Genomic DNA, 104210 nt, shown 5'->3' with positions numbered 1-104210 from the left:
ATGATGATGTGTCAAAGACGGTTGGAGCCTTTGTGTCGTCTCCGTTTATCAAGAAATAATATTTTATAGTGGTTATTCCATCGATTGGGAGGGTTAATGAAGTTTTAAAATAATTTGATAAACAATTGAACGATGCGCCTTTTTCCATGAAAAAACGTTTAGCATACTTAATACAAATGTAGAATATGTAGAAATGTTAAAAAACATCACTAAAGACTATGGGCTCAGTATATAAAATTTACCAAAAACTCAATATTTTGTAGGGGTTAGCCCATAGATTTTGAGAAAATTTCAAAAAATATGACAATATTGTTGTTAATGCCTAGGTGCATCTTCACTACAGAATGATGATGTTCAAAGAGGTTTGGAGTCTTTATCGTCTCCGTTTATCAAGAAAAAATATTTTTATAGTGTTATTCCATCGATTTAGGGAGTATTATGAAGTTTTTACTAAATTAATTGATAAAACAAAAGAACGATGCTCATTTACCATTAAAAAGAGTTTAGCATACATTAATACAAATGTAGAATATGGTAGAAATTTTAAACATCATTAAAGATTATGGGCCTTCAGTATATAAAAGTTTACCAAAACTCAATATTTTTGTAAGGTAGCCCATAGATTTTGAGAAAATTTCAAAAAATATGACAATATTTTTTAAATGCGTAGTTGCAATCCTTCACTAACATATGATGAATGTTCAAAGAAGGTTGGAGCCTTTGTCGTCTCCCCGTTTATCAAGAAAATAATAATTTTTATGTGGTTATTCCCATCGATTTAGGGAGTATTGAAGTGTTTACTAAATTATTGATAAAAACAATTAAACGATGCTCATTACCATGAAAAAGAGTTTATCATACAGTAATACAAATGTAGAATATGGTAGAAATTTTAAAACACACTAAAGATTATGGGCTTCAGTAAATAAGTATTTACCAAAACTCATATTTTTTGTAGGGGTTAACCATAGATTTTGAAAAATTTCAAAAAATATGATAATATTTTTTAATGCCTAGTTGCAATCCTGCACTAAACTATGATGATGTTCAAAGACGTTTGGAGAGCCTTTGTCGTCTCCGTTTATCAAGAAAATAATAATTTTATAGTGGTTATTCCATCGATTTAGGGAGTATTATGAAGTTTTACTAAATTAATTGATAAAAACAATTTAACGATGCTCATTTACCATGAAAAAAGTTTAGCATACATTAATACAAATGTAGAATATGGTGGAATTTTAAAACATCCACTAAAGATTAGGGCTTCAGTATATAAGAATTTACCAAAACTCATATTTTTGTAAGGGTTAGCCCATAGATTTTTGAGAAAATTTCAAAAAATAGGACAATATTGTTTTAAAATACCTAGTTGCATCCTTCACTAACATATATGATGTATCAACAAAGACGTTTGGAGCCTTTGTCGTCTCCGTTTTATCAAGAAACTAATAATTTTATAGTGTTATTCCATCGATTTAGGGAGTATAATGAGTTTTACTAATTAATTGATAAAAACAATTGAACGATGCTCATTTACCATTAAAAAGAGTTTAGCATACATTAATACAAATGTAGAATATGGTAGAAATTTTAAACATCATTAAAGATTATGGGCTTCAGTATATAAAGAATTTACCAAAAACTCAATATTTTGTAAGGTAGCCCTAGATTTGGAGAAAATTTCAAAAAATCTGAATATTGTTTTAATGCGTAGTTGCATCCTTCACTAACATATGATGATGTTCCAAGACGTTTGGAGCCTTTGTCGTCTCCGTTATCAAGAAAATAATAATTTTATAGTGGTTTTCCATCGATTTAGGGAGTATTATGAAGTTTTACTAAATTAATTGATAAAAACAATTGAACGATGCTCATTTACCATTAAAAAGAGTTTAACATACATTAATACAAATGTAGAATATGGTATAAATTTTAAAACATCACTAAAGATTATAGGCTTCAGTATATAAAGAATTTACCAAAAACTCAATATTTTTGTAGGGGTTAGTTAGCCATGATTTTTGAGAAATTTCAAAAAAAATGAACAATATTGTTTTAATGCCTATGTTGCATCCTTCACAACCATATGATGTTTCAAAGAGGTTTGGAGCCTTTGTCGTCTCCGTTTATCAAGAAAATAATTATTTTATAGTGGTTATGTCCATCGATTTAGGGAGTATTATGAGTTTTACTAATTAATTGATAAAAACAATTCAACGATGCTCATTTACAATGAAAAGAGTTTTGCGCACATTAATACAAATGTAGAATATGGGAGAAAATTTAAACATCACTAAAGATTATGGGCCTCAGTATATAAAGTATTTACCAAAAACTCAAATTTTTTTGTAGGTTAACCCATAGATTTTGAAAAATTTTCAAAAAAATATGATAATATTTTTTTAATGCCTAGTTGCAATCCTCACTAACATATGATGATGTTCAAAGACGTTTGGAAGCCTTTGTCGTCTCCGTTTATCAAGAAATAAATAATTTTATAGTGGTTATTCCATCGATTTAGGGAGTTTATGAAGTTTTACTAAATTAATTGATAAAAACAATTGAACGATGCTCATTTACCATGAAAAAGTTTAGCTACATTATACAAATGTAGAATATGGTGGAAATTTTAAAACATCACTAAAGATTATGGGATTCAGTATATAAGTATTTACCAAAAACTCAATATTTTTGTAGGTTAGCCCATATAATGTTGAGAAAATTTCAAAAATATGATAATATTTTTTTTAATGCCTAGTTTGCAATCCTGCACTAAACATATGATGATGTTCAAAGACGTTTGGAGCCTTTTCGTCTCCGTTTATCAAGAAATAATAATTTTATAGTGGTTATTCCATCGATTCATTAGGGAGTATTATGAAGTTTTACTAAATTAATTGATAAAAACAATTGAACGATGCTCAGTTTCCATGAAAAAAGTTTAGCATACATTAATACAAAATGTAGAATATGGTAGAATTTTAAACATCACTAAAGACTATGGGCTCGTAGATAAAGAATTTACCAAAACTCAATATTTTTGTAGGGGTTAGCCCATAGATTTTTGAGAAATTTCAAAAAATATGCATTTGTTTTAATGCCTAGTTGCATCTTCACTAACATATGATGATGTTCAAAGAGGTTTGGAGTCTTTAACGTCTCCGTTTATCAAGAAAATATATTTTATAGTGGTTATATTCCATCGATGTAGGGAGTATTATGAGTTTTACTAATTTAATATGATAAAAACAATTGAACAATGCTCATTTACCATGAAAATGAATTTAGTATACATTAATAAAAATTTGAATATGGTTAGAATTTTTTAAACAACATTAAAAATTATAGGCTTCTGATATATAAGTATTTACCAAAACCTAAATATTTTTGTAGGGGTTAGCCCATAGATTTTGAGAAAATTTAAAAATATGATAATATTTTTTTACTTGCCTAGTTTCATCCTGCACTAACATATGATGATGTTTCAAAGACGTTTGGAGCCTTTGTCGTCTCCGTTTATCAAGAAAATAATAATTTTATTGTGGTTATTCCATCGATTTAGGGAGTATTATGAAGTTTTACTAAGTAATTGATAAAACAATTGAACGATGCTCCTTTTCCATGAAAAAAGTTTCGCATACTTAATACAAATAGAGAATATGGTAGAAATTTTAAAACATCACTAAAGACTATGGGCTTCAGTATATAAAGAATTTACCAAAAATTCAATTTTGTTTTGTAGGGGTTAGCCCATAGATTTTGAGAAAATTTCAAAAAATATGACATATATTGTTTAATGCCTAGTTGCATCCTGCACTAACATATGATGATGTTCAAAGACGTTTGGAGCCCTTTGTCGTGTCCGTTTATCAAGAAAATAATAAATTTTATAGTGTTTATTCCATCGATTTAGGGAGTATTATGAAGTTTTACTAAATTAATTTGATAAAAACAATTGAACGATGCTCATTTACCCTTAAAAGAGTTTAACATACATTAATGCAAATGTAGAATATGGTATAAATTTTAAAACATCACTAAAGATTATAGGCTTCAGTATATAAAGAATTTACCAAAACTCAATATTTTTGTAGGGGTTAGCCCATAGATTTTGAGAAATTTTCAAAAATATGACCTATTTTTTTACTGCCTAGTTTGCAATCCTGCACTAACATATGATGATGTTTCAAAGACGTTTGGAGCCTTTGTCGTCTCTCGGTTTATCAAGAAATAATAATTTCGTGGTTATTCCATCGATTAGGGAGTATTATGAAGTTTTACACAATTAATTAATAAAAAAAAATGAACGATACTCATTTACATTAAAAAGAGTTTAGCATACATTAATACAAATGTAGAATTGGTAAAAATTTTAAACCAACACTAAAGATTTATAGGCTTCAGTATATAAGTATTTACCAAAAACTCAATATTTTTGTAGGGGTTAGCCCATAGATTTTGAGAAAATTTCAAAAAATATGACAATATTGTTTTTAATCCTAGTTGCATCCTCCACAACATATGATGATGTTCAAAGAGGTTGGGAGCCTTTGTCGGTCTCCGTTTATCAAGAAATAATTATTTTATTGTGGTTATTCCCATCGATTTGGGAGTATTATGAAGTTTTACTAAATTAATTGATAAAAACAATTAAACGATGCTCATTTTACCATGAAAAGAGTTTATCATACATTAATACAAATGTAGAATATGGTAGAAATTTTAAAACTCACTAAAGATTATGGGCAGCATTATATAAAGTAGTTACCCAAAACCAATATTTTTGTAGGGGGTTAACCCATAGATTTTAAAAAATTTCAAAAAATATGATAAGATTTTTTTTAATGCCTAGTTGCATCCTGCACTAACATAGGATGATGTTCAAAGACGTTTGGAGCCTTTGTCGTCTCCGTTTATCAAGAAAATAATAATTTTATAGTGGTTATTCCATCGATTTAGGGAGTATTAGAGTGTTTACTAAATTAATTGATAAAAACAATTGAACGATGCTCATTTACCATGAAAAAAGTTTAGCATACATTAATACAAATGTAGAATATGGTAGAAATTTTTAAAACATCACTAAAGATTATGGGCTTCAGATATAAAGAATTTACCAAAAACTCAATATTTTTGTACGGTTTAGCCCATAGATTTTGAGAAAATTTCAAAAATATGACAATATTGTTTTAATGCCTAGTGTGCATCCTTCACTAACATATATGAGGTTCAAAGACGTTTGGAGCCTTTGTGTCGTCTCCGTTTATCAAGAAAATAATAATTTTATAGTGGTTATTCCATCGATTTAGGGAGTATTTGAAGTTTTACTAAATTAATTGATAAAAACAATTGAACGATGCTCATTTACCATGAAAAAAGTTTAGCATACATTAATACAAATGTAGAATATGGTGGAAATTTTAAAACATCACTAAAGATTATGGGCTTCAGTATATAAAGAATTTACCAAAAACTCAATATTTTTGTAAGGGTTAGCCCATAGATTTTGAGAAATTTCAAAAATATGACAATATTGTTTTAATGCCTAGTTGCATCCTTCACTAACATATGATGATGTTCAAAGACGTTTGGAGCCTTTGTCGTCTCCGTTTATCAAGAAAATAATAATTTTATAGTGGTTATTCCATCGATTTAGGGAGTATTATGAAGTTTTACTAAATTAATTGATAAAAACAATTCAACGATGCTCATTTACCATGTAAAAGAGTTTAGCATACATTAATACAAATGTAGAATATGGTAGAAATTTAAACATCACTAAAGATTATGGGCTTCAGTATATAAAGAATTTACCAAAAACTCAATATTTTTGTAGGGGTTAGTTAGCCCATAGATTTTGAGAAAATTTCAAAAAATATGATAATATTTTTTTAATGCCTAGTTTGCATCATGCACTAACATATGATGATGTTCAAAGACGTTGGGAGCCTTTGTCGTCTCCGTTTATCAAGAAAATAAATATTTTATAGTGGTTATTCCATCGATTTAGGGAGTAATTATGAAGTTTTACTAAATTAATTGATAAAAACAATGAAAGAATGCTCCTTTTCCATGAAAAAGTTTAGCATACATTAATACAAATGTAGAATATGGTAGTTAAAACATCACTAAAGACTATGGGCTTCAGTATATAAAGAATTTACCAAAAACTCAATATTTTTGTAGGGGTTAGCCCATAGATTTTGAGAAAATTTCAAAAAATGACAATATTGTTTTTTAATGCCTAGTTGCATCCTTCACTAACATATGATGATGTTCAAAGAGGTTTGGAGTCTTTATCGTCTCCGTTTTCAAGAAATAATAATTTTATATGGTTATTCCATCGATTTATGGGTATTATGAAGTTTTACTAATTTAATTGATAAAACAATTGAACATGCTCATTTACCATGAAAATGAATTTAGTATACATTAATAAAAATTTAGAATATGTTAGAAATTTTAAACAACATTAAAATTATAGGCTTCTGTATATAAAGTATTTACCAAAAACTAAATATTTTTTTGTAGGTTTAGCCCATAGATTTTTGAGAAAATTTCAAAAATATGATAATATGTTTTTACTGCCTAGTTTCATCCGCCTGCACTAACATATGATGATGTTCAAAGACGTTTGGAGCCTTTGTCGTCTCCGTTTATCAAGAAAATAATAATTTTATTGTGGTTATTCCTCGATTTAGGGAGTATTATGAAGTTTTACTAAGTTAATTGATAAAAACAATTGACCGATGCTCCTTTTCCATGAAAAAGTTTCGCATACATTAATACATATGTAGAATATGGTAGAAATTTTAAAACATCACTAAAGACTATGGCTTCAGTATATAAAGAATTTACCAAAAATTCAATATTTTTGTATGGGTTAGCCCATAGATTTTGAGAAAACTTCAAAAAATATGACAATATTGTTTTAATGCCTAGTTGCATCCTGCACTAACATATGATGATGTTCAAAGACGTTGGAGCCTTTGTCGTCTCCGTTTATCAAGAAAATAATTTTTTTATAGTGGTTATTCCATCGATTTAGGGAGTATTATGAAGTTTTTAAATTAATTGATAAAAACATTGAACGATGCTCATTTACCATGAAAAAAGTTTAGCATACATTAATACAATGTAGAATATGGTAGAAATTTTAAAACATCATTAAAGATTATGGGCTTCAGTATATAAAGAATTTACCAAAAACTCAATATTTTTGTAAGGTAGCCCATAGATTTTGAGAAAATTTCAAAAAATATGACAATATTGTTTTAATGCCTATTTGCATCCTTCACTAACATATGATGATGTTCAAAGACGTTTGGAGCCTTTGTCGTCTCCGTTTATCAAGAAAATAATAATTTTATAGTGGTTATTCCATCGATTTAGGGAGTATTATGAAGTTTTACTAAATTAATTGATAAAAACAATTGAATGATGCTCATTTACCATTAAAAAGAGTTTAACATACATTAATACAAATGTAGAATATGGTATAAATTTTAAAACATCACTAAAGATTATAGGCTTCAGTATATAAAGAATTTACCAAAAACTCAATATTTTTGTAGGGGTTAGCCCATAGATTTTGAGAAAATTTCAAAAAATATGATAATATTTTTTTACTGCCTAGTTGCATCCTGCACTAACATATGATAATGTTCAAAGACGTTTGGAGCCTTTGTCGTCTCCGTTTATCAAGAAAATAATTATTTTATAGTGGTTATTCCATCGATTTAGGGAGTATTATGAAGTTTTACTAAATTAATTGATAAAAACAATTGAACGATGCTCATTTACCATTAAAAAGAGTTTAGCATACATTAATACAAATGTAGAATATGGTAGAATTTTAAAACATCACTAAAGATTATGGGCATCAGTATATAAAGAATTTACCAAAAACTCAATATTTTTGTAGGGGTTAGCCCATAGATTTTGAGAAAATTTCAAAAAATATGATAATATTTTTTAATGCCTATTTGCATCCTGCACTAACATATGATGATGTTCAAAGACGTTTGGAGCCTTTGTCGTCTCCGTTTATCAAGAAAATAATAATTTTATAGTGGTTATTCCATCGATTTAGGGAGTATTATGAAGTTTTACTAAATTAATTGATAAAAACAATTGAACGATGCTCCTTTTCCATGAAAAAAGTTTAGAATACATTAATACAAATGTAGAATATGGTAGAAATTTTAAAACATCACTAAAGACTATGGGCTTCAGTATATAAAAAATTTACCAAAAACTCAATATTTTTGTAGGGGTTAGCCCATAGATTTTGAGAAAATTTCAAAAAATATGACAATATTGTTTTAATGCCTAGTTGCATCCTTCACTAACATATGATGATGTTCAAAGAGGTTTGGAGTCTTTATCGTCTCCGTTTATCAAGAAAATAATAATTTTATAGTGGTTATTCCATCGATTTAGGGAGTATTATGAAGTTTTACTAATTTAATTGATAAAAACAATTGAACAATGCTCATTTACCATGAAAATGAATTTAGTATACATTAATAAAAATTTAGAATATGGTTAGAAATTTTTAAACAACATTAAAGATTATAGGCTTCTGTATATAAAATATTTACCAAAAACTAAATATTTTTGTAGGGGTTAGCCCATAGATTTTGAAAAAATTTCAAAAAATATGATAATATTTTTTTAATGCCTAGTTGCATCCTGCACTAACATATGATGATGTTCAAAGACGTTTGGATCCTTTGTCGTCTCCGTTTATCAAGAAAATTATAATTTTATAGTGGTTATTCCATCGATTTAGGGAGTATTATGAAGTTTTACTAAATTAATTGATAAAAACAATTGAACGATGCTCATTTACCATGAAAAAAGTTTAGCATACATTAATACAAATGTATAATATGGTAGAAATTTTAAAACATCACTAAAGATTATGGGCTTCAGTATATACAGAATTTACCAAAAACTCAATATTTTTGTAAGGTAGCCCATAGATTTTGAGAAAATTTCAAAAAATATGACAATATTGTTACAATGCCTAGTTGCATCCTTCACTAACATATGATGATGTTCAAAGACGTTTGGAGCCTTTGTCGTCTCCGTTTATCAAGAAAATAATAATTTTATAGTGGTTATTCCATCGATTTAGGGAGTATGATGAAGTTTTACTAAATTAATTGATAAAAACAATTGAACGATGCTCATTTACCATTAAAAAGAGTTTAACATACATTAATACAAATGTAGAATATGGTAGAAATTTTAAAACATCACTAAAGATTATAGGCTTCAGTATATAAAGAATTTACCAAAAACTCAATATTTTTGTAGGGGTTAGCCCATAGATTTTGAGAAAATTTCAAAAAATTTGATAATATTTTTTTACTGCCTAGTTGCATCCTGCACTAACATATGATGATGTTCAAAGACGTTTGGAGCCTTTGTCGTCTCCGTTTATCAAGAAAATATTAATTTTATTGTGGTTATTCCATCGATTTAGGGAGTATTATGAAGTTTTACTAATTTAATTGATAAAAACAATTGAACAATGCTCATTTACCATGAAAATGAATTTAGTATACATTAATAAAATTTAGAATATGGTTAGAAATTTTAAACAACATTAAAATTATAGGCTTCTGTATATAAAGTATTTACCAAAAACTAAATATTTTTGTAGGGGTTAGCCCATAGATTTTGAGAAAATTTCAAAAAATACCATAATATTTTTTTACTGCCTAGTTGCATCCTGCACTAATATATGATGATGTTCAAAGACGTTTGGAGCCTTTGTCGTCTCCGTTTATCAAGAAAATAATTATTTTATTGTGGTTATTCCATCGATTTAGGGAGTATTATGAAGTTTTACTAAGTTAATTGATAAAAACAATTGAACGATGCTCCTTTTCCATGAAAAAAGTTTAGCATACATTAATACAAATTTAGAATATGGTAGAAATTTTAAAACATCACTAAAGACTATGGGCTTCAGTATATAAAGAATTTACCAAAAATTCAATATTTTTGTAGGGGTTAGCCCATAGATTTTGAGAAAATTTCAAAAAATATGACAATATTGTTTTAATGCCTAGTTGCATCCTTCACTAACATATGATGATGTTCAAAGAGGTTTGGAGTCTTTATCGTCTCCGTTTATCAAGAAAATAATAATTTTATAGTGGTTATTCCATCGATTTAGGGAGTATTATGAAGTTTTACTAATTTAATTGATAAAAACAATTGAACAATGCTCATTTACCATGAAAATGAATTTAGTATACATTAATAAAAATTTAGAATATGGTTAGAAATTTTTAAACAACATTAAAAATTATAGGCTTCTGTATATAAAGTATTTACCAAAAACTAAATATTTTTGTAGGGGTTAGCCCATAGATTTTGAGAAAATTTCAAAAAATATGATAATAGTTTTTTACTGCCTAGTTGCATCCTGCACTAACATATGATGATGTTCAAAGACGTTTGGAGCCTTTGTCGTCTCCGTTTATCAAGAAAATAATAATTTTATTGTGGTTATTCCATTGATTTAGGGAGTATTATGAAGTTTTACTAAGTTAATTGATAAAAACAATTGAACGATGCTCCTTTTCCATGAAAAAAGTTTAGCATACATTAATACAAATGTAGAATATGGTAGAAATTTTAAAACATCACTAAAGACTATGGGCTTCAGTATATAAAGAATTTACCAAAAATTCAATATTTTGTAGGGGTTAGCCCATAGATTTTGAGAAAATTTTAAAAATATGACAATATTGTTTTAATGCCTAGTTGCATCCTTCACTAACATATGATGATGTTCAAAGAGGTTTGGAGTCTTTATCGTCTCCGTTTATCAAGAAATAATAATTTTATAGTGGTTATTCCATCGATTTAGGGAGTATTATGAAGTTTTACTAATTTAATTGATAAAAACAATTGAACAATGCTCATTTACCATGAAAATGAATTTAGTATACATTAATAAAAATTTAGAATATGGTTAGAAATTTTTAAACAACATTAAAATTATAGGCTTCTGTATATAAAGTATTTACCAAAAACTAAATATTTTTGTAGGGGTTAGCCCATAGATTTTGAGAAAATTTCAAAAAATGATAATAATTTTTTACTGCCTAGTTGCATCCTGCACTAACATATGATGATGTTCAAAGACGTTTGGAGCCTTTGTCGTCTCCGTTTATCAAGAAAATAATAATTTTATTGTGGTTATTCCATCGATTTAGGGAGTATTATGAAGTTTTACTAAGTTAATTGATAAAACAATTGAACGATGCTCCTTTTCCATGAAAAAAGTTTAGCATACATTAATACAAATGTAGAATATGGTAGAAATTTTAAAACATCACTAAAGACTATGGGCTTCAGTAATAAAGAATTTACCAAAAATTCAATATTTTTGTAGGGGTTAGCCCATAGATTTTGAGAAAATTTCAAAAATATGACAATATTTTTTAATGCCTAGTTGCATCCTGCACTAACATATGATGATGTTCAAAGACGTTTGGAGCCTTTGTCGTCTCCGTTTATCAAGAAAATAATAATTTTATAGTGGTTATTCCATCGATTTAGGGAGTATTATGAAGTTTTACTAAATTAATTGATAAAAACAATTGAACGATGCTCATTTACCATGAAAAAAGTTTAGCATACATTAATACAAATGTAGAATATGGTAGAAATTTTAAAACATCACTAAAGATTATGGGCTTCAGTATATAAAGAATTTACCAAAAACTCAATATTTTTGTAAGGTAGCCCATAGATTTTGAGAAAATTTCAAAAAATATGACAATATTGTTTTAATGCCTAGTTGCATCCTTCACTAACATATGATGATGTTCAAAGACGTTTGGAGCCTTTGTCGTCTCCGTTTATCAAGAAAATAATAATTTTATAGTGGTTATTCCATCGATTTATGGAGTATTATGAAGTTTTACTAAATTAATTGATAAAAACAATTGAACGATGCTCAGTTACCATTAAAAAGAGTTTAACATACATTAATACAAATGTAGAATATGGTATAAATTTTAAAACATCACTAAAGATTATAGGCTTCAGTATATAAAGAATTTACCAAAAACTCAATATTTTTGTAGGGGGCCCATAGATTTTTAGAAAATTTCAAAAAATATGATAATATTTTTTTACTGCCTAGTTGCATCCTGCACTAACATATGATGATTTTCAAAGACGTTTGGAGCCTTTGTCGTCTCCGTTTATCAAGAAAATAATAATTTTATAGTGGTTATTCCATCGATTTAGGGAGTATTATGAAGTTTTACAAATTAATTAATAAAAAATAAATGAACGATACTCATTTACCATGAAAAACAAATGTAGAATATGGTAAAAATTTTAAAACAACACTAAAGATTATAGGCTTCAGTATATAAAGTATTTACCAAAAACTCAATATTTTTGTAGGGGTTAGCCCATAGATTTTGAGAAAATTTCAAAAAATATGACAATATTGTTTTAATGCCTAGTTGCATCATTCACAAACATATGATGATGTTCAAAGAGGTTTGGAGCCTTTGTCGTCTCCGTTTATCAAGAAAATAATTATTTTATAGTGGTTATTCCATCGATTTAGGGAGTATTATGAAGTTTTACTAAATTAATTGATAAAAACAATTAAACGATGCTCATTTACCATGAAAAAGAGTTTGTCATACATTAATACAAGAAATTTTAAAACATCACTAAAGACTATTGGCTTCAGTATATAAAGAATTTACCAAAAATTCAATATTTTTGTAGGGGTAGCCCATAGATTTTGAGAAAATTTCAAAAAATATGACAATATTGTTTTAATGCCTAGTTGCATCCTTCACTAACATATGATGATGTTCAAAGAGGTTTGGAGTCTTTATCGTCTCCGTTTATCAAGAAAATAATAATTTTATAGTGGTTATTCCATCGATTTAGGGAGTATTATGAAGTTTTACTAATTTAATTGATAAAAACAATTGAACAATGCTCATTTACCATGAAAATGAATTTAGTATACATTAATAAAAATTTAGAATATGGTTAGAAATTTTTAAACAACATTAAAAATTATAGGCTTCTGTATATAAGTATTTACCAAAAACTAAATATTTTTGTAGGGGTTAGCCCATAGATTTTGAGAAAATTTCAAAAAATATGATAATATTTTTTTACTGCCTAGTTGCATCCTGCACTAACATATGATGATGTTCAAAGACGTTTGGAGCCTTTGTCGTCTCCGTTTATCAAGAAAATAATAATTTTATTGTGGTTATTCCATCGATTTAGGGAGTATTATGAAGTTTTACTAAGTTAATTGATAAAAACAATTGAACGATGCTCCTTTTCGGTATGTCTATATTTACAATTAAATAATATACAGAGTATATCTGTATAACAAGACTCGCGGAAAAGCTATGCAAGAATTTCGAGAAAGAATCCAACCGACAATGGCGGGACCCACATGGGACCCACACGAAGACTTCTGCACAAAACAACAACAGTTTTTGACAGCAATTGTCGGCACCACTCAAGACTCAACACGTATTAAATCAAGTGTCGGCACCACTAGAAGACGACACGTTGCAAGACTTTATTCAAGCACTCTTTGCCTATAAATACTTAATTATGTTCAAGGAAGAGGGCACGAGCAAATTTCACTCTCGAAAAAACCTTCACTCTCTAAAAGCTCTCCCTTCTCTCTAAAATTTCCTGTGTTTTCTAAGTTTTAAGTTTGTAATTTTGTATCAAAGATTGTATCACAACTCAAGATAAATAAAAGTAAGTTTTAATCATATTCTGTGTACAACGCTCAAATTCTTATAAATATCAAATTCCAAAATTTTGCATATCAAAACAAATTATTAAGGAATCGTTATATTAAAATGGTATCAGAGCCTAACGATTATTCAAACGATGCAATTTGTTTAAAGGGTTTTAGAAACAAGATTTCTGTGTATGAATCTAATTTAAACTTGTCAAGATAAGATCCTCACCATCTAAAGAAACACTGTTACTGTAGGTGTTCCAGGCAGCAAGTCCAGAGAAGGCAGTAAGACCGTTGGTAAACCTCAGTTGTGTCCAATTAGAATCGGTTAGTATCTCTTCTGTAATGAGTTTAAATATAGATTAAATCATGGCGTCTTCGTTTAGAAAACTTTTTAAATCAAAAAATGCATCAACCTCTTCAAATTCAACAATTAACTCAAGAGAAATTATGTCAAAAATAACAACGTTTAATCAAGAAATATCAAGAGATCATTTACCGCATATTAATCCAGAACATATATATCAAATAGGAACTTTTGATTTTAAAACAGCTTATTCAATTAAAGAACATGAGCAAACTTTGTCTCTACAAAATGAATTTGAAGAAATTAAGTTATTATCTTCTCTAGCTTTGGAAAAATATAAGCAAAAAGGATTTAATTACATTCATTTTGGTCTAATCCAAATTGCTATAAAACCCTTATCAAGAACAGGTATAGACTCGCCAATATTAATGTTATTAAGAGATAAAACTCTCTTAAAATTTGAAGACTCTCTTTTAGGAGCAGTACAATCAAATTTATGCAATGGTGCTGTATATTTTAATTGTGCCCCTAACTTTCAAGTAAGCTTGCATGACCCAACCATACTCAATACTTTAACTTTAAATGTACATTTACCTGAAATAAAATTTCAAAATGAAAGACATGGATATCTTCTACTTTATCGAGTTTATTTTAAGCAATCAACTTCTGAGTTTAACCCAAGATGTCTATTACAAGATGATAAAGGAGAAACAACAATTCTAGCAGTCCATAGTAAAGATACACCAACAACGACATACACACCAAAGCAATTAAAATGGGATGAAATAACTATTCCAGATCAATGGAAAATTGAAATTACTCAACCGCCTAGAAATTTTGAGCAAAAGAATATATCCAAAATAATTGAGCAGAAAGACGGAAAAATATTATTAAGGTTTGGATCTTATAGGGATCCACTTCCACCTAGAATAAGTTCGTATCATTCAAGAGCCTCTTTTTCTGAATATCGTACGGGTCAATCCAGTACAAATTCAGAAACGGAAAGTGTAAATCAAAATACTAAACAAGATGAACCGATAAGATTTAAAGCACCAATAGCAGAACCAGATCAAGATGCATATCCAACATCACCAACTCCATCAGATTTTAGATCAATAAATGTTATAACTAAAAAATACGAAATTGATAAACAATATATAAGAGAAGACTTTTATCAAAAGAAAATGAAGAAAAACGAAGTTGGTATTTTAAACTTTCTCTAAAAACAACAAACCAATGAGTACAGAGAAAAATGGTATGATTGTATGATACTAAAAGAAATGAATATTCCATTTTTCGTATGGTTTGAAATTTATTCAATAGCTCATAATATCAATTATCCATTCAAGACGATTAATGCGAGTGTATCATTAAGCCAAGTATGGGAACAAGTGGATGGAAATAAAATTAAAGCAATTCATCCACCTTTAAATGATTTAAAGATAAATATTTTAAACCGACAAATTTTAGCTACACCCTTTAAAACTGGAGCTAACAAAGATGATAAAGAACCAGTGTTAATGCAAGATATTAAATCTATATATCAACAGAACAATTATCAAAGTCAAATACTACATACAATTTCTAAACAGATAGATAGCATTGATAATAAAATAAATATTAATGAAAAAGGAAAAGTGGACCAAAACACTCAACACCCTTTCTCATCAACGACCTACCCAATCTTTAAACCAACAACAAGACAAATCAAATTTCCTGAAAATGAAATTTTAAAATCAATTTCGACCAGATTAGACAGGTTAGATAAAGGAAAAGGAATAAACACTATAGATGAAGATGACAATGAATCTATCCAAACCTCCTCACAATCAGAAAACGATATACAAGAAATAAATCGAATAAAAAATAAATCAAGAAAACCATATTATCCTAGGCATACTCCACCTGATTTATTATTTGAAGAACATCACAAATATACTAGTAAAGAATACTCTGGAGAAAGTATATACGAATGGAATATAGATGGACGATCAGAATATGAAATGCTAAATTTATTTCAAGAAATGGTAATGGCTACAATGGCTTACAAAGGTAGAGGAAATAATGATCAACAATCATGCATTTTGTTAGTATCTGGATTTACTGGAGCATTAAGATATTGGTGGGATAACTCATTAGACGCAATTACACAAGAATCTATAATTAATCATGTTGAAATAAAACAACAAGAAGATGAAGAGGGATTTATGAATGATATAGAGGTACAAAACGCAGTAGAAGTATTAATACATACTTTAACAATGCATTTTATTGGAAATCCTAAAGAAGAATTAGAAAGTAAAAAAATTATATTAACAAATTTAAGATGTCCAACATTAGGAGATTTTAAATGGTACAAGGATGTTTTTATAACAAACATATTCCAAAGAAACGATTGTAATCAAGCATTTTGGAAAGAACGGTTTATCTCAGGATTACCATCTTTCTTTGCAGAAAGAGTAATTGGTAAATTAAAAGAGTATTCAGGAGGACAACCAAGAACTTGGTTTTATACATCATCATACAACAAAACCTTTTTCTACCCCAGGCTATCATATCGACGGCTACACCTATACTGATTACAAAAATGCCTTTTTCCGAGCCTTTTTACTCAGACCCTATGACCACTCTTGGTTCTTCAGTTTTGATCAAAACTGCACAAAGACGATACCGGGATGGTTCAACGAATGGTGGTATTGGTACGGACCAGCAGATCCGATCTACCCCGACCAAGTACTCAAGACCTCCTACCCATTCTACAAGAAACACGTATTTGATCAACCAGTTGGGCCTCTAAACAAAATTTGGTTTCATATTGACATGGGCATCCCATGGATATGTTCATGGCATTTTACCCTTGCTATCGCTCTCCAAGACATGCCTTATTCTCTCCTCCGGGAATTCAGAGTCAAATGGTGGGAAAAATATAACCTTGACAGATGTTCCCTTGCAGGTATCCAAAAATATTTCCAAATTACAAATCAAGCCAAAACAGCAATCCAAACTATATCCAAATCTATACCTCTTCTCAACCCAACCCAAATATCCCAAACAAATCCAAGTCCACAAAAAAGACCAACATCAAGTCCAACAAGTTCAACAACCTCTTCCTCTTCCCAGAAATCATCAAGAAAGGAAAAATGAAGAAACTTATCGCCGAAATGCTGACGCAATTTGAGGCGGAACATGATGATACAGACGATGACAACCAACAAGTTGACATTATGCAACCTGAAGATCCTTACGGCGGCCCGTTAGGCCAAGAACCGTATGATATATAAAAAAAAAAAAAAAAAAAAAAAATAATAATAAGAATAATAATAAATAAATAAAATAATATATTTTCGATTAATATAAAAAAAAAAAAAAAAAAAAAAAAAAAACCTAAAAGTATGTCTATATTTACAATTAAATAATATACAGAGTATATCTGTATAACAAGACTCGCGGAAAAGCTATGCAAGAATTTCGAGAAAGAATCCAACCGACAATGGCGGGACCCACATGGGACCCACACGAAGACTTCTGCACAAAACAACAACAGTTTTTGACAGCAATTGTCGGCACCACTCAAGACTCAACACGTATTAAATCAAGTGTCGGCACCACTAGAAGACGACACGTTGCAAGACTTTATTCAAGCACTCTTTGCCTATAAATACTTAATTATGTTCAAGGAAGAGGGCACGAGCAAATTTCACTCTCGAAAAAACCTTCACTCTCTAAAAGCTCTCCCTTCTCTCTAAAATTTCCTGTGTTTTCTAAGTTTTAAGTTTGTAATTTTGTATCAAAGATTGTATCACAACTCAAGATAAATAAAAGTAAGTTTTAATCATATTCTGTGTACAACGCTCAAATTCTTATAAATATCAAATTCCAAAATTTTGCATATCAAAACAAATTATTAAGGAATCGTTATATTGTAAATATAGACATACTTTTAGGTTTTTTTTTTTTTTTTTTTTTTTTTTTTTTTTTTAATATACAGAGTATATCTGTATAACAAGACTCGCGGAAAAGCTATGCAAGAATTTCGAGAAAGAATCCAACCGACAATGGCGGGACCCACATGGGACCCACACGAAGACTTCTGCACAAAACAACAACAGTTTTTGACAGCAATTGTCGGCACCACTCAAGACTCAACACGTATTAAATCAAGTGTCGGCACCACTAGAAGACGACACGTTGCAAGACTTTATTCAAGCACTCTTTGCCTATAAATACTTAATTATGTTCAAGGAAGAGGGCACGAGCAAATTTCACTCTCGAAAAAACCTTCACTCTCTAAAAGCTCTCCCTTCTCTCTAAAATTTCCTGTGTTTTCTAAGTTTTAAGTTTGTAATTTTGTATCAAAGATTGTATCACAACTCAAGATAAATAAAAGTAAGTTTTAATCATATTCTGTGTACAACGCTCAAATTCTTATAAATATCAAATTCCAAAATTTTGCATATCAAAACAAATTATTAAGGAATCGTTATATTATGAAGTTTTACTAATTTAATTGATAAAAACAATTGAACAATGCTCATTTACCATGAAAATGAATTTAGTATACATTAATAAAAATTTAGAATATGGTTAGAAATTTTTAAACAACATTAAAAATTATAGGCTTCTGTATATAAAGTATTTACCAAAAACTAAATATTTTTGTAGGGGTTAGCCCATAGATTTTGAGAAAATTTCAAAAAATATGATAATAATTTTTTACTGCCTAGTTGCATCCTGCACTAACATATGATGATGTTCAAAGACGTTTGGAGCCTTTGTCGTCTCCGTTTATCAAGAAAATAATAATTTTATTGTGGTTATTCCATCGATTTAGGGAGTATTATGAAGTTTTACTAAGTTAATTGATAAAAACAATTGAACGATGCTCCTTTTCCATGAAAAAAGTTTAGCATACATTAATACAAATGTAGAATATGGTAGAAATTTTAAAACATCACTAAAGACTATGGGCTTCAGTATATAAAGAATTTACCAAAAATTCAATATTTTTGTAGGGGTTAGCCCATAGATTTTGAGAAAATTTCAAAAAATATGACAATATTGTTTTAATGCCTAGTTGCATCCTGCACTAACATATGATGATGTTCAAAGACATTTGGAGCCTTTGTCGTCTCCGTTTATCAAGAAAATAATAATTTTATAGTGGTTATTCCATCGATTTAGGGAGTATTATGAAGTTTTACTAAATTAATTGATAAAAACAATTGAACGATGCTCATTTACCATGAAAAATGTTTAGCATACATTAATACAAATGTAGAATATGGTAGAAATTTTAAAACATCACTAAAGACTATGGGCTTCAGTATATAAAGAATTTACCAAAAACTCAATATTTTTGTAGGGGGTTAACCCATAGATTTTGAGAAAATTTCAAAAAATATGACAATATTGTTTTAATGCCTAGTTGCATCCTGCACTAACATATGATGATGTTCAAAGACGTTTGGAGCCTTTGTCGTCTCCGTTTATCAAGAAAATAATAATTTTATAGTGGTTATTCCATCGATTTAGGGAGTATTATGAAGTTTTACTAAATTAATTGATAAAAACAATTGAACGATGCTCATTTACTATGAAAAATGTTTAGCATACATTAATACAAATGTAGAATATGGTAGAAATTTTAAAACATCACTAAAGACTATGGGCTTCAGTATATAAAGAATTTACCAAAAACTCAATATTTTTGTAGGGGGTTAAGCCCATAGATTTTGAGAAAATTTCACAAAATATGATAATATTGTTTTAATGCCTAGTTGCATCCTTCACTAACATATGATGATGTTCAAAGAGGTTTGGAGTCTTTATCGTCTCCGTTTATCAAGAAAATAATAATTTTATAGTGGTTATTCCATCGATTTAGGGAGTATTATGAAGTTTTACTAATTTAATTGATAAAAACAATTAAACAATGCTCATTTACCATGAAAATGAATTTAGTATACATTAATAAAAATTTAGAATATGGTTAGAAAATTTTAAACAACATTAAAGATTATAGGCTTCTGTATATAAAGTATTTACCAAAAACTCAATATTTTTGTCGGGGTTAGCCCATAGATTTTGAAAAAATTTCAAAAAATATGATAATATTTTTTTAATGCCTAGTTGCATCCTGCACTAACATATGATGATGTTCAAAGACGTTTGGAACCTTTTTCATTTACGTTTATCAAGAAAATAATAAATTTATTGTGGTGATTCCATCGATTTAGGGAGTGTTATAAAATTTTACTAAATTAATTGATAAAAACAATTGAACGATGCTCATTTACCATGAAAAAGAGTTTATCATACATTAATACAAATGTAGAATATGGTAGAAATTTTAAAACAACACTAAAGATTATGGCTTCATTATATAACGAATTTATCAAAAACTCAATATTTTTGTACGGGTTAGCCCATAGATTTTGAGAAAATTTTAAAAAAATGACAATATTGTTTTAATGCCTAGTTGCATCCTTCACTAACATATGATGATGTTCAAAGAGGTTTGGAGTCTTTGTCGTCTCTGTTTATCAAGAAAATAATAATTTTATAGTGGTTATTCCATCGATTTAGGGAGTGTTATGAAGTTTTACTAAATTAATTGATAAAAACAATTGAACGATGCTCATTTACCATGAAAAAAGTTTAGCATACATTAATACAAATGCAGAATATGGTAGAAATTTTAAAACATCACTAAAGGCTATGGGCTTCAGTATATAAAGAATTTACCAAAAACTCAATATTTTTGTATGGGTTAGCCCATAGATTTTGAGAAAATTTCAAAAAATATGACGATATTGTTTTAATGCCTAGTTGCATCCTTCACTAACATATGATGATGTTCAAAGAGGTTTGGAGTCTTTACCGTCTCCGTTTATCAAGAAAATAATAATTTTATAGTGGTTATTCCATCGATTTAGGGAGTGTTATAAAGTTTTACTAAATTAATTGATAAAAACAATTGAACGATGCTCATTTACCATGAAAAAATTTTAGCATACATTAATACAAATGTAGAATATGGTAGAAATTTTAAAACATCACTAAAGACTATGGGCTTCAGTATATAAAGAATTTTCCAAAAACTCAATATTTTTGTACGGGTTAGCCCATAGATTTTGAGAAAATTTCAAAAAATATGACAATATTGTTTTAATGCCTAGTTGCATCTTTCACTAACATATGATGATGTTCAAAGAGGTTTGGAGTCTTTATCGTCTCCGTTTATCAAGAAAATAATAATTTTATAGTGGTTATTCCATCGATTTAGGGAGTGTTATGAAGTTTTACTAAATTAATTGATAAAATCAATTGAACGATGCTCATTTACCATGAAAAAAGTTTAGCATACATTAATACAAATGTAGAATATGGTAGAAATTTTAAAACATCACTAAAGACTATGGGCTTAAGTATATAAAGAATTTACCAAAAACTCAATATTTTTGTACGGGTTAGCCCATAGATTTTGAGAAAATTTCAAAAAATATGACAATATTGTTTTAATGCCTAGTTGCATCTTTCACTAACATATGATGATGTTCAAAGAGGTTTGGAGTCTTTGTCGTCTCCGTTTATCAAGAAAATAATAATTTTATAGTGGTTATTCCATCGATTTAGGGAGTATTATGAAGTTTTACTAAATTAATTGATAAAAACAATTGAACAATGCTCATTTACCATGAAAATGAATTTAGTATACATTAATACAAATTTAGAATATGGTTAGAAATTTTAAAACAACATTAAAGATTATAGGCTTCTGTATATAAAGTATTTACCAAAAACTCAATATTTTTGTAGGGGTTAGCCCATAGATTTTGAGCAAATTTCAAAAAATATGATAATATTTTTTTAATGCTTAGTTGCATCCTGCACTAACATATGATGATGTTCAAAGAGGTTTGGAGCCTTTGTCGTCTCCGTTTATCAAGAAAATAATAATTTTATAGCGGTTATTCCATCGATTTAGGGAGTGTTATGAAGTTTTACTAAATTAATTGATAAAAACAATTGAACGATGCTCATGTACCATGAAAAAGAGTTTAGCATACATTAATACAAATGTAGAATATGATAGAAATTTTAAAACATCACTAAAGATTATGGGCTTCAGTATATAAAAAATTTACCAAAAACTCAATATTTTTGTACGGGTTAGCCCATAGATTTTGAGAAAATTTCAAAAAATATGACAATATTGTTTTAATGCTTGGTTGCATCCTTCACTAACATATGATGATGTTCAAAGAGGTTTGGAGCCTTTGTCGTCTCTGTTTATCAAGAAAATAATAATTTTATAGTGGTTATTCCATCGATTTAGGGAGTGTTATGAAGTTTTACTAAATTAATTGATAAAAACAATTGAACGATGCTCATTTACCATGAAAATAGTTTAGCATACATTAATACAAATGTAGAATATGGTAGAAATTTTAAAACATCACTAAAGACTATGGGCTTCAGTATATAAAGAATTTACCAAAAACTCAATATTTTTGTACGGGTTAGCCCATAGATTTTGAGAAAATTTCAAAAAATATGACAATATTGTTTTAATGCCTAGTTGCATCCTTCACTAACATATGATGATGTTCAAAGAGGTTTGGAGTCTTTATCGTCTCCGTTTATCAAGAAAATAATAATTTTATAGTGGTTATTCCATCGATTTAGAGAGTATTATGAAGTTTTACTAAATTAATTGATAAAAACAATTGAACAGTGTTCATTTACCATGAAAATGAATTTACTATACATTAATACAAATTTAGAATATGGTTAGAAATTTTTAAACAACATTAAAGATTATAGGCTTCTGTATATAAAGTATTTACCAAAAACTCAATATTTTTGTAGGGGTTAGCCCATAGATTTTGAGCAAATTTCAAAAAATATGATAATATTGTTTTAATGCCTAGTTGCATCCTGCACTAACATATGATGATGTTCAAAGAGGTTTGGAGCCTTTGTCGTCTCCGTTTATCAAGAAAATAATAATTTTATAGTGGTTATTCCATCGATTTAGGGAGTATTATGAAGTTTTACTAAATTAATTGATAAAAACAATTGAACGATGCTCATTTACCATGAAAAAGAGTTTAGCATACATTAATACAAATGTAGAATATGGTAGAAATTTTAAAACATCACTAAAGACTATGGGCTTCAGTATATAAAGAATTTACCAAAAACTCAATATTTTTGTAGGGGTTAGCCCATAGATTTTGAGAAAATTTCAAAAAATATGACAATATTGTTTTAATGCCTAGTTGCATCCTGCACTAACATATGATGATGTTCAAAGAGGTTTGGAGCCTTTGTCGTCTCCGTTTATCAAGAAAATAATAATTTTATAGTGGTTATTCCATCGATTTAGGGAGTATTATGAAGTTTTACTAAATTAATTGATAAAAACAATTGAACGATGCTCATTTACCATGAAAAATGTTTAGCATACATTAATACAAATGTAGAATATGGTAGAAATTTTAAAACATCACTAAAGACTATGGGCTTCAGTATATAAAGAATTTACCAAAAACTCAATATTTTTGTAGGGGTTAGCCCATAGATTTTGAGAAAATTTCACAAAATATGATAATATTGTTTTAATGCCTAGTTGCATCCTTCACTAACATATGATGATGTTCAAAGAGGTTTGGAGTCTTTATCGTCTCCGTTTATCAAGAAAATAATAATTTTATAGTGGTTATTCCATCGATTTAGGGAGTATTATGAAGTTTTACTAAATTAATTGATAAAAACAATTGAACAATGCTCATTTACCATGAAAATGAATTTAGTATGCATTAATACAAATTTAGAATATGGTTAGAAATTTTAAAACAACATTAAAGATTATAGGCTTCAGTATATAAAGTATTTACCAAAAACTCGATATTTTTGTAGGGGTTAACCCATAGATTTTGAAAAATTTCAAAAAATATGATAATATTTTTTTAATGCCTAGTTGCATCCTGCACTAACATATGATGATGTTCAAAGACGTTTGGAGCCTTTTCGTCTCCGTTTATCAAGAAAATAATAATTTATTGTGGTGATTCCATCGATTTAGGGAGTGTTATAAAGTTTTACTAAATTAATTGATAAAAACAATTGAACGATGCTCATTTACCATGAAAAAGAGTTTAGCATACATTAATACAAATGTAGAATATGGTAGAAATTTTAAAACAACACTAAAGATTATGGCTTCATTATATAACGAATTTATCAAAAACTCAATATTTTTGTACGGGTTAGCCCATAGATTTTGAGAAAATTTAAAAAAAATGACAATATTGTTTTAATGCCTAGTTGCATCCTTCACTAACATATGATGATGTTCAAAGAGGTTTGGAGTCTTTGTCGTCTCTGTTTATCAAGAAAATAATAATTTTATAGTGGTTATTCCATCGATTTAAGGAGTGTTATGAAGTTTTACTAAATTAATTGATAAAAACAATTGAACGATGCTCATTTACCATGAAAAAAGTTTAGCATACATTAATACAAATGTAGAATATGGTAGAAATTTTAAAACATCACTAAAGATTATGGGCTTCAGTATATAAAGAATTTACCAAAAACTCAATATTTTTGTATGGGTTAGCCCATAGATTTTGAGAAAATTTCAAAAAATATGACAATATTGTTTTAATGCCTAGTTGCATCCTTCACTAACATATGATGATGTTCAAAGAGGTTTGGAGTCTTTGTCGTCTCCGTTTATCAAGAAAATAATAATTTTATAGTGGTTATTCCATCGATTTAGGGAGTGTTATAAAGTTTTACTAAATTAATTGATAAAAACAATTGAACGATGCTCATTTACCATGAAAAAATTTACATACATTAATACAAATGTAGAATATGGTAGAAATTTTAAAACATCACTAAAGATATGGGCTTCAGTATATAAAGAATTTTCCAAAAACTCAATATTTTTGTAGGGGTTAGCCCATAGATTTTGAGAAAATTTCAAAAAATATGACAATATTGTTTTAATGCCTAGTTGCATCTTTCACTAACATATGATGATGTTCAAAGAGGTTTGGAGTCTTTATCGTCTCCGTTTATCAAGAAAATAATAATTTTATAGTGGTTATTCCATCGATTTAGGGAGTGTTATGAAGTTTTACTAAATTAATTGATAAAATCAATTGAACGATGCTCATTTACCATGAAAAAAGTTTAGCATACATTAATACAAATGTAGAATATGGTAGAAATTTTAAAACATCACTAAAGACTATGGGCTTCAGTATATAAAGAATTTACCAAAAACTCAATATTTTTGTAGGGGTTAGCCCATAGATTTTGAGAAAATTTCAAAAAATATGACAATATTGTTTTAATGCCTAGTTGCATCCTGCACTAACATATGATGATGTTCAAAGACGTTTGGAGCCTTTGTCGTCTCCGTTTATCAAGAAAATAATAATTTTATAGTGGTTATTCCATCGATTTAGGGAGTATTATGAAGTTTTACTAAATTAATTGATAAAAACAATTGAACGATGCTCATTTACCATGAAAAATGTTTAGCATACATTAATACAAATGTAGAATATGGTAGAAATTTTAAAACATCACTAAAGACTATGGGCTTCAGTATATAAAGAATTTTCCAAAAACTCAATATTTTTGTAGGGGTTAGCCCATAGATTTTGAGAAAATTTCAAAAAATATGATAATATTGTTTTAATGCCTAGTTGCATCCTTCACTAACATATGATGATGTTCAAAGAGGTTTGGAGTCTTTGTCGTCTCCGTTTATCAAGAAAATAATAATTTTATAGTGGTTATTCCATCGATTTAGGGAGTATTATGAAGTTTTACTAATTTAATTGATAAAAACAATTAAACGATGCTCATTTACCATGAAAATGAGTTTAGTATACATTAATAAAATTTAGAATATGGTTAGAAATTTTAAAACAACATAAAGATTATAGGCTTCTGTATATAAAGTATTTACCAAAAACTCAATATTTTTGTAGGGGTTATAGCCCATAGATTTTGAGAAAAAATTTCAAAAAATATGATAATATTTTTTTAATGCCTAGTTGCATCCTGCACTAACATATGATGATGTTCAAAGAGGTTTGGAACCTTTTTCGTCTCCGTTTATCAAGAAAATAATAAATTTATAGTGGTTATTCCATCGATTTAGGGAGTGTTATAAAATTTTACTAAATTAATTGATAAAAACAATTGAACGATGCTCATTTACCATGAAAAAGAGTTTAGCATACATTAATACAAATGTAGAATATGGTAGAAATTTTAAAACAACACTAAAGATTATGGCTTCATTATATAAAGAATTTACCAAAAACTCAATATTTTTGTACGGGTTAGCCCATAGATTTTGAGAAAATTTCAAAAAAATGACAATATTGTTTTAATGCCTAGTTGCATCCTTCACTAACATATGATGATGTTCAAAGAGGTTTGGAGTCTTTGTCGTCTCCGTTTATCAAGAAAATAATAATTTTATAGTGGTTATTCCATCGATTTAGGGAGTGTTATGAAGTTTTACTAAATTAATTGATAAAAACAATTGAACGATGCTCATTTACCATGAAAAAAGTTTAGCATACATTAATACAAATGCATAATATGGTAGAAATTTTAAAACATCACTAAAGATTATGGGCTTCAGTATATAAAGAATTTACCAAAAACTCAATATTTTTGTATGGGTTAGCCCATAGATTTTGAGAAAATTTCAAAAAATATGACAATATTGTTTTAATGCCTAGTTGCATCCTTCACTAACATATGATGATGTTCAAAGAGGTTTGGAGTCTTTGTCGTCTCCGTTTATCAAGAAAATAATAATTTTATAGTGGTTATTCCATCGATTTAGGGAGTGTTATAAAGTTTTACTAAATTAATTGATAAAAACAATTGAACGATGCTCATTTACCATGAAAAAATTTTAGCATACATTAATACAAATGTAGAATATGGTAGAAATTTTAAAACATCACTAAAGATTATGGGCTTCAGTATATAAAGAATTTACCAAAAACTCAATATTTTTGTAGGGGTTAGCCCATAGATTTTGAGAAAATTTCAAAAAATATGACAATATTGTTTTAATGCCTAGTTGCATCCTTCACTAACATATGATGATGTTCAAAGAGGTTTGGAGTCTTTGTCGTCTCCGTTTATCAAGAAAATAATAATTTTATAGTGGTTATTCCATCGATTTAGGGAGTGTTATGAAGTTTTACTAAATTAATTGATAAAAACAATTGAACGATGCTCATTTACCATGAAAAAAGTTTAGCATACATTAATACAAATGTAGAATATGGTAGAAATTTTAAAACATCACTAAAGATTATGGGCTTCAGTATATAAAGAATTTACCAAAAACTCAATATTTTTGTACGGGTTAGCCCATAGATTTTGAGAAAATTTCAAAAAATATGACAATATTGTTTTAATGCCTAGTTGCATCCTTCACTAACATATGATGATGTTCAAAGAGGTTTGGAGTCTTTGTCGTCTCCGTTTATCAAGAAAATAATAATTTTATAGTGGTTATTCCATCGATTTAGGGAGTATTATGAAGTTTTACTAAATTAATTGATAAAAACAATTGAACAATGCTCATTTACCATGAAAATGAATTTAGTATACATTAATACAAATTTAGAATATGGTTAGAAATTTTTAAACAACACTAAAGATTATAGGCTTCTGTATATAAAGTATTTACCAAAAACTCAATATTTTTGTAGGGGTTAGCCCATAGATTTTGAGCAAATTTCAAAAAATATGATAATATTTTTTTAATGCTTAGTTGCATCCTGCACTAACATATGATGATGTTCAAAGAGGTTTGGAGCCTTTGTCGTCTCCGTTTATCAAGAAAATAATAATTTTATAGTGGTTATTCCATCGATTTAGGGAGTGTTATGAAGTTTTACTAAATTAATTGATAAAAACAATTGAACGATGCTCATTTACCATGAAAAAGAGTTTAGCATACATTAATACAAATGTAGAATATGGTAGAAATTTTAAAACATCACTAAAGATTATGGGCTTCAGTATATAAAAAATGTACCAAAAACTCAATATTTTTGTAGGGGTTAGCCCATAGATTTTGAGAAAATTTCAAAAAATATGACAATATTGTTTTAATGCTTGGTTGCATCCTTCACTAACATATGATGATGTTCAAAGAGGTTTGGAGCCTTTGTCGTCTCCGTTTATCAAGAAAATAATAATTTTATAGTGGTTATTCCATCGATTTAGGGAGTGTTATGAAGTTTTACTAAATTAATTGATAAAAACAATTGAACGATGCTCATTTACCATGAAAATAGTTTAGCATACATTAATACAAATGTAGAATATGGTAGAAATTTTAAAACATCACTAAAGATTATGGGCTTCAGTATATAAAGAATTTACCAAAAACTCAATATTTTTGTACGGGTTAACCCATAGATTTTGAGAAAATTTCAAAAAATATGACAATATTGTTTTAATGCCTAGTTGCATCCTTCACTAACATATGATGATGTTCAAAGAGGTTTGGAGTCTTTGTCGTCTCCGTTTATCAAGAAAATAATAATTTTATAGTGGTTATTCCATCGATTTAGGGAGTATTATGAAGTTTTACTAAATTAATTGATAAAAACAATTGAACAATGCTCATTTACCATGAAAATGAATTTACTATACATTAATACAAATTTAGAATATGGTTAGAAATTTTTAAACAACATTAAAGATTATAGGCTTCTGTATATAAAGTATTTACCAAAAACTCAATATTTTTGTAGGGGTTAGCCCATAGATTTTGAGAAAATTTCAAAAAATATGATAATATTTTTTTAATGCCTAGTTGCATCCTGCACTAACATATGATGATGTTCAAAGAGGTTTGGAGCCTTTGTCGTCTCCGTTTATCAAGAAAATAATAATTTTATAGTGGTTATTCCATCGATTTAGGGAGTGTTATGAAGTTTTCCTAAATTAATTGATAAAAACAATTGAACGATGCTCATTTACCATGAAAAAGAGTTTAGCATACATTAATACAAATGTAGAATATGGTAGAAATTTTAAAACATCACTAAAGATTATGGGCTTCAGTATATAAAAAATTTACCAAAAACTCAATATTTTTGTAGGGGTTAGCCCATAGATTTTGAGAAAATTTCAAAAAATATGACAATATTGTTTTAATGCTTGGTTGCATCCTTCACTAACATATGATGATGTTCAAAGAGGTTTGGAGCCTTTGTCGTCTCCGTTTATCAAGAAAATAATAATTTTATAGTGGTTATTCCATCGATTTAGGGAGTGTTATGAAGTTTTACTAAATTAATTGATAAAAACAATTGAACGATGCTCATTTACCATGAAAAAAGTTTAGCATACATTAATACAAATGTAGAATATGGTAGAAATTTTAAAACATCACTAAAGATTATGGGCTTCAGTATATAAAGAATTTTCCAAAAACTCAATATTTTTGTACGGGTTAGCCCATAGATTTTGAGAAAAATTTCAAAAAATATGACAATATTGTTTTAATGCCTAGTTGCATCCTTCACTAACATATGATGATGTTCAAAGAGGTTTGGAGCCTTTGTCGTCTCCGTTTATCAAGAAAATAATAATTTTATAGTGGTTATTCCATCGATTTAGGGAGTATTATGAAGTTTTACTAAATTAATTGATAAAAACAATTGAACGATGCTCATTTACCATGAAAAAGAGTTTAGCATACAATAATACAAATTTAGAATATGGATAGAAATTTTAAAACAACACTAAAGATTATAGGCTTTAGTATATAACGAATTTACCAAAAACTCAATATTTTTTTAGGGGTTAGCCCATAGATTTTGAGCAAATTTAAAAAAATATGATAATATTTTTTTAATGCTTAGTTGCATCCTGCACTAACATATGATGATGTTCAAAGAGGTTTGGAGCCTTTGTCGTCTCCGTTTATCAAGAAAATAATAATTTTATAGTGGTTATTCCATCGATTTAGGGAGTCTTATGAAGTTTTACTAAATTAATTGATAAAAACAATTGAACGATGCTCATGTACCATGAAAAGGAGTTTAGCATACATTAATACAAATGTAGAATATGATAGAAATTTTAAAACATCACTAAAGATTATGGGCTTCAGTATATAAAAAATTCCCAAAAACTCAATATTTTTGTAGGGGTTAGCCCATAGATTTTGAGAAAATTTCAAAAAATATGACAATATTGTTTTAATGCCTAGTTGCATCCTGCACTAACATATGATGATGTTCAAAGAGGTTTGGAGTCTTTGTCGTCTCCGTTTATCAAGAAAATAATAATTTTATAGTGGTTATTCCATCGATTTAGGGAGTGTTATGAAGTTTTACTAAATTAATTGATAAAAATAATTGAACGATGCTCATTTACCATGAAAAAGAGTTTAGCATACATTAATACAAATTTAGAATATGGTAGAAATTTTAAAACATCACTAAAGATTATGGGCTTCAGTATATAAAGAATTTACCAAAAATTCAATATTTTTGTAAAGGTTAGCCCATAGATTATAAGAAAATTTCAAAAAATATGACAATATTTTTTTAATGCTTGGTTGCATCCTTCACTAACATATGATGATGTTCAAAGAGCTTTGGAGTTTTTGTCGTCTCCGTTTATCAAGAAAATAATAATTTTATAGTGGTTATTCCATCGATTTAGGGAGTGTTATGAAGTTATACTAAATTAATTGATAAAAACAATTGAACGATGCTCATTTACCATGAAAAAGAGTTTCGCATACATTAATACGAATGTAGAATATAGTAGAAATTTTAAAACAACACTAAAGATTATGGCTTCATTATATAACGAATTTACCAAAAACTCGATATTTTTGTAGGGGTTAGCCCATAGATTTTGAGAAAATTTCAAAAAATATGACAATATTGTTTTAATGCTTGGTTGCATCCTTCACTAACATATGATGATGTTCAAAAAGGTTTGGAGCCTTTGTCGTCTCCGTTTATCAAGAAAATAATAATTTTATAGTGGTTATTCCATCAATTTAGGGAGTGTTATGAAGTTTTACTAAACTAATTGATAAAAACAATTGAACGATGCTCATTTACAATGAAAAAGAGTTTAGCATACATTAATAGAAATTTAGAATATGGTACAAATTTTAAAACATCATTAAAGATTATGGGCTTCAGTATATAAAGAATTTACCAAAAACTCAATACTTTTTTAGGGGTTAGCCCATAGATTTTGAGAAAATTTCCAAAAATATGACAATATTGTTTTAATGCTTAGTTGCATCCTGCACTAACATATGATGATGTTCAAAGAGGTTTGGAGCCTTTGTCGTCTCCGTTTATCAAGAAAATAATAATTTTATAGTGGTTATTCCATCGATTTAGGGAGTATTATGACGTTTTACAAAATTAATTGATAAAAACAATTGAACGATGCTCATCTACCATGAAAATGAGTTTAGTATACATTAAGACAAATTTAGAATATGGTTAGAAATTTTAAAACAACACTAAAGATTATAGGCTTTAGTATATAAAGTATTTACCAAAAACTCAATATTTTTGAAGGGGTTATCCCATAGATTTTGAGAAAATTTCAAAAAATATGATAATATTTTTTTAATGCCTAGTTGCATCCTGCACTAACATATGATGATGTTCAAAGAGGTTTGGAGCCTTTTTTGTCTCCGTTTATCAAGAAAATAATAATTTTATAGTGGTTATTCCATCGATTTAGGGAGTGTTATAAAATTTTACTAAATTAATTGATAAAAACAATTGAACGATGCTCATTTACCATGAAAAAAGTTTAGCATACATTAATACAAATGTAGAATATGGTAGAAATTTTAAAACATCAATAAAGATTATGAGCTTCAGTATATAAAGAATTTACCAAAAACTCAATATTTTTGTAGGGGTTAGCCCATAGATTTTGAGAAAATTTCAAAAAATATGAAAATATTGTTTTAATACCTAGTTGAATCCTTCACTAACATATGATGATGTTCAAAGAGGTTTGGAGTCTTTGTCGTCTCCGTTTATCAAGAAAATAATAATTTTATAGTGGTTATTCCATCGATTTAGGGAGTATTATGAAGTTTTACTAAATTAATTGATAAAAACAATTGAACGATGCTCATTTACCATTAAAAAGATTTTAGAATACATTAATACAAATATAGAATATGGTAGAAATTATAAAACAGCACTAAAGATTATGGGCTTCATTATATAACGAATTTACCAAAACATCAATATTTTTGTAGGGGGTTTAGCCCATAGATTTTGAGAAAATTTCAAAAAATATGACAATATTGTTTTAATGTTTGGTTGCATCCTTCACTAACATATGATGATGTTCAAAGAGGTTTGGAGTCTTTGTCGTCTCCGTTTATCAAGAAAATAATAATTTTATAGTGGTTATTCCATCGATTTAGGGAGTGTTATGAAGTTATACTAAATTAATTGATAAAAACAATTGAACGATGCTCATTTACCATGAAAAAGAGTTTAGCATACATTAATACGAATCTAGAATATAGTAGAAATTTTAAAACAACACTAAAGATTATGGCTTCATTATATAACGAATTTACCAAAAACTCGATATTTTTGTAGGGGGTTGCCCATAGATTTTGAGAAAATTTCAAAAAATATGACAATATTGTTTTAATGCTTGGTTGCATCCTTCACTAACATATGATGATTTTCAAAAAGGTTTGGAGCCTTTGTCGTCTCCGTTTATCAAGAAAATAATAATTTTATAGTGGTTATTCCATCGATTTAGGGAGTGTTATGAAGTTTTATTAAATTAATTGATAAAAACAATTGAACGATGCTCATTTACCATGAAAAAAGTTTAGCATACATTAATACAATTGTAGAATATGTGAGAAATTTTAAAACATCACTAAAGATTATGAGCTTCATTATATAAAGAATTTACCAAAAACTCAATATTTTTGTAGGGGTTAGCCCATAGATTTTGAGAAAAATTTCAAAAGATATGACAATATTTTTTTAATGCCTAGTTGCATCAGGCACTAACACATGATGATGTTCAAAGAGGTTTGGAGCCTTTGTCGTCTCCGTTTATCAAGAAAATAATAATTTTATAGTGGTTATTCCATCGATTTAGAGAGTATTATGATGTTTTAGTAAATTAATTGATAAAAAAGTTATTGATTCCCATATGCCATGAAAAAGAACTTAAAATACATTAATACAAATGTAGAATGTGGTTAGAAATTTTAAAGCAACACTAAAGATTAGAGGCTTCAATATATAAACTACTTACCAAAAACTCAATATTTTCGTAGGGGTTCACATAGATTTTAAAAAATTTCAAAAAATACGACAATATTGTTTTAATGCATAATTGGATCCTGCACTAACATATGATGATGTTCAAAGAGGTTTGGAGCCTTTCTCGTCTCCGCTTTTCTAGAAAATAATGATTTTATAGTGGTTATTCCATCGATTTAGGGAGTATTATGAAGTTCTAAAAAGTTAATTGATAAAAAAGTTATAACGATTCCCATTTACCATGAAAAAAATCTTAAAATACATTAATGCAAATGTAGAATGTGGTTAGAAATTTTAAAACAACACTAAGATTATAGGCTTCGGTATATAAGTCATTTACCAAAAACTCAATATTTTCGTAGGGGTTGCACAAGGATTTTGAGTAAATTTCAAAAAATATGACAATATTGTTTTAGTGCATAGTTGCACTCTGCATTAACATATGATGATGTTCAAAGAGGTATAGAGCCTTTGTTGTCTCTATTTTTCAAGAGAATAGCGATTTTATAATGGTTAGTCCACTAATTTTTGGGAGTATATGATGTTTTATTAAATTAATTTATAAAAACAATTTAACGATCCTCATTTACCATGAAAAAAAGTTTAGCATACATTAATACAAATGTAGAATATGGTAGAAATTTTAAAACAACACTAAAGATTATAGGCTTCAGTATATAAAGTATTTACCAAAAACTCAATATTTTCGTAGGGGTTGTTAACACATAAATTTTGAGTAAATTTAAAAAAATACGAAAATATTGTTTTAATGCGTAGTTGCATCCTACTAACATACGATGATGTTCAAAGAGGTTTGAATCCTTAGTTGTCTCCGTTTTTCAAGAAAATAGTGATTTTATAGTGGTTATTCCATCGATTTAGGAAGTATTATGAAGTTTTACTAAATTAATTAATAAAAACAATTGAAGGATGCTCATTTACCATGAAAAAGAGTTTAACATACATTAATACAAATGTAGAATATGGTTAAAAATTTTAAAACAACACTAAAGATTATAGGCTTCAGTATATATAAAGTATTTACCAAAAACTCAATATTTTCGTAGAGAACACCTAAATTTTGAGAAAATTTCAAAAAATACTACAATATTGTTTTAATTACTAGTTGCATCTTGCACGAACATATGATGATTTTCAAAGAGGTTTGGAGCCTTTGGTTGTCTCCGTTTTTCAAGAAAATAGTGATTTTATAGGGGTTATTCCATCGATTTATGGAATATTATGAAGTTTTTCTAAATTAATTGATAAAAACAATTGAAAGATGCTCATTTACCATAAAAAAAGTTTATCATACATTAATACAAATGTAGAATATGGTTAGAAGTTTTAAAACAACACTAAAAGTTTGGAGCCTTTGTTGTATTCGTTTTTCAAGAAAATAGTGATTTTCATGACTTCACATTGTTAGTATTATGTTATTCTGTTCCTTCACGTTATTTTATATTCCATCTGTTTCATTTTAAGTGTCACTTTGGATTTGTGCACACAGATTAAGGAAACAATTAATTTTGTATATTTCCTATATAAAAACACAATTATATATACACCTAACCATATTTCAACCAATGGAATAATAAATTGTTAAATAAGATTAATAAATTTTGCATTGAAAATTGAAAACGACACTTATTTTATAACGAAAAAATTCCCTACAACGACACTTAATATGAAACGGAGGGAGTAATAATTTATATCACCAATTATGAAACTAATTAATGCAGTATTTTATTAAAATTTGTGAATTTTTAGTTAGATTTTTTCTCAATAGATTTTGTTATGACTAAAACTATAATTTAATTTTATTGTTAGATTATTATTAATATTCTTGTGAATTATTAAGATTTTTTTAAAAATATTATAGATTTATATGATTAATATAAATAACCATATAAACCATATGGATTAACTAATGAAATGGTCTTACTAAGACAAGGTAGATAAAAATAATGACTATATTATAATATAATAGATAATTAAATTTGTTATTATTTTCTAAATGCATAAATAGTTTTCATAATAGATATTTTATTAACTTATTTTCATCAAAAAAAAATTACTGTTGACATTATTTTTAACAAATTTAAATCAAGTATCTTCACCTTTCTAGAATGACATTTTATTTTTTTTTAATTTAAGAATTAATACACTGGCACCTTCAATAAATTTAATTTATCAAAACTATTATAAATTTAAAATTTATACAAAAGTTAATTACCGCAAGACATATGAAATAATGTTTTAAAAATTATAAAAACTATTATTACATAACATGTAATGAATAAATCTACTTTTCAAATGATAGTATCCTGCAATATTGCTGGAAATTATCTGGTTACATAAACATCAGAAGCAGCAGAAACGAGAATTAAAACCTTTCCAAATTTATTAAATAACTCAAAGAGAGGATTATAATAGAAAGTCAAAATGAAAGTTGTTCAGGTGTTCTTGTTCAGGCCAGTTTTGTCCTTGACCACATCTGCAGCTCCTTGTGCCTTCTGCTTCATCTGTTGTCCAGCCTACAATTCACGTTTACGGTTAAAAGACCGTATAAGTTTTTTTCTGTAATGTACGTGTGTTTTTGGTCTAATTTCAATATGGTTTTCTTATAAAATACACGAGAGACTGAGAAAACTAACATGTTGCATGGAGTCTTGAGCTGAAGCAGCAGCATCTTTGGCCTTATCCATCAAACCACTTGCCTTCTCCTGCGTTGACACATTTGAACATGTTCATAAGATACATTTTGCCAAATCTAAAATAAATTTAACAACCCCGTTTAGTGAAAAGAAAACAATGGATTTACATATATATATAGAAGTCTCTCATAGGTATGTATATCAACATGTATAACAAACAATCAATGACTTTTGACTGCAAGAGTTAACCTTAGTCTGGCCAGTGGCTTGGCCGGCTTGGTAGCTTAGGTTTTGCTTGTCTGACATTTTCTTTCTTGCTTAGAACTTAATCTGATGCTTTAATTGATTGCTTTGTGTCTGATGATGTAAAAATGTTGGGAGTGTTTGGTTGCTATTTATAACCCAAAGGGACGTGATTGGGTGTGTCTCCACGTGTTGAGGACACGACGATTGGTCCGAGAATGTTGCGTCCGTCGGTACGTGGCGCATTTAACCGTTTGACCAGGACATAAAAGGCTCGTTACGTACTTGTGTTTGTCGATCCCAGATCCGGAAAACTAGCCAAGTGATTATTCTTTCTAGGAAAATCACACATCCGGTACAACACCATCTCTCTCTCATCTCAACCAGCTTCTCATAGAGCAGTATGGCCGCCTTGTTGGAGTTCCTCTCTTGTATCAAATGCTCGTAAAGGTTTCTTAAGCGTAAGGATCCAAATAATGCCTATTGAGAGGGAAAACAAGTGTCTAAGGCCGGAGAGCTTAAAGCATGTTTGTTGGAGATACACGGAGTGGAACAAAACTTGTTAGTGGTTGTATTTGTATGTGCAAGTGCAACCTGTTATGTTCTAAACTTAGAGATCAATATCTTACAGTGCGCACGATAACAGAGAGAGAGAGAGAGATAGTATAAAAACCCATAGATCATAATAGCAAATATAATTGTCTTACATATACTAAAACCAGAATTCATATAAAGTAAAAAAGACACAACAACACAAGTGCTTAAGAAGAAGAGTAACTCAACTTCACAAGTCAATTATTCATTATTAATATTAAAAAAAAAAAAGCAAAAATAGTTCTGCTAGATTCCCTCGTCCTTCTCGTCCTCGCTGCTGCAGCTATTGTTGCTGCTCCACTCACACTTCAATGTAGATCTAGGCGACCCACAGTACTTGCCTAGCTTCTCAAACGTCTGATACATCACCGTTCCGCTCTCTTCTCCCAGAGACTCGAATGTCCTCTCTCTGCACCCGTAATCTTCCAAGTCTACACTTATCTCTGGCTTGTATGCGTTCACTCCAACGCTCGAGTGCACAGCCACAGAGAATTGTTTGGGCTCAAAGCAAGAGAGAACCCTTGTCACCAGCTGACTCAGGTCGAGAGTGTTGAAGTCATAACCCACAGCTTCGAAGCTAGCGTAGCTAAACCCATCCTCAGGGGTCACATGGATAGTGGAGATAGCATCTCCTTCAATGGAGTTCATAGAGTAGCCGCAGGGCTCGAACTCAAAGTCGCAGATCTGGGACTGAGGAAGGATCTTTCTGATTCCGGAGTTGTCGGTCATTGAACCAGTCTCGCCATTCTTGTAGAAGACAGAGGCTTTCTCCCTGTCTAGACCAGTCATGCACATCTCAAGCGTGTAGACATTGTTGCTGCTGGAGGACTGGCCAGAGGAGGCAGCATAGACATGCCATTTCTTTGTCTCGTCATCATTACCCATCAAGTAGGCAACGCTGTTCAAGCCCAGCTTAGTAAAGTGACCATCAAGAACAGAGACTTCCTCAGAGAAGCTCCGGTGAGGAAAAGGCTGGCCGCCAGGGCAGAGAAAGGAGCCCCGAGTGTACTTGACGGACTCGACACTCAGAGAGAGCTCACCGGCCAGCTTAAGAAGAGGCGGGATGGAGAGGAGGAGCTTGGTGGTGCCACAAGTCTTGATGATGACTTTGTAAGGGTAGACAAAGAAGCTGGACTCAGAGAGGACGTAAGAGTCCAAGTGATCGTTGGAGAGAGAGGAAACGATCTCGCAGGCAGCGGGAGTGAGTATTTCGTCAAGCTGGGACCTGGTCAGAGCACGGAGACCCAGGCCCTTGGAGTCTTGGAAGATGCTTGGCTCGAAGAAAGAGACCTCGAGCCTCTTCTCGTAGCCTTCGAAACCGATTGCAGACAAAGCCATGTCGCCTTGTAGTAAGAGGAGAGAACGATTGGATTGGGGAACCAAGCAGAAACGGAGCTTTGAAGAGAGTAAATTATAAACTGGAAACTAAAGAAAACTATAACTATAGTTGGAGACTCGGTGCACGCTACAACTCAGGATGGCCTCTTAGCGCACTGCAAAGAAAGTAAAACAATAACATTGTTAAGAAACTTGATACTGTCATGATTGAAGAGGATAATAAAATGATGGGGAAGAAGCATACGTTGGAGTAGACAGAAGATTTGAATTTCTTGATTCCACCGTTGGGTCGAACGTCTTCAATGCTGTAACCGAGGGGAGCTTCGTAAAACAAGGAACTACTACTACTGCTAGACTTCTTTTTACCACCTTTAGATTCCATCATAAGCTCATTCACGCGTTCTGTAATCAAAAAACCATATGGTTAGGTAAAGGTGAACAGATACTCATCAATGTTCAAAGTTTCAAAATTTCAATAACATATCTAAAAAAACGTTCAATACTCATTCTTAGATGAGACATATGATCAAATTGTTGCAGCAGATCTACAACTATGGTGAGCCTAAGATTACAGTTAACCCTTAAAAACAGTTATGTATTTAATCAAAATATAAGTATTTCAATTCAGATATAAAATCAATCTGTTATACAAAAACCAATAGCATATGCGTTAGATCAATCGACAACGTTTACTACTCATCCTAGCATAAAGGTTTACCAAACGAGACATGATTAAATTGTTTCATTATACCAATACAACAATATGAACCTAAGATTACGGCTAATCAATCCTTAAAACGTAACGATTTGTTATCTAACAATGAATATATCAACATAGCTCAGAATGATCAATCTCTTATACATAAACCAATACTATATGCGAAGATCAATCGAAAACTTACATATTTTATGAATTTTAGATCAAGAACACGAATTATGAATCCCTTCTTTCAACAGATACCAAACCTGAAAAATCGAGAATTCTTCATTAAGAAAACAATTTCGTGATAAAAACAATAATCAGATAGATCTGTAACGCAAAGAAAAAAAAAAACAAAAAGCTAACCAGATCCAGATGATTGGGGAGAAAGAGCGAGACTTTTGATCAATTGAAAACTCAGAAAGAAAACCCTAATTTGAAAGAAGGTTGAAGAAGATGATGATTTGGTAATGATGAGGGGGCGTTCGTGAAGAGAAAGCCAACGTTGAAACACTTTCTTTTATAAGCCCTAATTGCGCCACGGTTATTTACTTCTTTACCCTTTAACCTTAAACAGGCGAAAGCTCAGGACTCTCCTCAGCCGTTCATTTTCTTGTTCTATTTTTCAACGATAGGTTGCGTGATTCCTGACCACAGCTTAAAATAAAAGCAACAAATCTTATAATTAATACATTTTATTTTATTTATTTTATTTGTTTGTTTTCGTAGCCACTAGGAAACTTATTGTTTTGAACAAATATTTTGACATTATCTTTCCGCCTAGTATAACAAGCAACAACATTACTAGATAACTATCAACTAATTAAATAATGACACGTATATCATTCGGGCGAGTAGCTCGAGGTGGGCTGTCACGTAGCGCGGCCCAAAGAATCGAATTTTATTTTCTATTCGCCAAGGCTCTCCATTACCCTCTCGTGACTCATTCATGATTCCATTAGTCAACAAAGCTACAAACATAAAGATTATACAATTTTGTAATAATCAACACTGGACTTTTGATATGAAAAGTACGTAATTATTCTAGTCTAAAGGTGGAATTGTCTTTTGAAAAAGTATCTAGATTTTGTACAGACATACACACTTTCTATAGTTTATTTACCCACAGCCAAACAAAATAATTTATCTTTCACATTTGTAATAGTGAGATTTTCATACAAAACAGAACCATATACCTTCTTCTTTTACCTAGAAGTTGCTAGGATGATTCAGAGGGGGTTTCTGATAAGATATTCCCACCCAACTTGTCAAATATGATGACAGAAGAATATATTCCAACAAGATAGATAAAATGATATGTGTACAAGAATTCGAATCCCAAATCACATGGTATATGTTACAAGATTAAACCGTTTCTTTTTCTTACGGTTTGGTAATAGTCTTCTCAATTCTCATAAATCCAGTTTCAGTTCTTCAAAACGCTTTGATACCTGATGATGAATACAAACTAAGGATTAATGCCACAATTGTTTGTTAACTCAAAGAAAGCTCAGAGATTTACCAATCATAATCATCAACATCAATTGTTCACTAGAAGTGAGATAACATCGATCATCCATCATCAAGTTAAATCATGTCATGTCTTATTCATTCACTATCTGTTAACAAGTTCCCAAGAAGAGTTATTAAAACCAGAAAGTAAAAGACAAACCTTAATAATGGAGTAAGCCAATGGAAGCAAGGTATCTTGGATTCATTGCATCTTCAGGGAAAATTTTCAGAGCATGTATGAGTTTTATAAACGGTATTTTACCTCCAGTGTTATGATTTGGATACATTTAAGAAAGAAAAAGCTATGTCAACTTACAGGTCGTAAGCAAAACTTCACTCACCACTCATCTTGGCAAATACTTCAACAATGCTAAGCCCACTTCGAACACGCTTTTTTTTTTTTTTTTTTAACGATTGAACACGCTTTTTTTTGTCTGAAATATTTATATATACAAATTCATCTTTCAGATAAACGAATGCATCAAGTGAACAAAGGCTTAGAACCTTGTCTAAGAAACTCAAACAGAACAAGGGCTTTGCCATGTGGAGACTACTCAACATTGTTCTAGCTAGAACCGCTTTAGCTAATGTTTGCCTGCCTCCTCCAAATTTTCGATTCGTAGGAGCTGATCTGGCCATAACATTGTTAATGAAGCTATATTGCTCGCTGCTCGTAGAGGTCGGTCTTTAAATGGCCTTTTTGTTTCATCAAATCTTGTTGATTCCCGGGGTTTAAAAAGAGCTGATTGTTTTTCAGGTGGGGAAGTGGTGTCACGGGAAGATATAATGGAAGCTATAGAGAGGGCGAAGTATGGGATCAATGACAAGGAAGTGAGGCCAGAGACTTTAGGAAATGAGCTTAGCAAGCTGTTTCCATGCATGGATATGCCATCTTTGGCTGGGAGGAAGAGAACCGGTCCAGATCAAGATGGTTCACAAGGACCGTTTGGTTATCAAACTCTAAGCTAAACCAAACCGGTTTGAGAGCAAATCCACTGATTCCGAGTCTCTTTGCATCTGAAAATTTTGAAAAATGTAGCTTTTTGTTAGTTAACATACATTATATATACATAGCCTATAAAACTGCATCAAACATATAATGTAGAACACTGATTATGGTTGTTTTATTTTAGTAAATAACCTATTAGCTAACCTTGTTTCATGCTAATCCAGAGTCTTCGGCATCTCTCATATCCCTGAAACTAAAATAGATAATTCATTCCTAATCACTTTTTATTATTCTCTTTCTTAAAATGGTTTAGCTTTTGGCAATAACGAGATGGAACTTCCTGTAACAAAACTACGCATAGGACTAGTGATCTTCCCTCTTATACTACTTACAATAGCTCCAATCCTTTATCTTCTTTTTGGTTATCCTCTCTATTATTCATCACCATCATCAATATACAAGCGTTTAACAACATCATCATTGGAGAAACCTTTGCCATCGCTTTCTTCTACGTATAACCATTCATCCAGTCCATCACCGCTAATAGCGTCATCATCATCGGATCATGATGAGACATTATCTTCACAACCTTTGTTGGATGATAACGATTATGACGATACATATCATGGTCTCAAGCCACCATCATCTTTGCGTAACAACATTTCCATATCATCGTCAAATGTTGAGCATCAAGAAAAGGAGCATCGCCGGAAAAGGAGAAAAGCGAATGGATGTGATCTATTCTCCGGTGAGTGGGTTCCAAACCCTGAAGCTCCCTACTACACAAACACGACATGCTGGGCGATACACGAACACCAAAACTGCATGAAATATGGAAGACCTGATTTAGGTTTCTTGAAATGGAGATGGAAACCGAAAGAGTGTGATCTCCCTTTGTTTGATCCTTACGAGTTTCTTGAGATCGTTAGAGGAAAAAACATGGCGTTTGTTGGTGACTCCGTTAACAGAAACCACGTGCAGTCTTTGATCTGCCTACTCTCGAGGGTACCCATATTCTTATGCTTATTATATCCAATATATTTATTAATCAATTGCTTTGTTGTAGTATTATTTTATAAACAAAAATAAAAATGAAGTTCATCACATGTTCAAGTTTCCTAGTTACGTGGAGGATGCATGCAAGCATAAATTATTGATTCGATCTCACCATTTAGGTAATTGATGACAAGGCAAACATTAACCTTAACATTTCAGGTGGAAGAACCCGAGGATGACTCACGACAACAAGACTTCGACTTTAACTTCCAAAGATGGAAATACAAAACGTACAACTTCACAATCGCCACCTTTTGGACAACACATTTGGTTCGGTCCGAGGAAAACGGTCCAGCTGGTCCTAACTCATTCTACAACCTCTACCTCGATGAACCGGACCCTTCTTGGGCTTCCCAAGTCGCCGAGTTCGATTACATCATCATCTCCTCCGGGCAATGGTTTTTTCGACCACTCTTCCTTTATGACAAACAAAAAATGATTGGATGTTTGTATTGTTATATTCCCGGGGTCAGAAATGTCGGTGCACATTTTGCATATAGAAGAGCATTAAGAACAACGTTTAAAACAATCATAGGATTAGCGAATTTTAAAGGAGAGGTGTTTCTAAGAACATTTGCACCTTCACACTTTGAGAAAGGTGAATGGGATAAAGGTGGTAATTGCCTGAGAACTCGACCTTTTAGGTATGGTTTAACCGCCGTTAATCACTTTCATATTTTGTTTTGATATGAATGTTCTCTTCATGACATGAGCTATTTGGGTTTCTTAATTAGGAGCAATGAGACAGAGTTGGAAGGCATGAATCTGGAGACACACACCATTCAGCTCGATGAATTTCGCATTGCGAAAAGAGACAAAAACAAAAGTAATGGATTAAGTTTGAGATTACTAGATGTAACACAAATGATGTTGTTAAGACCAGATGGACATCCAAGCAGATTTGGACATAAACCTGAGGATAAAGTTATATTATACAATGATTGTGTACATTGGTGTTTACCAGGTCCTATTGATTCATGGAACGATTTTTTACTCGAGATGTTGAAAATAGAGATTTAGTATTTTTTTTTAGATCCATTCAAAAGTGAAATTAAGGTAATAGAATCTGCAGTTATTCGTATATGTAGTTATAGTACTGTTTCTTCTTACAGTGTGTTATATATTTTGAGATATGTGAGAAACAAAATTTCAACAAATTCAGATCTTAGCGAATGAAGGCCTAATCATTTTGTTGTGCATAAAATAATAAAAGACCATGATATAAATAACAATCTAACTACAAACTTTTGATAATCTTATATACTCAAAAGAGTAAAGTCAACGATATAGAAGTAACATGCAAAACGTACTTGCATTCCCGTGTTTCTGATCAAATATTTAAGTATAGTGTATTAAATACATTTTAAATATAATAAAAATACTTGATTATATGACGTAGCTGACATACTTATAATATATAACTTCCAAAATTTATAAGATATTAGATATATGACCCGCTTGCTTTATATAATTGTTCAACAGCTAGATGAAACAAACAAAGAATAACGTATGAATACAAATTTACAAACATTCAACAAATTAAACAAATAAAGAAAGTCCACCCACCAAGAAAATGCTACCGGCCTTTATGTGTTTAAAACGTTATAATGTTTACCTGCGATCACCATTCCCGGTAACAAGATACCCAATTCCGAGACGTCTTGTCGGAAACACCGTAAACAATAAGCTACATATAACCCCAATCCCCACCGGAACAATGTCCAAAACATGTTTAGTCTCTTCCTCAGGCGACGGATAAAAGCAATCCGTTACATACTTATCTCTCAGCGCAACCGCTCCAAACACCAAAACCGACAACGTAGCATGGATCCAATCAACAAACCGCATCCGGTATTTGGACAAATCGGGTAAACCCAACCCGGACGGGTCAGCATAATCAACGACCCACATACCATTGAACGTGACAAAACCGTAGTAGACTGTTCCGTTGTCGGTTTTAACGCTATCGGTGAAGGAGCTGATGAAGCAAGATGCGGCTAAGAGGAAGAGGAGACCAGCGGTAAGAAAACGCGTTGCATGGTCGCAAACGCCGTTTGAAGTAAAAACGGGAGTTAGGAGTTGAAACGCGAGGAGTGTTCCCGTTGGGAGGAGGTTTGAGAGATTTGCTGCTGATGTCAGCGTGTTTGACATGGCTCGTTGAGACACTGACCTCTGTCTTTTGAGTACCAGGGGTTGTCTGTCCGACGACAGCTGCTTGGAAAGGTCATCGATCTCCGGTGCCGAAAAGTTCGCGTTTCTTAGCTTAAGGGCAGACATTTTTATAAAATTGAATTCTTTCTTGTTTTGGGGTTTCGTTGGCTTGAGTATGGATGATGGGAATGATGATGATGTTTTATAGATGTTACAATACGTAGAACAGCTAATTATAACTAAAGTTTACGCATATGATATATAATATTGGATTAGCTTGCATGAATTAAAAAAGACCACACGTAAATGAAATTTCATTTCTTTAAGTCAACACATATAATAACCGGCTATTCCTAGGTCGTGGGAATAGTATGCGTTCATTGGGGTTTAAATTGCACCAAAGGTTCAGATTGGTAGCGTAGGATCCATGTAGTGATACTAGATGATACTAATCTCTTTGTTGTAAGTGTGGTTGAAACACTAATGTAGTGTAAAATCATGTATACCTTTATTTAGTTAATGAAAAATTGAAGTTCGCAGATCCTCTAGACGTAGAGCAGCCAGGGCTTTGACCCTAAATACATTACCCACAATCGAAGTAAACGAGTTTAAAAAAAAAAGTCAACACATACAAAACGCAGCGCGCTTAAGATTTTTTGGATAAGCGACACCGTTTTCCTTTTTGAGCAACACAACATCGTTTCATATTTTAGGGATATTTCCTTTTATTGGAAAAAAAAGTAAACAGATCCGTTAGAAATCAATGAAGCTTAATCAATGTATCCTTCCATGGTTGTGTTCAAAAAATAAAAAGTATACTTCCATGGTTATTAATCAATGAAGCTTTTAGCATTAAAAAAAAATATCCGTTAGAAATCAAAATCTCCCTCTAGAATTATATCCTTTGCAAACAATCATAATAACCAAGCAGCACAGCAGCAACTTCAGGGTCACTTAAGAATTCAAGTAATTTTTTCCTAACAGTGTAATGATATATTGTGTTGTTCTGTTTTTGTTTCTGTATTAGATGGCTTGGTTGTTTCTTAAGTGTTGTTGTTTCTGTATTAAATGGTTTGGTTGTTTCTTTAAGTGTTGTTCTGTTTTTGTTTCTGTATTAAATGGCTTGGTTGTTTCTTAAGTGTTGTTCTGTTTTTGTTTCTGTATTAAGGCTTGGTTGTTTCTTAAGTGTTGTTCTGTTTTTGTTTCTGTATTGCTATAAAAAAATGTTATTCTCGGTTTCTATATCAGTATATCACATTGCATTCTTGTTTCTGTATTGCTATGACAAATTACATTATTGTTGATAACACACTGCTCTTCTTTGTTGTTATATATCGCTTACACTTGTTTTGTTTTTCATAACATGATCATGAATTCATGAGTCATGCTTGTTTGATGAATGATTTTGAATAAGGAGAGGAGATACTGACATTATTCCCTTCTGCCTTCCGCTTGCTTCAGGACTTGAGGTTAGACTTTGTTCCAACGTTTAATAGGTAGTTTTGTGGTTTGAATTTGTTTGTCGTCGTCGTATGTATTTGAAATTTTAATTATAATAGAATAGATAATTAAATTACTTAAGTAGTAGACTTTAAAAGAATATAGCAATAATGATTTGAAATTAAACGAGCCAAAATGTTTCTTTACTGCAATCTACTTAGTACTTATGATAAAGAGTTAAATATTATTGAAAGAGTAGCAGACTAGCAGTGGTCAAAAATCAAAATTATCAACGTGTCTTGATGCTTGCTTGTTTTTTTGCAGATAATTGAAGTAGCTTGTTGCAATCACTTTATAAGCTCAAAAGTATTGGATCATGTCCTGAACCATCACTACCGAAGTAAGCTCACCAGAAAGCGTGATCCCCTCATCACCCTAGGTGCGTGTTTGCTTGCTTTCTTGTCAAAAGCATTAAACTGATCCATATCCCCCGTTTTGAAACTGTAACTTTTGGTTGATTTGTGAATATAATTCAGGTGCTTTATAAAAGATAAAGCCCCAGCAGAAGATTAATTAGATCAACCAGGGAGCTTAAACGCGGGTCTGTTGAGTCCAAACTGCCAAAAGACAAGGCGTTTTTTTGTTGTTGTTGAAGGGGGGTCAAGATGAAGCGCAATAGGAAGCACGAGAGATGCGGAGATATCGCAATCCTCCGAGATCATCATCCTCCTCCGTATATCGAAATGGTAACCAACACAAACTAAATATTATTTTTAACTGAATTATGTTAGTGTCATTTTCTTATTGATGCAAGATTTTCTTCTTTTATTTAAATGATGTTAAATTCATATCATTTTTCTAAGTAATACTAACACAAATTAGTATATGTATCATTTTTATCATTTCTTTTAAGAATGTATCATTTTTAACTGAATTTTGTGTACGGAAATTAATTACGCATAGTAGATTGATCGTTAGGTTAACTTTGGTTTTGGGATTCAATCAAAATTTATCACAACTTTACTTTCCCAAAGTGCATGCATGGAACGATAGAACAATGAGAGACTTTTGTGTCTTTGTGTTTTTTAAGTTGAAGGTCGGTTGAGAGCTTTTATATATGAGAGATCATCATTGATGTTTACTCTTTGTCGCTACTAAAATATTTTCTTGCGAAAAAGGATAAAAAAGTGAGTACATAATGTTTTTATTCTTAAACTACATTTTCTTACAAATCCGAGTTTTGAAATATTTTTAAATTTTTTTATTTGATTTATTGTTTAGATTTTGCATAAGGAAATTTTGATTTTCTTTTGAGAAAATGATAAGGAAGTTTTGGTTTTCTTTTGAATGTCGGATTTGTTTAAAACATATGTGATAAATATTTAATTGTGATCATATTTGATTTTAGTTACCAGCAGATAATCAAAAGATTTTTGGAGAATTGCTAATTTGCTACAAACGGACGCTGCACTTGAATGTCATATTTGTTTAAACATATGTGATAAATATTTACTTGTGATCCTATTTGATTTTAGTTACAAACAGATAATCAAAAGATTTTTTGGAGAATTGCTACAAAGGACGTTGCACTTGTAGAAGAAGCTAAATTATATGCCAAGATGTAATTAAATATAAGTATATAGATCAATCTATTGGATAATTAATCAGTTAAAAATTATTGAGTTCAATTATTTTTTGATATATTACTTAAATACATGTTCCTGACGAATCGATAAGTGTAGACTGCACATTGGCAAACTATCAATAGATATATAGATCAATCTATATACACTGGAGAGTTTGTCGGTGTCAGTATACACTGATCAACTCAATAGGACCTTGTATCTAAATAATATAAAAAAATAACTAAACTCAGTAATTTTTAATTGATTAATTAGCCAATAGATTGATCTATATACTTATATTTGATTACCAGCTTGGCATATAATTTAGTCTCCGCTACAAGTGCAGCGTCCATTTGTAGCAATTCTCCAAAAATCTTTTGATTCTCCGCTTGAAACTAAAATCAAATAGGATCACAAGTAAATATTTATCACATATATTTAAACAAATCCGAATTTCGAAAGAAAACCAAAACTTCATTATCCCTTTTTCAAAAGAAAATCAAATTTTTTTAAGCAAAATCTAAACAATAAATCAAATAAAAAAAGTCTAAGAATATTTTCAAACTTGAATTTGTAAGAAAATGTAGTTTAAGAATAAAAAAACATTATGTACTCACATTTTTATTCATTTTCACAAGAAACGATTTTAGTAGCGACAAAGAGTAAACATCAATGATGATCTCTCATATATAAAGGCTCTCAACCGACCTTCAACTTCAAAAACACAAAGACACAAAAGTCTTCAATTGTTCTATCATTCCATGCATCATGCACTTTGGGAAAGTAAAATTGTGATACACAAAGACACAAAAGACATACTTGGTAATCTATATCTTCCAAACATTTATAACATATATGAGCCCCCTTACTTATATAATTGTTCAACAGCTAATAAAGAATAACGCTACTGTTCTCTTTACGTTTCCAAAACGAAAAAACCGCTAAAATATTTACCGGCGATCAACATTTCCGGTAATAAGATCCAATTCCGTGACATCTCGCAGGGAAAACCGTAAACAATAAGCTACATATAACTCCAATCCCCACCGGAACAATGTCCAGAACATGTTTGGTACTCTCTTTCTTTGGGGACGGATAAAAGCAATCCGTTACATACTTATCTCTCAACGCAACCGCTCCAAACACCAAACCGACAACGTAGCATGGATCCAATCAACGAACCGCATCCGGTATTTGGATAAATCGGGTAGACCCAACCCGGACGGGTCAGGGTAATCAACAACCCACATACCTTTGTGCGTGACAAAACCGTAGTAGATTGTTCCGTCTTCAGCTTTAACGCTATCGGTGAATGAGCTCACGAAGCAAGACGTGGCCAAGAGGCAGTGCCGGTCTAACATAATATAATGCCCTAAGCCAATTCAAAAAAATTATGCATTTATATCTCTATAATATTATTTGAGAAGTCAGTTTCTTACGTGTAGTTCTCATGTTAATTTTAAAGTAGTTAATTACAAAAGTATTCTTAATGAATTGAAAATATTATGCATAATGCCATTATTATAAATTTTTATTTTATTTTCCTTTTTGTTTCATAATTTTTTGCTTTTAATTTGCTTTTTTTTTATCCTAATGTTTTCTTAAACTACTAAAATATGGAATATATATATATATATATATATAATTTTGATATTTTATTTAATAAATAATAATAATTACATTTTTTAAAGAAGATAATTTTTAAAATATTTTACAAAAAAATATAATAGAAAATACTTATTAACGAAATATCGATCTTTTTGCATCTTTTCATTCATATCACTACGTAAACTTATGTAGTTAAGTTTTTCGAAAATAACAGTTTCAACTGACTATCACTAAGATTGGTGAACACAAAAGAAGGGTAAACTCGTAACGATTCCTAATAATGTCAATACGTGATACTGCTCTCATCACAATTTTCTAGTTTTTTATAAAAAATTAGAAATTAATAAATTAGTCACGTACCTCTCGTCAATACTAAGATTATGATCTAAGAATTGAAGAAAGAGGCAACACGAAAAACTATTTAGTAGCTAACTTTTAATTAAGGTTTTAGTTGTAATCTAAAATAGAAATTAACAAATATATTTGTTAATACAAGTTTATAAATATTGCTAAAGGATCCGACAAATGTTATTCTGATTAATTATTCCCACAAGTACTATTTAGCTAAGAAAACCTTACAAACCTTAATTATTTGTAAAAACTAAAAAAAAAAATTGACAACAAAAACATATACAACTAAAATATGCCCTTCTAAATTTTTTTGCCCTAAGCCACAGCTTCACCCGCTTATGCCATAGACCGGCCCTGCCAAGAGGAACAGGAGAGCAGCGGTAAGCAAACGCGTTGCATGGTCACAAACGCCGTTTGAAGTGAAAACGGGCGTTAGGAGTTGAAACGCGAGGAGTGTTCCCGTTGGGAGGAGGTTTGAGAGATTTGCTGCTGATGTCAGTGTGCTTGGCATGGCTCGTTGAGACATCGACGTCTGTCTTGTGAGCATCTCGGGTCGTGTTTCTGATGGAAGCTGCTCGGAAAGATCATCGAGCTCCGGCACAGGAACGTTCGCGTTTCTTAGCTTAAGGCCAGACATTTTATGAAATTTGATTTCTTATAATTTTGGTTTCGTTGGATTGAATATGGATGATGTAGGTGATGTTTCATAGATGTTATATAACACGTAGAAACAGCTAATTATAACCAAGGAAGGGTTAGTGGAAGACTAACTTTTAAAGACTGTGGTCTTCTTGGCATGGATATCACAATCTGAGGCACAATAGTTTCTGGACAATTCAGGCTACAAACACCGACTCATGGGTTTGGAAATCTCTCCTCAAGCTGCGCCCCTTAGCTGAAAGATTCATTACCTGTGAAGTTGGAAATGGATTAAAAGCCAGTTTCTGGAGTGATTGCTGGACTCCTCTTGGTTCATTATTAAAATTGTTGGGGGATGATGGACCAAGAAGACTACGTATACCTTTGCACTCCTCTGTTGCAGAAGCCTGTCCAGGAAACTCTTGGAACCTGCCACACCCCAGAACAGACAACGAGGTCCTGCTCCACGCCCACCTTACTACGGTTGCTCCCCCGATGCAGACTACTAGTGAAGACAAATACTTCTGGAGAGTTGACGGCGCACAGCTTAACAAATTCTCTGCAGCAAGAACTTGGGAAAACTGCAGGCCACGTGAAAATCCCAAAGACTGGTCGAAGTTGATATGGTTTTAAGGGTGTGTTCCTAAGCATGCTTTCAATATGTGGATTGCACAACTAGATAGAATTCCTATGAGAAGCCGACTGGAACGATGGGGGGTCACAAATGCCAGCAACTGCCCTGTCTGCTTGTTTGGAATTGAAACACGAGATCATATTCTTCTTACCTGTGGTTATAGTTCCGAAATTTGGAGGCTTGTGCTGCCAAGACTCGCTTCCCCTAATGTGTGCTTCATGAACTGGACGAAATTGCTATCATGGATCAAGGAACCGGCCTCTGGAAATGTCTCCATTTTGAAGAAGATAGCTACCCAATCAACTGTCTACCACATTTGGCGGCAGAGAAATAATATCCTCCATAATCAGGTTCTTATCCCACCGAACACGGTGTTTAGGATTATTGATCGAGAGTTGCGCAACATTCTCTTAGGAAGAAGAGACAAGAGAAAATACACCACCCTCTTGTCCTTTCGGCTTCAGTTTTACGTGAAATGGTGATTGAAACTCCAATATTCCCTTGTAATACTTCCTTGTTTTTCCTTCTTTTTTTTTTGCCTTGGAAGTGTTGTCAATAGGATTATAACTTTGTAAGTTCATTTTTTCATATTTATATGATATTAACGTTTTAGCAAAAAAAAAACTTTTAAAGACTTGAAGAAATTAAAGATTTTATTAATGGTTTAGTGATTCTTAAAGTTTTAATCAAATCTTTTTGTTATTGGTGTGATGATTACCTTACATAAAAAATCACAAAAATTAATATGAAATTATGAAAATCTATAAAAGTTGTATGAATTTAAAAAAAAAAAGACCACACTGTAATTGAAATTTAACTCTTTTTTAGTCAACACATTTTAATACAGAAAAAAAAAATCAAAACGCCAGCGTTTAAGATTTGTTGGTTAAAATTATTTTATTCTAAACGCGTCGTTTTTTCAAAGATTCCATTTACAAGAAGAAAAGGACTGGAGCAAAAGAAGACCGAGAAAGGTCGAACCGAATCGAATCTGTATCGGGCGGAGTAGAAGCGATCGCAATCGATGGCGGAAGGCGGCGAAGATCCCCAGCGACTGAAGAAGATTGCGGCGGCAGCGTACGACTACGATAACGACGCTCGATGGACGGATTACTGGTCAAACATCCTGATCCCTCCTCACATGGCTTCTCGCGCCGAGGTCGTCGAGCACTACAAGCGCAAATTCTACCAACGCTACATGGTCCGTACTATCCCATCTTCCCCTCTTTAAACACTCTTTGAAATTGAGATTCAAGTCTTCATATATACTCTTGAGTTCGAGCTTGATTTGGAGGTTTTGCGAACTTTGAGATCTTAGAGGTTTAAAAGGTATGTGATTTATTATAGGATCCTGATCTTGTTGTGGAGCCTATGTCGTCGAGTTCATCTTCGCAATCTGCAAGACCATCTGCATCTACTACTAATGCAAATGAACAACAAGCTCGTTCTCGGAGCTCAGGTGAACATTTATATAGTCATGACTTTAGTTAATCCTATATGAGATGAACCTTACTTCTTAATAAGTAATACTCAATGAACTCTGTGCTTCTTCAGGATCGGTTCCTCGAACCACTGGGCCATCTGGTGCAAACCCAAGTTCAGTGCGTTGGGATCAGCAGACTATTCAGTTCTCTGTCAATGCTTGGGTACTATTATGTTTCCCTGTTGCAGCTTCTTGTTCTTGTTTATCCTTATTCCTGAGTGTTTCTGGCTTCATATTTATTGATCAGAATCACTCCTAATGCAATGAACTGCAGACTTATTTTGTTGATCGCTCTGCACCTTTTTTTTTTACAATCAAAAGTCTTGATTTTCATTATTGTGAAAGACTTAGCTTCTTATTAGGACACTTGGGAGATTTTGTATGGTGTCGTTGTCTTTTTGTTCTCATTTCTTGATGTGCTTGTTATACTCAGATATGAACTACTGAAGATAAATGCGTTTTTTTTTCTGGCATATTTCACCTAACTATTTTTTGTCCCGCGTCTGTCTCTTAATCTATTTCATATTTTGCAGGTTTTCGTTATTGCTGTGCTGGCAGTGTTACCTCTAGTACCAAAGAACCTCTCTAATAGAGCTTATCGTCTATCTTTCATGGGAACTGCGTGCTCTTCTCTATATTCCTTGTACGCTCTTTATGGGGTAAGCCATGTGATCTCCCTTTTTTCTACTCTCTTGGAACCATGCATTGTCGAATTTCCTTTGGTAAGATGATTTTTTTTGTTATCGGCAGAGGCCAAGGGCATGGAATATGCAAGGAATGCAAGTTTATTTTCAATCAATTGTGGGAGCAAAGGATTTCATCTATTTCATCTACTGCCTTACATTTGTCACTTCAAATCTCTGTCTCAAGTGTAAGAGTTGTTGATTGAGTTTTTTTTTGGTGATTTTCTTCAAACTATATACATTCTAATGGTTAGTCTCCTTATCGATTTGTCTCAGTTGCTTTGATTCCCATCTTGTGTCGAGCACTTGAACAAGTAGCCAAGTTCTTGAGGCGTAACTTCACTCGCTCCACCATATACAGGTAGTTTGCATCCATCTGAATCAGCAGGTTTACTCGTTTTCATTTGTGGATTCTTAATGATGCTCAACTCTTTCTCTGTGTCCTGTTTTGTAATGGTTATCAGAAAGTACTTGGAAGACCCTTGTGTGTGGGTTGAATCAAACACAACTACCCTCAACATCCTCTCTTCGCAAGCTGAGATAGCCATTGGCTTCCTTCTGATTATCTCTCTGCTCTCGTACGTTATTTCCTCTTTTTAAAAGCGATAATTTTCGTTAGCACTAAATTGCTTAGAACCCTTCAAAATGAATTGAGTTCATAATTGAATCTTATGAGTGCATTTACTCGTTTTCACTTATCTGATCGAAACTGTCATTTTACTTACTGCAGATGGCAACGCAACTTTATACAGACATTCATGTACTGGCAGGTACGTCTTTTCAAATGTTTTTTCTTGCTCTACTTTTGGTTCCAGTCATCATTTCGCTCTATTGGCTCAACATCTCCAAGTAGATTCTTTGTTGAAACTTGATCAACTGAACATATGCTTATATATGCGGAACCACCGTTTTTCAAAACACCTTCTTCTTGTTTGTTGATACTATTTGTCTTTGAGACTAAGTGTTACATGGTCTAAAGAGCATTAGCTCAGTAATGAGAAGTGGGTTTTTGCTCTTCATGTTGAAAATCATGTGTGTTGTGCCATAAGAAACCGTCTAGTTCAAAACCTTGTTCATAACTCTCCATGAAGAAAGATAAACGTAGTTTCCAGGATTGTTGATTGGATCTTGATAGTTGTTCTCATAAATAAAGTAAAAGCCTGAGGTTTTGTTGTCTTTAATGGCAGCTACTGAAGCTGATGTATCAAGCACCAGTAACAGCAGGATACCACCAGAGCAATTGGAGCAAAATCGGAAGGACGGTGAATCCGATGATCCAACGTTACGCTCCCTTCTTGAATACTCCGGTGACTGCCGTTCAGAGATGGTGGTTCAGGTGAAAAAACAAACAAGTTGCAGAGTTGACTTTTGAAATCCTTTAAAAGAAACTACGATTTTAGCTTTCAAACACAACAGTCCTCGTCTTATCTGTTCCAGCTTTCAGCGTAAAGTAGATTCTTGTATGTTTATTGGTTATAAAAATATTACTGTTGCTACTAGAGATTTTGACTTTCTTTTGGTTACCAATTCACGAGTAGACATGTGACCATTTCCCTTTTGCGGGTGCAAAAAATTAACTCGAAGAAGTTGTGGTTCCTAGCACAAACAAAACCATGATGAAGATTATAGCACCAACCGAGTTATATAGATACAGACAATCTCACCCACAGAAAGACATAACATAAAGCCGATAAAACATCTTAGCAACCTAACTTAACAAGTCATGATACTAAGCCTAGCACAATAGCTAATGATCTAACCATGTCAAACTAACTCGAACGCCCTTGTCCCTTTGCTTGCTTCTGCTCTTCAATATGGTGGCGAACTCTCAAAGATTTACTTCTCATATCCTCTATCAACTTCTCTGTCTCATCCACTATCTGTTTTCTCAAGTGTACTTTCATGTATGCAAACCAGTCTCCTAGTGTCATCTTCTCTAAATCTACCTTCTCTACATTCTTTTCATTCCTGGATCCCTGCTCAGCCTTTCCATCTGATGTCTCAACTCCACCCTTACTGTATTTTTCCTCTTGTAAGTTCTCTGTCTCTCCATCTTCTCTAACACTACAGTCCATGTCCTCTTCACCTACTACTGCGCTATTCCTTGACTTAATCTCAACCTGCTCTACCATCTTAGATGTCTCAACTCCACCCCCCTCGCCCTTACTGTCTCTTTCCTCTTGGAAGTTCTCTGTCTCTACATCTTCTCTAACACTACAGTTCAGGTCCTCTTCTCCTACCATTGTGCTCTTCCTTGACTCAACCTCCACCTGCTCTACATTCTCATTTTCTTTATCACTTGTTTCACTGCAACCTTTCCCCTCTCCAACATCATTTCTAGCTTCCATCTCTTCTACAGCACTCTCCACTTTCTTCTTATTTGCACGGCTTTTCCGAGCTTGGTTCAAGACCCTCTCCAGCTCCTGAAACGAATCTCCACCAATCTCTTTCTTAGTGCTCCTGGTAGCCCTTGAAGGTCTTCTCTTCTCCTCCTCTATAACCTCATCCTCACACTTCACATTCCGGATCTGCCTGCTGCTCCTCGTCCCTCTCTTCATCTCTGAGATCTCCACTCCCTTTGGAGTATCCTCAATCTCCAATTTCACTGCATTCAAACCCAAATTCTCAACATCCTCAGTGTTCTTCTTACCTCCATGAGCCTTTTTCTCCACCGGAACAGCTTCTTTCGTTTCATTCTTCCGGGGCCTACCCCTGCGCTTTGGTTTCTCCTGAACCGGATCCGGATCCGAAACAGGAAGGCGCCTGTTGTTCCTTCTCGGCCTCGGGGGAAGCTTATGCTCCTCCTCCTCCTCCTCCTCCACCTGAACACCAGTCTCGAAGCTCACTACAATGGAAGTATACTCACCAAGCTTGATCACGTCTCCGTTACGGAGATTAACGGGAGTATCTGGATCGAGAGTCTCCGAGTTCAGTATGGTGCCGTTGGAAGATCCAAGGTCGTGGATTATCCAGTTCTCGGAGTCGGATACGATTCGGAGGTGTTTGGTGGAGATTCCGGCGTCTTTAATGGCGATTTCGTTACCGCGAACGACTCGGCCGATGCGGATAGTGGATCCGGGCTTGTACTCGAGAGATTCGCCATCTCTTGGACCTTGGACGAACGCGAGCTTCAGCAATGACAGAGTCATCGTGTTTTGAGTAAGAGCGTCTCTGAGACGATTCAGAGGGAATTTGAAAATGTCGGTTTTGTCATAATCGAGCGAAGCGAGGCTGAAATGCGAAAACATCTCCAGCCCATGGGCTTTTCCTTTTCATCATAGCCCATCTAAATCTTTTCTTTATTTATTTGTAATTTTTTTTATAGTCGGTAATGCTTTTTTTTGTGTGTCAAATGATAGTTTATGCATATGATTTGCCATCAAATTCAAACAAGATGTAAGCTATACTCCAGTGTTTAAGAAATTGCTAGACAGTAATTGAGCATTTTATAGAAAACTAGTCACTAGGAGTATTATTAAAAACTAAACGATGTGATTTACACGGGTTTTAATAAATTATTGATGTATTATATATATATATATATTAAACATTTATATAAAACTTCAGTTTTTCGATTTAATTATAAATTACACAAATTTGTAGATTTTTACACATTATTATTGAATTTAACTGATTTAGACCAAATTATATCGATTTAAACCGGTTTAAAATAATTTAAATCGATTTGAATCGTACAAAGGTTTTATGAAATTTGTTTTGGTTAGGATCGATTTTCTGTCTGCTTAGCAGGCATTTTTAAAACTATGCTATAGCCTATAGAGATATATATATATATATAGAAATATAAGATTTATTACAGGGTTCACTATGATAAATCTGTCAAGGACTTGTGGCTCATAAACATCCTTATCGCTTCACAAAAGTCTAACTTATCATTCTCCCATTGGTCACTATAGGTCCACCATGCATATACGCCATGGCCATTGTGCCATGTCAGCCGCACCCTCTAAACGTTCTTCACTTCTTTTTTACCATGTTTGAAAGTTTGTCTAGTCTTTGATCATTTATGATGCTAAGTAAACGTTAGCAAATTGATAACACTAAGACAACACTTAAAGCTCTCTGAGTATCTTTAAACATGATCACCATCAACTCATGGGGTGTGGTCCTAAGTAGAAGAAAGCTACACAAAGGAAGAGAAGATATATACTTGGTGTAGATTTGTTCACCTTTTGCCAATGATAAGACAAGACTTTCTCATCATTAATGCATATCCTCTCTTCAAACTTCAGCCAGCCACAAGCTGATCCAACTACTTTTAGCAACCACTAAATCTCTGCCACGTGTTCACCCCAAGATTCTATATACTTCCCCATCTCACCAACATATCATAGTAACAATATCATTACACACAAACATATTGTTTAGTCTTTACTCTTTAGTATGTTGAAAGAAGAGAGCAACGAGAGTGGTGGTACACGAGCATGTGGCACATGTCGTTCAGCCGCCTGCACTATCTACCGTGAAGCTGATTCTACCTACTTGTGCACCAACTGCGACGCCCGAGTTCACGCAGCCAAACGTGTTCGTGTCTGCGACTCATGCGAGTCTGCCCCGGCTGAGTTTTTCTGTAAAGCAGACGCTGCGTCTCTTTGTACAGCTTGTGATGCTGAGATCCATTCCGCAAACCCTCTAGCTAGACGTCATCAACGTGTGCCTATAACTTCAAACTCTTGCGGCTCCATGGCCACTGATGGAGATAATAATGTCATGATGGTGAGTGAAGAAAAAGAGGATGCGGATGAGGTGGCTTCCTGGTTGATGCTTAATCCAGGGAAAAACAATCAGAACAATGGGTTCTTGTTTGGTGTTGAGTATCTTGATCTTGTGGACTACAGCTCAGGCACAGACAACCAGTTCGGAGATCAGTACAATCATTACCAGAGGAGCTTTGGTGGAGGAGAAGATGGAGTTGTGCCACTTCAACTTGAAGAATCATCAACAAGTCACATGCAACAAAGCCAACACAACTTTCATTTGGGTGTCAACTATGGTTACTCTACAGAACCTCACTACAGCTACATTAGTGTTGTGCCAGAGTCAACATCAAGTGACACAACAGTCCAACACGCTAAAGAGACAATAGACCAAGTATCTGGCCCACCTACTCAGATGGTGCAGCAGCTAACTCCAGCTGACAGGGAAGCTAGAGTCCTGAGATACAGAGAGAAGAAGAAGAGGAGGAAGTTTGAGAAGACAATAAGGTATGCTTCAAGAAAGGCTTATGCCGAGGTAAGACCCAGAATCAAGGGCCGGTTCGCAAAGAGGATAGATATGGAAGCTGATGCAGAACAACTCTTCTCAACATCACTAATGTCCAATACCAGTTATGGAATTGTTCCTTCTTTCTGAACTGACTAGTTTGGCTAGTTATTACCACGGTTTCTCATATATATGAATCCTTAGTTTTTGTTGACTTTTGTAAAATTATTACGAGTTAAATCAGATATGTTCCTATAACTGCAGTAGTTTACGCACAACTCTCTCTACAAATACAAGAATAAGTGAAATATTATCTTGTGGAACAGTGTCTAACACTGTAATTGAATTGATACCACAATAAAGAAGATATGCATCACTATGACTCAAAAGCAGATTTCAAGTTGTCACTTCACAAGAGAGGGACAACCAAGTAGAGTAGCAAAAGATGTTTGATGCCTATTCGAAATACAAATAAAAGAAGAATACAAGTAAACACACGAGCCTATAGGCTGCCACAGTATTTCACACTAGGTGTGAATACATTATTGAAGGGAGAATACCAAACTGAGAGAGAGACTCATCACATCATTACATCTTGGATTGTCTTGCAATCTTGAACCACTCAGTGTGGAAAGACCCTTCCATATCAGTCCTTTCATAAGTATGAGCACCAAAGTAATCTCTCTGAGCTTGGACAAGGTTCGCCGGCAACCTCTCTCTCCTGTAAGAATCAAAGTACGCCAGACTCGCAGACATACCGGGAGTGCTTATACCCGAGTTGATGCTCAAGCAGACCACTCTCCTCCAAGCCGACTGCCTCTCGATGATCTCTTTCGCAAACTCGGGATCCACCAAGAGGTTAGCCAGCTCCGCGTTCCTGTCGTAAGCTTGCTTGATCCTGTCCAAGAAGATTGCTCTGATGATGCACCCTCCTTTCCAGATCCTCGCCAGCTCCCCTAGCTTCAACCCCCACCCCTTTTCCACGCTCTTGGCACGGATCAGGTTCATCCCTTGCGCGTAGCTGCAGATTTTCGACGCGTAAAGAGCCTTCCTCACGTCATCTATCAGCTGCTTCTTGTCAACGGTTTGATCGGTTAAGACATCGCCAAAACCACCTTCCTTGAAGACCTTAGCGGCCTGCACACGCTCGTCCTTAAGCCCGCTGAGGAACCTCGCGTCAAGAGAGGATTCTATAGTGGGAGAAGGAACAGAGAGCTCAGCTGCTTGCTGCACGGTCCATTTCCCGGTACCTTTCATCCCAGTTTTGTCCAAAACCTTGTAACAGAGTATGTACAATAGATTAGTCGGTTTAGTTTGCTGAACTCACCGGTTTAATATTCTGTTATTGGTTTAATAGTTTGTTAACACTCTTTCTTCAGTATAAGAAGAGTGATCATTGTAAACAGGGCCAGCTTAACATTTTTAAAGGTCCTAAAGCAAATTTTTTTTCTATTTTCTTTTACCTTTTAAATTTTTTTTTTCAGTGTTATAAATATATTTTTGTTTTAAAAAATTTAACAGTAACATTTTGTGATGTAAACAAAACCATATACATTTAAAATATTTTGTGCCCCTTTTTAATTTAATTTATTATTTAAAAAAAAAAATTAATGTAAAAAAGTGCATTTGTAAGAAAAATTGGACCCTTTTAACCCACAGTTTTGGAACGGGCCGGGGGACAGCCGTACCGTTTGTCCCCCTATTTATTGGTTTAACAGTTTGTTAACACTTTCAGTATAAGAAGAGTGATCATTGTAAACGTTAACGTTGATCAGAAATTAAGAGATTAATTAATACCTTATCAACCAAATGCCCATCACCCTTATCGTCCTTGATCCCAAAGATATCCGCAGTGATCTCTACCAAGAAACTCTCGAGCTCGCCTTTGTTCCACTCGGTGAAGACACCGTGAAGCTCCTCGTTCGTTAGCTTACCAACGGATTTCAACACATCATAGGCTTCAGCAATCAGCTGCATGTCACCGTACTCAATCCCATTGTGAACCATTTTGACGAAGTTTCCAGACCCTCCTTTCCCTATGTACGTCACACATGGACCACTGTCCCTGACCTGAGCCGCAACCTTGAGAAGAATGTCTTCGATGTTCTTGTAAGCCTCAAAGGATCCTCCAGGCATCATTGAGGGGCCGTTACGAGCACCTTCTTCACCACCAGAGACTCCCATTCCTAGGTAGAGGAAGCCGTTCTCGGCCACGGCTTTTTCTCTCCTCTCTGTGTTCTCGTACCATTCGTTGCCGCCGTCGACTATGCAATCACCTTTTTCTAGATAAGCTGAGAGGGTCTTGATGGTTTGGTCGACGGGTGCACCGGCCTTGACGAGCATGATTATGACACGTGGCTTTTGGATGGAGTTGACGAAGGACTCGGGGTCGTGGAAGCCGTAGACAGGGAGGTTTCCTTCTTTCTTGGCTCGTTCGACGGTTTCGTCGACTTTGGAGGTTGTTCTGTTGTAGACGGAGATTAGGAAGCCTTTGGAAGCAATGTTGAGAGCTAAGTTCTGGCCCATTACGGCTAGTCCAGCTAAGCCTATTCTAGTTGGTTGAACAGCCATTGTCTTCTTTGTTTCCTTCTTTCTTCTCTCTGCTGGGATAAGAAAAAAACACTTCTAAAATCTCAAATGTAAGAAAGAAGAAAGAAACACATCAAACATGTCCTTGAAGCTACAAGAGGTAAGTGATGAATCAGAGACTTGGCGTCTAAGTGGCAATAAACTCATAGATTCAACCAGTGATCGAAGTTTCTAACACATAATCAATACATGCAAGTACAAAACTAAGGCTCAATCCACATGGAGAAGATTATTACAGATCTAGAACTCAAATTACAATCGATGCAGACAGATCGAAGAACCGATTACTATAGAACAGTCACATATTGATCAAAACAAATATCAAAATGAGATTTTTCAGTATAATCTTAGATTAATGATGAGATTCATGCCATTAAAAAGCTGATGAGATCCTCCGATTACACATGTGAGTCGAAAGATAGAGAGAGAGAGAGAGAGTGATCGGAGAAACAAACCTGCTTTCTCCCGAAATTGATTTGAAAAGATCTGAAAGACTGTAAGGTTTCGGAGACAGGAGCTGTTGTTTTGTAAGAGATTTGTATTAATATGAACGGTCCGATTCGCACCAATTAGAAATAAAGTTCTTGTCAAAATTGGCCACTCTGGGTTAGGTGAGAAAAGCTGAGTGGTTGTCTTCTTTTCCTCTTCTCTCTTCTTATATTGGATGCTGCTGTTATTATATTATAGAAAAACTAATGAAAATTATACTTTTCATACCTTTGTTATTTTTCTTAATTTGGACATTTTACATTGCAAATTTCCACTGATTATAAATTAGTTAAATAATCATATCAGATTTCTCTCCATTTTACATTTGCCGTTACAAAAAAAAAAACACTTGCAAAAAAAATGTTCTCTCCAATAAATTCCTCATTCACCACCAACACAAATGCTTTGAAACAACTCAACCTTCAAGTTTGAGTTCATACACACAAGTCAATACCTCTAAAAGTGAATATTTATGAGGGAACGGTTTAAAATTATAGGACATGAGTTTCTTAATCTTAGGCAGACAAGTATGAAAGACACAACAAAGAGAGACATTGCAATTTTGGAGGAAGCTTTTGCTGTGAAGTGTTACAATAACAAAAATAAGAACAGAACTATAACAGAAAGAACAAGCAAAATACTTTGTAACCCTATATATAGAGAAGATAAACGTGTATCAGTTAAAGAATGCTCTGAATGTCTGAAACATATCGATTCGAGTTTACCTCTTATCAATATCTTTCAGTTCTTCGGGTTTGATCTTTTTGTCCATCTCTGTGTCCCTCTAGAGACCAAAATTGCACATCTGCACAAACTCCATTTCGTTATCGACGTATTTAGTCCAGAGAGACTTGTATTGGTTCATTGCAATGTCTAGCCATGGTTTCATGTTTCCATTGTAATGTATCACCGCTGCTTTTTTTATCTCGTCCATGCTCACTCCCGGGTTGTAGCCTAACCCAAGCACATGCCAGGACTTGTCCAGTGATTTCGTCTTTGAATAGAATGTCATCAGTCCCGGAGGCAGCGTGCCCAATTCCCAGAGAGTTCTGTCTTCATTCTGCTCAGAGATAACACACAATCAACGCAAGATAAGAGCTTTGAAATGCATAAGTTACTAAAAAAGATATGGACTTACCAAGTTCTGCCAGTAATGGTATTGATCTGTGCATTTCTCGCGCCTCCAAGCATTGAGATCAAATATATTCATCCCAAAGGCCCAAGCACAAGCATTGGGGTTAAAGCTCTCTTTGATCAGAGGATGAGTGAAGTTTAGGTACTGACCATATCGATGGAAAGAGCCAAAACACGTCTCAACAGCTCCATTCACTTTCCCATCCAAGTTGATCTTCCATAAACCAGTCACGTCCTTCTGCACCACAACATCATCGTCCAAGAACAAGATCTTGTTCAGCTTCGGGTACATCTCCGGCAAGTAAAACCTGAGATGGTTCAGCATGGAGAGATACTTCGGGTTCTTGAACTTGAGGCTATGAGCATCTTTAGTAGCGTTCTCCGCCTGGTTCTCAAAGTAAAACTTCTGCAACTTGGCAGACTCCAGCTGCTTCAACACCGGCGCATAAGAAGAGTTCAAGAACTTGAACTCGTCCACTGATTTGATCTCAATATGCGCACCACGGTCCAAAGGACGCATCTTAAACCAAACCTTCATAGCCGCAAGATTCATCCGATCAGTCACCACGTGAAACACATGCTTCCACGGCTCCTCAGCATTCATCACAACAGATCTCACCACAACCGACACAGCAATCACATTATCAGAGAAAATCGCGTAGTGGTAAAGACTCGGATCCTCCACAGCCGAATCAAACGGAGCATCCTTATACTTCTCAGGATTATTGATCCTCTCCCCCACAAGCCTCATCGCCAAACAGTTAAGACTCTTAGGAACAGACTTGGCCGAGATCAAGCTCGCAACGGCGCCGCTCTTCTTCGCCTTCGCCAACTGTTCCTGGACAGCAAAGATCGTATCTCTCAGCTTCTGGATCTTGAGCTGCGTATCGTAACTCTCTTTGGACTCAACAATCATCATCCTCGCTGTCTTCACCTTATCTTTCACCTCTTTCTCGAGAAGCCTAAACGCATCCTCCTCAAGAGCATTGCCGTTCAAACCAGGTTTGGACTGCAGATCAGAGAAGTTGATAGCTAGATCCTCAAAGAGCTTCAGCTGCTTAGAAGCGTCGAGTTTCAGCTTCCTAGCGTAAGCAGCATATGCATTGACAAGCGTGAGATGATCAGTGGCTTGCTTGTGGATCATATCCAACCTAGTTTTCAAAGGATCTGATTGTAAAGCCAGAAACGTCCTCTGCATATACGCGTTTCCACCACTCGGCAATGTCTACAGAACAAAACGAACAACCGAAGCTCAGATTCAGTGAATTCATTCTAAATTTGATCGAATCAAAGTATAAACGAGCAATTAGAGTTATTGTTTAGACGAATCGAAGCTCAGATTCAGAGGAATCATTTCTAAATTTGATTGAATCGAAGCATAAACAAAGAGAATTGAGAGGAGGCGTACGTGATCGTGAGGAGGCTGGTGACGAGAGGAGTTGAGGAAGACGGAGAAGGTGGCGAGGAAGAGGAAAGAGAACAAGGCGGAGATGAAGATCCGGAGTCCGGTTCCGACTCCGTTACGGCCTCCACGGAAGGCCACCGCCATTGCTATAGATAAACTTTTTTCACCTAGAGCAGTTAGTTTGTTTCAGATCGGGATTTTTCGATTGGAAGGAATCGTCGGTGGAGCTTCTTTGCTTGGGCTGTAGAGATGAGTGAGTTAAGTTAAACTCTGGAGAGTGACGGATACATCTCAGAAAACATTTTATTAGTGAAGAAAACACGTTAATGTATTAACTAAAGAAAACATCACTTGCTGTATTTTAAATATATTTAAGTTTATATTTATATGGAAATACACATAATATATTTTAACTAAATAAAATATATTTATATTTATATTTTTGTTTCTAATTCTTATTTTACTCTTATTTTTCAAAGGACCAATACACCAATTTAACTTTTGCATTTCATTTTAATATATTTCAAGAAATATATGAACCTACTATCATTCCATCGTATTTTTCTCTTTAATATTAATAGCATACATTAATTATTCAACTAAACTAGATAATCAGTTGAAAAAACTGCATTTCGAGAGAGAAAGTAGCGAAAAGAGAGAGAAAGTAGATCTCCGGCGAACGGCCGGCACGTGAGCGTGCGTGCCGTTGCCGGAGACCGTCGTCCTTCGGTAAAAAGTCCCCGATTGTGTTTCACCTTCGTTTATAACGGCTTCCGCCTTGCCTGAGCTCTGGTCAGTCACCCTTGGTGGTGGTTCTGTCACTGGTGTGAAGACGCGGAGGTCTAAAGGAGCGGACAGATAAAGATGTTTGTGTTTTTTTTGTCCCGGGAGGTGGAGGTTTAGTTAGCTCCGCCGCCGCCGGTTCTAGTCGCTGGGAGGCGTAAGGTACTATAACTTCGTCGTCGTCAGCTCAAGTCCCCGGGAGGTTAAGACTCCGTCAGTCTTACGTCGCCGGCTTCAGCGTCTCGAGGATGGTTGTCTGCTCGAGTATGGGCTCTGGTCATGGAGCAGAAGAGGTTTCTTCGGGTTATGATTTTTAGGGTTTGTAGTGTCGCCGTCGGATGAGCTCTCCACAGGGGAGGATGCTCTCCGACTGGGTCTCAGTGTGGTGAAGAAGAGATGTGGTTGCGGTGGAGGCTCGAAGGGATTCAGAGCTCCGCCGAATCGAGGGTTTTCAGTGGTTGGGTACGGCGGCTTGGGAAGGCGGAGACGGTCGGGTTGAGGCGGAGCGACGCGTGGCGCACTGACGGTCAAGATCTTCACACGTGGCGCGCTTCTGCCTCCTCGACGCACGCGTTTCCCAGAGTCGGTCGGTGCTGGTTTCGAGTAGGTGGGCTTGGGCCTGTTAAGCCAATGTGGGCTTAGGGTTTTTTGTCTGGTTTGTTTAGTTGGCCGATTAGTTTGTGGGCCTCTGTATGTGGGCTTCGGCCATTGGGCTTGGCCCGTGTTCTTTTATAAAATCAAAATTTGTGTTAAAAAAAAAAAACTAGATAATCAGTCAATTATAAATATTTATTTAGTAAATAAATAAATACTTCTCATAACCTTTGATATACACTATAATGTCTTAATTAATATTTTGTATTATAAACTTTATATAAATTTAACCAAATTTATTAGTTATAATTATTAATTTTATTATAATTGAATAAATTAGTTTTAAAGGATATTATTATTTATTAGATTTGTTTTCATTTCTTTTTGTTAAATAAATGTGGCTCTTACAAATTAATAGATATATTTGTTTATCAAGGAGGCATATCTTCACGTAAGAAATACCAGTATTAATAATGTGTTGAATAAATACATATATATTGTACCTGAATTAATAACAAAAAAAAAACCATAAACAAAGTTGTCAAAAAAAAAAAAAAAAAAACCATAAACAAATTACTTTAAATACAGTTGCCGTAGGTTTGATAGAGAAAACTCCAAAAACACAGATTCTGGTTTTTCCTTTTAATTGCATAGGAGACTCAAAAACCAGATTCCCTATTTTATAGAGAAACTATTTTGGCAAAATCTTGAATGGCGTGAAACTAGTTTTTGGAAAAACTAAAACCAAAAACCAATTCAAAAACCACAAACAATCGATACAACCATAAGCTTTACACTGAGAGAACAAGTAACATCCTGTAGATTACCAAAGCCATTACAAAAAGGTAACCTGTAGGTTTGCTCTATCCAGATCATGCAAACTAATTACACTTGAGAATCAATCAGCTAAACAATACCCCACGATTCATCTTCATGCCCTGACTGCATTCCTATATTACAACAACTATGACGACAATATAACTTGAAAAACACTTGCAAGATATGACTTCGAAGTCTTAACATAATTTATTTCATAAAAAGGAATATATACAACTTCAACATTATCGCATTCACGATAAGTGCTGATTCCCACAAAACAAAGCAGTTCAAGGATCTTGCCTTTTACACCGTGGCTATTTACATGCGAATAGATACTTCACATTTCTTTAAATATACCTACCCGGCAAGGAAAAAACTGGTGTTGCTCCTTTGTGATCCCCTATGCCTTTCACACTCAAGATCATCAGTGGGAAGCTCAAACCGGCAAACCGGACAAGTATTCCTTATCCCCAGCCAAGGCGTAATACACTCTCCATGATACAAATGCCTACAAGGAAGCCTCTTCACTTCCTCCTCTAGTACCATTTCATCTTTACAAACCGCACAAACCACGTCCCCTTCTTCGACCGTAAGTTCCACAACAGGAAGATCCTCAACAACCCTTTTGGCAGCCGGAGGATTCCCCCTGACTCCAGCTTCGTTATCAAACATGTGCCCAAGAATAACATCATCAGCAGCATCACCATCACCCAAGCTAGCTAGATACATGTAATAGCTCGGATCCATATCACCAGAGATGATCGTGATACCTTCAGCTTGTTCAATGTAATTAACAACGTTGTTGATAGTTATCAAAACCTGCCAGTCAAGCTCATGATCTTCTTCTTCTTCTTCCTCTTCATGATCATCTCTCGATTGCGAAGATAACTCTTCTTCTTCTTCGGAACTACTAAAAGCTCTAACCGTCCAGTTAATAGCGTTCCGCACCTCCTCCCACTCTTCATTTTCATCACCCAAGTCGTAATCCCAAACCGGAGGTAGACCCGTAACAACCTCGACCCGACCCGACTCATTCGCCACATTCTCACTCTCCCCGGAGGTGAAATTAAACACGTCATCTTCGTAATCGGAATCCGAATCGAGACCGGTCACTCGAAGCCCGGGTTGCTGATCCGACCCGGATCCGGACTCGCATCTACTCCCCAAGACTATCTCCCTCTCCTCTTCTTCTTCCTTAGGTTCATAAAAGCCCCATACATTGAAATCATCGCCCGTAAGTCCTCCAGATCCTAAGTACACCCCCTCGGAGGTCTCTCGATCGAAGAAATCGATGGGACATGTGTACGGATCGAGCTCTGAATCCGATCCGGAATCTGAAATCGGGTGGCCTGCGAAAGGGAAATAAGGATCGCAATCGATGTCCCTGTCGTGGAACGGAGGAGAGTCGCAGACGAATACGCTCGTAGACTCGTCATCCTGTGTAAAGATCGAACGTTCTACGGCTGCGCCGCCGTCCTCCGCCTCTTCTTCGAGGTTGGTTATGGGACATGGCTTCATCGTCGACGCCATTGTTGAGTTTCAGAGAAATGTTAAGAAAAAAAAAATGAAAATGAATATTTCAAAGGGAAAACCGTAATGATCTGATCTGATGACGTGTAACTGAAAAACTGATGACGTGTAAAAATAATGCGCTGTTGCTGGGGATCGAACACGGGTCATCCGCCTGACAGGCAGGAATACTTACCACTATACTACAACAAATTGTTGTTTTCTTTTAGAAAATCGTGAAATTAAAGTTAATTTAAATAAACCGAGTAAACCGAATCGAATTAGTTTTAATCGTTTCGATCCCGCCTTTAGACACAACTGAGATCGAGTTCGTTATGCCGGAGAATCTCAGATTCTTGCGTATGACCAGAGCAGTGGTTTCACTCCATAATTCTCTAACAGAGAAAATAGTTTCATACAGAAGAGTTCCTGTCCTTTCTTATTTTACGGACTTCGTGAAACAAGTGAACTCAATCAGCACGACGAACTTTTCGTTTGTTTACAAAGAATGTGCGAAGCAAGGAGCGGTGGAGCTTGGCAAGCAAGCTCATGCTCATATGATACTATCTGGGTTTCGTCCCACTACCTTCGTCCTAAACTGTTTGCTGCAAGTCTACACAAACTCTAGAGATTTACTCTCTGCTTCCAAGTTGTTCGACAAAATGCCCGTGAGAGATGTTGTCTCGTGGAACACAATGATAAATTGCTACGCGAAGAGTAAAGACATGGTAAAGGCCAGTTCTTTCTTCAATACGATGCCTGGGAGAGACGTTGTGTCGTGGAACTCGATGCTCTCTGGGTATTTGCAAAACGGCGAGAGTTTTAAATCCGTTGAGATTTTCGTTGACATGGGGAGGGCAGGTGTTGGGTTCGACTGTAGAACGTTTGCTGTTATCTTGAAAGCGTGTTCGTGTTTAGAGGATAGCAGTTTAGGAATGCAGATTCATGGGGTTGTTGTTAGAGTGGGTTATGAAGCTGATGTGGTTGCTGCAAGTGCGTTGTTGGATATGTACGCAAAGTGTAAGAGGTTTGACGAGTCGGTTAGAGTGTTTCGAGGTATTCCGGAGAAGAACTCCGTCTCTTGGAGCGCTGTAATCGCGGGCTGTGTTCAGAATAACTTGCTGTCCTTAGCTTTGGTGTTCTTCAAGGAGATGCAGAAGGTAGGTGGTGGAGTGAGCCAGTCGATTTACGCTAGCGTATTGAGGTCGTGCGCTGCGTTGTCTGAGTTGAGGTTAGGTGGTCAGTTACACGCTCACGCGTTGAAGTCTGATTTTGCAGGAGATGGGATAGTGAGAACGGCGACGTTGGATATGTATGCGAAGTGTGATAACATGCAAGACGCTCAAATTTTGTTTGACAAGTCAGAGAATCTTAACCGACAGTCTTATAACGCGATGATTACTGGCTATTCGCAGGAAGAGCACGGTTTCAAGGCTCTATTAGTGTTTCACCGCCTCATGTTAACGGATCTTGGGTTTGACGAAATAAGTTTGTCAGGAGTCTTCAGGGCTTGCGCCTTGGTGAAAGGTCTTTCAGAGGGGCTTCAGGTTTACGGTTTGGCGGTGAAAAGCAGCTTGTCGCTAGACGTTTGCGTTGCAAACGCTGCTATTGATATGTACGGGAAATGCCAAGCTCTGAGTGAAGCCTTTCGTGTGTTCGAGGAGATGAGGAGAAGAGACGCTGTGTCTTGGAACGCGATTATAGCAGCGCATGAGCAGAACGGGAGAGGATACGAAACGCTTTCTCTTTTCGTCTCGATGCTCCGCTCTGGAATCGAGCCTGATGAGTTTACTTTTGGAAGCGTTTTGAAAGCTTGCGCTGGTGGTAACGGTATGGAGATCCATTCCAACGTTGTTAAGTTAGGAATGGCTTCGAACTCCTCTGTTGGTTGCTCTTTGATCGATATGTATTCGAAGTGTGGGATGATAGAAGAGGCAGAGAAGATACACAGTCGTTTGTTTCTTCTAGGCAATGTTCCGGGAGAGGTTGAAAAGATGCACAACAAGAGACTGCAAGAACTGTGTGTTTCATGGAACTCAATCATTTCCGGATACGTAACAAAGGAGCAGAGCGAAGATGCTCAGATGCTTTTTACTCGGATGATGGAGATGGGCGTAGCTCCTGACAAGTTCACTTACGCAACGGTTCTTGATACCTGCGCGAACCTAGCTTCAGCTGGATTAGGCAAACAGATTCACGCTCAGGTCATCAAGAAAGAGTTGCAATCCGATGTGTATGTCTGCAGCACACTTGTTGACATGTACTCGAAATGTGGAGATCTCCACGATTCAAGGTTAATGTTCGAGAAGGCCCTGAAGAGAGATTTCGTGACGTGGAACGCCATGATCAGCGGGTATGCACACCACGGGAAAGGAGAGGAAGCAATAAAGCTGTTTGAGAGAATGCTACTCGAAAACATCAAACCGAATCACATAACTTTCATATCGATACTGCGAGCTTGTGCTCACATGGGTCTAGTCGAGAAAGGACTCGAGTACTTCTACATGATGAAGACGGAGTACGGCTTGGATCCTCAGCTGCCTCATTACTCCAACATGGTGGATATCTTGGGAAAATCCGGGAAGGTAGAGAAGGCATTGAAGCTTATCCGTGAGATGCCGTTTGAAGGAGACGATGTTATATGGAGGACGTTGTTAGGAGTCTGCGCGATACATAGAAACAATGTGGAGATTGCGGAAGAAGCAACGGCTGCTCTGTTGAGACTTGATCCGCAAGACTCTTCTGCTTACACTCTTTTATCGAATGTGTACGCAGATGCAGGAATGTGGGAGAAGGTTTCGGATTTGAGGAGGAGTATGAGAAGCTTTAAGCTTAAGAAGGAGCCTGGTTGCAGTTGGGTTGAGCTCAAAGATGAGCTTCACGTGTTTTTCATTGCAGATAAGGCTCATCCTAGATGGGAAGAGATCTACGATGAGATTGGTTTGGTTTACAGTGAAATGAAATCATTTGATGATTCTTCTTTGGTGCCTGAGGTTGAAGTACAAGACCAAGACCAATGGTACTACTGCTAAATGTGTTGTATGATTAGTGGTTTATGAATTTAGTCCATTTGTATGATTTACCCATATCATAAGTTTACTATAAACAATTTAATTAGAGTATTCGTTCATTTGTGTAACTTTTTAGCATACAATGTACAGTTGTCTTGTTTGTTCTGAATGAATACTACATTTATTGACAGCCATAAGCAGTTTAATAAAGTACTTTGCTCTTGTCTGTTTTCTATCCAAAAATGTCACTACAAGGATAATAATAGATGAGAAAACTAATAAAATCACAACAGAGATAATCAATAACAGTGGGTCAAAACTCTTGAGTAATACCAAAACTGATAAACAGAAAAGAACAAAACAGAGTTCTTCATAAGAGTACAACACAAATCTTCTGAAGCCAAAAATCTGATCTCTTGTGTGTTAACATGTTGTGATTATTCTTATGATGTGGATGCAATATCCTCTGTTGTCTTCAGGCGCTTTGCATCCAGCTCTTCTTGGGTATTATCTTCTTGCACTGCTTCTTCTTCCTCTTTTAGTTCTTCATGGTGTTGAGTAAGATGACCATTGACTGCTTCATGACCAATAAGAGAGACATGTTTGCTCGTTATCTGACGACCTGCCCTAAGCTTTGGACCCCAATGCTTCTCTGGATTTGGCAGAAACCGAGCTACTTTCTTCGCTTGCGCCTTGCTCAGCGAACCAACGTGACGCGAAAAATCAACCTGAACGGTAACATAAGACAAAGATTCAAGCTCTGAAATCTATTCAGTTTCTAACAATGCAGAGAAAGACACCAAAAGAGACCTGGTGTGATGGTTCTTTGGACAAGATCACACTTCCAGGGAGTTCAGGGGCTTGCGCCTTTATAGGATGATTCTTAACCTACAAACATCAACAACCAAGAAATAAAACCAGTAAAAAAAAACAAGATTTGGTTAAATGAAACACTAATGACATTCTGAATCATCTGTTTAGTTTTACCCAGCAACGCATGATGTCCCAGATAACTTCCATAGGAGCATCAGTTTTCATGCCGAGAGGATTCACATGGGTTCCGGAGATACGGTAATTAGCATTGATAACAGCTGATCGAAAGATAGCAGCTGATGGTGAAATGCATTTTAGCGTCGCACAAAGATTATGCAGACTCAAAAACAAAGGAACATCTACCAACTCCTGAAAACATAGATATAGCAATAAAATCAACTCTCTCCTTTTCACGGTTTATTCTAATAAACTGAACACAAACAAATCTCGCAACTTGCCTCGGAGATTGTGGTAAGTACAGCGTAGATCCGGTCATAAGCAGGATACCTGTCTTTCATGGATTTAACACTGTTCAAAATAGAAGTAACCCATTCTTGATCATGGATTGGAGCAGACCATATCGGTCCGCCCATGTTATATTTCTTCCCACAGTGGTTGCATTCTTGTGCCACAACTGGACCAATTGCTGGAAGATACCTCACACTGTTGTTCTGTCAAACAATGGTCATATATATTTATAAGAAAATTGTTTCAAGATTAAAAAAATTATGTCAGAACAACAAGAATCACTGGCTATAATAATCCAAGTTTCTCTATCATCTTAGGAGGTGCATTGCATAGAGAATGTTCAAACAGGTGCATATATACCTTAGGAAGAGACCTTCCAACAGGTTGAAGATGGAAAGAATCACAACCAATGCATTGATAGACGTAAGAAAGCTTCAATGGAGTGTTCTTCATTGCACTCGCCGAGCTGTGACAATTTGATTAAGCGCTTTGAGGCTTCAGTGAATCAAAAAAACAAAACAGAACATTTTACAATGTTTGATTAGACAAGGAGAAGCTCACGTGTAAACGCGTACAAAGACACGAACATAGAAATCCATTTGCACAGATAGCACCGGAACTATATACCGCTTGTAGCGGTTTGCGTGGCTCTACATTTAAGGAAAAAAGAACATAAGAAAAATGATTTATTTCGTAAAAGAGGAAATCGCTTAAAGATAAACAAACCTCGATGCTGGCAAGGAGGATCCTCAAAGCCATCTCATGACAATACTTCCCTCTCAATGGGTAAGAACCATATCTGTTACATCAAAAAGATTAAAGATCAGTTTAGGCAAATGACACACTTGGTATATGTTTCACATAAACACTCACTTGGAATAACAAACTTCACCGTTACCGCCACATAACACTGCCATATCAGTTGCTGTGCACATCAGCAATCCACCATCCGAGACTGATTGAATAGCCGAGTCAAGGAAGATAGAAGGTGATCCATATGGATCAAGATCAACCTAAGAAGATTATTAACCAGGATTAGTTTTTAGTATAACAAACTAACAACCAATATGCAAATGAACACAAGTATAAAACTCATGGAATTACCACATCAAATTCGTTAGGGTGGGTAAGCATATGGACACGAGCATCGGTATGATGTGACTCCACCTTTGAAATAGCCAGCGAGCCATTGAACTTTATGTTTCTCTGGCAAGCTTCCACCGATGCTTATCAAAAGAAAAAAAAGGACACAGTGTTAGTAACTTAGCATACTGATAAGATTTCTACAAGTCCCTCTAAGCTAATTCATTAGGAGGAGATTACCAATGTCATTGTCCAACGCTACAACCTGACCAATCCCTTCTATTTCACGCGCATATCTTAAAGCTCGCAAACCAGAAGCTGACAAAGCCTGAGAATGCATTAAAAGTTATCTAACTGCAAGATCTCAACAAGCAATGAAACCAAGAGAGTGAATAATATAGAACATAGGAAAGACCTCGAGCACTTTCGGAGGCTGGAGTCCTCTAAGTGCAACTCCTTCAGGTTTTTTGGAAGCAGAGCTTGGTGGGTCTTCAGATGCTACTTGGTGCTCACCGTTCTCAATTGGAGTTCCTTCCTTGGAAGCTTGAGAAGAGTCCTTGTCAACCACATTGGAAGCTGATCTGTTTCTTTTAGATAGCTTAGCTTCATGCTCTTGCTTGCGTTTGGATATAAATTCTCTTAGGACAGCTATAGACATGTCTCTATTGTTCACCTAACCAAGTAAAGTTGTAACAATCAAATACCATTCAAAGTTGTGATCTTTTGGTTTCTCATTGATTCATATAGACTAAACCAAAGTATTGAAGATGTGAATCAATTAATGTTGAACAAAGCTACGAACTTTGGAAACAAAATCAAATAAGCTAATACAATGGAAGAGAAACAATAAGAAGAACCTGAGCTTTATTGAAGAAGACTTGGTTCTTCTTGTGAAGGAGGATCTCAGCTTCTCCTTCCTTGATAACGGTGTAGTCATTCAGATCCGATTCCATTGCTCTCTCTCTCTTATTATCAACAGGAGACTCTTCAAGTTATCCCCTTGTATGCGAATGCTCTGCTGTTTTAGAGAGAAATTTGGAGGAGGTTAAGCTTTAAAACCCTACTCTGCATTAACAAGTGGGAAGTTTTTGTTTCCTTTGGAATAGAAAAAAAAAAAAGAAAAAAGAAAAAAGACAGTTGATTTGTAGTAATTAGAAAATTGAATTTGGACATAAATTAACATAATAAAACATAACGGATACGAATGTAAGAAAAGCAAACGTTAGGGACGGGACTAGGAAAAAAAAAAGATCATAGCAAAAAATACTTGGCCCATGCAGGTTTCGAACCTGCGACCTTCGCGTTATTAGCACGACGCTCTAACCAACTGAGCTAATGGGCCATTTGATATGCGGTAAGACCAGTCAGAATAGAGACAAACATGAGATGGACCCTCCCGTGAATCCCATCAATCAACTACATTTTTCTTACTAGGGGTTGTGTAACTTGTGTTGTTGTTTGCAAAAGAGGCTAACGAGTGCTCAATTTGATGGAACAGACGAGTTTCTCAAGTAACAAAGAATGTATATACGCATGTTGAAAATGTTGTTGAATTTTTTTACCAAAACATGTGTTTGGCTTTTATGCCTTTGAACAATGCTACGTCCAATGGAAACATGCGTCTTCTAGCTAGGTAAGGGATTTTTAAGTACCGAACCACATTTGCACATGATGATAAAGAGCCCTTTGATCCATGTTTTCTAATTACTATATTAGCAACGTTGATATTAAGACTCCAAATGAGACTACACTTGGTTGACTCTGCCAAGGTTTGGATAGTCTTGACTCTTCTTCTTCTTCCTCTTCCTCGTACCATTTCAACAAACCAAGAACAGTAACAAAAAAAAACTCTGAAAATCTCCAAGGATGAAAATGTAATTAAAATATAGGGACAAGTCACTGCTACACTTGGTGTGGTGTGTGGTTCCTCTGGCTCAGCCAGCACGCCTCCCACAAAAAGTCAAAACTTACCTACGTATCAATTATATGTCGACACGTGTCCATCAGACCACATCACCCAGCTTGTTCCGTAACCTCACTGTTTAGATTTTGTTTTCTTTACTTTCTGACGTCTTTTAGCTGTTTTCTGTAAAATATATGCACGGACTTCCTACGTCACCTGAGACGACTAAGATCTTCCCTCTTAGATTCTTTGTCCAAAGGAAGATAAAGATTTCAAAAATCATTTCACTTGTTTAGTAAGTAAATGCATACTTTACAAATTACAATGGTGGTACGAAAAAGTTGGTGGTGAAAACTGATACCTTGCACATAATAACTGCATAAACATGTGTAATAAAAATTATTTAAATAGAGACAACGATGATTTTGTAATTCTTTCAGTCGACAATATTAGAAAGAAACTATTTATACTTTTGTACCTCTAAATCAGAGATTACCCATGAACAAAAAAATTATCTTATACCATTCATGTACTCATCTAAAAGACTTTAACTCCCGAAACTCTGGCAAGCAATGGCCAAATATAGAACATTGGATAACATAGTTAAATCTACTTTTCAAAAGGTTCTTAGTTCTTATAAAGAACTAATCAACAAACTCAATTAAGTGTACATTTTATATGTATGCATGTGATATATATATATATATGATATTTTTTTTTCTCACTTGTTATTTTCAGTTTAGACAATAGCATGACTTTAAGAAAACATGTGACTTAAACTAAAACAAACAAACAAAGTGATCACCAAATATCTATCGATATATCAAACATACACGTACGTTTATATGTATTATTATATGATAAGAGTTTTCTCAAACAATTAGTCCCTGTTATTACTTTTGACTCATTTTTTTTTGAGCAACACATATACACGTACTTTTGACTCATAAGAAACGATTTAGGATTATTACTTTTGACTCATTTTTTTGAGCAACAGACACGTACTTTTGACTCATAAGAAACGATTTATTATTTTTAGAAACCGGCAAATAAGAGGGATTTCTCAAAAAATATAAGTATATGCATAAAAGAAAGCGAAAATATAACAAAAGTTGGTCTGAAACTTGAACCTTGTCAAGTAGATAGGAGCCAATAGACATGCGACACATACAAGTCCGTATTAAGGTATGAGAGGTTTTTCTGCAACTTGTGAAGTAGAAAATGATGATAGCTACTTTCGTATCATTGTAGAAGCCAATGCTATTCCCACTCTCACGCGCCTTACCACTTGGACAATTTTAATACTTTCATTTCATTGGCAAATTAATATACATAACTACATACAGACGTATGTTATGCTATATCCATATCAAAGTTTTAAAAATTTCTATGAACTTCGGTAATGTATTTAAAACTTTAAGTGTGGAAATCTATGAACTTGGGTAATGTATGTAAGAGTTAAAGAGTGAAAATACAGTAAGTAATTATTTCTATATACGCATGGATTATAATCAGAGAACATAAACTTCATTTCTCTTAATTACTAGCAATTGCGTCTCTGTGACACACGCGCATAACAAGAGAGAGTGAAAATGTTTTTTTTTACCTTTTTTGTAAAAGAAGGAGGACAGAGAAAGAGTAAAGAAGTAGAGAGAGAGAGAGAGAGAGAGAGAGAGAGAGAGAGTTGAAACACACCAGATACATCACCAAACCCTAATAATCTCTCATCCGCACAAGTATCTTATCTTTATAGCTTTTAAAGATTGACAAAAGCTTTCTTCAGATTCACAATCTCATCACACACACACAACCCTTCAAAAAAAGAAAGAAAGAACAGACAAAAGATCTAAAGAATAAACAAGAACCCTACTACAATCAAATCAAAACCAAACCAAGAAGCAAAAGTTTCCTCTTTATATTCTCTTCTCCTCTTCTTGTTCTTGAGAAAAATAGGGTTTGATTTTATTGTCCAAAAGAAAAGATCTTTCATCAGAAAAAGCAACACCAAACTCATGTTTGTGTGTGTGTCTGAATATAGATAAACATTTACATCACCTAATAAGTTTACATATAAAAGAAGAAGGAAAAATGGGAAGGGGAAGGGTAGAGCTAAAGAGGATCGAGAACAAGATTAACAGACAAGTCACGTTCGCTAAGCGTAGAAACGGTTTGCTGAAAAAAGCTTATGAGCTTTCAGTTCTCTGCGATGCTGAGGTTTCTCTCATCGTCTTCTCCAACCGTGGAAAGCTCTACGAGTTCTGCAGCACCTCCAAGTAATTATAATCCTTTCTCAGCATATGTGATAAAGTTATTAGATCCGTGTATAAATCTTTAAAAAAATTTAGATCTTGTGAGGTTTATCTTTCTTGATTTTGGTTCTTGATTACTTTTGACATTCTTGATGCTCAGTTTTTAAAATATGAACTCTAAGGTTTTGATTATAGATGGATGATTCCGTTTCTTTTAAATGATTGAATCTCGAGATCTGATCTCTTCTGCTTCTTAGTTTTTTTTTTGAGTAGATTCGAAATCTATAGGTTAAAGAAGTGTCATAATTGATATACCTATATGTTTGTATGTACACATATATATATATGTCTGATTAGAGATTATTAAAGTAGTTAAAGATTCACAGATTTCAATAAAATATATAAAGATCCAACGTAGAATAATTTGTGGATCCATGCATTCACCAGTCTCTACTTCATGCAGATATTTAAGCACCAAAGCAATTTAATTACATCTCTTTTCAATTATGAATTCAACTAAAATCTTCTTTTAACGTTTTGATTTTTTTTTAGTTTCTTAATTCAGCCACTAAATTAATAATCAATAGTTTGTTCTTCTCATATTTATCTTTGATGCTTTGATCTTTCAGCATGCTCAAGACACTGGAAAGGTACCAGAAGTGTAGCTATGGTTCAGTTGAAGTCAACAACAAACCTGCCAAAGAACTCGAGGTTTAATCTTCCATATTAGTATTAACTAATTTTATTTGATATTAATAATTAGAAAAATGCTAGAGCTTCAAAATTAAAGATTCATTGATTGTAATAAAAATAAAATTTTAAGTCAGTGATTCCAACTAGGGGTGTTCAATCCGGATATCGGTTCGGTTTCGGTTCGGTTTTTTTCAGTTTTCGGTATTTCGGTTAGTAAAATATAACTACCATTCTAAATCCATATTTACTTCGGTTCGGTTTGGTTTATATACCGTCGGTTTTTGGTTTATTCGGTTTTATACCAATAAACATAATTATTTTGTTTGAGATCATATTATATGAATTTTAGAGTCATATTGTCAACACCGTCATTCATTAAAAATATATTACATGTTCAAATAAATGAACAAAAAAGTAAAAATGCTTCTACCATCAAATAAAATAATCAAATCTATAACTAAAATCAAAGTTTGAAATTTTGAAAATAAAAATATGAAACAAAACAAAAACATGAAAGAAAAGTTTTTCCACTCTTCCATATCTTCCATATTTAGTGTTCATTGAAGTCATGCTTTTTCAATCGAAAATTTTCCATTAATTATTGTCCATCAAATTTATAATCTTCATATTAATTTAGTGAAGACTAAAATAAAGCAAAAAGATCAAAAAAAGACTTAGAAAATAAGATGTCTGAATTGCGATGTATTGTTATTTCGTTATAGTTCAAGTGTTTTACAAATTAAGGTTTTTTATTACCATAAAATTATGGTAATAGTTATTAACACAAATTTAAATTATGTAGCAAATAGATTTTCATGTATTGTTATAAAATAGATACATATTTACATGTTTCTACTTTTAATCGGTTTTGTTCGGTTTATTCGGTTTAATCGGTTATATACCAAACCATATCCAAATCCTACGGTTTTTATAAAATTATATCCATTCGGTTTATATGGTATATACCAAATCCAAACCATATTATCTATTTCGGTTCGGTTCGGTTCGGTACGGTTCGGTTTTACCATATTGAACAGTCCTAATTCCAACATTAACGATCTCTTTGGTTGGCATTTTTCAGAATAGCTACAGAGAGTATTTGAAGCTGAAAGGTAGATATGAAAATCTTCAACGTCAGCAGAGGTATGTATGTATATATACATTAATCTGTATGCTAACATATATATACATATGCTTGGATTGATGTAAGTGTATGTTGGTGCAGAAATCTACTTGGAGAGGACCTTGGACCCCTGAACTCAAAGGAGCTAGAGCAGCTTGAGCGTCAACTAGACGGCTCTCTTAAGCAAGTTCGCTGCATCAAGGTGACTTAACTATTCCATTGTATATCTACAGAACACACTTGAATTGGTTTAGATGCCTGAAAAATGTCTGAAAAATGCTTGTTTCGTGTATATAGACACAGTATATGCTTGACCAGCTCACTGACCTCCAAGGCAAAGAGCATATCTTGCTTGACGCCAATCGTGCTTTGTCAATGAAGGTACGTAGATGGTGTTTCTCTCTCTCGTCTAGTCCCCATTTATATATAAGCCTGAATCTTACAATCCTCAACTATGCTTTTGTTGTGCATTAATTAGCTGGAAGATATGATAGGCGTGAGAAGTCACCATATAGGAGGGACATGGGAAGGTGGCGACCAACATAATGTTGCCTATGGACATCATCAGGCTCAGTCTCATGGACTATTCCAGTCTCTTGAATGTGATCCCACTTTGCAAATGGGGTAAACCAAAACAACTTCTTTTGCCTTTGTTTTTATAGAGCAACTTGGATGATAAACCATTAAACAGTTTGAGAAAGCTATGTTGTTGTGGTGTTTAAAACAGATACAACCATCCAGTGTGTTCAGAGCAAATGGCCGTAACTGCGCAAGGTCAGTCGTCCCAACCAGGAAACAACGGCTACATCCCTGGCTGGATGCTGTGAGTATGATACTTCTTAATTCTACCCTCCCAATAAGTATCTTTAAGCATGCATGCAAGCGGTGGGTTCTTGGTGATGAGGATGAGATGGGATTATATGAATATGTATGCTGCATAATTAAGACTTTTGATTTGTAGACATAAGTGGGCTATAACTATAATAGCCTTAAAACATATCTCTTCTGTTTTCAGAAGATGTTTGTGCCTTTTGAAACCTTGCTTTTATATAAATAGATTTGTAATGTGTGGAATGTTTATATTAATTATGTCTCATCTGGAAACTATACTATCCTGTCTTTTTATGATACAAAACGAGGCTAGGAATCCCAGAAACAGCTTGGGACAGAGGCAAATAAAACTCACACTGAGATTCAACAACACTCACAATGCCACCAAGTTCGAGCTTTTATTCCATTAATTCTAACGTACAAAACAGATAATTACAATATCTTACAGAGACAAGAACATGAAATAAAAGTACAATGGTACAGAGAGTTCTGCTGAAGTATGAAGTTTCTCTAGTTTACTACATTTTTTCATTAGTTCGGTATGATATATTGTGTAGTAACTCTTTCAACAGTACTACACATTTGTAGAGTTTGGGTGTTTGTGCTTTTTAATATACTTCTTCCCAATCAATAAAGTCTCCATCAAGTAACTGCTCCCTGAAACACAACAGAGTTCACATTGTTTGACTTGGATTCTTCCCAAATTACCAAGTGTATACTCATATATGTAACAGAGAAGTTTAGCGAAAAACATTATTACCTGAGGCTTTCACAGAGGCGGACTAAAGCTTCCGAATCTATCCTTAATGCAACATCTTGAATCTTTGAAAGCATTTGAGAGGGTTCACACTATCTGCTAATTGAAATTCACACATCTCCTTCGATGAGAAGGCATATACACCTGAACTCAACACCAGAGTTCTGATTTCTTCGCTTATAATAGACACTCCAGTCTTGAGACGATGAGTGGTCAGAGTGTCTAGGATCAGCATATCATAAGGCATATCCCATCTTCACCAGTTGAAAGTTTCTATATACAGAAGTGTTGTTAGCCAATACATATATGTGTAGAATTTGTACACCTTCATGCTTTGCAAGGCTTGCATCTTCTCATCTTCACTCTTTCATCTATTACTCTCATTCAAGCTAGCAGCTATTGCCTGCAAGAATTACAACACCATGTTTTTTTCTTTTTAGCAAACAGCTTCTCACATACATGTTAATATCTCAGTCAGGATTACAATCTTTACCTCTTCAAACATGCTCTTTGACAAATTCCTGGAGTTCATTAAGCAAAAAAAAATGATATACTCAAGCATCATCATCAACTACCAAATTGTGATACAGCTGAAATAACTTTTGAATTCATCCTTTTGCTCTGCAGATAATTCTCCATCTTTATTATAGCACATGGAAGTCATGGTACATTTGTTCAAAAGGAATGTAAGGAACTCATTCCAGTTTCATCTGCTTCATTGGAATGATTTCACCCTTTGCTCCGTTGATCGGTGAGATTGTTATCTCATCACAAAGCGGAAAGAGATATGATACAAAAAAAAAACATATATCAAGCTATAACTTACAGCAACAACTGTCGGGATATGGACAACTTTGACTACACCTGGTAAAGGACAATCTGAGCTGTAAATATGATTTAAAACAAGTTAAAGATTACTTGCTTCGATGTATACCAAATGTTTATATACTCCCTCTGTTTTTTAATATAAGTTGTTTTAGAGAAATTTTTATGTTCTAAATTATATGACGTTTTCGGTTTTCTATGTAAAATTTATTAATATTTAATGTTATATGCTCAATAATAACATACCTTCTGTTTTATATTTGTGGTTAGGTAAATAGTTAATGATGTTTTTGTTTAAAAAATTAATGATTTTTTTAATTTATATGCACAGTTTTAAAATGATTTATATTAAAAAAATGGAGGGAATATTAGTTTTTTTAAACTCACTCTGCGGTCTTATCCTAGTTGTATAATATACTAGGGTCGGCCCGCCCTACGGGCAGGATATAATTTATTTGTGATTTAGGTTATTATTTTTTGTATGATTTTGTGGAGGCTGTTTTTGGTTTACATTTGCAAGAGATGTATATGATAATGATTTTTATCTTTTAAAAAGTTTTATGTGAGGAGGGATTATATGTGATAATATATATTTTGGCAATAGTTGTTTTTTTTTTCTAAAGAGTTGTGACATTGTTATGTTGTGTGGGCTTCAAAGGGTCTTCATGTTGTTTCTTTTTATGAAAATTTGATTCCATATTTGGTGTGTTATTTGTGGTTTGTAACATTTAAGTTCAGAAGGATTGAGTTGTGGATAATTTTTCTATGGTGTAGTAATAACAATCACTATATCAATTTTCGAGATTATTGAGAAGTGGTGGTATTGTAAATATCATATTAGTTTCATAACATTTTTTTAATAATATAGAGACGTCACATAAGGGACGTTTGATCTATCTCATCAATTGCCATCCCGAGACATGTTGGTTTTCTGTTCATGACGATCCATAAATTACCACAGTTGTTGTTTGCTAATATGTGAAGATGTTTTAGTCTTGTGTGGTGTTGTTTCAAAGTCAAAATTATTTATTTTTTTCCTAATAATAATTTTTAATTGTATTAGATTAAGTAAATATTTTCTTACTTAATCTCATACACCGACTTTTACAGTCATTCATCTGAACTGAACGGTTTTTGAATATTTTAAATTCTCTATGTTACAATTAAAATAAAAAGCAAAGAAAAACACATTGGTTAAGTATGTATAATTGGTTTAATAGTTTTCTCATTTGAGAAGGTTTGGTTATAGTTGTAGTTTGAATAGTTATTTTTGTGGTTACTCTATTTTATGGGGTTTTATTATGATTATTCACTATTTTTTGCAATTAAGTAAATTTATACTTTGATGGTTGAGATGATTTCAATAGAAATATTTTCTTCTTTATTTTGGTAATATAGATATTTTGATTGGTTTATTTTATATTTTATACTTTCATTAATACTCTTATATCTTATCATTTTTATTACGTTTCAATTTAAAATTTACAATTACAAATATTTTATTTTCATATCAGTATTAAATTCGTTATATTGAAACTCTCTTTGAAAATTCATGAAGTTACTACACTTATTTGCATATGGTTTCTTTAATGTGTTATTATATAAATACAGTTTTCGTTTATTTTTTATTATTATTATTTTTAATTCTGTTTTAATATATTTTCTCAATTAATTTTAATTTTTTTTTAAAGATTATGTGACTTATTCCATTTTAGTTGTAATATGCTGTTGTTAAAAAAGGTTGTAATATGCTACAGACATAACAACTATATGCATAATAAATATTATTTTAATACAAATTAGTAGAAAATGTTAAAATACTATATGAATTAATATTATAAAAAGAATTAAAATATTTTAGCATATAATTATAGGCTATCAAGGTGCAGTTTTTTTTTAATATTACTTTTGAAATGGATTTGAACTTTAGAGTCGATTTCTGAATATCAGGATAAAATTATATTATAAATTATAATTATTCTTCATGACTTACACAGATTTTTGAAAAGCTATTAGCAGTTTTTTGTTATAGATTTTTTTTATTACTTTCAATAAATTTGATCAATAATCTGTTGAAACCATTAACCTTTATACATTTTTCTGCACACATCGGTTAATGCCACAATCAGAAATCTAAAGTCAAGAATAAATATATGTGTGTTACGATAAATATATTTTCATAGGATATACATGTATAATCCAAATTAAGCTGTTTTTTTGGTTTTGGAATGTATAAAATTTACATGCTCTTGCTTTCTCCAACTTGAAAAGGCAATGGTACATACTTTGACGCTCTGTGTTTCCCACATTGTTGAAACGCTCAATCTTTTTGAAAAGGCAAGATTAAGATCAAATTGTTGTAGCTCCTTTAACGCTTAGCAGGTTTGACTACACCGACTGAGACGGAAGCTGCGTTCCTCCTCCCACTGTCCCAGCCTGAAAATGTAAACCATGATAAATAAATATGTCAAATCAAATTGAAGAACTTAGTAGAGAGATTTGATCAGTTACCTGAGTAGTTGGCGTAGTGATAGAGACACGGATATATTTCCCGTTAATGGTTTCCATCATTGATGCATTGATAGCTCTCCATGTTTTGAGCTGGATATTGGCAAATAGCTATGAATACATCAAGAACTATGTTTCTGGTGTGAGCACTGAATCCACCTAAAGAGCCTGCAACAGCAGAGTGCCAGTGAAATTCTTGAGCATATTGAGCTCCACCAAAGCAGTCACACTCGTTTTCAACACCTTGTTCATGATCTCTCTTCTGATTACTGCCCTCACAAACTAAAACTGATATAAATGAAAGTTACAAAAAAATATAGTGCCATGTCGAGACATCAGCTCTTGCTTTCTACTATGTCTAATAGTTTTTGTTTCAAGATCAGTCTACACAGAAGAAGTATAAGAGACAGATTATTAGAATATTAAACTAAAAACTCGCAACTTTCCAATGAGATTTAAGGTTGGCTTAACTTGATACAATGCTTTGATTGCTGGAATCTAATTCATCAACTTCAACCAAAGATCTAGGGAGGAGAAGCCCAAAAAACCTAATCAACAAACAAAATTGAATCTATGGGTGAAACAAATATTGAGACTAAAAAATCAACAAACCGAATCAACAAACGTAATATGTTTAAAAATACGATTCATCTTGTGTTTGAAGAAAGGAACAACTTTAGTTCCCAGAATCTGAACAGAATAGATGAGGTAACTTTACACCTTGATATATCAGGAACTGTGAGGATGCTGCTCTACGGCTGAATGCTTACCATTTTATAGGAGATAATCACCGCCTGGATGAAGGATAAGAATCATTGAATGCAAGATCGTGGTTGTAGTGGGCATGAAGAGTTACGCTTTTGTTAATGGCGTTCAATCAATTCGATTGGTAACAGTTCCGAGGTTAAGAATAGAGACCAAAACGACATGAAGAGATACCACTGACTTTGAGATTACTGAGAAAGAGTCAACGCACACGCAATTTCAGAATCGCCATTGATGGTATACGGAACCATACCTTCAATGACGAACCCTAACAATGTGAAGATGTTGTGGAGACGGGACCATCATTTCTATGGAGATCGGCCCAAAGAAAATTATCTATTACATATAAATTATACAGTTTTGTCTAAGCTCATTAAAAATCCGAAAGCCAAACAATTTTTAAATAGAACGCAGAATATCATTGGCCTGGACAGGTGTCGAAACCACAGAGTACGAATTTGTGACCTGGATGCTGAGGTGACTTCACCGGGAGAGATAAAACTCTCTTTTATGTATAAAGATTGGGTTCTGTATTCCTTCGTAGCTTTATTATTTTCTAGAGATGGGAAGCTGAGCCCATTTGTAGTATAATATACTATTGGATTAGGTAAAAAAAAAAACAAAAACAAAAAAAACAAATTGAGTGAACGTATGATGATGTGGCAGTTGTACGTAGATTTTCACTGCCGGTGCAACAGCTGTTCCAGTTCCCGAGAGGCAGGCAGAGGAATCTTATTTGCTTCTCTATGGCTTTTCACATTTCCGAGAGACTAAAAACACCTTTTGATATCTCTTCTCGCCAGGCGTCCATTATTTGTAGTAATAGATATGGCGGAGGCTTCCAGGGATACATCGGTGGTGTCAGTGGCGGTTTCCACGGCGTTTCCTGGTTTCAAATTCTCTCCGACGGACATCGAGCTTATTTCGTATTACTTGAAACGAAAGATGGATGGCTTGGAGGGGTCCGTCGAGATTATCCCTGAGCTCGATATTTACAACTTCGAGCCATGGGACTTGCCTGGTTCGTTCGGTCGAGTTTATGTTTCTCTGTTATATAATTTTTTTTTTTTTGCGTCTTCTTGAACTTTTCAAAAAAAAAAAAAACAATTTCTTGCAGATAAATCAGTCGTTAAATCTGAGAGTGAATGGTTCTTCTTCTGTGCTCGTGGTAAGAAGTATCCACACGGTTCACAGAACAGAAGAGCAACCAAGATGGGATACTGGAAAGCCACAGGCAAAGAACGTAACGTCAAGTCTGGTTCTGAGGTTATTGGAACAAAGAGGACGCTTGTCTTCCACATTGGTCGTGCTCCTAAAGGAGGAAGAACGGAATGGCTTATGCATGAGTACTGCATGATTGGAATATCCCTAGTACGTAATTAATTTCTTTTTATTTCTTATGCGCCTGATTAGCTTATGCTTCTTTTTAATTTCTTAAAATAGGACGCGCTGGTTGTTTGCCGGCTTAGAAGGAACACCGAGTTTCAAGGAGCTACGACTCAAAAGCCGCCAAGTTTATCACTTGACAAGAACAAAAACATGCAAAGCGAACCTGTTTCAGAAAGTAAGTCTGGCTGGGAAAATAATATGTTTGATTATTACTTATCAGGTGAATCAGGGCATGAACTACTCAGTGAAATAACTGAATCTTCGCAATCTTCACATAATCCACAGGTTTAATCTTCTTCTTTCACCAAATGGTTTACGTCTTGATTCATAATCTAAGTGTACTTACGATGTTTCTAGGTTCCTAGTGAAGAAGATTTCTATGCGGATATCCTGAGGGATGACATAGTGAAGCTAGATGATCCGGCAGACTCCGGTAATACACTAATTGATGTCCCCAGGCTTCAATCAGAGTCCACAACCACGAGGGTCCTGCCTTTACCCAGCATGGTAGACAAACAAATGCAATCACTGCTACAGAAACTGCCATTACAGAATGACATTGGTGAAGAAAACAACATATCCATGTCGAGTTGCTTTATTGGTATTTACTCGATTAAGTCCATCAACCGAGCGAGGTGGGACGTTGTTGCTTGGGTACTGGTTATGATAGCCGTGTTGGTGTTTTATCTGGTGTGACGACGTTGAAGAATTGCATCTTCTTGGCTGTGTTATGTCTTAATGTTGAGAGAATATGATGATGTTAGGCTTAGTTTACATCATCATTCTCAACATTATGTATATTTATATATGTATGTATGTGCCGTAAGTAAATTAAACTTGAATGTGTCAAAAGAGATGAAGCTCTATTTCAGGTAGATTTCTATCTTTAGAAATACATCGTAAAGAAACAGCACCCACATAAAATAGCACATGGAAGTCATGGTACCTTTGTTCGAAGGGAGGGTAAGGAACCCATTCCAGTTTCATCTGCTTCATTGGAGTGATGTCATCCTCTGTTTCGTTGAATGATGAGATTGCTATCTTATCAGATGTTGATCTGCAATACAAGTTCGATGGTAAAATTAAGAGTGATTTACGCTAATGGGATTGCATATCGCGTTACGCACCCCACGTCACTAAATAATAATGCACCAACCACGTTCACGTACACACAAACCCACTATTTGTTTGCTAAATTTATTAACATGCACGTATCGATTTTCCATGCGTATGAAGTGTATAACTAACATCTATAATATGTTTTATATAATTTATTTATTTAAATTAGACTATGTTGTGACGCTGTGGTCGGGTGATAAAGAAACACGGAATTGAGACGCTAACACGTTTCAGGTTCGACTCATCTGTTATACGAAACTAAATTACAGTTGTTTCTAGACATCTACATCCATACTTTAGAGTTCGTTTGAATGTCCAGAGAAAAGTCTATCCGTGAATTGCATCTTTCTTTGGGAGAGTAGCCTGGATCTATCTATGAGTCGAGATACTTCCGGATTAATCAAAAAAATATATATACTATGTTATATACTATACACATGTACATATATAAATAGTTTAATTAGATTTTGAACCGGACATAGTCATTAAATATGCAATGTCGCGCATTGCAATACTATGATGAGACTTCAAGCATCAGTTCCGCTGGCGAGTGTCTTTCATATTAAAAGCCTTCTATAGCTCTAACCACAAACTAATCCGTCATAAAGTTGGTATCACTCACGAAAATAAAATTCCTTGTCATGTCGACAACATCAATTTTAAACTTAGTTCTCCTTTATGCGTTCGATAAAATGTAGAATAGTATGTAAATTATGGATTATTTTATTTTCCTGCTGTATGTTTCTGATAATACAAGCTTTGAGTCTATTTAAGATATATAGCCATATTATATACGAAATTTATGTGTATATATGTGTATGCACTCATGTGACAATAATTGTAACTTGAGAAAATAATAAAATACAAACAAAACAAGCAACTCTTCTGGTCACGGGCCTTTGTCCTTTATCTCTTATTTTGGCGAATTTTCTCAATCCTCATATTAACCATGTTTTGCTTTTTAAACTATGTTTTAGTTATAGTTTAAAACTGAATTTATGTTTCTATTTTTTATGCGCACTAGAAATTCTGTTAATATATAGTAAAGTATAGCACATTAACGATATATACGCATGAATCAGAAACTTTCTATGACATAATCATTCTGACACTAATTATGCGACTTGTCTGATTAATCATTCCATCATTTCGCGTTGTCTAATGTAAATATGATTTTTTTTGTTCATTTGCATGCTGCATATGTTTTCTAAAATGTATATTCATTTCATCTCTAATGTTTTCTACTTCTTTAAGCTTTAAACACTGATTGTGCAACTCATGAGACATAGCTTATAATATGTTTATTTTAATTGAATTAATTAATCTTATAAGAAATTTACCGTTCTCTAAAATTTATACCTCTACATAATGTTTGGTTTTTATGGTTTTCTTTTAGTGCAACCAAAAATAACTTACTTGTTTACTGGTTTAGTGGTCGTCACTCACCAGTAATAGACTAATAGCTAATCAATATACAAATTACAGATACCTAAGAATATTTCGACTACTTAACATAATTGGATTTTGTTTTTAATTTTGAATAAATATCAGTTTTCTGTTTCTGCGTCATCCGAGCGAGAATAGGGGAATGAGAGCTGACCATATGTAAGACTGGTACGGGACAAGACTTGGTGTGATATATGAAAACTTGTTACTTAATTTCCTAATAAATCCTACTTAAATACAAATAATGAGTTTGGTTATTATATGTTGACAAAAAAAAAAGAGTTTGGTGATTATATGTTGACAAAAAAAAGAGTTTGGTGATTAAAATATACAAATTGATTAATGATTTGGTCAAACAAACTTCAAAGTTTGTCTCTTTACATCCCCATATGTAAGCTTTGTGAGAAGAAGAAAAAATATTTATATTCATTATTAAGTAATCAATATAAAATCTGAACTTATAAGAAAAAAAATCATGTAAATGTAGTATTTAATCGTTTACATATAATAAGATTAACTGAGAGCTTGATTGGTTTTCCCGCTATCACCCGCAAACGCAGCTTTTGCGATTGGTAGCGGTTGACAGCGTTTCGAAACAATCATACAAACTGCTACAAATCGCTTCAAACCGCTCCAAACCGCTCCGAACCTCTTAAAATCAAAAGCTAGTTCCAGCTAGCGTTTGCGGTTGCGGGCGGTTGCGGGAGGATAATTTTTTTTTCTTTTTTTTTAAAAACCATATAAATACAAAAATAAAAATAAAAATAAAATTTTTAAAATGGAATTATAAAAATACTAAAATATATCTATTATATTTTAATTAATATTATAAAATTTTAAAATAAAAATATTTTTTATAATTTAAAAAATTTAAAACTATAACTTTGAAAATATAATTTACATATTTATTATAATATTATGATTTTTGATATTTTTATAATTATATAAAATGTAAATATTGTTAATTTATTATTTAACCGCTGTTGTATTTGGTAGTTAACCAGTCATAAGTATCCCGCAAACGCACCAATTTCTAACCGCAGAACCAGTCGTACAAATCTCTTAAAACCGCTAGAAACCGCAACCACCCGCATCCGCAAACGCCCGCAGCCGCAATCGCAACCGCTGCGTTTGAACCAGTCAGACCCTGAATCAAAGAAAAAGATTAACTGAATCCGCGTAATTTGAAGATTTTTTTTTAGCAATAATATTTATGGCAGAGCTAATATAACAATGGCTCCAACTGTCAAAGACAGAAAAGGCTAACAAAACGGTCTCAAACAAAAAAGACAACCGACAAAAAAAAAAGACAGTTCACTTGTTTTGTCTTTGATCCTTTGTAACTAGAGAAAGTTGTAATCTTTTTCCTCCCACATTATTTGTCTTCATCATCTTCTTTCTTTCTTTCTTTCCAATCTCTCTGATCACTAGCTTCGATTCAGTTTCCGTGTTCTTCGGTGGCGGATCTGCTCGAAGAAAGAAGCATTCTATCTAGTCGCATTCTCTCTCCACCCAACTCAAAAGTCTCCACCTTTTGATTGCGGCTTTACTTACATTTAAGCTTAAAGCATCGCCATTGCAGAGTTTCCTTTTTATCTGGAGAGTTAGCTTCCAAGTCTACATCGAAATTGAGATCTGTTTGCGGATCAATCTTTGATTTTAGTGGTAATTGATTAGTAGGAGAGAGAGAGAGAGAGGTCGTGTTAATCCCTCCGAGATGTGGGGTTGACTTAGTGAGAGATTCTGGATTTTTCCGAGGGAGTAATAAATGTTCTTTCCTGTTTTTACGTCGTGATTACATATTTTGAGATCTGGGCTCATTATTACAATCACAGCAGAGAGAGAAAGAGAGAGAGAAAGAGAGAGAGAGAGAGAGAGAGATTCTTTCTTCTTATCCGAGGAGACTTATTCTATTTGTTTATCTCCTGAGAGCAAGACTCAAGGTTGCCTCAAGATTAGCTAGGAATCTGTTTTGGATGAATTCTTCTTGAGTAATGTGTGAAGCAGAGAAGTTTATATACCACAAGAAGAAGCTCTTATTAGAGATGAAGGTCAAGTTTCTAGGAGACAGCAAGTTGAAGAACTCCTTGGTTTCCAAGTCTCGTATGAGCCTTTGGATGATCCGTGCTATCACCATACTGTTGCTATGGAGCTGTTGTGTTCATCTGGTGGCGGTGGGAGGGATGTGGGGACCTAGATTGTTGAAAGGATGGCCTTCTTGTTTCAACAGTCACCATGATCTCCCAATGGCTTCACAGGAAATGACTTCTCTTCCAATGAAAATAGCCCTCCCTCCTAAAAGTAAGTAAGCTTTGTTTTGCTTTCTGGTTATGTTAGCTTTGTCTGCAACACTCTTTGAATGTCTTAAAAAATTTCTTTTATACTCTTTTGTTTTGACTCTCAGGGCTATATCAGAACAATGGCTATCTTATGGTTTCTTGCAATGGAGGACTCAACCAAATGCGAGCTGCGGTAATAAGATCACAACTAATCTATTTGCTTTGAGTCAATGAATCTTTCCGGTAGATATGACTTTTTGGACTCTGTTTGCTTTCTTCAGATATGTGATATGGTGACTATTGCAAGATACATGAATGTCACACTTATTGTCCCAGAGCTTGACAAGACCTCTTTTTGGAATGATCCTAGGTATAATTATTTTTCCCCATCCATCTCACTCTGAGCTTATTTTACTTCTCTTGAAGTTGTTGATTGGTTTCTTATGTGGGCAGTGAGTTCAAAGACATATTCGATGTGGATCACTTCATAACTTCTTTGAGAGATGAGGTTCGTATACTCAAAGAGGTTCCTCCAAGACTTAAGAGAAGGGTTGAGCTTGGCGTTTACCACACCATGCCTCCTATCAGCTGGTCCAACATGTCCTACTACCAAGACCAGATTCTTCCACTGGTGAAGAAGCATAAGGTCTTACATCTGAACAAGACCGATACTCGACTTGCCAACAACGAACTTCCTGTTGAGGTTCAGAAGCTGAGATGCCGAGTAAACTTCAACGGGCTTAGGTTCACTCCAAAGATTGAGGAACTGGGTAGAAGAGTAGTCAAGATCCTGAGGGAGAAAGGTCCCTTTCTTGTTCTCCATCTCAGATACGAAATGGACATGCTTGCATTCTCTGGTTGCTCCCATGGTTGCAACCGCTACGAAGAGGAAGAGCTCACAAGAATGAGGTTATAACAAAAACATCTCATCTTGTATTAAAAATTTCTTCGAGGTATTGATGTTTATCATTCTTTTTTTTTTTTATTGCTTAGATATGCTTATCCGTGGTGGAAGGAGAAAGTGATAAACTCAGAGTTGAAGAGGAAAGAAGGTCTTTGCCCATTGACTCCAGAAGAAACAGCTCTGACTCTATCTGCCTTGGGGATTGACCGTAATGTTCAGATTTACATAGCTGCCGGAGAGATATACGGTGGTAAAAGGCGGTTAAAGGCTTTAACAGACGTCTTTCCCAATGTGGTTAGTAGCTTATTGTCTGAAATATTCACTTATAGTGTCGGTAACTGATGAATCTTTGATTTAAATAAACAGGTGAGGAAAGAAACTCTGCTGGATTCCTCTGATTTGAGTTTTTGTAAGAACCACTCTTCTCAAATGGCTGCTCTTGATTACCTTATCTCTCTGGAAAGTGATATATTCGTTCCTACTTATTATGGGAACATGGCCAAAGTTGTGGAAGGTCATCGCAGGTAAATCATTTGTTGCTAACAATAATGTTTCTTTCATCATTGGCTAATGCACTTAATCATCATCCTCAGGTTCTTGGGGTTCAAGAAGACGATTGAGCTAAACAGGAAGTTCTTGGTCAATCTTATAGATGAATACTACCAAGGATTAGTGAGCTGGGAAGTGTTTTCGACCAGGGTGAAGGCCTTTCACGCTACAAGAATGGGAGGTCCAAAGAAGAGGCTTGTGATACCAAATAAACCAAAAGAAGAAGACTACTTCTATGCTAATCCTTATGAATGTCTCCAGCTATTACATGAGAATGATAGTGGCAATTCACTAGATGAAACCATATGATCAGAGCCACCACCATTGTCCTACATTTAGATTTGGCAGGACATGGATGGGTGGATAATGGAGTTTATCTATGGGGATTATATCAATCTTGAGGATGAGATTCTTAAAGAGGTTATGTAGGGTTCTTTGGTGTACAGAGACATCTGAAGAGCTTCTGTGGATGTAGAAGGAAGGCTCTGAAGTTTTCATTGTAAAGTTTGCAGACTTGTCATTTTGGCACCATCACCTCCTCATCCATGGACCTGCAGTTTTGTAGCTGAAAAATAAACAATGCAGTGTATAATTATGTTACACATTATTAGTTATTTGATTAAATAAATAAGTGTTCTGTTTCTTATCCATTGATGAATAAATTCAGATTAAACGGTATGAACTCAAAAATTAGATTGTCACAAAACATATGAACTAACACAAGTAAGATAACACCAAAGACTCAAGGAATATATATGATTTTATTATTGAAACAAAAAGCTCAGAGGATAGATTGTATCGGTCTTAAATAGAACTACACACCATCACTATTTAAATAAACTCTGGCAACTTTAAAACGAACTGAATAATCACCGGAAAGTCAGAAAAAAAAAAAACAAAACGGGGAAGGAAAGAAGATAGATGAGATAGGTTAAGCTAATAACCAAAACTGCGGTGATAGTTTTTTTTTCTCTGCTGCTCAAGCTTTGGTGGCCGGGTTAAGCTCATCCCAAGCTTCAATCCAGGTGACCATAGCATCAGCAAGCTTGGCAAAGTAAGGATCAATGGCGCTAAGCTTCTCCTTCACCATCTTAGACAGTTCAATGTAGCATTGTTGAACCGTCACAGCTTCTTTTGAGAGCTTTGCGCTCTGGAAGAAAGGAATGATGTCCTCCTGCCAGAAAATTCCCTTGTATTCCTTCTTCAGGTTCACAAATGGGTTGCTTGCCTTGCTGTGATAAATGTAGGGCAGACCTGTCTTCACTCCCAATCCCAAATGGTCACAGATCACCTAATGAACAGACCCATAAGTATTCAAATATAGTCCTAAAACTTTGAAGGAGAATGGGAAAGTACCTTGACACACCATCCAGCCCACATATCGTCGTAGCGACCAATAGGCTGACCATCACCCATGAGACCAAAGTACATAGCCGGACCGATGAGATCACGGTCAAAGGCTAAGTTCATACCACACATTGGGAAAAGTGTTCCCTTTGGGATGGTCATTACAGCATCCACATACCTTCACAGTAATGCCATTTAAGCATATTGTTAGCTAATAAAGATTCAAGTAAAAATGTTGAAATAGGATGTTAAAGTAGTACCTTGTGTTCCTTTCTTTAGGCTTCACAAGTTGGGTTGGGGCATCGTAATCAGGGATGTTGAGCCAGAGACCGTGGGAGACAGCAGTGGAAACACCCTCACGGAGACTGAAAGGGTATCCACGGACGAAGTCAGCACCTTCACGGTATGGGTCGTACAAGGTGTTGAAGAAAAACGGAGAAGATGGGCAGAGAAGGTTCTTGATGTGTTGCTCAAGTGCGTTCACTGCTTTTCCAGATGGATCCTTAGCAACCTATAACACATGACAACAACAACAACAAAAAAGAATATAAAAATAAAGAAACGATTATTCAAATGCAGCTAAAACTAGAAGAACAAAAAAGAAGACTGTTACACGTGACAAAACCAACACATTATGAAAGCAACATCAACAATACTAGAATCATGGTGTAACTGAAAACTCAATTCCTTAAACAGGGGAATTAAAAGTTTTGGACTTTTCTTTGCCTTTGTAACAACAGTGACATGCAAGAATCTTGTGAAGTTAAACTGCTATGACATAACATAGATAGATTGATCCAACAACAATGTCATCACTAAACATAAGAGATCATGAACGATTACAATCAATGCCCACGAAGCTGAACTATACAATTCCAATTCTGAAAAAAACAAAAACAGATCAAGAACAATCCAAGCAGGCGAATGAATAGATCTAGATCAAAAACAGTGTTTAATCTACCGACATTGTAACCAGGCCTCGCACAGACACAACACAATACATGATAAAACACACAACATGAAACAGAGATCTATAGCATTCAGACAAAACAGAACGACCAAAAAAAAAGGAGCAAACTTTGAGAATTTGAAGGAAACTTACGAAGCAATCATCGTCGATTGTGAAGATATACTTCTTCTTAGACACCATGTATCCGAAGCAGCGGCAAGCCGAGTCCTTGAAGGAGATGCACGAAGCTTTGGGACCGAGGATACGGTTGATGTCGTTCCTGTTGTAGAGCTCGTAATCGAACCCTTCAGGAACAGCAATGGTCTTGGAAGGATCTCCGTCCTGGACGATGATGAGATGGTAAGGCTGGAGAAAGGGCCTCCACATCTCGAGGAAATCGAGGTTGCGGATGGTGGGGATCACGATGTCGAGCTCATCCTTCAGCAACGCAGTGTGGTTCAACGGGATTCCAACGGTATTCGCCGGTTCAACCATGATTCGATTGATTGAGAATTGGAGGAGAGAGAGAGAGAGAGAGAGAGGTTTGAAATTGTGATGAACTGGAAGGAGAAGACCGTCGAGTGATTTTTATAACAGATCCGGCACGTGCGAGGTATTTTGTGTGAGGTTTGACACGTGGTCGATTAACACTTGTTCCAACTGGTCAATATAAGTTTTATGGTGAGAAAGTGAAAGACTTTCTATTCTGTGGGAGGCAATTCTTTTTATTCGGAATTGCAAATATTAATTTGTGTTACTTTATTTTTTATTTTGACAAAATTAATTTGTGTTATTGGCTCTTAATTCATTGATTAGCTCTTAATTAAGTTCAGACGTTTAAAAAGAACAATCCATTGATTACCTAAATATAGAAGTTTATCATCTCCTCTTAAAAAAAAATATTCAGCAAATTAATGTAAATTATTATCCATAATTTAAAAATATTATTCAGTTCTTAAATTAATTTTACTAGATATATAAACGTATAAACTTATTCTTCATAAAAAAATTATGTAATTCACAAAGATTTTTTTAAAAAAAAATCAAAAATTTTAATGATAGAAATCAAAAGATTACGATTTATTTTTATTTGGTATAATACTTTATTGTGAATTTTATCAGCAGTTACATTTAGATATATTCTTTTTAGATTTGTATGTTCTTATTACATCTTTAGTTTAAAGTTTTGTATCAAGGAAATTACTTTTCACCTTTGAAACTTTCAGAAATAAAACTATTTTAATCTAAAATCAGTTCATTTATAAGATTATAATGATAAACATCAAATTCATCAGCAAAAAAACGTTTAAGATAATCATAATAAACAATACTATGAGAATGAATGATTGATTATTAGTTGCTATCGTAATTGTGATAGAACATATTTTGTTTTGTTTAAATTGAAGTATATTTATTTGAAGTGCATTGCATTAGTTTTTAATACTTCTATCCGTTTGAAAATTTAGAATAAATGAAAAGTTAAAATATTAGGTTTACCTAATGCTATAAAAGGACATCAATTTAATTCATTTGTGTTGATAATTGTATCTAGCTTGACTAGTTACATTAACATTAATTGTATCTATGTGAATTTAAAGATGGTAGATATAAAACCGAACAAGATTTTTATTATTTTTGAGTAGAGTGTAATATCAATAAATGTGTTAATTAGCATGCAACTAGGCATTAAAAAAATATTGTCGTATCTTTTGAAATTTTCTCAAAATCTATGTGTTAACCCTTACGAAAATATTGAAATTTTGATAAATACTGAAGCATATAATCTTTATTGTTGTTTTAAAATTTCAAACCACATTCTACATTTGTATTAACGTATTCTAAGCTCTTTTTCATGGTATATGGGAATCATTATAACTTTTTTATCAATTAATTTAGTAAAATTTGATAATACTCTCTAAATCGATGGACTAACCATTATAAAATTGCTATTCTCTAAAGAAATAGAGATAGCAAAAGTTTCAAACCTCTTTGAACATCATCATATATTAGTGCATGATACAAATATGCATTAAAACAATATTGTCGTATTTTTTGAAATTTTCTCAAAATCTATGTGTTAAAACCCCTACGAAAAATATTGAGTTTTTGGTAAATACTTTATATATTGAAGCCTATAATCTTAATAGTTGTTTTAAATTTCTAACCATATTCTACATTTGTATTAACATATGCTATAACTCTCTTTCATGGTAAATAAGCATCGTTCAATTCTTTTTATAAATTAATATAGTGAAACTTCATATACTCCCTAAATTAGTGGATTAACCATTATAAAATTGCTATTCTGTAGAGAAATAGTGACAAAATTTTTTTCAAACCTCTTTGACCATAATCATATATTAGTACAAGATGCAACTATGCATTAAAAGAATATTTTCGTATTTTTTGAAATTTTCTCAAAATTTTCTCAATATTTTAGTAAATATTTTATATTCTGAAAGCCTATAATCTTTAGTATTGTTTTCAAATTTCTAACCATATTCTACATTTGTATTAATATATTTTTAAGCTTTTTTCATGGTATATACGAATCATTATTTTTTTTATCAATTAATTTAGTAAAACTTCATAATACTCCATAAATCGATGGAAAAACCACTATAAAATCACTATTTTCTTGAGAAACGGAGACAACAAAGGCTCCAAACCTCTTTGAACATCATCATATGTTTGTGCAGGTTGCAACTATGCATTAAAAAAATATTGTCATACTTTTTGAAATTTTCTCAAAATCTATGTGTGAACCCCTACGAAAATATTGAGTTTTTGGTAAATATTTTATTTACTGAAGCCCATAATTTTTAGTGTTATTCTAAAATTTCTAACCAAATTCTACATTTGTATTAATGTACTTTTAAGCTCTTTTTCATGGTATATATAAATCGTTATATTTTTTTATCAATTAATTTAATAAAACTTCATAATACTCCGTAAATCGATGGAATAACCATTATAAAACACTATTTTTCTTGAAAAACGGAGACAACAAAGTGTACAAACCTCTCTGACCATCATCACATATTAGTACAAGATGCAACTAAGCATTAAAACAATATTTTTGTATTTTTTGAAATTTTCTCAAAATCTATGTGTTAACCCCCCTACGAAAATATTGAGTTTTTGGTAAATGTTTTATATTCTGAAAGCCTATAATCTTTAGTGTTGTTTTCAAATTTCTAACCACATTCCACATTTGTATTAATGTATTTTTAAGCTTTTTTCATGGTATATAGGAATCATTATATTTTTTTATCAATTAATTTAGTAAAACTTCATAATACTCCCTAAATTGATGGAGTAACCACTATAAAATTATTATTTTCCTGATAAACGGAGACGACAAAGGGTCCAAACCTCTTTGAACATCTTCATATGTTAGTGCAGGATGCAACTATGCATTAAAAAAATATCGTTGTATTTTTTGAAATTTTCTCAAAATCTATGTGCTAACCCCTACGAAAATATTGAGTTTTTGTAAAGTAATGTATATATTGAAGCCTATAATCTTCAGTGTTGCTTTAAAATAACTAACCACATTCTACATTTGTATTAATGTATTTTAAGCTCTTTTTCATGGTATATGGGATCAATAACTTTTTTATCAAATAATTTATTAAAACATCATAATATTCCCTAAATCGATGGAATTACCACTATAAAATTATTATTTTCTTGATAAACGGAGACGACAAAGGCTCCAAACCTATTTGAACATCATCATATGTTAGTGCAAGATGAAACTAGGCATTAAAACAATATTGTCATATTTTTTGAAATTTTCTCAAAATCTATAGGGCTAACCCCACCAAATATATTGAGTTTTTGGTAAATATTTTATATACTTAAACCTATAATCTTTAGTGTTGTTTTAAAATTTCTACCATATTGTACATTTGTATTAATGTATGCTAAACTCTTTTTCATGGTAAATGAGCATCGTTCAATTTTTTTTATCAATTAGTTTAGTAAAACTTCATAATACTCCCTAAATCGATGGAGTAACTACTATATAATTATTATTTTCTTGATAAACGGAGAAGACAAAGGCTTCAAACCTCTTTGAACATCATCATATGTTAGTGCATGATGCAACTAGACATTAAAACAATATTGTCATATTTTTTGAAATTTTCTCAAAATCTATGGGCTAACCCTTACAAAAATAATGAGTTTTTGGTAAATACTTTATATACTGAAGCCTATAATCTTTAGTGTTGTTTTAAAATTTTTACCATATTGTACGTTTGTATTAATATATGCTAAACTCCTTTTCATGGTAAATGAGCATCGTTTAATTTTTTTTATCAATTAATTTAGTAAAACTTCATAATATTCCCTAAATCAATGGAGTAACCACTATAAAATTATTATTTTGTTGATAAACGGAGACGACAAAAGCTCCAAACCTCTTTGAACATCATCATATGTTAGTGCAGAATGCAACTATGCATTAAAACAATATCGTCGTATTTTTTTGAAATTTTCTCAAAATCTATGTGCTAACCCCTACGAAAATATTGAGTTTTTGGTAAGTAATTTATATATTCAAGCCTATAACCTTTAGTCTTGCTTTAAAGATACTAACCACATTCTACATTTGTATTAATGTATTTTATGCTCTTTTTCATGGTATATGGGAATCAATAAATTTTTTATCAATTAATTTATTAAAACATCATAATATTCTCTAAATCGATGCAATAACCACTATAAAATTATTATTTTCTTGATAAACGGAGACGACAAAGGCTCCAAACCTCTTTGAACATAATCATATGTTAGTGCATGATGAAACTAGGCATTAAAACAATATTGTCATATTTTTTGAAATTTTCTCAAAATCTATAGGGCTAACCCCACCAAATATATTGAGTTTTTGGTAAATATTTTATATACTTAAACTTATAATCTTTAGTGTTGTTTTAAAATTTCTACCATATTGTACATTTGTATTAATGTATGCTAAACTCTTTTTCATGGTAAATGAGCATCGTTCAATTGTTTTTATCAATTAGTTTAGTAAAACTTCATAATACTCCCTAAATCGATGGAGTAACTACTATATAATTATTATTTTCTTGATAAACGGAGAAGACAAAGGCTTCAAACCTCTTTGAACATCATCATATGTTAGTGCATGATGCAACTAGACATTAAAACAATATTGTCATATTTTTTGAAATTTTCTCAAAATCTATGGGCTAACCCCTACAAATATATTGAGTTTTTGGTAAATACTTTATATACTGAAGCCTATATTCTTTAGTGTTGTTTTAAATTTTTTACCATGTTCTACATTTGTATTAATGTATGCTAAAATCTTTTTCATGGTAAATGAGCATCGTTCAATTTTTTTTATCAATTAATTTAGTAAAACTTCATAATACTCCCTAAATCGATGGAGTAACCACTATAAATTTTTTTTTTTTTTGATAAACGGAGACGAAAAAGGGTCCAAACCTCTTTGAACATCTTCATATGTCAGTGCAGGATGCAAATATGCATTAAAATAATATCATCGTATTTTTTGAAATTTTCTCAAAATCTATGTGCTAACCCCTACGAAAATATTGAGTTTTTGGTAAGTAATTTATATATTGAAGCTTATAATCTTTAGTGTTGCTTTAAAATTACTAACCACATTTTACATTTGTATTAATTTATTTTAAGCTTTTTTTCATGGTATATGGGAATCAATAACTTTTTTATCAATTAATTTATTAAAACATCATAATATTCCCTAAATCGATGCAATAACCACTATAAAATTATTATTTTCTTGATAAACAAAGACGACAAAGGCTCCAAACCTCTTTGAACATCATCATATGTTAGTGCAGGATGAAACTAGGCGTTAAAAAAATATTGTCATAATTTTTGAAATTTTCTCAAAATCTATGGGCTAACCCCTACAAATATATTGAGTTTTTGGTAAATACTTTATATACTGAAGCCTATAATCTTTAGTGTTGTTTTAAATTTCTACCATATTGCACAAATGTATGCTAAAGTCTTTTTCATGGTAAATGAGCATCGTTTAATTGTTTTTATCAATTAATTTAGTAAAACTTCATTATACTCCCTAAATCGATGGAATAACCACTATAAAATTATGATTTTCTTGATAAACAGAGAAGACAAAGTCTCCAAACCTCTTTGAACATCATCATATGTTAGTGAAGGATGAAACTAGGCATTAAAAAAATATTGTCATAGTTTTTGAATTTTTCTCAAAATCTATGGGCTAACCCCTACAAAAATATTGAGTTTTTGGTAAATACTTTATATACTGAAGCCTATAATATTTAGTGTTGTTTTAAAATTTCTACCATATTATACATTTGTTTTAATGTATGCTAAACTCTTTTTCATGGTAAATGAGCATCGTTCAATTGTTTTTATCAATTAATTTAGTAAAACTTCATAATACTCCCTAAATCGATGGAATAACCACTATAAAATTATGATTTTCTTGATAAACGGAGAGGACAATGGCTCCAAACCTCTTTGAACATCATCATATGTTAGTTCAGGATGCAACTAGGCATTAAAACAATATTATCATATTTTTTGAAATTTTATCAAAATCTATGGGCTAACCCCTACAAAATTATTGAGTTTTTGGTAAGTAATTTATATATTGAAGCCTATAAACTTTAGTGTTGCTTTAAAATTTCTAACCACATTCTACATTTGTATTAATGTATTTTAAGCTATTTTTCATTGTAAATGAGCATCGTTTAATTGTTTTTATCAATTAATTTAGTAAAACTTCATAATACTCCCTAAATCGATGGAATAACCACTATAAAATTATGATTTTCTTGATAAACGGAGAGGACAATGGCTCCAAACCTCTTTGAACATCATCATATGTTAGTTCAGGATGCAACTAGGCATTAAAACAATATTGTCATATTTTTTGAAATTTTTTCAAAATCTATGGGCTAACCCCTACAAATATATTGAGTTTTTGGTAAATACTTTATATACTGAAGCCTATAATATTTAGTGTTGTTTTAAAATTTCTACCATATTGTACATATGTATTAATGTATGCTAAACTCTTTTTCATGGTAAATGAGCATCGTTCAATTGTTTTTATCAATTAATTTTATAAAACTTCATAATACACCCTAAATCGATGGAATAACCACTATAAAATTATGATTTTCTTGATAAACGGAGACGACAAAGGCTCCAAACCTCTTTGAACATCATCATATGTTAGTGCATGATAAAACTAGGCACTAAAACAATATTTTTCGTATTTTTTGAAATTTTCTCAAAATCTATGGGCTAACCCCTACAAAAATATTGAGTTTTTGGTAAATATTTTATATACTAAAGCCTATAATCTTTAGTGTTGTTTTAAAATTTCTACATATTGTACATTTGTATTAATGTATGCTAAACTCTTTTTCATGGTAAATGAGCATCTATCAATTGTTTTTATCAATTAATTTAGTAAAACTTCATAATACTCCATAAATCGATGGAATAACTACTATAAAATTATTATTTTCTTGATAAAAAGAGACGACAAAGTCTCCAAACCTCTTTGAACATCATCATATGTTAGTGCAGGATGCAACTAGGCATTAAAACAATATTGTCATATTTTTTAAAATTTTATCAAAATCTATGGGCTAACCCCTACAAAATTATTGAGTTTTTGGTAAGTAATTTATATATTGAAGCCTATAAACTTTAGTGTTGCTTTAAAATTTCTAACCACATTCTACATTTGTATTAATGTATTTTAAGCTATTTTTCATTGTAAATGAGCATCGTTTATTGTTTTTATCAATTAATTTAGTAAAACTTCATAATACTCCTCTAAATCGATGGAATAACCACAATAAAATTATGATTTTCTTGATAAACGGAGACGACAAAGGCTCCAAACCTCTTTGAACATCATCATATGTTAGTGCAAGATGAAACTAGGCATTAAAACAATATTGTCATATTTTTTGAAATTTTCTCAAAATCTATGGGCTAACCCCACAAATATATTGAGTTTTTGTAAATTTTTATATACTGAACCTATAATCTTTAGTGTTGTTTTAAAATTTCTACCATATTGTACATTTGTATTAATGTATGCTAAACTCTTTTCATGGTAAATGAGCATCGTTCAATTTTTTTATCAATTAATTTAGTAAAACTTCATAATACTCCCTAAATCGATGGAATAACCACTATAAAATTATTATTTTCTTGATAAACGGAGACGACAAAGGCTCCAAACCTCTTTGAACATCATCATATGTTAGTGCAGGATGCAACTAGGCATTAAAAAATATTGTCATATTTTTTGAAATTTTCTCAAAATCTATGGGAACCCCTACAAAATATTGAGTTTTTGGTAAAATTTATATATGAAGCCTATAACTTTAGTGTTGTTTTAAAATTTCTACCATATTCTACATTTGTATTAATGTATTTTAAACTATTTTCATTGTAAATGAGCATCGTTAATTGTTTTTATCAATTAATTTAGTAAAACTTCATAATACTCCTTAAATCGATGGAATAACCACTATAAAATTATTATTTTCTTGATAAACGGAGACGACAATGGCTCCAAACCTCTTTGAACATCATCATATGTTAGTGCAGGATGCAACTAGGCATTAAAACAATATTGTCATATTTTTTGAAATTTTTCAAAATCTATGGGCTAACCCCTACAAATATATTGAGTTTTTGGTAAATACTTTATATACTGAAGCCTATAATCTTTAGTGTTGTTTTAAAATTTCTACCATATTGTACATATTTATTAATGTATGCTAAACTCTTTTTCATGGTAAATGAGCATCGTTCAATTGTTTTTATCAATTAATTTTAAAAACTTCATAATACTCCCTAAATCGATGGAATAACCACTATAAAATTATTATTTTCTTGATAAACGGAGACGACAAAGGCTCCAAACCTCTTTGAACATCATCATATGTTAGTGCAAGGATGCAACTAGGCATTAAAACAATTTTCATATTTTTTTGAAATTTTCTCAAAATCTATGGGCTAACCCCTACAAAAATATTGAGTTTTTGGTAAATATTTTATATACTAAAGCCTATAATCTTTAGTGTTGTTTTAAAATTTCTACATATTGTACATTTGTATTAATGTATGTTAAACTCTTTTTCATGGTAAATGAGCATCGTTCAATTGTTTTTATCAATTAATTTAGTAAAACTTCATAATACTCCCTAAATCGATGGAATAACCACTATAAAATTATTATTTTCTTGATAAACGGAGACGACAAAGGCTCCAAACCTCTTTCAACATCATCATATGTTAGTGCAGGATGCAACTAGACATAAAACAATATTGTCATATTTTTGAAATTTTCTCAAAATCTATGGGCTAACCCTACAAAATATTGAGTTTTTGGTAAATACTTTTATATTGAAGCCTATAAACTTTAGTTTGCTTTAAAATTTCTAACCACATTCTACATTTGTATTAATGTATTTTAACTTTTTCATTGTAAAA

General features: G+C 33.3%; 16 protein-coding genes, 1 long non-coding RNA gene, 1 other non-coding gene and 1 pseudogene across 24 annotated transcripts; 7 read left to right on the top strand and 12 right to left on the bottom strand.

Annotated features, from left to right (window-relative positions):
• Positions 1 to 35780: 35780 nt before the first annotated feature.
• LOC106352392 (stress-induced protein KIN2-like) lies at positions 35781 to 36506 on the bottom strand. The gene is made up of 3 exons (XM_048746053.1): positions 36364 to 36506; positions 36115 to 36183; positions 35781 to 35994 (listed from the first exon to the last, which is right to left on the bottom strand). Exons 1-3 carry the CDS (start codon positions 36418 to 36420, stop codon positions 35914 to 35916), a joined length of 207 nt encoding a protein of 68 aa, XP_048602010.1. The 5' UTR covers positions 36421 to 36506; the 3' UTR covers positions 35781 to 35913.
• A 512-nt stretch (positions 36507 to 37018) lies between these two features.
• Positions 37019 to 39554, bottom strand: LOC106349218 (S-adenosylmethionine decarboxylase proenzyme 3-like). 2 transcript variants are annotated; one of them, XM_048746050.1, is made up of 4 exons: positions 39356 to 39554; positions 39192 to 39255; positions 38534 to 38691; positions 37019 to 38346 (listed from the first exon to the last, which is right to left on the bottom strand). In XM_048746050.1, the coding sequence occupies exons 3-4, from the start codon at positions 38672 to 38674 to the stop codon at positions 37198 to 37200; spliced, it is 1290 nt and encodes a 429-aa protein (XP_048602007.1). In that variant the 5' UTR covers positions 38675 to 38691; positions 39192 to 39255; positions 39356 to 39554; the 3' UTR covers positions 37019 to 37197. The 2 variants fall into 2 exon arrangements, with proteins under 2 accessions (XP_048602007.1, XP_048602006.1); XM_048746049.1 differs by having other exon boundaries at positions 37019 to 38444; positions 39356 to 39550.
• Positions 39555 to 39758: 204 nt separating this feature from the next.
• LOC106352387 (protein trichome birefringence-like 20) lies at positions 39759 to 43734 on the top strand. Of its 2 annotated transcripts, XM_048746048.1 has the most exons (4): positions 39759 to 41180; positions 41259 to 42455; positions 42666 to 43150; positions 43241 to 43734. In XM_048746048.1, exons 2-4 carry the CDS (start codon positions 41781 to 41783, stop codon positions 43524 to 43526), a joined length of 1446 nt encoding a protein of 481 aa, XP_048602005.1. In that variant the 5' UTR covers positions 39759 to 41180; positions 41259 to 41780; the 3' UTR covers positions 43527 to 43734. The 2 variants fall into 2 exon arrangements, with proteins under 2 accessions (XP_048602005.1, XP_013647477.2); XM_013792023.3 differs by lacking the exon at positions 39759 to 41180 and having other exon boundaries at positions 41188 to 42455.
• A 365-nt stretch (positions 43735 to 44099) lies between these two features.
• LOC106352504 (protein DMP5-like) lies at positions 44100 to 47832 on the bottom strand. Its single transcript, XM_048746052.1, has one exon. The coding sequence runs from the start codon at positions 44781 to 44783 to the stop codon at positions 44118 to 44120; it is 666 nt and encodes a 221-aa protein (XP_048602009.1). The 5' UTR covers positions 44784 to 47832; the 3' UTR covers positions 44100 to 44117.
• Positions 47833 to 47835: 3 nt separating this feature from the next.
• Positions 47836 to 51631, bottom strand: LOC125580829 (annotated as a pseudogene).
• A 252-nt stretch (positions 51632 to 51883) lies between these two features.
• On the top strand, positions 51884 to 54619 carry LOC106349214. Its single transcript, XM_048746051.1, has 9 exons — positions 51884 to 52155; positions 52302 to 52413; positions 52509 to 52600; positions 52971 to 53096; positions 53188 to 53308; positions 53397 to 53481; positions 53585 to 53698; positions 53851 to 53890; positions 54308 to 54619. The coding sequence occupies exons 1-9, from the start codon at positions 51979 to 51981 to the stop codon at positions 54458 to 54460; spliced, it is 1020 nt and encodes a 339-aa protein (XP_048602008.1). The 5' UTR covers positions 51884 to 51978; the 3' UTR covers positions 54461 to 54619.
• A 94-nt stretch (positions 54620 to 54713) lies between these two features.
• Positions 54714 to 56383, bottom strand: LOC106352155 (FHA domain-containing protein At4g14490-like). The gene has a single exon (XM_013791830.3). It carries the CDS (start codon positions 56366 to 56368, stop codon positions 54890 to 54892), a length of 1479 nt encoding a protein of 492 aa, XP_013647284.2. The 5' UTR covers positions 56369 to 56383; the 3' UTR covers positions 54714 to 54889.
• Positions 56384 to 57465: 1082 nt separating this feature from the next.
• LOC106352197 (zinc finger protein CONSTANS-LIKE 2-like) lies at positions 57466 to 58601 on the top strand. The gene has a single exon (XM_013791871.3). The coding sequence runs from the start codon at positions 57525 to 57527 to the stop codon at positions 58491 to 58493; it is 969 nt and encodes a 322-aa protein (XP_013647325.2). The 5' UTR covers positions 57466 to 57524; the 3' UTR covers positions 58494 to 58601.
• A 100-nt stretch (positions 58602 to 58701) lies between these two features.
• Positions 58702 to 61631, bottom strand: LOC106352176 (6-phosphogluconate dehydrogenase, decarboxylating 2-like). Of its 4 annotated transcripts, none has more exons than XM_048746045.1 (3): positions 61388 to 61631; positions 60141 to 60943; positions 58702 to 59618 (listed from the first exon to the last, which is right to left on the bottom strand). In XM_048746045.1, exons 2-3 carry the CDS (start codon positions 60912 to 60914, stop codon positions 58932 to 58934), a joined length of 1461 nt encoding a protein of 486 aa, XP_048602002.1. In that variant the 5' UTR covers positions 60915 to 60943; positions 61388 to 61631; the 3' UTR covers positions 58702 to 58931. The 4 variants fall into 4 exon arrangements, with proteins under 4 accessions (XP_048602002.1, XP_048602001.1, XP_048602003.1 ...); XM_048746044.1 differs by having other exon boundaries at positions 60141 to 60946; positions 61388 to 61585; XM_048746046.1 differs by having other exon boundaries at positions 60141 to 60968; positions 61388 to 61549.
• A 241-nt stretch (positions 61632 to 61872) lies between these two features.
• On the bottom strand, positions 61873 to 64290 carry LOC106352208 (probable galacturonosyltransferase 9). 2 transcript variants are annotated; one of them, XM_048746043.1, is made up of 4 exons: positions 64159 to 64245; positions 63964 to 64118; positions 62560 to 63780; positions 61873 to 62481 (listed from the first exon to the last, which is right to left on the bottom strand). In XM_048746043.1, the coding sequence occupies exons 2-4, from the start codon at positions 64102 to 64104 to the stop codon at positions 62206 to 62208; spliced, it is 1638 nt and encodes a 545-aa protein (XP_048602000.1). In that variant the 5' UTR covers positions 64105 to 64118; positions 64159 to 64245; the 3' UTR covers positions 61873 to 62205. The 2 variants fall into 2 exon arrangements, with proteins under 2 accessions (XP_048602000.1, XP_048601999.1); XM_048746042.1 differs by having other exon boundaries at positions 63964 to 64290.
• Positions 64291 to 66344: 2054 nt separating this feature from the next.
• Positions 66345 to 67732, bottom strand: LOC106404194 (E3 ubiquitin-protein ligase CIP8-like). Its single transcript, XM_013844935.3, has one exon. The coding sequence runs from the start codon at positions 67684 to 67686 to the stop codon at positions 66514 to 66516; it is 1173 nt and encodes a 390-aa protein (XP_013700389.2). The 5' UTR covers positions 67687 to 67732; the 3' UTR covers positions 66345 to 66513.
• Positions 67733 to 67956: 224 nt separating this feature from the next.
• On the top strand, positions 67957 to 70866 carry LOC125580828 (pentatricopeptide repeat-containing protein At3g02330, mitochondrial-like). Its single transcript, XM_048746040.1, has one exon. The coding sequence runs from the start codon at positions 68001 to 68003 to the stop codon at positions 70695 to 70697; it is 2697 nt and encodes an 898-aa protein (XP_048601997.1). The 5' UTR covers positions 67957 to 68000; the 3' UTR covers positions 70698 to 70866.
• An 11-nt stretch (positions 70867 to 70877) lies between these two features.
• LOC106404184 (probable tRNA (guanine(26)-N(2))-dimethyltransferase 2) lies at positions 70878 to 74119 on the bottom strand. The gene is made up of 12 exons (XM_048746041.1): positions 73898 to 74119; positions 73456 to 73713; positions 73281 to 73368; positions 73062 to 73183; positions 72831 to 72970; positions 72684 to 72756; positions 72519 to 72607; positions 72318 to 72423; positions 71948 to 72160; positions 71664 to 71858; positions 71487 to 71564; positions 70878 to 71404 (listed from the first exon to the last, which is right to left on the bottom strand). Exons 1-12 carry the CDS (start codon positions 73991 to 73993, stop codon positions 71120 to 71122), a joined length of 1743 nt encoding a protein of 580 aa, XP_048601998.1. The 5' UTR covers positions 73994 to 74119; the 3' UTR covers positions 70878 to 71119.
• A 189-nt stretch (positions 74120 to 74308) lies between these two features.
• TRNAI-AAU lies at positions 74309 to 74382 on the bottom strand. The gene has a single exon. It is a non-coding gene; the product is annotated as a tRNA-Ile (tRNA).
• A 2241-nt stretch (positions 74383 to 76623) lies between these two features.
• Positions 76624 to 80115, top strand: LOC125580827 (developmental protein SEPALLATA 2-like). Its single transcript, XM_048746039.1, has 7 exons — positions 76624 to 77216; positions 77822 to 77903; positions 78967 to 79028; positions 79111 to 79210; positions 79306 to 79389; positions 79487 to 79632; positions 79736 to 80115. Exons 1-7 carry the CDS (start codon positions 77032 to 77034, stop codon positions 79833 to 79835), a joined length of 759 nt encoding a protein of 252 aa, XP_048601996.1. The 5' UTR covers positions 76624 to 77031; the 3' UTR covers positions 79836 to 80115.
• Positions 80116 to 83560: 3445 nt separating this feature from the next.
• Positions 83561 to 85057, bottom strand: LOC106381707. Its single transcript, XR_002662751.2, has 2 exons — positions 83933 to 85057; positions 83561 to 83857 (listed from the first exon to the last, which is right to left on the bottom strand). It is a non-coding gene; the product is annotated as an uncharacterized LOC106381707 (long non-coding RNA).
• A 182-nt stretch (positions 85058 to 85239) lies between these two features.
• Positions 85240 to 86968, top strand: LOC106352301 (NAC domain-containing protein 60-like). Its single transcript, XM_013791961.3, has 4 exons — positions 85240 to 85715; positions 85812 to 86065; positions 86138 to 86368; positions 86441 to 86968. Exons 1-4 carry the CDS (start codon positions 85523 to 85525, stop codon positions 86777 to 86779), a joined length of 1017 nt encoding a protein of 338 aa, XP_013647415.2. The 5' UTR covers positions 85240 to 85522; the 3' UTR covers positions 86780 to 86968.
• A 2979-nt stretch (positions 86969 to 89947) lies between these two features.
• On the top strand, positions 89948 to 93026 carry LOC125580825 (rhamnogalacturonan I rhamnosyltransferase 1-like). The gene is made up of 7 exons (XM_048746037.1): positions 89948 to 90949; positions 91053 to 91120; positions 91209 to 91297; positions 91381 to 91836; positions 91921 to 92125; positions 92198 to 92355; positions 92425 to 93026. Exons 1-7 carry the CDS (start codon positions 90643 to 90645, stop codon positions 92687 to 92689), a joined length of 1548 nt encoding a protein of 515 aa, XP_048601994.1. The 5' UTR covers positions 89948 to 90642; the 3' UTR covers positions 92690 to 93026.
• A 96-nt stretch (positions 93027 to 93122) lies between these two features.
• On the bottom strand, positions 93123 to 95314 carry LOC125580826 (UDP-arabinopyranose mutase 1-like). The gene is made up of 4 exons (XM_048746038.1): positions 94830 to 95314; positions 93988 to 94238; positions 93737 to 93905; positions 93123 to 93671 (listed from the first exon to the last, which is right to left on the bottom strand). The coding sequence occupies exons 1-4, from the start codon at positions 95169 to 95171 to the stop codon at positions 93360 to 93362; spliced, it is 1074 nt and encodes a 357-aa protein (XP_048601995.1). The 5' UTR covers positions 95172 to 95314; the 3' UTR covers positions 93123 to 93359.
• Positions 95315 to 104210: the final 8896 nt, after the last annotated feature.

Source organism: Brassica napus, chromosome C1, assembly GCF_020379485.1.
Source record: "Brassica napus cultivar Da-Ae chromosome C1, Da-Ae, whole genome shotgun sequence".
Classification (NCBI taxonomy): Eukaryota; Viridiplantae; Streptophyta; class Magnoliopsida; order Brassicales; family Brassicaceae; genus Brassica; species Brassica napus.
Note: the sequence above shows the minus strand (reverse complement) of the source record. Positions and strands in the feature narration are given on the sequence as shown.

Excerpts from the sequence above, each read along its gene's own strand:
- LOC106352392 (XM_048746053.1), bottom strand. The coding sequence starts at position 36,420 with ATGTCAGACAAGCAAAACCTAAGCTACCAAGCCGGCCAAGCCACTGGC. Across the intron at positions 36,184-36,363 it reads AAGCCACTGGCCAGACTAAG|GAGAAGGCAAGTGGTTTGAT; the intron begins GTTAACTCTTGC and ends GTGTCAACGCAG. Across the intron at positions 35,995-36,114 it reads CTCAAGACTCCATGCAACAT|GCTGGACAACAGATGAAGCA; the intron begins GTTAGTTTTCTC and ends CGTGAATTGTAG.
- LOC125580828 (XM_048746040.1), top strand. The coding sequence starts at position 68,001 with ATGCCGGAGAATCTCAGATTCTTGCGTATGACCAGAGCAGTGGTTTCA.
- LOC125580826 (XM_048746038.1), bottom strand. The coding sequence starts at position 95,171 with ATGGTTGAACCGGCGAATACCGTTGGAATCCCGTTGAACCACACTGCG. Across the intron at positions 93,906-93,987 it reads CCTAAAGAAAGGAACACAAG|GTATGTGGATGCTGTAATGA; the intron begins GTACTACTTTAA and ends ATTACTGTGAAG. Across the intron at positions 93,672-93,736 it reads GGGCTGGATGGTGTGTCAAG|GTGATCTGTGACCATTTGGG; the intron begins GTACTTTCCCAT and ends TCTGTTCATTAG.
- LOC106404184 (XM_048746041.1), bottom strand. The coding sequence starts at position 73,993 with ATGGAATCGGATCTGAATGACTACACCGTTATCAAGGAAGGAGAAGCT. Across the intron at positions 73,184-73,280 it reads AGCGTTGGACAATGACATTG|CATCGGTGGAAGCTTGCCAG; the intron begins GTAATCTCCTCC and ends TCTTTTGATAAG. Across the intron at positions 72,608-72,683 it reads TCCTCCTTGCCAGCATCGAG|AGCCACGCAAACCGCTACAA; the intron begins GTTTGTTTATCT and ends CCTTAAATGTAG.
- LOC125580827 (XM_048746039.1), top strand. The coding sequence starts at position 77,032 with ATGGGAAGGGGAAGGGTAGAGCTAAAGAGGATCGAGAACAAGATTAAC. Across the intron at positions 79,211-79,305 it reads AGCAAGTTCGCTGCATCAAG|ACACAGTATATGCTTGACCA; the intron begins GTGACTTAACTA and ends TCGTGTATATAG. Across the intron at positions 79,633-79,735 it reads GATCCCACTTTGCAAATGGG|ATACAACCATCCAGTGTGTT; the intron begins GTAAACCAAAAC and ends TGTTTAAAACAG.
- LOC106352197 (XM_013791871.3), top strand. The coding sequence starts at position 57,525 with ATGTTGAAAGAAGAGAGCAACGAGAGTGGTGGTACACGAGCATGTGGC.
- LOC106349218 (XM_048746050.1), bottom strand. The coding sequence starts at position 38,674 with ATGATGGAATCTAAAGGTGGTAAAAAGAAGTCTAGCAGTAGTAGTAGT. Across the intron at positions 38,347-38,533 it reads AATCTTCTGTCTACTCCAAC|CTCCGTTTCTGCTTGGTTCC; the intron begins GTATGCTTCTTC and ends CTCTCTTCAAAG.
- LOC106352155 (XM_013791830.3), bottom strand. The coding sequence starts at position 56,368 with ATGTTTTCGCATTTCAGCCTCGCTTCGCTCGATTATGACAAAACCGAC.
- LOC106352504 (XM_048746052.1), bottom strand. The coding sequence starts at position 44,783 with ATGTCTGCCCTTAAGCTAAGAAACGCGAACTTTTCGGCACCGGAGATC.
- LOC106352387 (XM_048746048.1), top strand. The coding sequence starts at position 41,781 with ATGGAACTTCCTGTAACAAAACTACGCATAGGACTAGTGATCTTCCCT. Across the intron at positions 42,456-42,665 it reads TGATCTGCCTACTCTCGAGG|GTGGAAGAACCCGAGGATGA; the intron begins GTACCCATATTC and ends TTAACATTTCAG. Across the intron at positions 43,151-43,240 it reads CTGAGAACTCGACCTTTTAG|GAGCAATGAGACAGAGTTGG; the intron begins GTATGGTTTAAC and ends TTTCTTAATTAG.
- LOC106352176 (XM_048746045.1), bottom strand. The coding sequence starts at position 60,914 with ATGGCTGTTCAACCAACTAGAATAGGCTTAGCTGGACTAGCCGTAATG. Across the intron at positions 59,619-60,140 it reads ATGGGCATTTGGTTGATAAG|GTTTTGGACAAAACTGGGAT; the intron begins GTATTAATTAAT and ends CTCTGTTACAAG.
- LOC106349214 (XM_048746051.1), top strand. The coding sequence starts at position 51,979 with ATGGCGGAAGGCGGCGAAGATCCCCAGCGACTGAAGAAGATTGCGGCG. Across the intron at positions 53,097-53,187 it reads CCTTGTACGCTCTTTATGGG|AGGCCAAGGGCATGGAATAT; the intron begins GTAAGCCATGTG and ends TGTTATCGGCAG. Across the intron at positions 53,482-53,584 it reads ACTCGCTCCACCATATACAG|AAAGTACTTGGAAGACCCTT; the intron begins GTAGTTTGCATC and ends AATGGTTATCAG.
- LOC106352301 (XM_013791961.3), top strand. The coding sequence starts at position 85,523 with ATGGCGGAGGCTTCCAGGGATACATCGGTGGTGTCAGTGGCGGTTTCC. Across the intron at positions 85,716-85,811 it reads CGAGCCATGGGACTTGCCTG|ATAAATCAGTCGTTAAATCT; the intron begins GTTCGTTCGGTC and ends AATTTCTTGCAG. Across the intron at positions 86,066-86,137 it reads GCATGATTGGAATATCCCTA|GACGCGCTGGTTGTTTGCCG; the intron begins GTACGTAATTAA and ends TTCTTAAAATAG.
- LOC106352208 (XM_048746042.1), bottom strand. The coding sequence starts at position 64,104 with ATGGCGGTGGCCTTCCGTGGAGGCCGTAACGGAGTCGGAACCGGACTC. Across the intron at positions 63,781-63,963 it reads ACCAGCCTCCTCACGATCAC|ACATTGCCGAGTGGTGGAAA; the intron begins GTACGCCTCCTC and ends TTTGTTCTGTAG. Across the intron at positions 62,482-62,559 it reads ACCATTACTGGCAGAACTTG|AATGAAGACAGAACTCTCTG; the intron begins GTAAGTCCATAT and ends ATCTCTGAGCAG.
- LOC125580825 (XM_048746037.1), top strand. The coding sequence starts at position 90,643 with ATGTGTGAAGCAGAGAAGTTTATATACCACAAGAAGAAGCTCTTATTA. Across the intron at positions 91,121-91,208 it reads TCAACCAAATGCGAGCTGCG|ATATGTGATATGGTGACTAT; the intron begins GTAATAAGATCA and ends TGCTTTCTTCAG. Across the intron at positions 92,356-92,424 it reads GTTGTGGAAGGTCATCGCAG|GTTCTTGGGGTTCAAGAAGA; the intron begins GTAAATCATTTG and ends CATCATCCTCAG.
- LOC106404194 (XM_013844935.3), bottom strand. The coding sequence starts at position 67,686 with ATGGCGTCGACGATGAAGCCATGTCCCATAACCAACCTCGAAGAAGAG.